This window comes from Trachypithecus francoisi, unplaced genomic scaffold (genome assembly GCF_009764315.1).
Source record: "Trachypithecus francoisi isolate TF-2019V2 unplaced genomic scaffold, Tfra_2.0 Contig01585, whole genome shotgun sequence".
Lineage (NCBI taxonomy): Eukaryota > Metazoa > Chordata > Mammalia > Primates > Cercopithecidae > Trachypithecus > Trachypithecus francoisi.
In genome coordinates, this window is record NW_022681444.1 from 311,848 (window position 1) to 456,026 (window position 144,179).

The window sequence follows — 144,179 nt, forward strand, 5'->3', positions numbered from 1 at the left end:
ATCTCCTGACCTTGTGATCCAGCCGCCTCGGCCTCCCAAAATGCTGGGATTACAGGTGTGAACCACCTTGCCCAGCCTGTTTTTTTCCCTCTTTTCTATCCAAGATAGTACTTCAACGAATGATCGTTCAAGATTGAGTGGGTTGTTGTGAAGGTAGAGTTGGAACTCAGGGTACTTCCTCTACTTATCTCTGCTTGGTGCGATGTCATGTAGCTAAAAGTCCAGCTGGAGGTCATTTTACAGAGAAGTACTTCCTTTTGCTCACCACTGCCACTAACCCCTTAATTTCCTTTTGGAGTTTCCCTACACACTACATCAGAAGAATAGTTCACTGAATTATTCTAATTTGGCTTCTGATTTTCCATACTGTTTCTAGAGAAGAAACTCACGTTTCACAGACCTTTAACCTTACTGAACAGCACAGAGGTTTAAAATATACCAGCTGAATGAATGAATAAAACCACTTGAGGCCCAATAAAAATGGTGTCTAGACCAAGCCATTCTGCTGAGGTCCACAGAACTGTCTTCAAACTTCTATGATACATTGCTTTGTATTAGTTATGTATCTGTCCTGCTTTTCCCACTAGACAGTAAACTCAGTACTACCTGCATCCTCATCTCCCACACAGAAAGTGCTGTGTGTTGAATGAAGTGACTTGATAGAATTAAAGTATATCTCAACCTCCTTGAGTCTATTCATTTCTTTCAAACCCTTCCTTATGATATATAGATGAGGCAGGTAATCATTTAAATCTCAAGGAGTGGCCTAGTAGCTCTGTTAAGCCAAAAACTATGCCAAGAAAATCTAGATAACTAAAATATACCATAAACTTAATATTGACATTAAACAAACAACTTTTAAGGTGGACAAATAGTTTTATTTTGTGCATGCAAATACATGTCAAGTACTGCAAACTTTTTCCATCAATTTTCTCTCAAACACTGAAAATCATGATGCTCTATTTTGTGAACAGCCAAAGCTAATAATCTCTTCACTTCAGTGCTACAGCAAAAACACACAGAATTCACTCCTTGCTATTCACTATCATCACAACCCTCATTGTTCCATCTCTGCCCTCCCCCCATATACAGGCCTTATAAATCCTAGTCTTCCCCCATTTAATCCTATTCCTATAGCACAAAGGGAAACATTACGATTTGGAAATTCAAATTGAAATAAATGGAATAGAATTTATTCCCATATATATTCCCCATTTCATTGTACAGAATTATTTTAAATTATAGTTTTAAATAGAAGCTGAGTATATGCCTTAAAAATGAGCATTAAATCCATCTTAGAGATGGTGCCTGCTTTTTACATGATGGGTGTACACCATCTTTAATTTCATTTACATTTCAATCGAACAATAGATTTGCAAAGAAAATGTCTAATACAGACGTAAAAATATTCACACTAGAGCTTCACAATCGGTTGTACAATTGACAAACAGGCCTCTTTTCCCAAACTTTCCAGCTAAGCAAATTTATAAAATGTAATCAATGCAACAAGAAAAACATTTCTTTTTCACTTCCAGGGAAAAGAATATGCAATAAACAGTATAAATGCAGACAGCAGTTGCTGCAAGCTAACCACGATACTCCCAAGTGGCTGTACAGTGGATATGTGCAGTACAAATAAAAGCCACATGTGTTGTATCACAACTACAGTATAATTGTTTGCCCAGCTAAGAGAATGCATGCACTTCCATGCCTTGGGTTATAAAGTGAGGCCTAATTCTTGACAGGTTGATGGAATATGTGCAAATGACCTTGGCTTTTGGTACTAAGTGCAGCCAGTGTCTATGTTCCACTGGTTTGGGGATATTTTTAAAATTGTATTAAAAAAAAGAAAAAACTGCCAATTTTAGACTCAAGGAGAATAACTGCTCTTGGAGTAAAAATAAGACTCCACTCAAATGTGGGTGTTTTGATCTGTGGCCTTGACGCCTTGTATTCCCTTGCCAGCAAAGGGATACAAGGAAGCCGCAGTATAGAGACGTTACTAGCAAACGTATTCAATTTACCCAGAAAATGGGATAGTCCTTGAGCATGTTCTTTTGTGTTCTGCTTGCAGAAGGGGTCCTTATGTAGAAGGAGTTACAGTAAGTGATCCCATCAAGCCTCTTCATTCATTAAAACAAAAGTTCTTCCAGGAAACCAATGCATAGTTGCAATGCAACTTTTCCCTTTAATGCTTAGTTATCAATACTGGTGACAGTCTGCTCAGAAAATGACTCAAAGAAGATACGGAAGAAATACTCAGATTCAAAGGCGAAATCATATGCTGAATCTGGTTGTTATAAATTCCACCCCTGTTAACAAGACAACACAGGCTTTAATGTTTAAAATCCAAAAGCAAGCTAGATGGTTTTTAAAATAATTTTTCAAATGTTTAAATGATCCCATTTGAAATAACTACAAATTGCTGTGCATCCTGTAATTTTCTCAAGGCAGCGTATAAAATTGGGGTATGCTTTATATACTTAACCTCAACTTGAAATCTGAATCAAAGTGACTAGATCCATACAAATGGAAAATTTCAGTTCTTGCATAGGAAATTTCTTTTATTATCCTCTTACTAGAATAAATAACTATGATGGGAGGGAAAAGTCAGTGCCACTGGCCTAATGAACTCCCTTTTTTTGAAAATTACAATGCACAACTTTCATGTATGACACTGGTTTATCACGTGGCATTGAACATAAGACATGGCAGCAAAGGCAAGGGAATCTGCTTTGTTCAGGTACCAAATAGAAAAAACACATATGTAACTTCCTCTGTATTCATAAAATGAAATGAAACCACAAAAAAACTGATGCTACAACCACAGTAACTGAATGGGGCACATGGACTTCAGAATGGAACTTAGAAATTAAAAAACAAAAACACAAAAAATGAAAGAAAATAACCACCACTTTCCTGCATTCCAGACCTCAGACTAGTTTTTCTGATTAGACAATAGGTAACATATGCAGTTTGGTTACCCCCATTACACATTTCCTCTCTTGTTGCTTTGTATCCTTTGATTCCAAATTTGTACATCACATCTTGTTGGTAAAAAGGCCAAATGACAGGAAATGCCTCAATTTTAAAAAGTCATATTCTAGGTCTGATTTGTAACATTTTCCTCGATGATATCAGTAGGTACCATTCTGAAGAAGGATCAGATGAACTGCCCTTTCTTCAAAAGTGGCAGAGAACCAATGGTTTTACTTCACATTAAACCCACCATGACAGACAGAAGGTGACCACTACACAGAGAATGGATGCAACACAGAATAATCTCAACACAGAAACAATTCCTATGTTGTTAGTGAAAAAGAGAGTAAGTTTTTAAGAACAAGGAGTTATTGTTTTATGGGATCACCTGCTGCAAGACAAGCATTACTTTAATATAAACGTTCTGAGACATACCAATAAGGTTGGCAGGTATATACATATACTGATGCAAATGTAATTTCACTGGACAAGTAGGCAAACATTTAAGCAGTTTATCCCAACCCCCTCCAGCAGAGCACAACCAAGTTTCAAAATTTCAATTTTAAAATTAAAAAGATAAGGTTAAATACACAAGATCAATTTATGTAGTATATATTCACCCTCAGAACGTGCTGAAGATGTTTTGTGTAGTTCTGTTGCACAGAGGGTTCTTTCCCTGAGGGCACATAAGGAGCTCTCAAACTGTTAATAGGTCTCTATTTTGTAACAAAATAGCAATTTTAAAATCTTAAAAAAAAATACATTACCTTCAACATGGAAGATCTCACTATTAAATATCCATGAAATAGACAGACTGGTTTGCATATCCTTTTTGGAATTACAAACAGCAAATAAAGTACATTGGAAGCATTTCAAATGTAAGAAGCACATATTTATAGAAAGGTTCTGATATAAATTATATAACAATCATGTTCCTGTAATATTCTAGGCTAATTTATAATGTCAGAAATAAGTTAATGTAACATGGTTTAAAACCCTTGTTCCTATTCATTTCAGGTTACAGAGTGAAATAAATAAAATGTCTTTATAGGGATGGGGAGCACTGGCCATGGCAAAAAGGTACAGTACTAACCAAAGGAAACTAAGTCAAGGCTACTGTGCTGTTGTTATGCTACAAACAAACATCTTCATACATTTGAGTATTAAATAAATGTGTAAGATCTTCCATACTGATACCAGAATATCAAAACTACCCCTTTGTTTCTCAGGTATATTTACAACTTATCAGTCACCTTATGAGCATGTTCATTAAGACATGTATCAAACACCAGTATTTACTCATTCTAATCAAGAAATTTCAGGGAAATGTCAACCCTCCCGCCCCTGGAAATGTGCACAAAACTTTTTATCAAAATCTTATCTGATACAATGCTGTGGTTTTGTAAAACAACTAAATAGCTCAGACGACCAATAACATGATCCTGTTTAAGCATCTTGCTAGCAGGAAAAGCCCTTACATACAGTACACCTGGTGAAAGATCAGCTTGGCTTAAAATATTCCAGTACAATTTTCAGAGTAAACAACTTCACAGAAGTTAATTAAAAAAATAATAATAAAAGTCAAACTAATCTTAAAGAAACAAAAGAAAAACAGATAAACTATAGGTAAAGATCACCAGGAAGGAATGCCCAGCTTTTCTTTTCAAATGTTGACTGAAATTTAGGTTTCAATACAATACCTCCCACAAATCTGAGGCATGACTGGTTGAACACATTGTATACTTTCAGATGCCAAGTCGAAACCATTTCAGTCACATTTTAGCAAGGCAGAAATTATTCATGTTTCTAAGTATGAATAAATGTTAGCCAATGTTCTACTATTACATGGTTCATAGTCTTATCAACCTAACAGTCAAAAAACAAGAAAAACTAAATCCCAACATGAAGTAACAATAAACAATATTTAACCAAGATAATGCAATGAACATCCAAATTAATTAGTTTAAATTAAAAACCCAGCAATACCATCTTGTTAGTCAGTGCAAACACTACATACAGGGTTTTCTCAAGAAAGCTGAAAGCACCTGATTCTTTTGCCAAGTCATCAGATTCAATAATGTACAGGCTTAAATCTGCATTTTAAAAAACTGCCATTACATTAGTGCATAATTTATCAAAATTGTAAAAACGATTCTGCATAACTTAGGAGAATTTAATATCTAGTACATCAGCTGAAAGACTTAGGCACTTGGTTATATTTTTAATTAATTACTTCAACAAGTAGCCTGTGTATAAATATTAACAAAGCAGAAACTACTCTTGAAAAATGGAAAATTAAAAAAAAATTATATGCTACAGATAAAAGCACTGCACCACACTCCTACATATAATGCAGTAAAGAAAGCTGTATATAACCCTGTAAAATTCTATGGTAAGAACATCTAACTCCACTCTTCAAAATTAAAAAAAGAAAAAGAAATCCATGCAAAGTTCCATGAAAAAGATAAATAAAGCAGCTGGAATGAGATGGAAACTTCTCTCAGTGAAACATAAAATAGAAATAAATAAGTTAACTAAGTCTACTTTCACTAGATGTATCATTGTAGGATCCTGCTAGTTTAATAACTGAGTTGTTAATTTTCTATAGAAGCCATTTAAAATAGGAAATGGCTCAGTTACTGCACCGGATTGCTACAAACTCATAAAAAGCTGCTTGAAGCTTAAGTTAAATGTTGTCCAAATTCCAATCACTTCTGGAAAGTGAACATGTTACCCTAGTAAAGTAAATTTTCTTTTTTTTTTTTTCATAATGCTAATGCAAGAGGGCTTGAAGTATCAAAGAGTCCACAGGAAATGGATGCCCCCAGTAATATCTTTTTTTAAAAAAAATATACATTATATAATATATATTATATATATAAAAAGCTAGTGTAAATGCTTCCATGGTGTGGTCACAAATTTGAAAGATGAACCTCCTTTCAGCTGTTAACCATCTTCCCATTTGCAACAGGTTTTAAAAAGTCGTTTTTATCTTCAGACATAACATGAGTTTTCAGAATGAGGTTGCCAACACTGACAGATGTGGTGATGGGGAGGCAACTTGCATTGCTAATAGACACTGGGAGTGGCTGGCTAAAGCAAGAAGTTACCGGCAGAATTGTTTTTTGTTCCTCCCTGAGAAAAAAGAAATGACATTAAAAACAAGTTAGCTTTAAGTGAAAACTTTTAAGGGTAACTATACATACTTAAGGAAAGCTACATCAAACTTTAGGAATCCCTAGCAAAGAGATGTCGTTATCTCTAGAAGTATCAGAAGTAACTAGAAAAGTCCTATTTTCCTTTTTTGAGAGTCTCCCTCTGTTGCCCAGGCTGGAGTGCAGTGGCATGATCTCGGCTCACTGCAACTTCCACCTCCTGGGTTCAAGCAATTCTCCTGCCTCAGCCTCCCAAGTAGCTGGAATTACAGGCGTGTACCACCACACCCAGCTATTTTGTATTTTTAGTAGAGACGGGGTTTCACCATGTTGGCTGGTCTAGAACTCCTGACCTCAAATGATCCGCCTGCCTTGGCCTCCCAGAGTGCTGGAATTACAGGCGTGAGCCACTACTCCTGGCCTAAAACGTTCTATTTTCCAAAAGTTATGATAAAAATTAAAATACTAGTTAGTTTAAGGCCATACAAACTATTAAGTTGAAGATTTAAGCCCATATTTTGGGCAGTAATTATTCCAAATGGCAGTATTATAGCCAAGAAAATATATATATATTTTATATATAATATATATTTATAATATATTTTATATATATTACTATATAATAAAAATATTTTATATAAATATATTTTTTTCTTGGCTATAATACTGCCATTTGGAATAATTACTGCCCAAAATATGGGCTTAAATCTTCAACTTAATAGTTTGTATGGCCTTAAACTATATATATATATATTTTTTTGGAGATGGAGTCTCAGTCTGTTGCCCAGGCTGGAGTGCAAGGTCACGATCTTGGCTCACTGCAACCTCCACCTCCCGGGTTCAAGCAATTCTCTTGCCTCAGCCTCCCAAGCAGGTGAGACTACAGGTACCTGTCACTATGCCTGGCTTTTTTGTATTTTTGTAGAGACAGGGTTTCACTATGTTGGCCAGGGTGGTCTTGAACTCCTGACCTTGTGATCCACCCGCCTCAGCCTTCCAAAGTGCTGGGATTACAGCCATGAGCCACTGTACCCGGCCTAGCCGAGAAAATCTTAACATGATTTTCAAAAAGAGAAACTATTAATCCAGGTTTTCATTCTCCATTTTGTAGTCTAGAAATTTGGCAACCAGATTAAAGAAGCATAACCTGATGCTGGAACATAGATTAACTTTATTTCAACAAAAAGCAAGTTTCAGGCTACCAAAATGGACTGCTTTGTTAGTTCAATTTTACTTTTCCTCCCCTCAAAATCCAGACTGACGAAATCATTGCCCACAAAAGGTCTTCCCCTTACAGCATCAAGCCAAAAATGAATTTAACAGTGTTTTCTCTTTATTATGTCCTATGCCCACTGTTGATGAATTTTCTGTCTAACACTCACAGAATCACATGGTCTTCACCTAAACTCTGTTTCTTCTGCTTTGGTGGCTCCTTTTGGTGCTGCTGCACTGGATGCCCATTTTCCACTGTCGTTCCATTTAGCAACTGATCATTTTGAGAACTGATACCAAGCTGTATGTCCAGGATCTCCTAAGAAAATAAAATGTGAATCCTTCAGTATCGAAGTATTTTATACTTTTAAAATTTCAATCGAACAAAGCCTCTCAATTATCTAATTGTGGCACTTACTTCAATTGGTTCACTTTGTCCATCAGGTTCATCAGTATCAAGTGCTGAAAGCTCTAACTCGATATCCCTATCAGGTTTAGTATCTGTTGCATCTTCTGTATAATCACTCTGTAGTTAAGAAAAATACTGATTTTATACCTGTGGAACCTGGGGCTTCCCTTTTAAATTAAAATAAAAAATCCCAATAATCAGCCAGATACGGTGGCTCACACCTGTAATCCTAGCACTTTGGGAAGGTGAGGCAAGCAGATCACTTGAGGTCAGGAGTTCAAGACCAGCAACATGGTGAAACCCTGTCTCTACTAAAAATAGAAAAATTAGCTGGGCATGGTGGTGGGTGCCTGTAATCCCAGCTACTCGGGAGGCAGGAGAATCACTTGAACCTGAGAGCCAGAGGCTGCAGTGAACCGAGATTGTGCCACTACACTCCAGGCAATAGTACAAGATTCCATCTCCAAAAAAAAAAAAAATTCCAATGATCTAGTTAAAGAATTATTTAAGAAATCTAGGACTACAATTTTATTTCTATTATGAGTTTTAAAAGCAATCGATCATCCATCAGAAATATAGGCACACCAAAATACACTCAGTAATGGTATAACCAAGATGCAGCAGCAGAAAACAAATACATTAAGCATGAAGCCGAAAGATTCAGTTTCTTTACCTCTCCATTTCTTAGTTCAATTTCCTTGCTTAAAAGGTTTAAGGTAAGGTGACGGCCTTCATCCAGGGAATTCCACTTCTGTTGCATGGCCAAAGCATTGGCCTCTCTCTGAAGAAGTAATGAGTTGCTCTTGGCCTATATGAGGAGGAAAGAAAAGTAAAGTCAGCTTCCAACCATAGCTTTCAACTGGCATTCTATTTTTTAAAAATTCATGGCTAAGTTACAGGGCCTACCTGTTGAAGTTCAAGGCTCAAAAGGTCCCCAGTACTGGAATGCTTTCTATGACCAGATAAATCAGTAACAATGAATCTGTCCCTTTAAAGAGAAATATGTTTACTGTAATAAAAGTTAAGTCAATGAAGCAACAAAAGCAGTAATAACCATATGTTTTATGTGACAGATCAACCCTGAAAACTTCAGTCATTCCAAATTTAAATGCAAATATTTTTCAGAAATTTGTTACATAGCTCAGACAAGCAAAGCACATTTCATGAACTGGGGGTAGGATGTGTACTCTTAAGATACATACAAGTCTGAGAATGGAGAATCCTATAGAATTAAGAAAAACGTTACCTTTCAATATAGTGTGCTGATGATGTGGCCTCGTTGCCATATGAACTCCACCTTGAATCAACAGCATTGACATAAGGGACATAATCTATAGACATGTAGAATGAAACAATGGTCAAAAAAGTGACAAATTAGTGTACTGATATGAATGTATACTTCTCAAAATAGATCTGTACTTTATCCCACTAGCCATATGATGCTGGTTATACCACCTATTTCTGAGTTTCCCATGGTTGTTAAATGGAGGGAAATGTTTTCCATCTCACAAGCTGGGGATTAAAAAGCATAGTGCTTAGGACAGGCACAGTGGCTGACACCTGTAATTTCAGCACTTTGGGAGGCTGAGGCAGATGGATCACATGAGGCCAGGAGTTCCAGACCAGCCTGGCCAACATGGTGAAACTAAAATACAAAATACTCTCTACTAAAAATACAAAAATTAGCCAGGCGTGGTGGTGCACGTCTGTAATCCCAGCTACTTTAGAGTTGAGGCAGGAGAATCACTTAAACCCAGGACACAGGTTGCAGTGAGCCGAGATCGTACCACTGCACTCCAGTCTGGGCAACAGAGTGAGACTCTGTCTCAATTAAAAAAAAAAAAAAAAAAAAAGAAGCATAGTGCTTAGAACATATCAGGCTAGGTATTATCTAAATGGATTACCTGATACACTGATGGGCTTAGTCGCACTTCCTTGGGAAGCAGTGGCCTGGACAGGATCTGTGGTATGGTAACCTGTACGGGAAGATCTGGAAATTGCACCCCATTTTGAGATGATGGGTCCATCACTAAAGGGAATTATTGGATCTTCTTCTTTTGTCCTTCTCTGAGTTTCAAATAAATGTACTCTTCTCTTAACATCGCCACTGTCCAGGTCCTGTGTAAACCAAAGAAAATCAATAAAAGGACTGTTGGGTATTACTTCAGCTAGTAAATATACGCTATCAAAAGACATGTAACTAGGTTTTTTGGTTAATTTAAAACTAGCTCTAGACTCAATGATAATCCAACAAACTACCATTAAACCACCAATGTTCAAATAATCTAAACATTAAATACAATTTATTTCAGACTTACCTAAATATAACCCTGCTGCTACTAATGAGTTATAAGGCAACAATATGAATGAATGAATAGAAAACATTCATTCTACAATGTGAGTGAACATGCATCATCTCTCACCTCCAACCCCTGCAACCCCAGCAAAATCATACCATTAACACAGCATTTGAATTAGCAATTACATCTTTGGGCTCTGAATCAATGGCATTTATACAGGAGCCTATGGTGCCACAAGACCAGGGAGAATAATGGGAAAGATGATCTTCTTCAAATTTTGTACCACTCACACTCTCTGAGAACTGGTTAAAAAAAAATAAATAAATAAAGCCAATTAGTAAGAAGCTTAAATTTACAAGCTTGTAACTAATATAAAGGAACTATTATAGAATTCAGAGAACTTCATAGCAAACAATTACACTCTTTCAATAACTAATATAAAAAACTATCAAGAGCAACAAATGGTATTTTTACAATAGAAAATGGCATGCTTTCCCTTTTCACTTTGTCCTTTAAGTGCTCATATGGAACATTTGACTAATACTATCAAAACCAATTAACAAACATTTATAGTATGCTACTAACATGGTATGGGGTGCTCCAAGAAAAAAAAAAGTAAGAGAAAACAAATACATAGATACACATAGAGGTCACAGTCCATATCCTAAGGAAGTTGATAATTTTCTTTTTTCTTCTGAGACAGGATCTCATTCCTACCGCCCAGGCAAATGTACAGTGGGGTGATCCCAGCTCACTGCAGCCTCGACTTCCCAGGCTCAAGTGATTTTCCCAGCTCAGCTTCCCAAGTAGCTGGGACTACAGGCATGCGCCACTATGCCCAGACAATTTTTTGTATTTTTAATAGAGATGAAGTTTTGCCATATTGCCTAGGCTGGTATCAAACTCCTGGGCTCAAGCAATCCACCCACCTCGATCTTCCAAAGTGCTGGGATTATAGGCATGAGCCACTACACCAAGCTGAGTTTATAATTTTCTTGAGAAAAAGAATGACATGTGCAAATAAGGGAATATAACTGATAAATTATGCAGTATCAAATAACAAAAGGAATTCAGAGAAGGCTCTGGAGCTAAAGGGGAAATGAATAAATTTTAAAGGGACTATGAATAAGGAATACTTATAGGACCAGAATACTAAAGTTATAAGAATCATTAAATCTAGTTTACTAATTATTCAGATAAAAAAACTCAAGGCCAAAAAAGTTAAATAACTTTTCTCAAGTCAAACTTAGCAGATCTGGGTCTCAGGGAAATACTCACTTCCTGAAGCATACATTGTATACCAAAAAAGAAAACAGAAGTGGCATCTAGCAAGCAAGTGGCAGCTCTGTCACTCTGTTGTCAACACATTTACCTGCTTTGAAGAAGTCTAAGTTTGACAAGACCAATTTGGATCTAGTTTAAAATTTCAATGCTTTATTGAAATATTTATGGGTTAAAAAATACAATGCCTAGGATTACCTCAAAAAAATTCGGTGGGAAGAGGGGGTACAAATAAGACAGTACTGACTGAGTTGATAACTATGGAACCTGGGTGTTGGGTACATGGAGTTTATCATATTATTCTCTCTATACTTGTATATGTTTGAAATTTTTTATAATGAAAATATTTAAAAATTTTTAATATCAGAACTTCTAGGGGTGGGGAATAAACCAGAAAAAACTTAAAAAAGAAATTAATGGTTTACTCTAAATATAACAGTACTGAAAACACCAGATTAAATTAAAATCATCCTGGTACAACAACTTATCTTGTAATGCCAAGAACAATAATTAACAGTGATGTAAAGAGCATAAATAATACTGTAGGTATTTCTGCATCTCTTATGAAGTAGTGAAGAAATATCTCAGACAGCACAGGATTCAAAACCCAGCTATTTACAGCTGAAAGATCTTGGGCAAATTACTTCTGTAAGTAAGATTTCTTCCCTGTGAAATATAGAAAATACCTGCCCCCTAAGGTTTTTGTGAGAATTAAATAAAATAGCTTTATGCAAATGCTTAGTAGTGTTGGCATGAGTAGGTGCTCAATAAATGATAGATATAAATCACACTATTAATAAAAAACCATAAAATAATTATACTACTGGAAAGATTTTGAATTCCTGGTAAAGGACTATGCCTTAACAGTCTTCAGAGTCTCATAACACCTAGCCGTCGTGCATATATATTCAGTGTTTATTGAACTAAACTCAACTGCACACCAAACTACTGCAAAATATCCAACATAGCTATTCCTGGCTTGAATGCGTAATTTGAAGTCAGCTGTTTGACCTATCCCTGCAACATTAAGTAATTAAAACCTTTCTTACATCCGCACGGAAGTCTACACTGAATAGAGGAGAAGGTGGTGTTGGTGACTGTGTTGCCACAGGAAGAGTTGAAGAGACAAGAGGTGCTTTCTGAGTGTGGTACTGTGCCCACTGATCTGGCTTTCTTCTTATCTGCTCCTCGCAACTGGTCTTCAAATGACCACAAGGTTCCTAATGGGGGATAAAAGAAACAATCTTAATCATCTAGGGAGTGGTGAATAAGTTTAACTGTGTGAAAATGATGTAAACAGTTTATGATATTGTTGGGATAAAAAAATACAGCAGGGAAAGTCACCCTAGTCTGTTCTCCATACACTTTAAAAAAAAAGGTTAATATTTATTCAACTGATGTTAAAAGCAGAATCTGAGCATTCACTTTTCTTGTTCAGGAAAGTCATTTGTATGCATGTGGTGATACTGAAAAGGCCCTAACCTTGTATTTTTAAGATTTTTCTACTTTCCCAACAATTACCTATCCGAACACAACATTTATTGAGCATTAACATGTATGAGGCCCAGTTCTAAGAGGTTTGATTTTCTGATTTAATTCTCACAACAGCCTTATGAGGTAGGTACTACTATTATTTCCATCAAACGAATGAAAGAACTGAGGCATAGTGAGGTCAAGTAACTTCCTTAAGTCACACAATTATTAAGTGGAGGAGCCAGGATATATACCTGGGTGGTTTGACTCCAGACACTGGGCTCTTAATGACTACATTATGGTACCATCTTCACTTACCCTTGGTAAAGGCACAGTTGTCCTTGGCTCACTTGGTGGCTGACAAGCCACCGAATAATATCCATCTAATGAGTTATATCTTTCCCGCAAAGATGTCTGATAGACAGATGAGTGCATCACATCCATTGGAGGTAAAGAATTGCTTCTAATAATATCATCTCGTTGGTACATAGGTGGGCGCCAGATGCGCCTGCTGTCATACACAGGAGCATACATTCCAGAAGGTACTGGAGGAACTGGTCCATACGGCTGCGGAGGAGGAGGTTGGTAAGGAGAAGAATTCATTCGATCTCGAGGGGAAAATGTACTGTAATGATCGGCATATGGCATGGAAGCAGGTGGGAGGGAGGACTCTGGAACATTACTGGACCTCACAAAGCGAGGAACACAGGGAGCCACACCAGCTGGTACCGTTGGAGGTGGTGGATAGTATCCTTGAAAATTGGAAAGAGGAATATTTAATGTAATCTTAGTACAATCCAACATTTTATAATGGCTTAAATCTAAGGCAGCCCTTAATGCAGGAATATATAATATGCTTTGAACCTTACCTTACCCTGCTTTATAAAGCTTTATACCTGGCTTTTTCTTTTATTTTTTAGTAGAGACAGGGTCTTGCTATGATGCAAGCCCAGGCTGGTCTCAAACTCCTGGGCTCAAGCAATTCTCCTGGGCCTCCCAAAGTGCTGGGATTACAGGTGTGAGCTACCACACCTGACCAGAAGCTACATATTTTCAAGATACCACTATATGAAAATCATTAACGTTCAATACTTTGCTAAAGTGCTCCTTAAAACACATGACAGAACTATTAACAGATGGCTGGTAAATATCCTTCCAGGGCATCTATTGCCACTGGTTTTGGATTAAATAGTTACATCACTGATTTTTATTAACCTTTTTGGGAGCAGACGTTAAAGACCTCTTTCAAAATCTATGTGAGTTGTTCACTCTCTTTCCAAAATTGTACGTAAGCATACATAAATAAAACATTTTTTTACATCATTTCAAGGGACTTACAGAAAATCCCCTAAAGTTCATTCCTGACCCTATATTTGATTTGTAGGAATAACAACCTTAAAGCTGTTAGTATTTAGAAGCACAGATCCTTGGGGAAGGAAAATAACTTATGAGTCATATGGTCAAAAGGATTAATTTTTTAAATGTAGACATTCTAGAACTATTCACTCATTTATCTAAGGGAAACAATGTTTCTTTTTTTCTTAGAATCGTCTAAAATTACTCACCTGTCTGTGGGTACTGTGGGACTTCAAAGGGTATCTGAGTCCTTGGATCTTGAAAATACTGAATGTTTTCAGAATGCGGAGGATATACTGGTACTCTAGTTAGAAATGGGCTGGATTTTTGAGGCACAGAATTCAGCTCTGTTCCAACATTAGAGGGCCCAGCTGAGGTAGCTGCTACATTACTTACAGGAGTCTTGGGTGGAGAACCAATTTTACTGGAGAGAAAATTTAACAAAGGGCAAAGGATAAATCACTGTCTATGACTGTCCTCCTTAGTAGAAATTTTTAATGAAATTATATTCGGAAACCACTAACAGAAAACACTTCAGATATTGCCACATTGACAAATAAGGCAATGAATTTCACTGCCACCTTACACAGCTAATTTACATAATCATGGTAACAGATGTCATATTCCTGTGTAGGCCACAGGGAATAAAAACGATTCCCAGATATTAACGTGACTCATTAGTCACTATTTACCCTTTTTTTTTTTTTGAGACAGGGTGTCACTCTGTCACCCAGGCTGGAGTGCACTGGCACAATCACAATAACAGTTTACTGCAGCCTTGACCTCCTAGGCTTAAGCAATCCTCCCACCTCAGCCTCCCAAGCAGATGGGACTACAAGTACATGCCACCACACTCGGCTAAGTTTTAATTTTTTTGTAGAGATGGGGTCTAGATTTGTTGTTCAGGAGGGTCTCAAACTTCTAGGCTCAGGCAATTCTCCCACCTCGGCCTCACAAAGTGCTGGGATTACAGGCATGAGCCACCGTGCCCGGCCATTACTCATTCTTTAAGCAAACATTTTTCTCTACTGAAGGTTAAAAAAAAGAAAATTCTGTTCAACAAGTTCTCAACCAAAATAATATAGTCCATTAGTAGAACTTTTTGGGACAAAGAAAACAGACATGGTAAGAGAGGGTATTTTCTATGAGGAGTTAAATTAGCTGAACTATAAACTCCTTGAGGAAAGGCCACTTTTGTTTATTTTGATAACTCCTATATCCCCAGCACCTAAAACAGTTCCTGGAACAGAGTAGGCACTTGGTAAATATTTATCAGACAAATAAAACAGTTCCTGGCATGCAGTAGGTACTCAGTAAACACCTGCTGGGTGAATGAAATGGTAACTCATTAAATTGAGACAAAACACACCAACCTTTTATTATTATTAACACAAAAGTATTTTCTTGGTTGAGTCACTAAGTAATCAGCTCGAAAGGATGTTATGGCTTTCTTAACTCCTTTTAAAAAGTCAAATTTTGGACGGGCACGGTGGCTCACGCCTGTAATTCCAGCACTCTGGGAGGCCGAGGCGGGCGGATCAACTGAGGTTGGGAATTCGCGAGCAGCCTGACCAACACGGAGACACGCCGTCTCTAATAAAAACACTAAACTAGCCTGGTGTGGTGGTGCATGCCTGTAATCCCAGCTACTTGGGAGGCGGAGGCAGGAGAATCGCTTGAACCCAGGAGGTGGAGATTGTGGTGAGCCGAGATCGCGCCATTGCATTCCAGCCCAGGCAACAAGAGTGAAACTTCGTCTCAAAAAAAAAAAAGTCAAATTTTGACAGAGCTTTAGATATGTGATGACTGCAGAACACGATCGTGTTAATTATGCAGGAACTCAATACACTGCATCTCAACCAGATTAGAGGGTTTTTTCTCAAACTAGAACAATCATTTTAAAGGTAGGGTACAGGCCGGGCGCGGTGGCTCACGCCTGTAATCCCAGCACTTTGGGAGGCCGAGACAGGCGCATTACGAGGTCAGGAGATGGAGACCATCCTGGCTAACACGGTGAAACCCCGTCTCTACTAAAAATACATAAAAAAAAATTAGCCGGGTGTGGTGGCGGGTGCCTGTAGTCCCAGCTACGTGAGGCTAAGGCAGGAGAATGGTGTGAACCCGGGAAGTGGAGCTTGCAGTGAGTGGAGATCGCGCCACTGCACTCCAGCCTGGGCGACAGAGCAAGACTCCGTCTCAAAAAAAAAAAAAAAAAAAAAAAAAAAAAAGTAGGGTATAAAGAAAAAGGTACATGGGCTGCCTTTAAGTTTATCACAGATTAGTCTAGGAGACGTTTACTTCTATGTGTAACTGTGTATTAAAATGTAAAAAATAACTAAGGAACCGTGGGTAATAATAGTAGGTACAAATGTAAGGGTTTAGAGTATAAAGATATTTTAGGGCTGTGCTTATTCTTTACATAAGTAAAATAGAGACAAGGAAAATGATTAGGATTTCCTTGAAACAATAATAATTAATATTTATCAAGTGATTATTTCAGTCTATTCCAGGCACTATGCTTTACATAGATTATCTGGTCCCTCCATGTCAAAATGTTATATACCTAAAATTTGGATTAGTACTTTGAAATGATAAACTCATAGACTTTTGTTGATAAACAAAAAGGCAACAAGATCCATGATAAGGTCAACATTTATCGCCTCATGAAATCATGCAAGCTATCTCAAAAATTGGAACGTATGGGAAAAGCTAATCTTCAGTTACATCCTAGTGAGAATTAGATCACTACCCTAGATGACTTTCAGGATTCTAGGCTCTCCACCATGGCAGCTTCTCTCATATCTTATTGATTTTGCCTGTGCTGTCTTCTCCATTCACAAGGCCCTTCCTTCCTTGCTATCCATACTTTTGGAAATAGCTCAGGTATCATCACTTCACCTCTAAGAAACTATCCACAATACCTCTCATAGAATTATTATTTTTCCTGTGTTCCAATAACAACTGGAACAATTGTGTTCCAAAAAAAATTTAGATTTATTTTTTGAAAGTCTTTACCAGCTGGGTGCAATGGCTCATGCCTCTAATCCCAGCCTTTTGGGAGGCCAAGGCAGGCGGATTACTTGTGGTCATGAGTTCTAGACCAGTCTGGCCAACATGGCGAAAACCGGTCTCTACTAAAAATACAAAAATTAGCCGGGCATGGTGGCGGGTGCCTGTAATCCCAGCTACTTGGGATGCTGAGGCAGAAGAATCGCTTGAACCTGGCAGGTGGAGGTTGCAGTGAGCCGAGATTGCACCACTGCACTCCACCTGGGTGACAGAGCGAATCCATCTCAAAAAAAAAAAAAAAAGTTTTTACCCTAGTCTATTTTGTTAAAAAACTGAGATATAATTCATTCTTTTAGGATGTTCAATTCAGTAATTTTTAGCATATTCACAAGGTTGTCCAATTATCACCACTATCTAATTCAGGAACATTTTCATCATCCCCAAAAGAAACCTATAAACATTAGCATTCACTCCCCATTCCTGCCCCAGCCTTAAACCCCTAGAAACCATTAATCTATTCCTATCTCTATGAATTTGTCTATTCTGGACATTTAACATAAATGGAGCCATATAAATATGTGATCTTTTGTATCCAGCTTCTTTCATTTAGCACAATGTTTTTTTTTTTTTTTTTTTTTTGAGGCGGAGTCTCGCTCTGTCGCCCGGACTGGAGTGCAGTGGCCAGATCTCAGCTCACTGCAAGCTCCGCCTCCCGGGTTTACGCCATTCTCCTGCCTCAGCCTCCCGAGTAGCTGGGACTACAGGCGCCCGCCACCTCGCCCGGCTAGTTTTTTTTTTGTATTTTTAGTAGAGAAGGGGTTTCTCCATGTTGGTCAGGCTGGTCTTGAACTCCCAACCTCAGGTGATCCGCCCACCAAGGCCTCCCAAAGTGTTGGGATTACAGGCCTGAGCCACCATGCCCAGCCTGTAAAAGTCCCTTAATAAACAATTTCTCCCATCATGTGCTGACTGCAGAAGTAGCAAATGTTACTGCTTATCTATCCATCATTGATTGCTATGTGCCTAGCAAAATGCTTTTTTTCTAGCAGGCATATAACAGATACTGATAGACTATTTATAGGCAACAAAATCTGAACATCAACATAATTGATATTTTACTAAATCTTACTCAAGATTTTGGAGTTGGAAATAACTTTTCAGATCATCTGAAAATTTAAAAACTTTTTTCTAAAGGCACCAAAACCTTTTGACAAATGAAATCTTATGCTGACACTCAGTAACAATTAACAGTGATAATAATAATAAAGCAAATATTTACTGAGCGCTTACTATATGGCAGGGATTGTTCAAGGCATACTGAAGAATTCACTTAATCCTTGCAACCAATATAGGAAGTTGACACCATTATAATTCTAGTTTTATGAATGAGTAAACTAAGGTAGACAATCAGATTAAGTAGCTGGCCTAAGATCAAACAGCTGGGAAACCATGAGCCAGAACTTGAGCCCCGAGAGTGTGGTTCCAAAGAGTCCCCCCCCTTTTTTTTTTGAGATGGAGTCTCACTCTGTCACCCAGGCTGGAGTGCAGAGGTGTGATCTTGGCTCACTGCAAGCTCTGCCTCCCGGGTTCACACCATTCTCCTGCCTCAGCCTCCTGAGTAGCTGGGGCTACAGGTGCCCGCCATCATGTCCGGCCAATTACTTTGTACTTTTAGTAGAGACAGTGTTTCATCGTGTTAGTCAGGATGGTCTCGATCTCCTGACCTCATGATCCACACACCTCAGCCTCCCAAAGTGCTGGGATTACAGGCGTGAGCCACCGCGCCCGGCCAAGAGTCCCCTCTTAAGTGCTACACTTCATTACAGAGTATAAAGTGAAAGTGCTCTGACTGAAACAGAGCTAGAGGCTCAGCATTTTACCTGCTTAGGTTTCTGTTTAGTTCTTTTCTAGCATCTTTATGGAATCAACACTATAGTTCAAGAAAATAAGGTGTGAAAAAAAAAATTCTGGTCCAGTCTCTTTGGGAGAGTTGAGGAAAACAAAACTCAGAGTTAAAGTCACTTTCCAAGTTCACAGGGCTATTCAGTTGCAAAGCCAAAGTAGAACTCAAATTTTTTAGTATTTAGTGTTTCTTCTACATCACGAAATATTCTGCGTAAAAATTCTGATTAACTGGTATTCATCAGGAGAAATGAAAACACTCAGGCATTTCTAAAAAGGAAAAAGAATTTCTAGTAATCATTTTTACCTAATACCTACTTTTCAGTTACAGAATCTGCAGAGGGCCCAGCAGCATTCTGACCATTAGTGCCAACTTTTCCCACTTTCTTCACGGTCTCCAGAGCTCTTAAGGTACTGTCAGTACTACGTGAGATTAGCTGGGAAACACTGTTTTCTGCATTTGAAATTCCGTTTGTACTTGGAACAATTTTCCCTGTTGTTTCAGTACTTCCTATGACAGAAATGACATTTCCGGCTGTGGTTGTGACAGTGTTGTTTACACCAACTTTATTTAGAAGAGGAAACGTTCTTACAGTGGCATTGATCTTTTTGTTCCTTAATCGATACCTGTTTCAAAAACAATCAACAGATTGGTGAATATTTCACTAAATCTTACTCAAGAAAAAAAATGGCAATGGGCAATGGGAAAAGATTGAAAAAGGAGGAAACAGTTTTGACAACAAGTTTCTTCAGCTAAATAATCAAATACAGTCTGTATCAAATTCTACTGCAACGGATGCCACATGAAAATCTATATGCCATTCACATATGTATATAATATACATGTAATTAATATAGCAAGCCGAGTATACATGTAATCTTTTTTCCCCCTCATGCCACTGTGTCCAAGCATGTATTAAAAAGAACTTTTTGAGGGAGTGGAAAGCAATCATTTGAAAATCTTGTATAACTAGAATATAAGGTATGTTATGTAAAAATGACAGAAACTGGCAACGAACTTGGTTGAGAACACAGAGTAAAGAGAAAAGGTATGCAAGAGCTGAAGCCATTCTCTGTTGTTACCAAACTGTAAAAGGATTATATAATTTTAAAAAATAATTTTAAAAACTCATTCTTAAACATTACACAAAAATAGAAATTCTTTATTACATTTTTCAGATTAGTTTATACCTAAAGTTAAAAACATTTCTATTAGAGATTTTTCTGATACTAAGTTTTGAGTTTAAGGTGATCATTGGATATAATACTCTAATACACAAAAGGACTGGCAATTTGATTTTGGATTCCATTTAAGAAAATGTGTTTCCACTTATATACCAAAATTTCATTATAATGTAATCCTTAACAATGCTCCCTAACATATGTGTGTGTGTGTGTGTGTGTGTGTGTATATATATATATTTTTTTTTTTTGAGATGAAGTTCCACTCTTGTCACCCAGGTTAGAGTGCAATGGTGCAATCTCGGCTCACTGCAACCTCCGCCTCCTGGGTTCAAGCGATTCTCCTGTCTCAGCCTCCCAAGTAGCTGGGATTACAGGCGCCTGCCACCATGCCTGGTTAACTTCTGTATTTTTAGTAGAGATGGGATTTTGCCATGTTGGCCAGGCTGGTCTCGAAATCCTGACCTCAGGTGATCTGCCCACTTCCGCCTCCCAAAGTGCTGGGATTACAAGTGTGAGCCACCACGCCTTGCCCCTCCAATATTTTTAAAGTGGTGAAAAATTAAGTTCATGAACAGAAAGAAGGCTATACATATTTGGGGTCATAATTATATATGCCTAATCTGTTATTAATACTATATATAAACATATGGCAATTAAATATAAACAGTGTTAGTAATAAGCAATGCCTTCACAATAGTTTCCCTTTTAGTCCTATACCAAACAGCTTCATTATTCAATCCTTCTCTTCTCCTTCTCTTTAACATGTAAACATTGGCAGAGGAACATGATGCTCAATAAGAGACAAGTGCTCCTAGATTAGACTGGCTAAAAGTGAAGTAACAGAACATAAAAAAAAACAGGGATAGCCAGTTTACACAACCTTTTTTTTTTTGAGACAGAGTTTAGCTCTTGTCACCCAGGCTGGAGTACAATGGCGTGATCTCAGCTCACTGCAACCTCTGCTTCCTGGGTTCAAGCAATTCTCCTGCGTCAGCCTCCAGAGTAGCTGTCATTACGGGCGCGTGTCTACCATCACATCTGGCTAATTTTTGTATTTTTAGTAGAGATGGGGTTTCATCATGTTGGCCAAGCTGTTCTCGAACTCCTGACCTCAAGTGATCTGCCCGCTTTGGCCTCCCAAAGTGCTGGGATTACAGGCATGAGCCACCGTGTCCAGCCAACATCATCTTACAGATAAGAGGAAAAGCAATAATTACTTCTTTCAAGAAGGAAGGGCATGAGCAGACCTATATTTTAGGAAGGCAATCTGGTGGTCTGGAGGGGCCCAAAGATCCCTATGCCTTCCTTCACATGGTCTCTGAAACCTACTCTCATTATTCTTTTCCTCAGAGTTCTTATACAAAATATCGTGTCTCCTTGCTTTCCATCCTCAAAAAACAAAACTTGGCCGGGCATGGTGGCTCACACCTGTAATCCTAGCACTTTGGGAGACTGAGGCGAGTGGATTACCTGAGGTCAGGAGTTCGAGACCAGCCTGGCCAACATGGTGAAGCCCTGTCTCTACTAAAAATACAAAAATTAGCCAGACATGGTGGCACAAGCCTGTAATCCCAGCTACTCGGGAGGCTGAGGCAGAAGAATTGCTTGAGCCTGGGAGACAGAGGTTGCAGTGAGCCAAGATCGTGCCACTGCACTCCAGCCTGGTCAACAGAGCGAGACTCTGTCTCCAACAACAACAACAAAAAAACACAGAGATAATCCACAAGGTTGCTCTAGAAAGCAAAAAATAAAGTTTTGACTATGAACCTCTCAAAAGAGAGTCAGGAGAAATAAAATCTTAACCAAGTGAGTGAGGTAAAGTAAGTGACAAGTAGTGATATACATTGGATTCTTAGTATTAGGGCAGCTAAAGGCTGTCTTTTTAGAGACAGGGTCTCACTATGTTGCCTAGACTGCCTTAAATCCTAAATTCAAGTGATCCTCCCAGCTCTGACTCCAGAGTAGCTGGGACTACAGATGTGCACCACCATGCCTAACTCTCCCTATTCTTTTTAAATCCCTTCTTACCCATCTTAGAATCCACTATCTACCATTAATTCCTCCCTTGTAAATAATTTTTAACTCCCTTGATCCACTCCCTCTGCATAACTCACTTGGTAAAAGCTCAATCCAATTCTTTACTTATTTTGTGCCTGCTCCCAACCAGCTAAATGTTGGAGAAAAATCGTGCAATCATAATCCCTTCAAAATTATAAATAAGCAATTCATTAATACCCTTCTTTACTAAGTTCATTTTCCCATCTCCAACAGCCTTTTCCCCTCCACTTTCAACCACCCCTCCTATAGCTAGATGATACTGTCTCCCACTTAACCATGAAAACAGATGAAAGCAGAGGAGAATTACTTATCTTTCCACTACTAATTTCAGTAACCTTCCTGCACCTGTAGCCACATTCCTCTTAAAGATAAGGGGCAATGAGTTCCTGTTCCTGACTAAAGCCAGTGTCACCACCTGTGGCCTAGGTCTCAAGTCCATCTGCCTCCCTCTAAGACTTCACTTAGGTAATTATCTTTTTTTCTCTTGGACACCTTCTTCGACTATCTGTTCAAATGTTGTATCTTCTAAGAGTCTTTCTTAGACTATCCTATTTAAGAGATCTCCCCTTTCTCAATCATTCTTTTTCTCCTTTGTGTGTTTTTTCATACTGCCTGTCATTACAAGATACGCTATATTTACTTATTTCATGTCTGTCTTCTTACTACAATGTAAGCCCCCGGAGGACAAGAATTTTGCCTTTCTTGCATCTATCTTTAGCACATAATACACTGCCTCATAAAATCCTAAGTGCCCAATTATTATTATTTTAAAGGTAGGGTCTCCATAACCCAGGCAGGAGTGAGTCACCATACCCAGACAATTTTTTTTTTTTTTGGTAGTAGAGACAAGGTCTTGCTATGTTGCCCAGGCTGGTCACAAACTCCTGAGCTCAAGTGATCTTCTTGCCTCAGCCTTTCAAAGTGTTGGAATTACAGGCATGAGCCACCTCACCCGGCCCCCAATTATTATTTGTTGCATGAATACAGAATAAGCTTCAAACTTCATATGGCCAAGAGAACCACTATTTTCTGCCCTGATGCATTTCCCATTTCAGTAAAAAAGACCACTCAGTTATGCAGGTTCCATACCTTGGGGTCATCCTTGATTCCCCTCTTTTCTTTATAGTCCACATTCAATTGGTCCATGTTGTCAGCTCTACTTCCAAAATATATCCTAAGTATGACTACTTTTCATCATTTCCATTGCTATAGTCCTACCCGAGCTACCAAACTACCACCTGTGGACCACTATGGAAGTTTAACTTGTCTCCATCCATGCAGACACCAGAGTGATATGTCTAAGACAAAATAAAAATCTCATTCCATTTAAAAAAAACTCTGAAATGACTTCCTATTGCAACCAGAATAAAATCCAAATTGTTTGCCACGGCCAAAATTGCTTATTTACATGTTTACTATTCCTCTTTTTCCATTAGAAACATCTTTAGTAGTACCTAGTATATAATAATCTTTTATAACTTTTTGTGTTTTTTGAGACAAAGTCTCACTCTGTCATCCAGGTTGGAGTGCAGTGGTGCAACCTTGGCTCACTGCAACCTCTACCTCCCAGGTTCACACGATTCTCGTGCCTCAGCCTTCCCAGTAGCTGGGATTACAGGCGTGCACCACCATGCCTGGCTAATTTTTGTACTTTTAGTAGAGACAGGGTTTCCCCCATGCTGGCCAGGCTGGTCTCAAACTTCTGGCCTCCAGTGATCCACCAGCCTTGGCCTCCCAAAGTGCTGGGATTACAGGCATGAGCCACCACTCCTGGTCACTATTTGTTGAGTTGGTTGATCCCTCGCTTTTGACACTCTTCAGAATGTAGCAATTCTTAGGATCATAACCCCAACATTCTAGTTCTAAAACATATCCACATATTTACATAATATTTATTCTACATATTTTATGTTTACATATAATAAATACATATTCTAAAAAGGGATTATTGGGCATGCACATTTTGTTTCGTTAGAGGGGTGTATAATAGAGAAAGAAAGTATAGATAAAATTAATGTATTAAAGTTGAACAAACATTTGCTGAGTTTCTGGTGTTATGTGAACCAAGACAAATAGCCTATCCTCGAAAAGCTCAGAATGGGGTAGCAAAATGTATTTTTTAAACTGAAAGGACAGTTACATCACCTAATTCTCTAATCCTTTGTATTATCCCTGTTTGTTTAAACAGCAATAGAGTGTGTGAAGCTGGCTGGAAATAAGAACTGTATATTATTTGCTCCTCCACATAAAGATACTAAGTTTATGTATCAGGTATTTTCTAGATGCAGGAAATATAAAGATGAATAACCTTTGCCCAGTGCCATGGCTTATGCCTGTAATCCTAGCACTTTGGGAGGCTGAGGTGGGCAGATTGTTTGAGCTCAGGAGTTCGAGACCAGCCTGGGCAATATGGTGAATTCCCATCTCTACAAAAAATACAAAAAAAATTTAGCCAGACATGGTGTCTGTGGTCCTAGCTACTCGAGAGGTTGAGGTGGGACAATCACCTGAGACCGGGAGGCAGAGGTTGCAGTGAGCCACTGCACTACAGAGTGAGGTCCTGTCTCCAAAAAAAAAAAAAAAAAAAAAGATTAATAACCCATGAGATAAATGAAGTCCAGTGAAAACACACATATAAAAAAACAATTATAAATTTATTTATTTATTTATTTATTTTTTTGAGACAGAATCTTGCTCTGTCGTCCACACCGGAGTGCAATGGCGCAATCTCGGCTCACTGCAACCTCTGCCTCCCAGGTTCAAGCCATTCTCCTGCCTCAGTCTCCTGAGTAGCTGGGATTACAGGTGTGTGCCACCACACCCAGCTAATCATACCATAATTTTTAAACTACTATGTATGTAGTGCTATGGCAGCACGGTGAAGGATGCAATTAATGCTGCCTAGGGAAGTCTGAGGGAAGGTAATATCTGAGTATGATTAGAAATAGCTCTCCAGATAAAAAGAGAGAGAAAATAATACAATGTGGAGTAAACAATGTAGACAAGTGAGAAGAAGAGTAAAAGAAATTTATATAGTAATCAACAGTGATTGATTGAATATACCTTAAAAACCAAGCATACAAACGGCGGAGTAGGGTTAGAGTATAAAATCAGGATGAGATTCTGTGATGTACTGAAGAACTAATTAAGAATTTAAAGAAGACACACATATTTTAAAAAGAAAATAGTGGAAGTGGAAAAGACAGGTTGAGACATAGGAATAGGAAGATACTGGATGAAAAGTCATGGAAGCAGTAAAACAAACTGGATTACCATGTGAAACACTAAAAATGTGACCAATAATTTTGCTATTATTATTATTTTTGAATGAGTGATATTTTATACATTTATTCTCTTATTATTTTTATTTATTTATATTTTTGAGACAGAGTCTTGCTCTGTTGCCTGGGTTGGAATACAGTGGTATAATCTCAATTCATGGCAGTCTTGACCTCCCAGGTTCAAGTGATCCTCCCACCTCAGCCTCCTGAGTAGCTTAAGATGACAGGCACATGCCACTACGCTCAGCCAATTTTGTTTATTTTTTTGTAGAGGCGAGGTCTCACTATGTTGCCCAGGCTGGACTCAAACTCCTCGACTCAAGGTATCCACCTGCCTTTGCCTCCCAAAGTGCTGGGAAAACAGGTGTGAGCCACCACACCCAGCTTGGCTATTATTATTTTTACTACTACTATTATAAGTCTGGCAAAAGATAATAAAGTTCTGAACTAGGTACTGCAGATGAAGAATGTGAAGTCTGTTTGCAGGTATGAGAGAGAAGAAAATGGATTTTCAGCACGGGCACTAATTGAGGGTGGAATGGCAATGAAACCAGTTTTTTCTCTGACTTTTTTAGTCTAACTGCTCCCCAGCAAAGTATTCTCAAAAGCTCCCCCCTTTTAGCTAAAAAGCTCTATTTCAGGTATGGACAAGCTGAACATATTTCCTAGAGTCTCCCAAATTATCTTGATGTGAAATTCTGTATATGGAACTAGTTCGACTGGGTGCAAACAGCAACTTTTTTCCTTAGGACTCCTGTATCCTCTCTCTAGGCCCTTCAAGAGGGGAAAAAAACTGAGAAAAGAAGCATGTTTCTGCTCTTTTCACTGCACACACACTTATCTTCTATCACACTGCTGCTGCTTGTAGAGCTCATTATGTACAGTGCCCATGCTAACCACTGAGGAAAGGAGACAACAATAAAGACATAGACCATGGGGGTTACACCTATGGAAGGTAGATAAACATTTAATAAACAGATCATGGGCCATAGTTTCTGTAAAGTATTTTTATAAATAAAGTTTACAGCCATGCCCAATTTATGCATTGTCTGCGGCTGTTTTTTGCTACAATGGCACTGCTGAATGGTTGTAACAGATTCTGTGGCCCACAAAGCCAAAAATGTTTGCTATCTGGACTTCATAAAGAAGTTTGTCAAGCTCTAAAGCAGGCCATTAATTAATTTTATGTGATAGTGTGAGAAAGAGGAAGCTGGTTACTATGAAGTGTTGGGGCAATTACCCTGAAAAAGTGAAGGATGAGCTGAACAAAGGAAAGGTCTCAAAGGCAAGGCTGGGAGTAACAGCATTATGTAAAAGACCTGAGGTGGGGAAGAGCACAGTGCATACCATGAACTGAGAAAAGGTCAGTGTGGCTTGAGTACAATTAGTGTTGTGTAATGAGATCAGAAAGGCAGGCACAGATTAGATGATGGAGGGTCTTGGAGGCCACAACACCCATTTTATATCTTAATCTACAGGACAATGAGAGCCTATCAAAGGCTTAGGTGAAGAAGGGTGGTTATGAGTAAATCTGTGCTTTTAAAATATTTGTTTTGAGGGAAATAATGGGAGAAGGGGTGGACAGCAAGAGATTTAAGACTAGTTAGAAGGCAACAAGGGATCGAGAAAAGGGGATGACAGCTTGGATCACAAGAAAGGAAGGAAAAAGAAAGAATTGAGAAATATATAGAAAGATGAATTGGCAGAATTTTTTGACTGATTAAGCAGAAAAAGCTGAAGGAAGGACAGCTGACAAAGATGATTATTATAACATAGCATATATAACAGGCTGGATGGCTAAACAGGGTACATGAGGTGAGTACAATGGAAGGCAGGAGGAGGAGATACGGGAGGAGAAAATTAGCTCAGTGTGTTTAAAGTATCCAAAAACAAAATGAATATGTCCACTAAGAGTTGATAAGACAGGGCCAGGCGCGGTGGCTCACGCCTGTAATCCTCGCACTTTGGGAGGCCACGGCACGCAGATCACTTGAGGTCAGGAGTTTGAGACCCACCTGGCCAACATGCTGAAACCCTGTCTCTACTAAAAATACAAAACCTGGCCGGGCGTGGTGGTGGGCGCCTGTGGTTCCAGCTACTCGGGAGGCCGAGGCAGAAGTATCGCTTGAACAGGGGAGGCAGAGGTTGCAATGAGCCAAGATCATGCCACTGCACTCCCCTTGGTGACAGAGCAAGATTCCATCTCAAAAAAAAAAAAAAAAAAAAGTTGATACACTGGCCAGCAGAAGTAGAAAGGCTGGGATGAATTTTTTGGTGAGGTCTCAATAATGAAAGTTTTGGTTAAAAAACAAAACAACAAAAATTGGATAATAGTATTAAACCTTATATACATTAACTTTTATGTCTCGGTTAAATGGACATAGAAAAAGAGGTTACCCACAGGAGAAGAGAAAGAATACACAGGGAAAAAGAATGTTAAAAAGACCAAAAGTCATAAAAAAGATATATATCTGCTTTACCATTATGCCTGAGACTTTGCTGCTAGGTTTAACTGAATCTGAGTAAATAAGACTGAAAGTATTTTCATTCTCCACAGGTGCCCAGTAGAAATATGGATTCCAGCTACAAAATGGTCTCAAAATATGACCATTGAGTGAGGGTCTAAACACACGTATGTTAATCTTGTACCCAGATCTTACATGTTTTGTTTTGTTTTGAGGCGAGTCTTGCTGTGTCCCTCAGGCTGGAGTGCAGTGGTGTGAACACACTTACTGCAGCCTTGACCTCTGGGGTTCAAGCAATTCTTCCACCTCAGCCTTTTGAGCAGCTGGGACCACAACTGTGGGCCACACAGCTAATTTTTAAATTTTTCTGTAGAGACAGGGGTCTCCTTATCTTGCCCAGGCTGGTCTCAAACTCCTGAGCACAAGCAATCCTCCTGCCTCAGCCCCTCAAAGTGCTGGGAATATGAGCTATGGTGCCCAGCCCCCTTAACTTGCATTTTTGAAAGTCATCACAAACTTCAGGACTGTATATAACACTCCCATAAAAATCAAAAATTAAACCCATATAAAAGAGAATTTTCGACACTTACTTTTCAAGCTCTTCCTGAGAATGGGCAAATGTACAATTTGTTCCTCGTGGACAACCCCCTTGCTGTCGCAGATCTCGGCACATGCTAGTCTTGTATTTGCTGTTTGGCTGAGGCTACAAAAATGGAACACATTCAATGAGTGGCAAAGTGAAGATTCTATTTGTAATTCACTCTAGGAAGTTCAGAACTTTATAATTACACCTTTAATTCTTTTTCACATTAGGTAAGTAATTCTTGTGCTGAAACAACTAATATTCCATTGTTTCCTGTTGTGAGTTATGTGACATAACCCTGAGTTGGCACTTTACATATTCCTTCTGAAGATTATTCGAAACTGGCTCAAATGTTATTATGTCCATTTATTCATTAGTTAACAGAAAGCCCAGAAAAAGAAAGTATTTTTTCATCAATTTATTGCTGTCTTAAAATTCTGCTACCAAAATCAAACAATTTTAAAAAGCATTTTAAAAAGCCGAAAGCTTTATCTACTTAAACTTTCTCAGAAAAGGTAGAATACAATTCCCCCAGAAGTGAAAAATTACCAATTCACTTGTCAACTTGAGGGTACAACTCTCAGGCTTAAACCATTTGAGTTCACACAATGCGGCAGAATATTAAAATTTCACTATGACTTCTACAATTTGCATCAAAATCTAAGATATTCTTATTCTTATGAGCCTAAGATGAAAACATTTGCTTTTCAGTCAACATTTTAAGTTATAATGTCTCCTAAGAATGAGGAAAGAAGAGTACAAAGTGTGGGTTTGAGCCCAGCTCTAACTGACAGCACAATCTTTTTTATTTTTTATTTTTATTTTTGAGACGGAGTCTTGCTCTGCTGCCCAGGCTTGAGTGCAGTGGCGCCATCTCGGCTCACTACAAGCTCCACTTCCCAGGTTCACGCCATTCTCCTTGCCTCAGCCCCCAAGGAGCTGGGACTACAGGTGCCTGCCACCACGCCTGGCTAATTTTTTGTATTTGTAGTAGAGATGGGGTTTCACTGTGTTAGCCAGGATGGTCTTGATCTCCTGACTTCATGATCTGCCCGCCTTGGCCTCTCAAAGTGCTGGGATTATAGGCATGAGACACTGCACCCACCCCCTGACAGCACAATCTTATATTATTTAACCTCTTTGGGTTTCAGCTTGGACATAGCAACTACATTGCAGGTGACTATCAGGATAAGAAATAATAGATGTAAAACACTGAATGTAGTGAATGGCTCATAATAACTTAATAAACAGAAGTTATTAGTATAAAGGATTATATCTTAACTTTTTATTTTATTTTATATTTTTGGAGACAAGAGTCACTCTATCGCCCAGGCTGGAGTGCAGTGGTGCTATCTCGGCTCACTGTAGCCTCCATCTTCCAGGTTCAAGCGATTCTCCTGACTCAGCCTTCTGAGTAGCTGTGATTACAGGTGTCCACCACCATGCCTGGCTGATTTTTATATTTTTTTTTTTTTTTTTTTAGTAGAGACGGGGTTTCACCATGTTGACCAGGCTGGTCTCGAACTTCTGGCCTCAAGTGATCTGCTCACCTCGACCTCCCAAAGTGCTGGGATTACAGGCATGAGTCACTGTGTCTGGCCAGGATTATATCTCAATTTCTAAAGTACATTGAAAATTCAAATTTCAGCTGGGCACGGTGGCTCACACCTGTAATCCCAGCACTTTGGGAGGCCGAGGTGGGCAGATCACCTGAGGTCAGGAGCTTGAGACCAGCCTGGCCAATATGGTAAAACCCTATCTCTACAAAAAATACAAAAATTAGCAGGGCATGGTGGTGCTTGCCTGTAATCCCAGCTACTTGGGAGGCTGAGGCAGGAGAATTACTTGAACTCAGGAGGCAGAGGTTGCAGTGAGCTGAGATAGCATCACTGCACTCCAGCCTGGGCAACAGAGTGAGGCTTTGTCTCAAAAAAAAAAAAAGAAAAGAAAAAAGAAAATTCAAATTCCATAAATTTACACATATAGAAATTCAATAGAGAAAAAAAGTGACAATTTCCCACAGTAGAAAAGAATTAGACAAAAAGTTTGGAATCAATTGTCTACATTTGGTCAAAAAAATTCTGTAAGGAAGTATACTCACACCTAAGATACCCTCTAAACTCTTGCTGTGCTATAAAATGTTACCAAGTACACTAAAAACTGGGTTTCTCCCAAAAGAACAGAGATGATAAAAACTTGAGTCACATACTGAGTCCAATTAACAAAACAGCTTGTTAAGATGTTCAGGATGAAACTGAGTTAGAGATAATAGCAGTCAGAAATGTACTAAATATACTTACCTGAGGGGTCTCATGGCCTTTTCTACTATAATTTTGTATGAAGTCCACAAGGCCATGAACTACTGTTTTAACAGCTACCATTGCATTTTCTAGCTGCTCCCAAGTTGGTGAAACAGCATCTAAAATAAGCCACCAAGGGCATGGGGGTTGGGGGGAGAAGAATGTTAGCAGTAATTCTCTTGTATTATTCACCTCGAAAGTAGAAAAACATATAAGCAACTGAGCATGTTCCCACATACCTGGATTAGGGTCTATGTTTGCAAGAAGCTCTAAATGAGGTCTCAGTCTATTTAAGTTAGCTGGGTCACCTGTTCGTTGCAAAACAATTGTCAATTCCTGGACACTCTTTGCAAATGACTCTGGAGACTGTAGCTAACAAACAGAAACGAAAATGCTTTTTACTTTGGTTCTTATGACACATTTATATTCAAATACTTTCAATTTTCAACACATTTAATAGGTTTTCAAGTGTCTTCAGATTCCACAGTAGGACTATCAGTGATGAATTAAATTTTCACCTCAGAATCTGCCCTATGAAATTCATCATTAGACACTTAGAAAACTTATAAGCTGTATTAACTCTTCTGAGGTCAGAATATAGATAAGCTCGAAACTTTGTAAGCCTCACTGCTTTTACGCTAGTATCATGTATTTGTTTCCCTGTTGCATCCCTTTATTTTGCAAGTAAAAAAATAAAAAGAAAATAAGGATAATTTATAAGAGACTAACATTTAAAAACACAGGAATCTCCAACTGTTTGTGTACAGACTCTTTAGAATATCCTATTACTCTTCAACATAACAGCAATGGTAGAACATCAGCATCTCTAATTTCACAAACCTTATCAATGATAGACTGCATGTGTGATTTATGAGCCAAATCACCATACAAAAGAGAGGACCACTGTTCAGGTGAAATACGGAGTCCTGCTTCCATAGCAATATGAACAATTTGGGCATCATGTTCCCTGCGTAACGCTTCATAACTCCGAAATTCTTCCTTCAGTTGCATTAAGGAAGAGTCTTCGTCTCTTTTGGTAACCTAAGAAATAGAAAAGAGAAAAAGAAACTCATCAGAATTGGTCTGTGCTTTCTCCCTTCAACTGATTCGTTTATTTTTTTTTTCACGGAGGCTGGGGGATACTTACACATCAGACACAACACAAATAAAGTACAAAGATAAGATAATGTCCTGACCACAAATTCTTTCTGGAACAAAATAGAACTTACGTAACTAAATACATAATCCCTGCCTTCAATGATTTCAGCCACTGGTAAGAAAGAGAAACTTATAAGTGGAAAATTACAGTAAAAGTGCTATTATAAGGCTTGATGGCAACAAAGAGGAAAAGGAATTAAATTAGCGAGAAGAAAGGGATTTCAGAAAAGGCTTCTCCCAGCTGAAAGCTACATGAATTGATTTGTGCACAATAAATATGAGTTTCCTGAGCAAAGAAAGGTGAGGAGGCCGGGGGTGGTGGCTCATGCCTGTAATCCCAGCACTTTGAGATGCCGAGGTGGCCGGATCACTTGAAGTCAGGAGTTTGAGACTAGCCTGGCGAACGTGATGAAACCCCATCTCAAATAAAAATACAAAAATTAGTCGGGCGTGGTGGTGGCAGGCACCTGTAATCCCACCTACTCAGGAGGCAGAGGTTGGAGTGAGCTAAGATAGCACCATAGCCCTCTAGCCTGAGGGACAGAGTGAGACTCTGTCTCAAAAAAGAAAAAAAAAAAGAAAAAAAAGAAGGGGGAGAAATAGAATTTTTAAAAGAGCACCAAGTGGTGAAATAGAAACATGAAAAAGCAGAGCACATAGGGTTAAGGTATGATACAGGCTAGAGAAGAATAATAGAGGGCATTATATACTACGGTAGGAAATTTGGATATTATCATGAAGGGAATGTGAACCCACTGACTTTTTTTGCAGGGGTGGGGATGGGGAGGACAGGGGATGGGGAGGATAGGGTCTCACTTTGTCACCCAGGTTGGAGTGCAGTGGCATGATCTAGGCTCGCTGTAGCCTTGACTTTCTGGGCTCAAGCAATCTTCTCGCTTTGGCCTCCCAAAGTGCTGGGATTACAGGTATAAACCACTGTATAGGGCTGATTTAGGATTTTTAAGCAGAGAAGTGACATGATTCGATTTATGTTTTAAAAAACATCACTTTGGTAACAGGAGAGGATAAAGATAGACAAGCAAGGAATCCAGCTAATAGGTACGCATATATTAGCACTACCACATGATAATTAAGAAATTTTCTTGGGAGGCTGAGGCAGGAGGATGGCCTGCGCCCAGGAGTTCAAGGCTGCAGTGAATTATGATGGCGCCACTGCACTCCAGCCTAAGCAACAGAGCGAAAGTCTGTCACTTAAAAGAAGAAATTTTCTGCTACCCCAGAAATTATCATCAGGGTATATAGCTTTAATCTCTACTTAAGTAATAAAAACTATATATCAAAAAGTTACAGAGTTTTACAGGGCCTAGTGAAGTTGTGTGTGGAATCAGAGATTTATTTAAATAGTTGTCCTAAGAGCATGAAACTAAACACTATGACTATGAGGCAGATAGTGTCCAAGTCTCATTAGTGGAGTTAAATGAATTAATTCCAACACATTTCTATTACCAATTACCTGTTATCTCAAACTAAGGGGTCTGCCAAGAAAACAGTTTTCTGTCTGTACTATTTTCACTCTTGGGAGCTATAAAACCAACAAAATAACCTAAATAAGCTTTGGTTTCAAATTTAAATGTTTTACTTTCATAGAAGCCAATAGGCCTTTCTACTTCCAAGTACATGAGACATTCTCAAGACCCAGGCAGCAACCTACATTCTTGGATCACAAAAACACTTTAAGGATTCAGCTTGCTTTCAGTATCTGTTACTACCTGCTAGCCTATTAGACAATGAAACTACATTTTAAAATATATTGGGGTTCTTCCCTACCCTTTCCACTAAACAAAAAACAACATCTAAAAGCAGAGTGGACCAATCTCCTCAACCTTCCATTTCCTTGTTGTATCTGAGATAACATGTAGGCCATTTTCAGATTAAAGGTATTAATCTAATCACTACAGATAATGAGATAACAAAAATAATAATGGGTTACAAAGTTTATATACTCCTTATGAAGTTTTCAATATAGTTCCTGATTTCCTTTTAAGACACTAAATGTAAAGAAATTAGGCTTCTGCAGTCCACTTTTACTTGATAAGAGTCAAGTTTACCAAATGATTTCCTTATGTTCTTTCTGTTACTGACATCTTCACATATATACTCTTATTTTGCCAACAGATAGTAACAGGTACTACCAAAAGGTGGTACCGCAGATGCATTCAATGCAGAAGGAGTTTCCTCTCAACTCTTGTAAGCATTCTGCATTGCTAGGGCCCCTAGACTGGGTAACACGAATTTCAGGAAGTATCTGTCTCACAAATAGGCACGTCTTTACATAGATACTTAGTGCTTACCTTAAAACAAGAAGCTCGATACAGTAGTTGCACAACATGACCAATACTTGTTTTTGATGCCTGAGGAAATCTTGGTTCTAGTCTCTGCACAACAAAAAGTACCAGAACTTTCCTTGAGAGGGCAGAACCATCTTCCAATGCCAGTAATACTAGCTTCAAGGCCTCTTCTTGCATAGCTAAAAATATTAAAGGAACATGAGTTCATGACAAATGAGGAACCCAGCAGACCATGTGTGTCACAGACATCTTTGGGTATTAGAGTTTATAGTGGCCCATTACCCATAATCTATATTTAATCAGCACAAAGAGGACATCACACATACATAGTTTATTTAAAAGGTAATCAAGCAAAATAAAACATACTTTCCAAAAATAAAACATTCTTCCACTAAATACCAATCAGAACACAAGTTAACAGAACTTAAAGTATCTTCTGTATTTAACAGTCAATTAGATGATGATAAGTTTAAGGTAAAAAAAAGTCATTTATAAAACACATAGCTAGCTGGGTGTGGTGGTTCACGCCTATAAATCCCACCACTTTGAGAGGCCAAGGCAGGAAGACTGTTTGAGCCCAGGAGTTTGAGACCAGCTTGTTAAGTATTTAAAAAATTAGCCAGGCAGGCCGGGCGCGGTGGCTCAAGCCTGTAATCCCAGCACTTTGGGAGGCCGAGACGGGCGGATCACGAGGTCAGGAGATCGAGACCATCCTGGCTAATACGGTGAAACCCTGTCTCTACTTTAAAAAATACAAAAAAAAAACTAGCCGGGCGACGAGGCGGGCGCCTGTAGTCCCAGCTACTCGGGAGGCTGAGGCAGGAGAATGGCGTAAACCCGGGAGGCGGAGCTTGCAGTGAGCTGAGATCCGGCCACTGCACTCCAGTCTGGGTGGCAGAGCAAGACTCCGTCTCAAAAAAAAAAAAAAAAAATTAGCCAGGCATGGTGGCATGCGCCTGTGGTTCCAGCTCTTGAGAGGCGAAGTGGAGGATCACTTGAGCCCGGGAGGTTAAAGCTGTAGTGAGCTGTGATCACGTCACTGCACTCCAGCCTGGGTAACAGAGACGGACCCCATCTCAAATAAATATATAAAAATTAAATACACAGTACTACTCTGACAATGATATGCAAAGGACCCACAGCAGGCTTATAATAAATGGTATTGTTTTCATGCATGAGACTGTCACTTTGCCTGTTAGAACTATTTTACATATAATTTAAAAAATATTAGCCTCTGAATGCAAAACCCAAAGAAGGTATTAATTTCATTTATGTTGCTTTATAGCTAGGAATATATAGTATAATCTGAAGTTAATCATTAGAGAAAGTCAGATTTCTAAATTAAGAAATATTCTGAGGCTGGGCACGCTGGCTCATGCTTGTAATCCCAGGACTTTGGGAGGCCGAGGCGGGCAGATCACCTGAGGTCAGGAGTTCGAGACCATCCTGGCCAACATAATGAAACCCTATCTCTACTAAAAATACAAAAATTAGCTGGGCATGGTAGTGTGCATCTGTACTCCCAGCTACTCAGGAGGCTGAGGCAGGAGAATCCCTTGAACCCGGGAGGCGGAGGTTGCAGTGAGCCAAGATTGCACCACTGCACTACAGCCTGGGGACATAGCGAAAGTCCATCTCAAAAAAAAAAAAAAAAAAAAAAAATTCTGTAAAATAAATAGCCTGTATTCTTCAAGAATATGTGTCATGAAAGTTCCAGAATAAAGACGACAAAAAGGCCGGGCGCGGTGGCTCAAGCCTGTAATCCCAGCACTTTGGGAGGCCGAGACGGGCGGATCACGAGGTCAGGAGATCGAGACCATCCTGGCTAATACGGTGAAACCCCGTCTCTACTAAAAATACAAAAAACTAGCCAGGCGAGGTGGCGGGCGCCTGTAGTCCCAGCTACTCCGGAGGCTGAGGCAGGAGAATGGCATAAACCCGGGAGGCGGAGCTTGCAGTGAGCTGAGATCCGGCCACTGCACTCCAGCCCGGGCGACAGAGCAAGACTCCGTCTCAAAAAAAAAAAAAAAGACGACAAAAAAGAGACATGACTAGAACATACAGAAAGTGATCTTGAACTGGATCTTACACTTGAAGGAAATAAATACTATAAAAAATATTTTTGGAATAGTTGACAAAACTGGAATATGAACTACAAATGGTATATAGTACTGTATTGTATCATTCATTTTTAAAAATTTAATGAATGTAATAGTTACATAAGAGAGTATCCTTGTTTTCAGGAAACACACTGAAGTATTAAAGGAAAGGAGCATAAAATAAGCAACCTACTCTCAAATGGTTCAGAAGAGAGGGAAAAAATAACAAATATGGCAAAATATTAGAAACTGCTGAATGTTGGTAAAGAATATAAAAAAAATTCTCTGCATTATTCTTACAACTTTTCCACAAATACGAAGTTATTTCAAAACTACAAATTACAAATACATGGTTATCAATCAAAACAATACAGCTTAAGAGCTGAAAGATTATCTGGATTCAAAATACAAACCCTTTTTCTAAGTGAGGCTACTGAGGTCCAGAGAAGTTAAGTGTTTAAGCCAAGGTAACATATCTAGTTACCAACAAAATTGGAACTATAATGGCAAAAACCACAATTACTTTTGCACCAATCTAAAGGAACCAAGGACTTTAAAAAATTTTTTAATTTTGTCTTTTTTTTTTCTTTCTTTTTTTCACCTCCCAGGGTTTCTCTGCTAGCAAGGACTTCTTTTAAAAACTGAGATAAAATTAACCATTTTAACTGCACAATTCAGTGGTATCTACTATCTTCACAATGTTGTACAACCATCAACTCTGTCTAAGACATTTTCATCACCCCAAAGGAAACTCATTGCCATTAAGCAGTCACTGATCATACGCTCTATACACAGCCCTGGCAACAGTAGGCTGTCTGGTTTCTTTCATTTAATGTGGTTTTTTTTTTCTTTTTTTTTTTTTTTTTGAGACAAAGTCTCGCTCTGTCACCTAGGCTGGAGTGCAGTGGTACAATCTTGGCTCACTGCAACCTCCGCCTCCTGGGTTCAAATGATTCTTATGCCTCAGCCTCCCGAATAGCTGGGATGACAGATGTGCACCACCATGCCCAGCTAATTTTTTTGTACTTTTAGTAGAGACAGAGTTTTGCCATGTTGGCCAGGCTGGTCTCAAACTCCTGACCTCAACTTATCCACCTGCCTCAGCCTCCCAAAGTGCTGGGATTACAGGTGTGAGCCACCGCGCCCGACCTAATGTAGTATTTTTGAAGCTCATCCACATGCAGCATATATATGCATTTATTCCTTTTATGGCTGAGGAATAGCCTATTTATGGACATAATACATTTTGTTAATCCATTTATCACTTGATGGACATTTGGATTGTTTCCACCTTTTGACTATTGTGAATAATGCTGCAATAAACACATGTATACAAGTATTAGTTTGAATATCTGTTTTCTATTCTTTTGGGTATACATCTAGGAATAAAACTGCTGGGTCATATGGTAATTGTTTAACTTTTTAAGGAACTGACAAATTATTTTCCAAAGCAGCACACCATTTTACATGCCCACATTCTCCACATTCTCATCAACATTTGTTATGTTCCATTTTTAAAAATTATGGCTACTCCCAGCATTTTGGGAGGCCGAGATGGGAGGATCACTTGAGGCCAGGAGTTCTGAAGTTACAGTGGGCTAAAACCGTGCCACTGCACTCCAACCTGAGCAATGGTGCAAGACCCTGTCTCTAAAAAAATGAAATAAAATAATGGCCAAGTGGGTATAAACAAGTATGTCACTGTGATTTTGATTTGCATCTCCCTAATAACTAAATACACTCAGGATTTTTTCATGTGCTTGTTAGCCATCGTGTCTCTTCTTTGGAGAAATGTCTATTCAAGTTATTTACCCACTTTTAAATTAGGCTGTCTTTTTGTTTCTCAGCTGTAGAAAAAAGAGATTTGACACCTAGTCTAGTGCTTCTTTAAAAGTAAGCATCAGAAACATCTAAAGGTAACATTCTTTAATTCTGTATAAAAGTAGATTTTTGAAGTATTTTAAAAATTTGTATAACGGAAAATTTTAAACATACATAAAAGCAGAGATAACATGCACCCATAACACGGCTTTTGCCAGTCAGGTTTCATCTACTTCTTGCTCATTTTTGTAGTTTACTTTGGCTGGAGTATCTAAAAGTCCCAGACAATATATTACTTCATCCTTAAGTACTTCAGTATGTAATTCTAACAGATAAGACTTAAAAAATTGTTTTAATATAACACCACTATCACACCTAACAAAAGTAATATATTTTCTTTCTTTTTTGAGACAGGGTCTTGTTCTGTCATCCAGGTTGGAATGCAGTGGCATAATTGCACTCACTGCAACTTCCACCTCCTGAGCTCAAATGATCCTCCCGACCACAGGCATGTGCCACCACACCCGACTCATTTTTGTAGAGATGGAGTTTCGCCATATTGCCCGGACTGGTCTCCAACTCCAGGACTCAAGCAATGCGGCGCCTAGGCCTCCCAAAGTGCTGGGATTACAGGCATGAGTCATCCCACCCAGCCACATTATTTTCTTAATGTGATCTAATATTCAGTCTGTTCTATTTTCTCCCATTGTCTCAAAAATGTCTTCTCAAAGTATCCAAAGTTCACATATTGCTTTTGATTGATGTATCTATAGGCTTTAGAAAAAAATCTGTATCAATTCTCCACCATCCTCTAACCCTCTCATTTAAAAGAAAATCCATTTGTTAAAGAAAAATTTTTCTGAAAAGTTTCCCACGTTATAGATCTGATAATTTTGCACTGACAATATTTTTAATTTTTTATATATTATTATTTTTTGAGACAAGGTGTTGCTTTGTCACTCAGGCTGGAGCACAGTGGCATCATCACGGCTCACTGTGGTCTCAACTTCACGAGCCTCTGATCTTAGCCTCCTGAGAAGCTAGGACCACAGGTGCATGCCACCATGCCCGGCTAATTTTTGTATTTTTGGTAGAGATGGGGTTTCACCATGTTTCCCAGGCTGGTTTCAAACTCCTGGGCTCAAGTGATCTGCCCGACTTGGCCTCCCAAAACTCTGGGATTATAGGCATGAGCCACTGTGCCCAGCCTATAATATTTTTAAGTGTGGTCCTCTAGCCTTCTTAATTCATGTAAAGTTTGTTTGCCGCCAAGGGCACCTCTTATTCCATGCATCCATGCATCATGTCAAGATATACACAGTACAGGCCTATTTTTTTCACTTTTAGTAATGCTAAGATTTATCAGTGGGTTCAGACTTTATCCATTTATTATAAGTTTCCCCAGTTACCTCTCATCTAATGGGTTTAACAGTCATAAATAATTCTTGCTGAAGCCCATTAATACATATGGGGATGCAAAATTGTGATTTTTCTAATTGTATCATTTTCTAAATGTATTATTAATTTGAATTCAGCTAAAAGAGGAAACTTTCCTCAATATGTCAGAATCGTACCTGAAATTGTTTGTACATATTGTGTTTCAATGCATTAGAGTCATTCATTATGATGTTTAAATTGCCCCACTTAAATCTAGTAGGAGCTCCTTCATGTTCAATTCTTTGTCCTCTCAACAAAATTGTCTCTCCCTTATCTCTTTCTCTGGGGGTCAACTGATCCTCCCACCTAAGCCTCCCAAAGTACTGGGATTATAAGCTTTTTTGCTTCCCCTCTCCCCACCCAGCACATGACTTCCTATCCCAGGACTGGAATAAGGCATTTACCCAAAGAGCCCTGCCTCTATTTAGTGGGAAATGGTATATATGAAAGCCCACAATCTGGGTGTTACGGTTATTCATCACTTCTAAGCATTTTCAGTGGACAGACCATGGACATTGGCATTTTTTAGAAAGAGAAAAACAAATGAGTCTGTATTAAAATTGCCAATTCAAATTTAAGGCTGCAGGAGTTTTACTTAAATCTTTGATTTTATACTTGTATCTTTCTTTCTTTTTTTTTTTGAGATGGAGTTTTGCTCTTTCACCCAAGCTAGAGTGAAGTGGCATGATCTTGGCTCACTCAACCTCTGCCCCCAGGTTAGAGCGGTTCTCATGCCTCAGCCTCCCGACTAGCTGAAATTACAAACACCTGTCACCATGTCTGGCTAATTTTTGTATTTTTAGTAGAGATGGGTTTTTGCCATGTTGGCCAGGCTAGTCTTGAACTCCTGACCTCAGGTGGTCCACCCGCCTTGGCCTCCCAAAGTGCTGGGATTACAGGTGTGAGCCATGTGCCCGGCCTTGTATCTTTTTTTTAAAGGCTGAAAGTCTTGATTCTGGTGGCATTAACATAATTATTTGCTTACCTGTTTTATGCTACTGTGTGTCTGTTTAAGTTTCTAAATAACAATACCAGTACAATTCTGAACAATATGACAAATGAATATAATTCAGGATTTATTGTATATTCCACTAGGGATATAAAAGTCAAAACACTGTGTTCTAAAGTAACCTGAAATAATTCATTCTCGAATGGATATGCTACCAACTTGTTTTAGCTTTATTTTTAGGTATTATTTTAATCATTTTAAAATAAATTTAAAAAATATTTAAAGTTGTTTTATAATTACATAAAACATTTATGTGGTTCCAAAATACAAAACAAGATAGAGTTGACAAGGTATAGTTTCTGTCCCTGTCTGCTTTCCCTTGATTCCTTGTTCTTCTACATACTGGTATTAGTCTTTTTTTTTTTTTTTAACCATTGTTTCTTTTGGAAAATTTAAACGAATAAGTTGGATTTTCTCCCTCCTTCTCTTACTTAGAAAGTACTATACTGAGCACATCATTCTGGACCTTGCTTTTATTTTTAACTTACCAACATATCTGGAGGTCACACCCTAGCAGAATATATACTTCTTCCTCATTTCTTTCGACAGCTGCATAGTACTACACTGGAAGGATATACCACAGTTTATTATACTAGTACCTTATTACGCATAGGCATTCAGGTTGTTTCCAGATGTTTGCTATTACAAATAGTGCTTTTATAACTTTATGCATTCTATACCTTCTGTTGTCTCTTTGGGATAGATTCCTAGAAGTGGGATTGCTAGACCACAGGGTAAACACAGAGGTAATATTTTGAGATGTTGCCAAATTCCTCTCTTGCACCACTTTGCATGCCCATGACTACTGGATGAGAGTACCTCACACCCTTGCCAACAGAATATATTTTCAGACTTTAAGATTCTGCCAATCTGATAGGTGAGAAATGGTATTTCTTGCATCTTTTGTCAATCTTTCAATTGGTTGTTGGTCTTTTTCTTCTGAATTTTTAGACATACCGTATATATTAGTTATATTAGCCCTCTGTGTACATTTGTTACATAATTTATATTTTCCCCAGTTGGTCTTGTTTTTCCTTTGGTTATAATTTTTTTGTGATGTAAATTAAACATAAAAATTATACAGTCAAATATCAATTTCTCCCCTTATTGTTTCTAGATTTTGAGTTAAAGTTAGAAAAATGTTCCCTACTCACAGGTTATACAGAAATATATTCTTTTATTGGTTTTTATTACCTATATAATTTATTTTTATTTTTAATAAGGATTTCTGACGTTTGTAATTTATATAGTTTATAGAGAATAAGAAATGCATCTAAGTTTGTCTTTTTCCACATTTTGATCTAGTTGTCCCAATATCATTTATTAAAGTTTCCTTTCCAAAAATAAATTCTACCCGAACTGTAGTTCTAAATCACAAATTTCAAACAATAAACCTTCTAGAAGAAAACACAGCAGGGTATTTCATAACCTTGGTATAGGTGAAGATTTTTTAAGACAGAACATAGATAACACTAATCATAAATAATTATCCCCTAAAAACGATTAAGAGTTTAAACACTTTTTTTCAGACGAAAAAACAGCTTACCTTTCTTTGGTTTATTACGTGTTCAATCTTAGGCCTCTAACTTGGTTTTCTAATTTGTAAAACTGTAGCTATATTGCCTATCTTGACGGCAATTGAAGCTTAAATGAGAAATTTGTTTTAAAACACAAAAACACTGTCTATCATATAAATTAAGATTAGGCCGGGCGTGGTGGCTTAAGCCTGTAATCCCAGCACTTTGGGAGGCTGAGACAGGCAGATCACGAGGTCAGGAGATCAAGACCATCCTGGCTAACACGGTGAAACCCTGTCTCTACTAAAAAAATACAAAAAACTAGCCGGGCGAGGTGGCGGGCGCCTATAGTCCCAGCTACTCTGGAGGCTGAGGCAGGAGAATGGTGTGAACCCGGGAGGTGGAGCTTGCAGTGAGCTGAGATCCGGCCACTGCACTCCAGCCTGGGAGACAGAGCGAGACTCCGTCTCAAAAAATAAATAAATAAATAAATAAATTAAGATTAATAAAAACGGATTTATCTTGGCTGGGTGCAGTGGCTATAATCCTAGAATTTTGGGAGGCCGGACGGGTGGATCACCTGAGGTCAGGAGTTCCAGACCAGCCTGGCCAACATGGTGAAACCCTGTCTGTACAAACAATAGAAAAATTAGCCGGGTGTGATAGTGTGTGCCTATAGTTCCAGCTACTTAAGGGGCTAAGTCAGGAGAATTGCTTGAACCTGGATGTCGAGGCTGCAGTGAGCCAAGACTGTGCCACTGCACTCCAGCCTGGGTAACAGAGTGAGACACTGTCTCAAACAAAACAAAACAAAACAGCAATAACAACAACAAAAACAAATTTATCTTTAATTATATCAATATTTGTACATATAAAGACAGGTTGAGTCTCAGGATTCACCGAGCTCCAGAAATTGGCATCCTCAAGCCCCTTACTAATAAAAAAGGTAAGATAGTAACCTATCTTACCTGGCCCTAAAAACTGGCATCCTCGAGCCCTGACAGCGGCCCATAGATTGGCAGACAACTGCTGAGGGTTCTGGTGCTGTAATATCAGTTCTGTTACAGTTCTTTCTCCAAGGGAACGAGCTGCTCGCATGGCTCTTACACGACCTTCTTCCTCCACCAGTTGACAGTTTACAAGTGTCACCAGTTTCCTTTGCATTGGACGGCTCAGTGCACTCTGGTTCAAACTAGCTACACCTTTAGGAAAAGGGAAACAAAGGGAGCTAAAGTTTTTCCAATTAAAAATAAAAGTCAATTTTCATTATCTGTATTTAACGATTAAGCCATAATTCCTAATGAGTCCCTTGTAATGTGCTTTCATTTTTCTAACAGTATTGTTATTACATTAATATTATATTAATAAAAGCACTATTAAACAATGAATTCAAATACTGTACAAATTTCAAGATGCAGTGACTCTGGTAATTTTTTTTTTTTTTTTTTAGACAAGGTCTTACTCCCATTGCCCAGGTTGAGTGCAGTGGCACGATCACAGCTCACTGCAGCCTCAACTTCCTGGGCTCATGTGATTCTCCTACACCGGCCTCCTCAGTAGCTGGGACTACAGGCATGTGCCACCAAGCCTAGCTAATTTTTTGTATTTTTAGTAGAGATGGGCTTGGTCTCAAACTCCTGGGGTCAAGAAATCCACCCACCTCAGCCTCATAAAGTGCTCAAATTACAGGCATGAAGCCACCACGCCCAGCTTTAATTTTTTTTTTTTTTTTTGAGACGGAGTCTCGCTCTGTCGCCCAGGCTGGAGTGCACTGGTGCCATCTTGGCTCACTGCAAGCTCCACCTCCCGGGTTCACGCCATTCTCCTGCCTCAGCCTCCCGAGTAGCTGGGACTACAGGCGCCCTCCACCATGCCTGGCTAATTTTTTGGATTTTTAGTAGAGACGGGGTTTCACCATGTTAGCCAGGATGGTCTCTATCTCCTGACCTTGTGATCCGCCCACCTAAGCCTCCCAAAGTGCTGGGATTACAGGCATGAGCCACCATACCCGGCCCCAGCTTGAATTCTTAATGACAATATTGGTTATTTTCAGAAAATGGGACAAGGTAATTTTCTCAATCTATACATTTTTCAAGGCATTTCTCAAGCAAACTCCTTTTCCACAATTTAATAGCGTATCCACATCAAGTCATTCAAGGTAAATGTACCACCAAGCCCTACTTATCAGTAAAAATGCATTTTATGAACTTACCTTTACCTCCACTTAGTGGTTTTAAGTAGAGTGCCAAATCCTCAACGCATTTCTTTGCAACCTCATAGTGTTTATTCTCACCTAGATTACTTAACTTAATTGACTGATGATCTGGTACCTTAAAAAAAAAAAAAAAAAAAAAGAAGTGTTGCAGAAATACATTCATTCATGCAACTATTATTTATGTACCTGGTAATAATCTTGGTGAGTATAAAATTATAATGCATAGATAATACATGAAAGCCATTTAAGTAAAATTAAAGTCAAACACCTAGCCAAACTGCTTTCTACAAACCAAAAATAAGGCCAGTCATGATGGCTCAGGCCTGTAATCTCAGCGCTTTGGGAGGCCAAGGAGGCAGACAGATTAACTGAAGTCAGGAGTTTGAGACCAGCCTGGCCAACATGGTGAAATCCTATCTCTACTAAAAACTACAAAAATTAGACAGGTGTGGGGGTGGACGCCTGTAATCCTAGCTACTCAGGAGGCTGAGGGAGGAGAATCTCTTGAACCCAGGAGGCTGAGGTTGGAGTGAGCTCAGATTGCACCGTGCACTCCAATCTGGGTGACAGAGCGAGACTCCATCTCAAAATAACAACAGCAGCAGCAACAACAAAAAATAACATACTTAATAGCAGGAGTTGTGTGGATTAATGAAGAAAGAAAAGAAGCAGAAAGTTAACAGTATTATATCAATGCTAATTTCTTGGTGTTGGATGTTAACACTAGGTTAAGTTGCGGAAAGTTATACAAGTTCTCTGAATAGTATTTCTTGCAACTTTTTTGTGGGTCTGAAAGAATTTCAAAATTAAAGAGTGGAGAAAAAAGGCAGAGTTGTTTTTTCTTTTCCCCCCATAGCACTTATCACCTTTTCACTATATTATTTACTTAAGATAAGCATTATAAGATACAGTGTTTTCATTCAAAGATCAAAACTTGGGTAAAAATTGCAGCTCTGCTACTTCTATGAATGACCTCGAGTAAATTACTTAATTGCTCCAAGTCATAATTTCCGTATCTGCAAAATGAAGATGAAAATCTGTATTTTGTAGTGTCACTACAAACGTGCAATATAATTCAACAAATATTTATATTTATGGAGAGCTTACCATGCACTGGGCACAGTTATAGGTACCAGGGATATATCAATGAGCAAAACAGACAAAATGTTTTGCCCTTGTGGAGCTCACATTCTAGTGGAGAGTAGAAGAGGCAGCCAATCAATAAATTAAAAACATAATAAATAAATACGTAGTGTTTCAAGAGGTGAAATTATAAAGATAAGGGGGACTGGAAATACTAGCGAGGGGTTACAATTTTAATTAGGGTGGTCAGGACTGGCTCCTTGAAAACTGTGAGATGCGAATAAAGAATGTGAAGAGAGAGGCTAGGCACGGTTGCTCATGCCAATAATCCCAGCATTTTGGGAGGCCAAGGTGGGCAGATCACTTGAGGTCAGGAGTTCGAGACCAGCCTGGCCAACATGGTGAGACCCCATCTCTACCAAAAATACAAAAGTTAGCCGGGCATGGTGGCGCGCACCTGTAATCCCAGCTACTCGGGAGGCTGAAGCAGGAGAATCACTTGAACCTGGGAGGTGGAGGATGCAATGAGCCGAGATTGTGCCACTGCACTCCAACCTGGATGACAGTGAGAGAGTCCATCTCAAAAAAAAAAAAGAAAGAAAATGGAGACAGACTGAACATTCTAGGCAAAGGTAACAGTCACTATAAAAGCCATCAGGTGGCAATATACTTGGTATATCTGAGAACTGGCTAAGAAGCCAGTGTAGCTTAAGCAGAATAAGAACAGTAGCAGAAGAGGTAACAGAAGTCACATTGTAAAGACCTGTAGGCAATTTAAGGATCAGCTGAGATAACATTTACAAATGATATTAACACAGTACCCACTGACCTAGAGCAAATGCTAAATAAATGGTAGCTAGTTTTTTTTGCTTTTTTTTTGAGATAGGGTCTCACTCCCATCACCCAGGCAGAAGTGCAGTGGCATAATCTTGGCTCTCTGCAGCCTTAACCTCCTGGGCTCAAATGAACCTCCCATCTTACCATCTCAGCCTCCCAAGTAGCTGGGACTACAGTCACACACCACCATGCCTGACTAATTTTTGTATTTTTTGTAGAGATGGGGTTTCACCATCTTGCCCAGGCTAGTCTCGAACTCCTGGCCTCAAGCGGCCTGCCCACCTCAGCCTCCCAAAGTGCTGAGATTACAGGCGTAAGCCACTGGGTCTGGTGGTTAGCTAGTACTCTGACAAAAAGTTTATATTTTATCAAATCTAAAATGTTACTGTTTGCAAGAGACAACATTATTTTATACTCCATTAACAAAAATATATTGCCAATTAAATTAAGATACACTATCGATTGTAGATGCACCTTGATTTCATGGTGTGTAACTTGATTATAAACACTGAAAAGAGATTTTGTGCTTTACAAGGAGGACTTCAAATTCAAGATACTAAGGGAATGAATGAAGTATTTTGGTTTATTGGATTTTCTATCAAATCAGAAAAATAATTCCTTTTTGGCTTTAATATGCAGTACATGATGTATAGAATTTCATCTTCTTCGTAACCTGTAAAATGGGGATAATAACCACCTGAAAAGCTATGGTAAGAATTAGTAATAATAAATGCTGAATACTTACTGTCAAACCTAATGTAAAGTTGACCCTCATTAAATAGAAGTTATTTCAAATCTAGAGTCTTGCTTTGATTCAATAAAATAATTACAAACACGAATTCTATAGCACATGTTCTTTTTTTTTTCCCCTAATGTTCAACTCAAGCATCACATAGCTCAGAGGTGTCTTTTGGCTTCTGTGAGCCACACTGGAAGAACTGTCTTGGGCCACACATAAGATACACTAACACTAACAATAGCTGATGAGCTTAAAAAAAAGAAAGTTTACGAATTTGTGTTCGGCTGCACTCAAAGCTGTCCTGGGCTGCATGCAGCCTGAAAGTCAGATAAGCTTGATATAGCACATGGTCATAAGAAATCATGCAGAATTTATTACTGACACATTGGTTTTTGGTTTTCCATATAAACATCCCTACACAGACCTTATTTTTTCATTTGCACTATTATACAAAAAGTTAAGTAAGGTAAAAAAGAGTAACAACGACAACAGAAAAACCTGTTTCTGGTCAAAGCTTTGATTACATTTCTTTTCATATCACCTAGTGAACAAACATGTATGCTTATATAAAAACGTTTCTTATCCACCAAAATCACTTACATACATAAATTTTAGCTACAGAATTAAAGAAATATGTAACTATAATATAATCTATGGTTTGTATAAGGATATGACATTATCTAAAGAAAATATTTTGCAGAATACAATCATGAAAATCAGGTACACTGAGATTTATTTTTTACACCTTAATGATCACTAAACATACTTTATACCTATTACTGAACAAAGTTCAATAACTATTTCATGTAACAAATTATTAGGTTGCTGCAAAAGTAATTGCAGTTTTTGCCATTAAAGCCACGTAAGATGGCTGGGTGCAGTGGCTCATGCCTGTAATCCTAGCACACTGGGAGGCCGAGGTGGGCGGATCACCTAAGGTCAGGAGTTCCAGACCAGCCTGGCCAATATAGTGAAACCCTGTCTCCATTAAAAATACAAAAAAAATTAGCCGGGTATGGTGGTGCGTGCCTGTAGTCCCAGCTACTTGGGAGGCTGAAGCAGGAGAATCACTTGAACCCGGGAGGTAGGAATTGCAGTGAGCCCAGATTACACCACTGCACTCCAGGCTGGGAGACAGAGAGAGACTCTGTCTCAAAAAAAAAGGCCACATAAGATACACTAACACTAACGATAGCTGATGAGCTAAAAAAAAAAAACTAAATAAATAAATCACAAAAAAAACTCACAATGTTTTAAAAGTTTATGAATTTGTGTTGGGCTGCATTCAAAGATGTCCTGGGCCACAAGTGGCCTGAAGGCTGGACAAGCCGTTAAAATAATGGCAAAAACAGCGATTACTTTTGCACCAACCTATAGTAAAATCTTGAACACTTACCTGGGCTCCAACTAACTGGAGAAGTGCAAAGTTGACAGGAAGTACATCAATATCTGTGTTGATGGCAGTCTGGTCAAAAGGACAAGCTTTTCGATGAAGTTTATTCAAGCAGGTCTTGCAAACAGTGTGTGAACAACCTAAACTGATGGGTTTGTGCACATTCTCATCAAATTCATTATAGCAGATTGGACAGGACAGAAATTCTGTCCATTGAGCTGCCTGCACAGGCATTGTGGAAGCTGGACGCTCGGGTTAGCAGTCTAGCAGATCATTATTTTGCTGTGTAGTGTTTTTTAAGCTAGAAATGGACAAAAGTATGAATTAACCACATATTCATCATTCATCTTTCAAGAGTTAATTGCTTAAATCAACCAATGGCTTCAGACCTAAAATACTTCTGAATAATTTCATAACATTTGGATGTATTTTTTTAAAAATCTATTTACTGAATTAATTACATTTCTGAAATTCTGCACGGAAACAATACCTTAATAGTGTTCCTTTCAACTAAACTGTATTTATATTGGTTGCTCACATAATAATCATCAAAGCTTTTATGTTTTTTTCTCAATGACCACATCAAACAAGCAAATTAACTTTCCATATTCCATTTTTAGGAACACAAATTACTTTGGACTGCTGGGGTGTTTGTTTTGTTGTTTTGTTTTTTAAGTGTTTCCCTTGGATAACCAGTACCCCAAAACATAACAGCCAGGAGTTAGTGAACTTTGAAAACTACTCATCCAAATACTATTGTAGAGACTCAAGTGTGAAGAAAACAGCCTTGCCACCTGAAAGAAGAAATCTCTGACAAGACTTGGCTAGGAAGCAAAATGAGGTACTGAAAATCAACATATAAGAGAAGACTGTGATGAGTGAAAGATGATTAAGAGAATTGTTTGTTCATAAATGAAAGAATAATGCTGACCACAACCTACAGTGCCAAAGTAAAACCAACAAAAATTGTCTTAAAAATCGTGTATTGTTCATTACAATACTTCTGATAAAACTATATTATTTAGTGATTGATATACATAACCAAAACTGTAAAGTCCAATGAGGAAGACGTAGAAGAAAAAACATTATTCTAAAAAGTTATACAGGCATGATTAAAAACTGAAAAGGCATATATAAAAAAAAAAACAGTGAGAGAATTTTTCTTGTTTCTAAGATCAAAATATTCCTGCCTGGCATGGTGGCTCACACCTATAATTGCAGCACTTTGGGAGGCCAAGGCGGGAGGATCACCTGAGGTCAGGAGCTCGAGATCAGACTGACTAACATGAATAAACTCCATCTCTACTAAAAATACAAAATTAGCCACACGTGGTGGCACATGCCTGTAACCCCAGCTACTAAGGAGGCTGAGGGAGGAGAATTACTTGAATCTGGAAGGCGGAGGTTGCAGTGAGCCGAGATCACGCCATTGCACTCCAGTCTGGGTGACAGAGCAAGACTGTCTCAAAAAAAAAAAAAAAAAAGAAACACAATAAAGGCTAATAGAATTTTTTTGTTTGTTGGCATAATGGAGAATACTTTCAGTTATGTATTTTTTCTCTCCTGAATGTGACTACATTTTTAAACATCTAATTTCTGTGGAACTAATATATTTGGGTTGGTAAACATTCCTGTGAAATAAAGTATTGGTTGTTTAATTGCCCTAAATACCTAGATTTCTTGTTCACCAGAGAGCTTTTGTCAGACTTATATAAGTCTTGAATTGGAAGATAAAGAAAATCTGGGAAGTTTAGTGTGTTCAAATTAGTGTTGTTTTGCTACTAAATCTGTGGATTTTTTTTTTTTTTTGGAGACAAAGTTTCGCTCTTGGTATTAATCCCAAAGTGCTGGGATTGCAGGCATGAGCCACCGTACCTGGACCTGTGCTTTTATATTCACAAAAACCAAGATTTAAAAAAAAAAAGCTTGGTGAAAATGAATTACAGGGCTTGCTATGTAAAAAGCACCCACATATAAACTTTCTCAAACAGCTCTAACGCAAATTATCTAAAATCTTATCTTTAAAGTAACCAAATCTTCCAAGTTATAATTTATTTTACAACTTTCATCCTCAAACTACCACATCTATTAATGCCATCAATCTAAAAACCAATTAGTTTCCTTCCAACTTTAGAGATGAGCACTAAGCAGGTGAATATATCACTCCCTAAAACTACTGAACATTTTTAACATTCAGTTTTCTGGTTTGCAGAATTATACAATAAGAGGCCTTTGAGGAAGAATGAATTTCATCTTAAATCTACTGAAAGCCCTAATTTAGTTAATAACTTGAACTGATTAAATATTTATGAAAACAGGACACTGCATGTAGTTTTTCATAATGACCACCTGTTTGGAAATGTTAATTCTGTGGTTTAGGGTATCACAGGCCACCTGGTAGTACAAAGTAAGAGCAAATATCTTTTCCTTAGTTTTCCAAGGCCTTTCTCAAATGCTTGATATTAAAGCACATAAGTAGGGGGTTGGGGGGGAGTTTCAACTAAACAGAAAAATGCTATCTTTCATATTGTTACCTACTACATAGTTTTAAACAGTTTTAAACTACATGCTTCACACTATACCAAAGCACACTTAATAGTTTTATATTACAATAGTCCCTAGTGTATTTAGGCATAGAAACATCAGAGGTTTTAACATAATTAATGCTGAGAAGTTTAATTTCTACCACAAATTGAATTAATACCTTTAAGATATAAAGAAAAAACACTGCCAAAATTTTGGCAATAACTCTACCAAATTTTCTTCTCTGTGTCAGAGTCTAACTTTCTGATAGTAAATTATGAACTAAACTTCCCTTACACGATCAGATGTAAGAAATGCTTTTTCTAAAAATGTTTTTCTTCAGTGATATTATCAGTAAATCCTAGATTCCTTAATTAAGATAAATACAATATAAAATTTTATCTGAAACACAGAAGAAACTTCATTCCTTCAAAACAGGCACTTTGCAAATGTTTACCTAGAAAGTATTTTTGTAACTACCAAAAATGGTAAATATTCTATGGTCTTTATAATTGAAAAAGCATATACATGAACCATGGAGCACAAAGACTATATATTAATTTGCAAAACTTCTAGACCTATACTAATACATTTTGAGCAACTCATTTGAGTCTATGTAAGTCTAAATTGCTATGAATATTTATAGTTACTACTGAAGTATTCTTCCCAAATAATCAAAACATTTCAAACTGAGATAAAATGCATTAAAAGGCCTACAACTCAAGATACCTAAAGTGATTCCTTAAGAAAAACATTCTAATTATTTGTATAAACTAATTTTAGTTACCAGTTACAAAAATTGAAGAAAGATAATAAGATAAAGCATAGGAGTGAGAAATGCTAAATTAACGGTGGGACCATAAACAGTTTTTCCCTCAAATAATTTTCCAGACTGCAAGTTCCTTGCTATAAGTGCTGACACACAAAACAGGAAGCATAATAGGCACCTCTTATATGATTCAAATTACAAACTGCTTTAATAAGAGCCAGCTAAATACTTTCATTTTCTCTTATTAGTCTACCATATTATGCAGCCAGTTAGGTCTACAGCATCTGATTTTAAAATGCGAGAATAAAGTTTATGCTTCTTTAACTGTCATATATGTATATAGCATTTTACAATTCTCTTAATAAAAACGTAAACATTAGGGCTTAGTTCTTCTAATTAAAACAATCATTGTTTTCATTCTAGTTAACCCATGTGAGGAATATAAGCTACTGAAATGGACTGTCACGGTACTTCCCAGTTTAGAAAACTTAAAAATAATTAGTTTTGTTCTTAAAAAAAATGATATTTAAAGCATAAGTACAATTTGGATCTCAAGCTAAAAGACAAGTAAAAACCAAAACACCAATGGAAACAACTTGTAAGCTAGAAACTGCATTGGAGAAAAAGGAATTGAATTGCAATTTAAAAGACGGCTATAATATGTGAATTTGCTGTTAACGTGTGAAGTATATACGACTCAAATTTTACTTCTTAAATACACTATGGGGTTGAACTCAGTTTTAAAATAACTATTAGATATAACTTCCAATGCATTCTTTTTTTTTTTTTTCATTCTGTTGCCCAGGCTAGAGGGCAGTGGTGCGATCTTGGCTCACCGCAACCTCCGCCTCCCGGTTTCCTGTGATTCTCCTGCCTCAGTCTCCTGAGTAACTGGGATTACAGGTGCACACCACCATGCCTGGCTAATTTTTGTATTTTTAGTAGAGAGGGGGTTTCACCTGTTGGTCAGGCTGGTCTCAAAGTCCTGACCTGGTGATCTACCCACCTTGTCCTCCCAAAGTCCTGGGACTACAGGCGTGAGCCACTGCGCCTGGCCTCAATGCATTCTAATAGGGCAGTAATGAGATAACTTCTTTTTTATTTATTTATTTTTTGAGACGGAGTTTCACTCTTGTTGCCTAGGCTGGAGTGCAATGGCGGGATCTCGGCTCACTGCAACGTCCGCCTCCTGGGTTCAAGTGATTCTCCTGCCTCAGGCTCCCGAGTAGCTGGGATAACAGGCATGCGCCACCAAGCCTGGCTAATTTTTTGTAATTTTAGTAGAGATGGGGTTTATCCATGTTGGTCAGGCTGGTCTTGAACTCCCGACCTCAGATGATTCACCCACCTCTGCCTTCCAAAGTGGTGGGATTACAGGCACGAGCCATCTTTCTATTTTAACAAATATAACTAATATTAGTGATGACTAGAAAAATACTTTTTTTTGAGATAGAACTTACTTCTGCCTATCAAATAACAGCCAATGGATAACTTCAGCCTTCATATTACCAAAGTCCTTAGCTCTTTAATTATTCTGATTGTAACAGGATAATCTATCTGGAAGTTTTGGATTTTTATACATCTACTTTTATTCCAACATATTTCTTGGAAGAGTAATGCTGATCTACAACAGTAATGTCCAACAGAAATAAGTGAGCCATTATAATCCAAGTAATTTTTAATTTTCTGGTAGTCACATTAAAAAAGGTTAAAAGAGGCCAGGTACGGTGGCTCACACCTGTGATCACAGCACTTTGGGAGGCCAAGGTGGGAGGTGGGTGGATCACTTGATGTCAGGAGTTCTAGGCCCGCTTGGCCAACATAGCAAAACCCCATCCCTATTAAAAATACAGAAACTAGCCTGGCATAGTGGTGCCTTCCTGTAATCTCACCTACTCAGGAGGCTGAGGCACAAGAATTGCTTGAGCCTGCAAGTGGAGGTTGCAGTGAACCCAGATGGTGCCACTGCACTCCAGCCTGGGTGACAGACTGTGTCTCAAAAAAAAAAAAAAAAAGTTAAAAGAAAATAGGTAAAATTATTTTTAGTAATACATTTTATTTATCCCAATTTATCCAAAATATCATTTCAACATGTTGTCAATATTAAAATTATTGAGATATTTAAAAAATTTTAGTACTGTCATTGAAATACGGTTTTTTACACCTACAGGACATCTCAATTCACACTAGCCACATTTCAAATCCTTAACTGTCACATGTGGCCACTGGCTAGTACTGGACAGTGCAACTCTAGAATATTTAAGATTACAAAGTAATACTCAAAACTAACTTTTATCAAGAAATTGAGGTTAAACTCACACACTTAAAGCTTTAGTAAAATTAGAAAACGCTGATCATAACATTCATGAGACTGGATGCAAAACACGAACTTATTTTTAATTTTCAACTAGCTTTATTTTATCCATGCTTCCTTTTCCCATCACTAAAAAGTGAAACTCCCAACACAGTCCAAATTAAACAATAAGTACTTACTACAACCTTGTTATAAAGTTTTTTTTTTTTTAGCGTTCTTAGTTATTGCAAACAATGTAGAAGTTCAATTTTTGAATATAAAATCCTGAGTGTAAAGAAGAATGCTGTGCCAAAATGGAATTTTTTGGTTTTTTCAAAGTGGAAGACAGCAAATTACAAAAGCAGAGTATGATTTAACAAAAATATATGAACAAAGGACATAAGTCTTCTTACATGTCAGGTTGCCACAACAGAAATAACAGATCAGGGGTAACTCAAAGGATCCACTAATGAACACGAGTGTAATTAAATCCTCACAGAACAAGTGCCTGTTTGAATTATAACATCTGCTTTTTCTAAACGTAACTAGAATATGTTTTACATTCTATCCTCTAGCAATTTTCCAAACTCTAAAATTTTGAAAACATGAATCTCCAAATCAATGAAAATGCCAATACTGGAAAACAATATTTACATTGTTTTTCCTTTAACAGGATGTAGTGACCTCTACTTCTTCAAAAATTGAACGTGGAAGTAAACAACGTAAGAAAGGCTTGTGAAGCTAGAACAGTGGTATAGCTTTTTAGACAGACAAAAGGTGTTTTAAAAAGAAGAATCTATTAATATTCTTAATATTGTAAAAAGTTTTTAACTAAGTTTGTATGTTTAACCATTAAAAGGCTGCACCGGCTAACATTTGTTTCTTTGCTTTTGAGTGACATTTTACCCCTGTGGTGTAGCAACGTTAGCTTTCTCAGGGTAACCAAAAGTTCCTATTGGAACTTAAAGTTTGGCCAATACAAAATTGGAAAAAAGATTACTTAAAGCACTTTATTTGGGATACAAAGTCACCCACCCACAATGGGTAGGGGGAGAGTAGAAATGAAAAAAAGAAAGGCCCTGGGTAAGGGGAGAGGACGAATTAAAAAGGGAACCCAAGGGTTATGAAAATATAAATAAATCACTGGATTAGATTCACTTTATGCCAGTGATTACTTGAGTCAATTTTGGTGTGAAGGATGTATCAGCCGGTATCTTAAACTGTTGCCTTGTTATTTGAAGGATGGAAATGACAGCTACCCTTATCTTCTCCCATCCTGAAAGCTAAGGATAGAAAAAAGTACAGCTGCTTCTCTGAGAAACAAAGATGCTTTCTACCATTCTTCTAAGATGGTGGAAGAGTCTCCTCAAGAGGCTACACCAAGAAGGAAAAATCAGAGAGGGAAAGAAGAAAGCCATAGCAGAATTCCCTGGCTGTGTTTCATGCCATTGCTCCTAGCCACAACCCCTGTGCTACCACTCAGGTCCGGCCATCCCCATCGAGGGAGGTTAAGCCCTCCCAAGGCATTGTTTGGCCGGGGTTCCTATTTACCACTCAGATCGCCTCCACCATCCCCTATGCTAGGGTCTCGGGAAGCCCCAGGGTAGAAAGCTAAAAAGCTAGGAGGGGACTTGCTTTCGAGGACCTCTTCTAAACCCCCTTACTAACTGGTGTAGGAAAGGGAGAGTGGAGCCGAGCCTCTGCTTGGGTGGGTTTCTTAGGGGTCAGAGGCGTCCGCTCAGCCAGTGTCGAAGGAAGGTGGCCATTTGAGCCGGTCGCTCCGCATCGAAAAAGCCCTACCAGAGAGAGGGGCCTCCGCAGGGCCCGGGTTCCGTCCGAGTGTCAGATGCGGCCCTCAGTTCCCAACCCTCGAGGCACCAGGGGCGACAGCTCACAGGCCTCAGGGCTGAGAGTGGTCTCCCGCCCGACCGCCGGGGACCAGGCACCCGGGCTGGGGCCCGAGCCGCATCGTGCCCGCCCCCGCCCTACCTGAGGGGGCCCGGGTGGGGTCGCTAAGGGCCGCTCCCGGGAGCCCCGCGACGGCGCGGCTCGGCGACGGAGGCGCCTCGTCTCGCCGGGGCAGAGCTCGGCGGAGGTTTCACGACCTCAAACTCCATCGGGAGCTACAGGGACAGCCCCGTTGGCGGCGGCGAAGGCCGCGACGGGGCCTCCTCCTCCTCCCTCTCCCTCCACCTCCGCCTCCTCCTCCTCCTCCTCACCACGGAGGCGGACCTGGAGGGATCCCGACCTAGCTCTCGCGAGAAGTTACTCCCAACTTAACGCGAGATTACGCCAGCCCGGGAGTCGGGAGTTGGAAGGAAAGCGTAGTAGCCCCAGCCACCAAAACTGCGTATCAACTTCCCTCTGCCTCAGCGGATCCACCCCGATCACGTGACAAGGGAGCCCCGGAGCACTGTGGGAGGTACTATGAGAAGGACTAGGCAAGCCGAAGGGATTGATGGGAAACTCCTTGCACATTCATCTGCGCCTTGAGCCGGCTTCCTAGACGCTGGTTTGAGCCAGTGAAAAGCATGGAATCCATTGAGCAGAATCTGATACATCTGTGTTACATTCTACTTCACGTTTCTGTAATGACAAGCTGACAGGATCCCTCAATCCCTCCACAATGTCGAGTAATCTCCCAATTACAAAAACAAAAAAGAAAACATGTATTTGGCAGGCACTTCCACGTCTCCCTTCTTTATTAAAGAGAGAACTCTGTTCCTAGACAAAGAGTCCAAAGGAAAAAAAAAAAAAAGCTCTGAGCGCCTCAAAAGCTGGCAAAGATAAAAATTTAAGCACAAATTCTGGCATCATATCTCAAATATTTGTTGAAGCTTTTTCCACAGCGAATTCAGGTAAGAATGATTCTTACTGTTTATGATTTATAGATGAAACAGACTTGGAATAGGGATAAGAGAATTAACATTTATAAACTACTTAGTATGTGTAAGGTCCTGTGTTAGGTGATATTTAATTGTAAATGTTTTAGTTTTATTTACATTTCATTTAATTAGCAAGGTGATCCTAGAAGGCAGATACAATGTACCTCTTGTTACTGATGAGAAACTAAAGAATGTAGGCTAGAAAATGACCATGACGCCTGGTGCGGTGGCTCACACCTGTAATACCAGCACTTTGGGAGGCCGAGGCGGGTGGATCACGAGGTCAGAAGTTAGAGACCAGTCTGGCCAACATAGTGAAACCCCGTCTCTACTAAAAATACAAAAATTAGTCGGGTGTGGTGGCGGGCACCTGTAATCCCAGCTACTCCGTGGACTGAGGCAGGAGAATCGCGTGAACCCGGGAGGCGGAGGTTGCCATGAGCGGAGACCACCATTGTGCTACAGCCGGGGGGGTGGGGGGGTTGTGTGGGCAGTGCCAGACTCCGTCTCAAAAAAAAAAAAAAGAAAGAAAAAGAAAAAAAAGGACCATGACTTGTAATTAAACTCAAGGCACTTTCCAATGTGAAATCAGATGTCCAACAACAAAAATATGCAAGTAAACTTACGATGAATTAGAATATGGAAAGTTTGCTTTTACAGTTTCAACAAAATATATGGTTATTACCTATTATATTTGTCTGAATGACAGGCAAAGATCAATGTTTTTGAAAAAAGATTCACTGGCCACATCAAAGACGTTTCTTCCACACATTATCTTTTTCGTTCTCTTCTCTTTATGATACATATGCCAAGCCTAGAGAACTGTTAACAACCAATACTTGTTTCAGTAATTTCAACTGGACAGTTATAGGTGATTTTACATGTACATACTTGTTTTCCACACTATTGTGTGTATACACACACACACTATACATATATAAATATATACACATATATACATACATATATACATATATGTACACATACATATTTTTGAGATGGAGTCTCGCTGTGTCTCAGAGGCTGGAGTGCAATAGCGCAGTCTCGGCTCACTGCAACCTCCGCCTCCCGGGTTTAAAGGATTCTCCTGCCTTAGCCTCCCCAGTAGCTGGGATTACAGGCACCCGCCATCATGCCTGGCTAATTTTTTTTTTTTTTTTGTATTTTTGTAGACAGGGTTTCACCATGTTGGCCAGGCTGGTCTTGAACTCCTGACCTCAGAAGATCCACCCGCCTCGGCCTCCAAAGTGTTGGGATTACAGGCGTGAGCCACCGTGCCAGGCCATATTTTTCTATTCTACTGGATATATTTACATTTCACTAGACAGGAGGATGTTTATTTCTGATAATCTGAGATTTCTCAAAGGTGTCCTGACCACCATATTTATTTTTATTTTATTTTTGAGACGGGGTCTGGCTCCCTCACCCAGGCTGAACTGCAGCGGTGCGATCTCGGCTTATTGCAACCTCCACCTCCCAGTTTCAAGGGATTCTCCTGCCTCAGACCCTGGAGTAGCTGGAATTACAGGCGAGCGCCACCATGCCCAGCTAATTTTTGTATATTTAGTGAAGGGTTTTCATCAGGTTGGCCAGGCTTGCCTCGAACTCCTGACGTCAAGTGATCTGGCCTCCCAAAGTGCTCCCAAAGTGTTGGGCTTACAGGCGTGAGCCTTGGCGCCCGGCCATGACCACCATATTTAAAATTACAATCCCATCCCCCTTCTCTGATACTCCCTATTCCCGATTTTTCTCCAAATTCCTTCTCAAACTTTGACAGACATAGATTTTACTTACTTGTTTACTATTCGTCTCCCTTCACTACAATGTTTCACAAGAGCAGGAATTTTTGTCTGTATACCTAACTTATACTGCATTGTAAGGACTCAGGAAGTATTTGCTAGATGAATGATTAATGAATAGCCAGGAGAAACTGTATCCTTTAAATTGTATCTTTTAAAATTCGAAGATGAAGACAAAACACATAGTTCTCCATTCCCACCTCCAGTTTATTATTTCTTATGTAAACATGTAAGATAGTTACATCCCAGGGAAAAGGGCAAGTGTTTTCTGTTACAACAAAGTAACGACTACCTTTTCAAGATCTTTTATACGTAAATGGAGTAAATGAAGAGGTTGAACTCAAACACTTTGCATTTTTCTGTCATATCAGAAACACAAACTGTGAATATGTTAAATGAATAAATTCTATACTTTGTCATACCTTCACTTTAAAAAAAGATTCCGTTTTCCTGAAAAGTTTTAGACATATCATGCAAACAGACACTCCTAGGAATGTTTGGAGATCATTCTGTGCTACTGAACAGGAATAAATAATATAAATAATAACCATCACTTTCACAAAACACCCCCGGCCAGCAAAAATCTCAAAGTGCTCACAGAAAATTTTACAACAATCTACAAGGCACACATAAAACTTAAAACATAGTTTCAACCAATTTTTTGTTTTCAAATATCCAAGATAGTAGATACTAATTCCTAAAAAATCAGATTACTATTCTTTTACCCTCTCCTCCCATCTCCATCCTTCCCCCTTCCCCCCATGCCATTTTATCATAGGAAGCAAAAATAAGAAAAGTATTTCAATCACTAGTAAACTATTTCTGAAAAGAAAATATTTTCACACCAACAAATGGCCAGTGTTAGGTCAAATGGAAGCAATGAGCTATGAATGAAAAGTAAGCAATGAGCCATCATCCTTTCCAGTGGAAAAAGATCCACTATTTAGAAAAATTATGTCTCCAATGGAGTACTTAAGTAACAAAGTTCATAAAGACACAAAACCATCCTCTCTTGCTTTCCCCTCTTCTGTTCTGAGGGAGAATTAAATATAAAATCATGGAATTTTAGACCTGGAAATGATCTTTCAAATGACCAAGATCAAAGTAATTTTACATATATAGTTAAAAAGTTCAAGGAGAAGTTCAGCACAATGTCACTAACTAGTAACGTTGGTTTATGAAGTCGGTTTTCTCGTCAAATGAGACCTGCATCCTTAAAAGTCTCTAGGAAAGTTAAAATTCAGTGGAGAATGTCTTTCCCACAAAAGTATCAAAAGAAGGTTAACACTTACAACAACGAACACGTGATTCATCACACAATTTTTATAAATGGTACAAAGTATATTACATTTTAAAATATAGAAGGGCTTCAATAGAAATTAAATACAGTAGAAATTCTACATAAAGCTAAGTTAACTAGAGGAGGACTAGAACAGCTTGAAAGTAAGATGCATCTAGTCAGGCTTCTTTACCAAAAGCAGTTCTTGTGTTTTAAAGAGTATTATTTGCCCTGCAGTATATTTTAATCTTTGTTAAAATAATTTTTTAAAGTTTTGTATGATATGTAGATGGGGATATTAGAGAACTATGGCTTGGAACACCATCTCAAATATGACTGTCACTAAAATAATCATACAGTCATGGTTTTCCTTTTGACGTATTTTTGGAAATATAAAACTCTAGGGATGGTTAAGATTCTTATCCACCCATAATGAATGGAAATTCCATTAATGTAAATGAAAAAATACAACACTAAAGCTACCCCTTTTTAAATTGCTCATCTAGTAACAGCTAGAATATTTATTGCCAATTCAAAATTTAACATGATATGGATGAACCTCAAAGTCATTATGCTGGGTGAAAAAGCATGTCAAGAAGGAACATACCATAAGAATCTGTTTATATGACAGTCCAGAAAAGGCAAAATAATAGTGATGGAGAACTGTTGCCAGGATTAGAGCTAGAAGGAGCTGACTACAAAGGGACGGCATGAGAGAGCTGTTGAGTGAAGAAACTGTTCTGTACCGATTGCTGTAGTGGTGCACAAATCTTTTTGTGTTAAAATTCACAGAACTATAAACCAGGAAGAAATTTCAATTTTACTTCATGTTAAATAAAAAATAAAATAGAGAAGTTTTAAAACAGTAGAACAGATATCTTTGGTAAAGGTAGAATTTCTCATTTTTCACAGCTTCATGCCAATGGTATAATTTTACTGGCCACAAAATTATTAATCCAATTGTATTAAATAAAATCAAGAAACTTGGGCCCAATTAACCATTTCTTAAATATGTATACTAATAAGGCCTGGAAATAAAAGTATTTTAAGGAATATTAACCCTTTATAAAAAAAAATCTGCTATTCCCAAGTGAATCTGAATTGTTACTTTATACATTTTAAAATGAAAAGTATCTTGGTGTTTAGTTTGGAATCCAAGAAAAGTTAAAAAAAAATTTTTCTTAGTGCCATCTGTTCTAAAGTGACTAGAAACACATAATAGTGTTTTTACCTTTATTTTCTCTTCTTGTTATCCTAATTCATTAGTTTTTATATGATTGGATTTTATACTTAAATCAGTTACCTAGAGACTCCAAATCAGAATCTGCAAATACTGCTGGATCCTTTGTCACTAGAATCAAGAATGTGTAAGAAAGCAACTCTATTTCTCTAGGGATACTACTGAGACTTATATATAATGTATGAGATGAGACAGAATCCCATCAGCTTTACTGTGCCTCCCATAACTTTGGAACTGTTAGAAGTTCAGAAAGAATGATTATGTGTAAGCCAACCAAATATAAGAAACAAAGATTGGGGGGATGAAATATTACAAATGCTGCATCTCTATAGAAAGACTTGCCTAATAGAATAATACAAACTTTATATAACAAGTCTGTGATTATAATTATAGTAGACTTTGCCTTTTGAGATCAGGCCTAGATAGTTTTTCACCACTGCTTCTGCCATGGACAGAGGTTAAGTGCTTTTTGAGAGCAGACTTGTGCTTGAAATCCATATCACAACAGTGGCATTTGTATGGCCGATCCCCACTGTGTATGTTCAAGTGGTCCTGAAGTGTGCTTTTAGCAGTGAACGTCTTCAAGCACACAGAACACTGAAAGGGCCGTATGCCCATGTGTCCTCGAATGTGTCGGTTGAGATTTTTCTTCTGTGTAAATGTTTTCCCGCACTGTAAGCATAAGAATAGTTTATGCATTTTAAGGTGGCGTAGATAGTTTTCAACATGAAGAAAGCCTCGAGGACACCTGGGGCACTGGTGCCTCAGTGAATAACCTTCCTCCAGATTCTGAATCTCACTCACTGTACCATAACTTCCTTCAGTATTCTCACAAAATAAGCCCTGACCTTGATTCCCAGGAACTTCAGCCACTCTGCTCTCAACTGTAGAATTGATCAATGAATGCTGTGTTTCAGAGAAATACATGCTTGCTTTTGAAGAGGTACAAGGCTGTGAAAACTGCCCATTTTCGACACCAGCTGTACTGATGGATTCTACGTGAAGGATACAAATTTCATTATCTTTAAAACCTATGTCTACCGCAGACAGCTCTGGTGACTTCATTTCCTTTCTCTCTGATGTCAGACTCTCTACTGTAGACTGCAAAGCATTGCTTTCCTCTTCTTTAACATGGAAATCTATGTTTACAGGACTATCTTCTGAAATTTCAATTATCTCACAGTCTTTATCAGAATTTTCATCTTCATTCTTAACATCAGGATCAGAAGACTGACACAGGTCAGTGTGTTGGTTGTTGTTTTTCATAGAAAGATCAATTTCCAGATACTTTGACAAAGCTTCTGTGCACTTTTCCACAATGTGAACCATTTGAAGGTAACTGGCAGCAGTCAAGTATTTCAAAAGCTCTTTCCTTTTAACTTCAAGTGCTCCAGTATAGCAAGACAGTAACAATTTTCTGCCAACTTCTGCACTCTGCAAGATGGTGATTCTGACATGTTTTGACTGTGTGAGTAAAAACTGATCTCTCATAAAAGTGGAGCAAGCAGCCAAAATCACTTTGTGCCCCTGGAACTCAGTGTCATTAATGTAAATTGATACATCACAAAATAAATTCTGCTGTCTCAAAAGATTCATTTTCTGCAAGACCACATCTCCTTGCTGTTCAAACTGGAAATGCAGAACATCAGACTCAGCAGCCATGATCACAATCTAAGCAAAATAAAATACAAACATTGATGTAATAAGGATAGGGAATGCTTTCTCATGCTGTAATAATGAAAACAAACAAAAAACCCCAAACCTGAATTAGGGAAAGGAGGTTCAAAGTCTAATTTAGGTGCTATGAACCCTTATGCCACCATCTCAAAACTGAGAACTTTATAATGCACTTCTCTATGATCTCATAGCACATTTTTCCTAACTTTGTTACAACGTTTATTACACTGAATTGTAGTGAACAGTTTCTAGTTTGTTTCTTTTGCTAAATGTTGTTTGCGTTGTGGTCAAGAACAATCTGTCAATTTTGAGTATCCAGTAATGAGCATAACCACCACAAAGTTGATTTAACATAATATCCCCAATTACAAACCTTAACATAATCTCCAAACTTCCTACTGCCCACCACTACAACAGGTCCCCTTTCCGGTTTACCTGGACAACTGCAATATCTTCCAACAGGTCTCCTTTATACCACACTCTTCTATATGCCAGATTACCCTCCTGAGTGCCACCAGGATTAACATCCCTTAGGGTTTTTGTTTGTTTGTTTTTTAATTTCCCTTTTAAATCTTCCATCGCTCTCCTCTACCTCCGGGACAGACCAAATTTCTTAGGGAAGAATACGAGACCCATCACGATTTGGCCATAACCCATCTTTATGGCTTTATCATCTTCCATTCTCTTTTTCATACTCGAACCTCGTTCATACTAAATTTTTCATCATTGCCCAAACAAAAAGACAGGAATACACATTTTTACATTCGCGTTTCCAGTTCCTTTTTCCAGCTAGTGATTAGGCTCCTTTAAGCCCAATCAAGTAAAACTAATGACTCCACCTCCCGTTTCCACCAGAGTGTCAGTTGCTCTCTGAGCACCGCGAAATGGTGCCTGATTCATCTGTGTTCCTGCACCGAGCACAGGGGCCCAGACAGAGCAGGAGGAGCTCAGGGAACATCTGCTGAACTGAAACCGGATCCCAGGTTCAGCACACAGGTATTCTTGAGGCAACCCTGCGAAGGGCCAAGGCCCTGTCGGCCAACTGGTTGCAGCACCAGATTAGCCACTCTGGGGCCGAGCCCAGCTCTCCTCCTCCTCCTCCTCCTCTTCCTCAGGCACCCCCCACCTGAGGAAACTCCCTTGCACTCACTCACCGACTCAAAAAACTATAGAGCCGAGGATTCCGCGGCAGCGTCTGCCCAGGCCGGAAGATGGACTTAGCCAGGAAGAAAACACATCCGGTGCCAACCAGCTTTATTCTTCACTGGGGCCCTCTGGGCGCCCCGGAAGGACATTCTGAGACGGTCTCCCTTCCTCACTTCCCCCCTCGTGGAATGACAGAAAGGCACCTGAATGCCGGCAAGCCCCATCTCTCATGTCCCAGTTTCGGCACTGGAGCCGTTCCACCCCCCCCACCCCCTTTTTTTTTTAAGACAGTGTTTCGCTCTTGTTGCCCAGGATGGAGTGCAATGGCGCGATTTCGGCTCACTGCAATCTTCGCCTCCCGGGTTCAAGCGACTTTCGCGCCGCAGCCTCTCAAGTAGCTGGTATTAGGCGCCCGCCACCACGCCCGGCTCATTTTTGTATTTTTAGTAGAGACGCGGTTTCACCATGTTGGCCAGGCTGGTCTGGAACTCCTGACCTCAGGTGATCCGCCCCCCTCGACCTCCATAAGTGCTGTGATTACAGGCTTCAGCCACCGCGCCCAGCCCGAGCCGTTTCCTTTTGTGAGTCCTCCTGAACATCGGAATTGGAGACGGGGTTTGAGTTACGGCAGGTCTGTCAGAGTAACCAGACCTCTTATGAATTATTCTGGGACGATTTCTCTCCTTATCGGGGCCACCTACAACTTGAAAGGTGGCAGAGCAGAAACTATCGTTAAGGGTCTGTATTCAAGATTGCCTAGGTAATGCCCCATCAGGAGCTGGCCCCAACTTCTGGATCTAGCTTCACACTTAAATCCGTTCCTCCCTCCCAGAACTTTTGGCCCAGCTGTTTCCTCTGACGTGCCCTAGCCTTTTCCCCACGTATCTTTTTTTTTTTTTTTGAGAGGGAGTCTCGCTCTGTCGCCCAGGCTGGAGTGCAGTGACATGATCTCGGCTCACTGCAAGCTCTGCCTCTCGGGTTCACGCCATTCTCCTGCCTCAGCCTCCCGAGTAGCTGAAACTACAGGCACCAGCCGCCACGCCTGGCTAATTTTTTGTACTTTTAGTAGAGACAGAGTTTCACCGTGTTAGCCAGGATGGGCTGGATCTCCTGACCTCATGATCCACCCGTCTCAGCCTCCCAAAGTGCTGGGGTTATAGGCATGAGCCACCGCGCCCGGGCGCCTCTGAACCAATTCAGAAAGGCAGTTGCTTTGCTCCTCCAGCAACAGATTCTCGTGGAAGTAACTGAATCCAGTAACAACTTTCTGATTAATTCCTATTTTCTTCTGAAGGCAATCTCAGCATACTTAATATGTATTTTTAAGACTATACATAAAGAAGACATTCCTATATTCAAAGTAAAGCAATAAAAAAAGAATAGAACGAGGGGAGAGTGAGAAAATAAACCACTGACACCAGAGCTTTAATCATCACATTTTTATTAAGGAAACTTCCCCATAATAAGTGAAGAGGTAGTTCATAGTATGTCTAACATACAACAGATTTAGAACAGCTATTCATGAGCTGAAATAAAATCTTCTGGGTTGTTTAGGACAGTATTTTAGAAGCAGTGACGATGGTCACCTTCCATTTATAGATCTGCTAATAAAGAAACTTAAACAAATTAAAACCATATCTGATTTACCTCAGAGCCACTTCAGTTTGGAGTTTATCTTTAGTATTAAATAATAAATAAATAACTGACAGTAATTTTTTTTAAAACCAAACTATGGTAGAGAGTCATCTCCTTTTTAGTTCTCCTGGGGATCCATAAAATACAAATGCTGAATGATAAAGGTTTTAAAAATCTTCCTCCTCTACAGAAGTATGACTAGTTTTGAAAGTCATCTTCCTCTATAAAATGTACTGGATATCAGTAACTTGACTTCTTTGCAATATAATCTAACAAACATGTATAAGCAAAGAAGGAGGAAAGTCAAGTTCCACAAAAATTAGAAAAATGTCTCACAGAAACAGAACACCTCTCCAGCCAAAAATGGAGGAGACTGTAAATCACTTCAGTGGTTTGCATTTTCAAAAGGTGAGAACTAAATGTTTTACTGATACAAAAGCACAAAGTTGCTGATTTTAACTGATGGAATACAGCAAGGCAGCTTTCTTTATTATTTCTAGTATAAAAGCAAATTGAGACTTTGTTTCACTAAGACCACATGAGACTATAAGCTCCATGAGGGCAGGGACTATATCAATCTTACCTTCATTATCCTCAGTATCTAGCATAGTGTCTGGCAACAGTAGGTGCTTAACTAATGTTTCTTGAACAACTGAATGAACCCAGAAATAGTCTCCAACCAAAGAGACCAATCTTATTTGAACACGTGCCTTTTAGTCTTCAAACCAGTAACAAAAACAAGACATGAATGTGAGCAAAGGAAGCACTCCAACTTGAAATTTCCCTGTGAAGAAATGATGTTGACAGAAAATACCAAAAAATGCTGTTTGGTTGACAGGGTAGAGTCGCACTATTGCATAGAATTGGTACTCTTTGGCTGGATTATGTAAAAATCACAATGCTAGGAAGCATCATTAGACCATATAATGAGTGATGTTAGGCATAAGATGCCTATTAGCTTTATCACTCAACTGTATTATTTTAAATATCTGAACAAAAGACAAAAATCATACTTCACATCTGACACACATGATGATAATTTACATGTGATAACAATGATACATGTAAACGTATCAAATATAACAGTTTAAGATCCCCTCTGACTATACAAGCCTAATTTTTCAAATCTGCATGCACTCTCATAGCTCAAAAACAAAAACAGAAAATCCTGATGGAAACTAATAAACAGTTTTCCACACAAAATCAATTTTGCATTTAGATTCTTCTCACATTATTCTTGCTTTTTCCCTCCCTAAACAACACTTAGCAAATCACTCACTTGGATGGGAAGAATATAATACTCATCTAACTAAAAAATAATTAATATAAATCCCTCTGTGATATTTTGTTGGCAAAATTCAGGTTGTCTCAGCCAACAAGGAGACACAAAGGGGAAACACAAACTAGGAGCTTTTTGCTAATGCATTATTCTTCATGTACTAAATCTTTTAAAGCCAAGGAATAGTGAGAAGAAGAAAGAAGATGCTAGCTCATATTTAGTTATACCTTGGCCAATATTGGCCAGGCCACCTCTTCAGGCTTTGGATACCCCAACTTAAAATGAAAGAGGTGGAGTAAATGACTTCTTAAGATTCTCTAAGGACTCTACTAACACTATTACCTAAATCTAACTCATGGGTGAGAAACAAATAAGACTCAAAATTTTAGGTCTGAAGTACAACATGTGTTTTAGGAAAAAGAGTTGTTTTGTTTTTCCTTTTTGAAAATTAACTTTGTGGCCGGGCGCGGTGGCTCAAGCCTGTAATCCCAGCACTTTGGGAGGCCGAGACGGGCGGATCACGAGGTCAGGAGCTCGAGACCATCCTGGCTAACACGGTGAAACCCCGTCTCTACTAAAAATACAAAAAACTAGCCGGGCGAGGTGGCGGGCGCCTGTAGTCCCAGCTACTCCGGAGGCTGAGACAGGAGAATGGCGTAAACCCGGGAGGCGGAGCTTGCAGTGAGCTGAGATCCAGCCACTGCACTCCAGCCTGAGTGGCAGAGCAAGACTCCGTCTCAAAAAAAAAAAAAAAAAGAAAATTAACTTTGTATTCGCAATCAATCAAAGGCAGCAAGGTGGGACAGTGTAACTTTAAGAGGAATATCTGTATACAGAAATTTGATTGCCCTTCTGTGTCCAACCTAACTTTTATCATCCATTTTAGAAATTAAGGTACACGAGGAAATGAAAATTCAGAGACTTTTATGGTGCACAGGACAAAACTCTGATGGCCAAATTCACCTTTCTGATGGTTAAACTCTGAAACAAAATTCAGAGACTCCCAAATAGACTCTTTTTGGAGAGCCCATTATACTTTAGCACATTTTTAGTGTGCCTGGAGCAGTCCTGATCTCCAAGCATCAACAAATTACACATTAATTATAAGCAGATGGGCCGGGCGCAGAGGCTTACGCCTGTAATCCCAGCACTTTGGGAGGCTCAGGTGGGCATATCACGAGGTCAGGAGATCGAGACCATCCTGGCTAACATGGTGAAACCCCGTCTCTACTAAAAATACAAAAAATTAGCCAGGTGTGGCAGCGTGTACCTGTAGTCCTAGCTACTCAGGAGACCGAGGCAGGAGAATGGCATGAACCCAGGAGGCGGAGCTTGCAGTGAGCTGAGATCGCACCACTGCATTCCAGCCTGGGCGACAGAGCGAGACTCTGTTTCAAAAAAAAAAAAAAATATATATATATATATATATATATAAAAGCATATGGCCTCTTATGGGACATACTACCAGAGAGAAACCTCTCATGTAAGTGCTGTTGTATAAGTGTACTTCTATCCCTGTTGATTATGCTCCTCATGGTCATCCCTAACTATCTGCCTGCAGGTGTTCCTCAAGAGAGGGTACTCTAGTGTATTTGAACAATTCAATGAGATGAAATTGGGCTATGATACTGTTAAAAAAAGTATATAACAAACCAGCATACTTCTTTATAGCCAGCTCCAAGACAAGTACAAATGGTAGGAAGCAGATTCATTTATCAGACATGGAGGAATAATCAATAGGCAACTAGAAGTTCTACCACATTTTCAGGTCATAGCAATGTTGCCTTATATCTCAGCCTATTTTCTACCAAAGAAAGATTATTCACTTCTCTTAGCATAGCATCTATTAGTGGAGAGTAGGTGATGTTATTAACTTGTTGGTACCTTCGGAATGTGCCTAGTGAAAAGCCTAAAACAGTGTCAGTCTAAGACATAAGTCAATGTTAGGCAGACAAAAGGAATTATTCCTTGGGAAAGGAAAACAGACTTTACAAGATAAATAACTCAAAACAGAAAATGGGAGAGGGCAAAAGTAAGGCAAATCCACTCCAAGTGGTAAGTTGCCTGGTCTATTAGTGCTTTGACTCACTCCCTGCCACCTACACAGAGGCTTTGGAGAAGTCAGACTAGCAAAATCACTCCTAAAAAGACCGAGACTATTGCCACATTCTCAGTCAGTTCGAGTTGTGAGCATGAAGCCCCTACTCAATTCACACAAGTACTATCATTTCTTAAGTTCAGGACAGCTTGGGCCAGTTTACCTGCATCCAGGACCTGTGTTGCATCGGGTTGTGGCTGACACCCTTTAGAGTCTGTGACTGTTGTACATGCAAAAGAATCAAAATCCACTGTGAGGTCTTGTACATTTCTCTCATTGGCATTATCAAAGCTGTTTTTGCCATGCAGCTGTTTAAGGTGTTTCCTCAAAACTGGTTTATGTGCAAAAACCATATCACAATAGTTACACTTATGGGGCTTATCTCCACTGTGAAGGTTAAGATGATCCTGTAAGGAACACTTCTGAGAAAAGGTTTTCCCACAGATTTTACACTGGAAAGGTTTAATTCCGGCATGCACACGCATGTGTCGATGAAGGTTGCCTTTCTGAGTAAAAGTCTTGCCGCAGAGTAGACACATAAAGAGTTTGTGCATTTTTAAATGGTTGGCGTAGTTCTCCAGGTGACGAAACACCCTGGTACACTTTGGGCATTGGTGATGCCACTGTAGGCCTTTGTCTACACCTCGAATATTAGGGCCAAAGACATCTTTTGAGGCCATGATGATGTTATCACTGCCTGTATAAGAAAGGGCATAATTGTGGAGATGGTTTTGTTCTATTTCACTTACTCTGTTTTCCACAGTTGAATTTATCAGGGAGTGCTGGGGCTCTGATGAATGTAAAGCAGTGGGTTCAGAAGAAATAAACTGGTTCTGATCTTTTTTACTTCTAACCTCTGATACATCCCCAATAGATTCTACCTTAACAATCTGAATATCACTGTCCTCCATATCCATACTGTCTTCAGATGGATGAATACAAGGTGAGTCCTGTTTTGGGGAGCCTCTGGCATCTCCCTGCTGTTCTTTTGACTGGGGAGAAGCACTCTGTGGTTCACATCCCTCTTTACTATCCATTGGTTGTTTTGGCTTTATAAACTTCCACAGGGCCTGTGTGCACCGTTCTACAATGTGGCTCATCTGGAGAAAACTTGCAGCAGTCAAGTAATTTACCAGTTCCATCTCAGGGAATTCCAGCACACCACTATAACAGGATAAGAGCAATTGTCTCCCCACTTCGGAACTCTGTAATATGGAGATTTTCACCTCTCTGGAATCATTCAGTAAAAATTGGTCTCTTAAGAAGGGGGAACCTGCAGCAAACACAATTTTATGTCCCTGTACCTCAATATCATCTATGAGAACTGTAACATCACAAAATTTATTCTCTTCTCTTAATTTGTTCATTTTTTGTAACATTGAATCTCCATAATTTTCAAACTTGAAGTGAAGGAGATCTGATCTTTCAGACATTTTGGCAGACCTAAAGAACAGAAATGTAAAAAGGTTGAATTTAAGAAAATTCAAACAATTAAGAAAGCTGGATCTACCTTCCAAAAACAAATCTGTGTTGTCATATCTGTTTTGTATGTATCCAAATGAAATCTTCCTTGAAAAGAGAAGACACTATAACAGGTTTCAAAGGCTGCTAAAAATTACTCCTTACCAACATCAAGTGCCAATTGCACCTAAAGAGTGGACTTGTATTTGTGTAAATAGCTTGGCATTCATTCAACTTTTAAAGATACTTAATACAAGAATAGTGCTTGGGCTAGTCCAAGAGTATCTTTTAACTTCTCAAATGAGAATTCTATCAGGTTTCTAAAGTAAACTAAAACATAACCCACACAAGTAAAGATGAAATAATTATCTTATTTTGTATAAAACTGTGAACCTGCTTCTTCTAAGACAAGATAAATTGCCTTCTCACTTCAGAACTCTAATATGGAGATTTTCTCCTCTCTAGAATCATTCAGTAAAATCTGGTCTCTGAAGAAGAGGGAACCTACAGCAAACACGGGTTCCTTTGCTCTTTTTCTTTGCTCTGTATTTTAAACAACTGCACTGACACTGCTTGCCCAATTCCTGGTCAAACCTTTTTCTGTTTAAATTGATAGGAACTTACTCATACAAGTGTTTCTGCAATAAAATAAAAGTCACAGACCTAATGGGACAATGTTTAGGCAAAGACAAAGTTCTTTGTCCTGTCCATTCTGGAAAAATCTAAACTCTTTTTTTTTTTTTTTTTTTTTTTTGGAGACGGAGTCTGGCTCTGTCGCCCAGGCTGGAGTGCAGTGGCGCGATCTCTGCTCACTGCAAGCTCCGCTGCCTCTCAGGTTAATGCCATTCACCTGCCTCAGCCTCCCTAGAAGCTGGGACTACAGGCGCCCGCCACCACGCCAGGCTAATTTTTTTTGTATTTTCAGTAGAGACAGGGTTTCACCGTGTTTGCCAGGATGGACTCCATCTCCTGACCTCGTGATCCGCCCGCCTCGGCCTCCCAAAGTGCTGGGATTACAGGCGTGAGCCACCGCGCCCGGCCAAACTGTTTTAAGGAACATTTCTTGATATAGAAAATAAAATACTTGATGCAGAAAAACCAGATGAGCTATAAGGTGGGAATCTGAGTAGCAGTAACATAAATCAAATCAATCCCTATTAGATTCTGTTCTTTAAACTTTATCCCTATTTATCAATCATTACTCATTATGTGGACTACTAGAACTGATTTATAAATGTTGCCTTGGCTTCCTTCTTATGTCCCCTCTAATACAGTTTTCACACCACCACATCTTTCAAAAACAGAGATCTGATTATACCCCACCCCTGCCTAAACTCCTTCAGTGACTTCCCATTGTCTCCTGGATGAAGACTAACCTCTTGAATACAAACTGATTAACCAAACCCAATCATAATTAAGGTAAACACTGGAAAAACCCATTCAACAATGGAGAAGGTATCTTTCCCCAAACTGTCCGCATACTGATTCCTTTATATAGCAATTCCTTTGGAGAAAGTCTCCATATTCTGATTCCATACTCTCATAAATGATTTTCTCATAACCTGGCTTCCCATTTGTCTCTCTCAAGGGAAAAGATAAATTTGCCATGCCAACACGATAATTCCAGTACACCAGTCACTGTAAACCAATGACATAATGAAGTGACATTCTCTTTATATATATATAGATACACACACACACACACACACACACACATATATATACACCAGTTTTTTATGAGATTGGTAGATATGTTAGGTCTGTCTTTGAGATATAGCTCTATCATCTCAGTGCATCAAGAAATTCACTGAATTTTATGTATTAATCAACCCCCTTAGTTCAGAGTCAGATGAGACAACCAGCTTCTCCTGGCCACATCTGGACCCCAAAGTTCAATCTTTATAATCTTAACTTCTGTAACAATGAATATCAGCTCCTGATGGCAGAGTCTAGGTTTTATTCTTATTCCTTGGTGCCTGAACTTCGGTAACAATGAATATCAGCTCCTGATGGCAGAGTCTAGGTTTTATTCTTATTCCTTAAAGCCTGATACATAACGGCACTCTCTTGGCTCCAGACCTAATGATACTTGTTTCCTTAGTTTAAAACACTACTTTCTAGGCCAGGCATGGTGGCTCACGCCTGTAATCCCAGCACTTCTGGAGGCCAAGGCAGGTGGATCACCTGAGGTCGGGAGTTCGAGACCAGCCTGACCAACTTGGAGAAACCCCGTCTCTACTAAAAATACAAAATTAGCTGGGCGTAGTGGCACGTGCCTGTAATCCCAGCTATTCGGGAAGTTGAGGCAGGAGAATCACTTGAACCTGGGAGGCAGAGGTTGCAGTGACCCAAATTGCACCACTGCACTCCAGTCTGGGCAACAAGAGCAAAACTACATTTAAAAACAAAACAAAAAAAACAGGCTGGGCTTGGTGGCTCATGCCTGTTATCCCAGCACTTTGGGAGGCTGAGATGGGTGGATCACGAGGCCAGGAGTTCGAGACTAGCCTGGCCAACACACTGAAACCCTGTCTCTATGAAAAATACAAAAATTACCCAGGTGTGGTGGCACGTGCCTGTAGTCCCAGCTTCTCAGGAAGCTAAGGCTGGAGAATCACTTGAACCTGGGAGGTAGAGGTTGCAGTGAGCCGAGATTGTGCCATTGCACTCCAGCCTGGGAGACAGAGTGAGGCTCTGTCTAAACAAAACAAAACAAAACAAACAAACAAAAACACCACTTTCTAAACAATTCTGACTCCCTTATTTTCTCTGAGAGGCCCTTCCCTGACCGTTTAATACAGTAGAATTGTCTCTGCTGGGCCCACTGCATACTTCTATTGTAACATCAACACACTTTATCAAATACTTATTCCTTCCCATCCAAACTCCAAGTTTCATGGTATTAGGGGAAAGCATCTCCATCTAATGCTGGGAACTTGCATCTTCTAAGACAAAATATTCTTTCCTTTTGCTTTGAATTAGAATATACTTATTGCAGCTACATTGCTTGTCCCATTACTGGCCAAACCCTCTTCTGTTCAAATCAGTGTCTATTCCTATCACCTAATATTGCACTAAACACACAGCAAGTGCTCAGTTTACATTAGTTGAATCTATCAGATTAGTTTGACAATGGTAAGGAAGAACTGTTGTTAGGAAAACCAGCTTAGTGTCTGCAGAAGCATTACAGGTCTGAGGCCATGATGGCCTAGAAAGAAATAAAAATGGGAAGAAGAAGAAAGGAAAAATAACAAAAGATATTTCAAAGCACTTGGTAAATGACCGGATATAGAGAATGAATAAAAGGAATGTGTAAAGATTCTAAATTTAGGAGTTCATTTGAATGAGAATGGCATTGAAAGTGAGGTGACCGGCAGGGCACAGTGACTCACACCTGTAATCCCAGCACTTTGGGAGGCCAAGGCAGGCAGATCACGACGTCAGGAGATCGAGACCATCCTGGCTAACACGGTGAAACCCCGTCTCTATTAAAAATACAAAAAATACCCGGGCATGGTGGCAGGCGCCTGTAGTTTCAGCTACTCGGGAGGCTGAGGCAGGATAATTGTTTGAACCTGGGAGGTGGTGGTTGCAGTGAGCCAAGATTGTGCCACTGCACTCCAGCCTAGGTGACAGAGCAAGACTCCGTCTCAAAAAAAAAGAAAAAAAAAAAAGAGAGAGATGAAATTTAGGAGGGGAGCTGGTGTGGCACTAGTATAATAATAAGTATACTAATAAAAATATAAACAAAGCATAAGCTTTCCCCTTGTATGACATTTTGAATGTACCAATAATAATCACAATAAATACAAAAACTGCATTGAGAGAGGAGCGATGTAGACAAGCAAATGAAACATCAGAGAAAAGAAACTGAGTATTAACTATGAAGGGAAAAATCTAGAAGATATACAGGGAAAATGTCAGTAACTTAAAGCAGCAAAAGTATTATCATTGGTCCCTTTTAGCAACTGCAGTAGCTTAAAATATTCATTTTGGATTTGGAGTGGTGAATGTTCCAATTTGTAACCAGAGTTGTAAAAATGACTGTTTCAAGCGGCCAAACAAAAGTGGCATTCTTTTTTAGCATTTAGCTGGTTTTGAAGGTGCCTATGAAACCCTCAGATCAGTATTTTCCTCCTCACACCCCAAAATAAGCATTCATTGCTTCTACCTATATTATGACAGTACTCACAATGCTTTAGACAGGTATCCTCAGAGACAATTGTTCCTTGCTCTAAAGATGAGCAGCTGTCATGTGTCATATGACAGTGTTTTGTTCAACAATGAACTGCATATACAATGATGGTCCCATAGACTATAATACCATATTTTTACTGTACCTTTTCTACATTTAGATACACAAACACTTACCATTGTGTTACAGTTGCCTACAGTATTCAGTATAGTAACATGTGGTACAGGTTTATAACCAAGGGGCAACAGACTGTATCATACAACCTAGGTGTGTAGTAGGCTATACCATCCGGGTTTGCATTAAGTATACTCCATCATGTTCACAAAATGATGAAATCACCTAACGATGAATTTCTCAAAACACATCACAGTTATTAAGTGATGCATGACTATGCTTACTATCCATCAGTACTCAAGAAAATTATCAACAAGAGCAGCCAACTGGATAGTTAAGGGAAGTGTTTACTTTGATCTGTCTGCTGTAGTCTAAGAATGTGAACAAAATTTATTGTTTTTTTTTTTTTTTTTTTTTTGAGGCGGAGTCTCGCTCTGTCGCCCAGACTGGAGTGCAGTGGCCGGATCTCAGCTCACTGCAAGCTCCGCCTCCTGGGTTTACGCCATTCTTCTGCCTCAGCCTCCCTAGTAGCTGGGACTACAGGCGCCCGCCACCTCGCCCGGCTAGTTTTTGTATTTTTAGTAGAGACGGGGTTTCACCGTGTTAGCCAGGATGGTCTCGATCTCCTGACCTCGTGATCCACCCGTCTCGGCCTCCCAAAGTGCTGGGATTACAGGCTTGAGCCACCGCGCCCGGCCAATTTATTGTTTTTTTTAAAGGATATTTTCCCTAGGATGTGTCAGCCCACTCTATTGTCTCCCTTTGATAAATTATTTCCAGGCCTCACATCTTATCCCTTAATTGTTTCCTTTCACTACTTTCTCTTTCCAATAGACTGTTAGTTATTTGCGGGTAAGGACCAATGGTTTGTTATACTTTATACAGCTCATTTAACAAAAAACAGAATAATAATGAGTTCTTAATGTTCCCCCATGAAATTATTACTAGTCTATGATACAGATGCTCTTCATTATCATGATATCTTCTTTTCAGTGCCTAGGGAGAGCTTTCTTTCTAGGGTTTGTTTCCAAAATAGTTTTGGCAATATAAAACCAAATTTTATCTTTTTTTTTTTTGAGACAAGGTCTCACTCTGTCATCTGTCACCTAGGCTAGAGTGCAGTGGCATAATCATAGCTCACTGCTGTCTTGGCACCAAGGCTCAAACAATCATCCTGCCTCAGCCTCCTGAGTAGCCAGGACTACAGGTGCACACCACCACACCTGGCTAATGTTTTTATTTTTTGTAGAGACAGGGTCTCGCTGTGTTGCCTAGGCTGGAGTGTAGTGGCATAATCAAATCTCACTGTAACCTAAAACTCCTGGGTTCAAGCAGTCTTCCCACAAGGCCTCCCAAAGTGCCAGGATTACAGGTATGAGCCTGTTTTAAATACTTAAAATTTTTTTTAATAGTTAAAAAAAATTTCTTATGAACTGTCTTAATTTTATTTAAAAATAAGAGAAATGATACCTAATCTTCCTTGCTACATTTCAGGTATAGATGTTATACCTAAATTGACCCATTTAGGCTGAGCACAGTGGCTCATGCCTGTATTCCAGCATTTTAGGAGGCTGAAGTGGGCATACTGCTTGAGCTCAGGAGTTCGAGAACAGCCTGGCCAACATGGTGAAATCCCATCTCTACAAAAATTACAAAAATTAGCTGGGCGTGGTGGCGTGTGCCTGTAGTCCCAGTTTCTTGGGAGGCTGAAGTGGGAGGATGGCTTGAGCCCAGGAGGCAGAGGTTGCAGTGAGCCATGATCATGCCACTGCACTCCAGTGTGGGTGACAGAGCCAGATCCTATCTCAATAAATAAATAAATAAATAAATAAATAAATAAATAGACCCATTTAATCGTGACAATTTCTACAGGTAGGTATTACCATTATCCCAGATTTTGTATATGAGGAAACTAAGTTTAGAAAACATAAATAATTTGTAAACCCTAACAGAGGTTGAAAGTGTTAAGTGTTAGATCTGGTACTTGTGTATACACTGCATGATGCCAAAATCCAGGTATGAAACTACTAACCTAGGTACAGTTTTTTTTTCTTTTTTTGAGATGGAGTTTCGCTCTTGTTGCCCAGGCTGGAGTGCAATGGCATGATCTTGGCTTGCTGCAACCTCTGCCTCCTGGGTTCGAGCGATTCTCCTGCTTCAGCTTCCTGAGTAGCCGGGATTACAGGTGCCTGCCACCGTGCCCAGCTAATTTTTTTTTTTTTTGAGACAGAGTTTCGCTCTTGTCACCCAGGCCAAAGCGCAATGGGCTTGCCGCAACCTCCGCCTCCCAGATTCAAGCGATTCTCCTACCTCAGCCTCCCCAGTAGCTGCGATTACAGGCATGTGCCACCACGCCCAGCTAATTTTGTATTTTTAGTAGAGATGGGGTTTCTTCATGTTGGTCAAGCTGGTCTCGAACTCCCGACCCGGGTAATCTGCTCGCTTCAGCTTCCCAAAGTGGTGGAATTACAGGCATGAGCCACTGCGCCAGGCCTAATTTTTGTATTTTTAGTAGAGACAGAGTTTCACCATGTTGGCCAGGCTGGTCTTCAACTCCTGACCTCAGGTAGTCTATCTGTCTGCCTCGGCTTCCTAAAGTGCTGGGATTACAGGCGTGAGCCACCCTGCCTGGCTGGTATGGTTTTATCTCAAGGATAATATTAATTGTGTAACTCTCAGATTTCCTTCCTTATATTCAGTATCATAAACACAGGCCAAGAAAATTCATTGAGCTGCACACTTATGACTTGTATATTTTTGTTTTTGTTATGCTTCAAAAAAAGGTTTATGTTTAAAAACAAAAGTTGTAACTTCAAGCCAAATTTGCATGAAATTAGAAGACTTAAATGGCAGGCATATATGTATTAGTCATATTCTTGATTGCGTGTTATGTCCTTATCCTTATTATACCTTTCTCATCTATTTTACTTTATATTATTTTCCATCTTTTGTGTATTTATCTTTGTGGACTGAAACTTAATGCCATTTGCAAATAAAGCAGAAAATAAATATTATGAATATATTTGATTTCACAATCCCCAACTGTAGGTAACATCTAAGTATAGCAGTAATTACTCAAAATAGTAATAAAAATCACTCACATAATTCTAGATTATAGTCAAGCTTCTTGTAACTGAAGGAAAGTAAAGAACTGATCAGGTAGATTAGAGACACAGTCATCATATTTTGTTGATTCTTTCCTCAGACTGATTACTAACTCCTCACTCCTCCATTCTTACATCACTGCCATAGTTCAGGTCTTTATTATCTATTGCCTCGGTTACTGAGATTAAATCTGAATACTGTTGAGTTTCTATTAGCAAGTTTTGAATGATATTTCTCAAACATCAATGTAATGGGAATATTCTCACTTCCTCTTCACTTATATTTATACAATCCTTCCACAATTATAACTAATTTGAAATTTTCCCTTTGTTCAAATGGGTATAGTAAAAAAGGACTATTTACTGAATATTCCAGGTAGGACAATGTTCATTGCTATACTATAGGCAGTGAGAAAATAGTTTCTTTTCTCAAATGCTTCTAATGACTACCAGCAAGTAAAATTTTTTCTATCTGTACAATTAATTCCTAAGCTATGTATCAGTTTGCTTCCTCACCTGTCTCATAAAAGTGCCCTTATCTTTCAACTTACCACTCATAACTACTTGGAAATCTTTGTCCCTCATTGACATATGTTCTTTTTCTAAAGAGGCTTTATTATACTACAGCCTTTCTCTCTATAAACTTTAATCTTGTTCTTCTTTTAGGTAACTTTCATGACACAATACTCTCCAAGTTCTCAAGCTTTTGTTTCAACTTTTAAGTAATATATACAGAATATATTCTTCTTGAAAAATTTTTGAAGATTTTAGATGTAATTCCTTCTCAACTGCCTACCACTCAGTATTCAGTTTAAGTTTGATCCTTCCTGACTCTCCCTCCCTGTATTTTGTTTATTTATTTATATATTTATTTATTATTTTTTGAAACGGAGTCTTGCTCTGTTGCCCAGGCTGGAGTGCAGTGGTGCAATCTTGGCTCACTGCAACCTCCACCTCCCGAGTTCAAGCAATTCTCCTGCCTCAGCCTCCTGAGTAGCTGGGATTACAGGCACGCACCACCAAGCCCGGCTAATTTTTGCATTTTTAGTAGAGACGGGGTTTCCCCATGTTAGCCAGCCTGGTCTTGAACTCCTGACCTCAAGTGATCCACCCGCCTTGGCCTCCCAATGTGCCGAGATTATAGGCATGAGCCACTGTGCCCGGCTCCTCCTGGCATTTTAAAAACAATACTTTTCTATATGTCTAGCCACAGAAAGTATAACGTAATTAAGTTTCTTATACATAAACTAAACATATTGTTTTGCAACTTACTTCTTTCACTCATTGTTTTTGAGAGCAATTTATGTTGATGAATACAGATTTAATTCTTCGATTTCTTTTTTTTTAATTTTTTGAGACCAAGTCTCGTTCTGTTGCCCAGGCTGGAGTGCAGTGGTGTGATCTCGGCTCACCGCAACTTTGGCCTCCCAGCTTCAAGCGATTCTCATGCCTCAGCCTCCCACCTCCCAAAGTGTTGGGATTACAGGCGTGAGACATGGCACCCGGACTAGTTCTTCTTTTAAAACTGTTACGTGGAAGTGGGCAAATTACTTAACTATTGATCTGTTTTCCACCATTGTTTTGCTGGTCTGTTCTTTGAGGCTTCACTAAATTGTATAAGGATAAGAATCTCTGTCAAAGCTAAGTCTCCAATTTTTTGCTGTTTTTTCAAAAAGCCTGTCTTCTGTTTCTCAATGTTTTATTACCTCTCTATGTTAACAATCCCTAAATCCCAATCCCCATGGCCAAACTTAACCAAACTAAATCTCAATTCAAGGTACTCAAAAATACCTGTTCTGGGCTTCTTCCCTATCACTTGAAATGCATGAAGCCTACACTCGTGCACTGTCTAAACTTCAATAAGCCAAAAAATTTTTTATGGAGAATGGCTTGAAGAACAGTAAACATAGAGACAAGGAAGCATTTTAGTATGTGATTACTCTAACAGATCAAGACAGAATGACATGGGCCTGAAGAGAGACAACAATAATATGGATGGAGAGGGGAAACAGATTTGAGAGACTTTTCAAACAAAGAACTGATGGGCTTGGTGACCAATGTGGAGAAATGGTCAAGATGACTCCAAGATATTTGGTTTGAGTAACTGGATATCTCTGACTGAGTGTCATTCAGTAAAGCAGGGAATATGGGAGGGCATGATCATGAGTCTGGTCTTGAGCCAGAGGAGCCTGCATGACATTAAGGTGAGGATCCATGGGCTGGCTGAATATGAAGAAAAGATCTGATTACAGATGGTAAGTGATAAATGAAAGCATGAGAGTGGAAGAAATTAACCTAAATTGGCAGAGAGTAGAAACAGACTTAGGAAGAAAGAAATAAAAAACGTATCAAACATAAATCCTTTACTTACCTTCTTCTCAACCTGGGTCTCCTTCCAAGCCTCTCCATTCTTATCAATGAGCCTCTCTTTGCTTAAATTTTTCCCACTCCTTTGGCTCCTATATTCAGTCACTGCATAGAGCAGTGGGTAAAACCATGGACTCTGGAGCCCTATTTCCTAGGATCAAAACCCTGCTCAACTACTTTCTGTGTAACCTCGAACCACTCTGCTTCAATGTTCCCACCTATCAACAGGAACTTATTTCATAGGGTTGTTATGGAAAATAAATGATTTAATTTTTAAAGAGCTTAGAACAGTGTCTATGTACCCTATAAGCATGTGTTAGATATACAAATAAAGCCTGTCAATTTTCTTTGTGAAATCCTTTATAGATGTCCTATTTTTATTCCCATTTAACACCAAACCAACTGAGCTGCCTAATATTTCATAGAGTATCACCTCATCACTGCACTAAATTGCTTTTTAAAAGGTCACTAATGACCCCTTAATAAAGAAATGAAATACTCTTCTCTCCCCCAAGTCTCCAGATGCTCTGCAGGAATTGATCCAGTGGTCTCTCCTCGAAATTCCCTTCTCTTGATTTCTGGGCCTTCTTGCTTGCTGTAAGCCCGCACTTTATTGCCTACCTCTGTTTCTGCTACTCCGCTTACTACTACTAGCTCCAATTCCTCTTTCTGCTTCAAAAATGTAAGCATTACCCCCCCCACAATTTCCTTCTTTTACAAAATTCTCTTCCTGATGCCAGCTATTCCCATGGCTTCCACTTCTATGCTAACTCAAACTTTTACCTCTAGCTACAATGTTTAGGCTGAGCTAAAGATTTGCATTTGCAACTCTTTGCTGGACAGCTCTATGTGTCTATCGCATTAGACCTTTAATTCAACATGTCCAAAAAATGAATTCATAATCTACACTAAGCTCATGGCTTTATTTCTGATAATGGCATCACCATCCTTCAACTCAGAGGTCTAAAACCTAAGAATTAGATTTGGTCCCTCTCGCTTCTTCAGCATTCAGTTAATTACGGAGTCTTGACATAATCATCTCCAGTATACTTGTCTTCTTACCAATGACACCATTTTAACTGTATTTCAGGAATTCTTTGCCTCTCACTAGGCTGATCCCATTACCCCTTCAAAAGAATCTCCGATAAGAGTTCCTAGGTTTTAGCTAAAGAGTCTAAATGCAGTTAATAGAAAGTCCCTTCTCTATGGGCTTTCTACAGAACAAAATGATTTCCTGCAGTGCAAATCTGACCATATCAATCTTCTGTTCAGAACTCTTCAAAAAACTACCCCTCTCCTTTAGGATTACACCATTCACCATCTGGACCTCAGTCGACTTTCCCAGTCTCATATCCATTCTGTGCATAGGAATCCCCCCATTTCCTCCTCTTCCCACACAAGTTATGCTCATTTCTCCACAGTATTGCAGTTGTTTTCCCTGAAAAACTCTTCAGCACTTTACTCTCTCCAAGTACAATTCAGACATCGCTTTCTTTCTAAAGCCTTCTCAGCAACTGTCCCTTGAGCAATTAACACATATGTGTTATACACACACAGGAGTACTTATTTATTCAGATCTGGCTCCCAAACTTAATCCTGAAAACTGGAACAATATCTTGCGAATCTCCAGTGTCTGGCATAGCGCCAGTAATATAAAAGGTGCTGCGGCCAGTGGCCAAATAGGGGAAAACCCCAGCAAAAGGGTAACTAGCACTCATAGTGATTCTCAAGTACTGGCACCGAATGCCTGGGCTTGAGATGGCTCCCGAGGCTCGTTTTATTAGGGCCTCACACCTCTGGTACTTCTTATAACATGCCAGAGTCAGGCCCCCAAGCCAACTGCTGGGCCCTCAGCTGGGGTCCTAGGAGGCGGTCCCAGGGGCATCCTCAGGCTCCCCACTCCAGTCACAGGAAAAGGAAAGGGGCGGGGCGCAGCGTGGGCCGGGCCAAGGGCTTCTCAAGTCCCCAGGGGCCTAGGCCAGCCTCTCGGCTCCCATCCCAGTGCAGGTCCCAGCTGATCCAGGGCCCCAGGGGGGTTCCATTTTGAGAGACCCCGCACCCCAGCCCGGCGCTCCGGCCGTCTCCGCACTTACAGACCCGGGGGAAGGCCGCCGTCAGGATCCGGCACCGCCAGGAGCTCCGGCCCCTCGGGGCTCCGGGAAGGGGGAGGGGCAGGGAACCCGAGCCAAAGGGGGACCCAACGGAACCGGAAGGGCAGCCCTGGCCGGACAAAGACAACTTCCAGGTCCCATGGTCCTCTCCGCCAATCGGAAGGCTAGGAGGACAACGGGGCCCCGAGAGGGAATTTCTGCGTTGTGGGCGGGGCGCAGACGGAGGGCGCCGTACTGTCGGCGCTAGCTTCACTGCCTACTACCTCGAGGTGCGGTAGCTAGTTAGCGTCTGCGGCTCAGGCCCTGTGCTCCTCGCAGAGACCTGCTGCCCGGGACCCCCGTCTCAGCGGCTCTTCTGCAGCTGGGCCTAGACGCTTCGCTGCCTCCTTGGGCCTGAGGGGCTCCTCTGCACTTAAACTTTGGTAAGTCCTCGCCTAGGGGTGTAGACTCGTCGCTCCGGAGCCCAAGGAGCAGAACGCTCGCCCCTCACTTTTGGATGTTTTTCAGGGATCTTGCCTTGGAGTTCTTCCTAGGGCAATGTCTTGCATTCCCATGGCTTCCGTTACCTACTTCATGCTGACCATTCACAACCCAGCCAGCTACATGGACGAGATCTCCAATTGATTGTTCTGATGTTAATGTACCTTTTAATTATCTCCAGTTCATCTCATCTCCTATCCAGACAGGAAAACTTGAGGATCCTTCTAGAGTTCTTTTCCTTGCTAATCCAGTTTACTGGTTTCTGCCCATTCTTTTCGTTTTTGGTGGTGGTGAGGGGCTTTTTATTGTGGTAAAAGATGCGTAATGTTTATTGCTTCAGTCATTTATAAAGTGTATAAAGCTCGATGGTCTTGAACTCTGGAGTTCAAGTGATCCGCCCTCCTCAAAAGTGCTGAGATTACATGTGTGAGCCACTGCTCCCAGCCTTTCCCTCTTTGTAATGTAGTTATTTACAACTATAAATTTCCCTTTGATCACTGCTTTCACTACAGCTCATAAGTTTTGTATGTTGTGTTATTTTCATTCACTTCTATGTATTTTCTAATGTCCCTTTTGATTTCTTTTTTTTTTTTTTTTTTTTTTGAGATGGAGTTTTGCTCTTGTTGCCCAGGCTGGAGTGCAATGGTGTGATCTCGGCTCACCGCAACCTCCGCCTCCTGGGTTCAAGCGATTCTCCTGCTTTCGCCTCCCAAGTAGCTGGGATTACAGGCATGCGCCACCACGCCGGGCTAATTTTATATTTAAAGACATGGAGACGGGGTTTCTCCATGTTGTTCAGGCTGGTCTCCAACTCCCGACCTCAGGTGATCCACCCGCTTTGGCCTCCCAAAGTGGTGGTATTACAGGTGTGAGCCACCGTGCCCGACCTTGATTTCTTCTTTGACCCAGTGGTTAAGAGTGTTGTTATTTTCAGATATTTGTGACTTTTCGAGTTATCCTTCTGTTATTAATTTCTAACTTAATCTGTGTGGTCCGAGAAGATACTTTGTATGATAGCTATCTTGTAAAATATTATGAAACTTGAATTGTGGCAGTCTGGTGAATTCCTCATGTACTTTAGAGAAGAATGTGTATTCTGCTCTTGCTGGGTGGATTGTTCTGTATATGTCTTTTAAGTATAGCTGGTTTATTATGATATTTAGTTCTCTATTTCCTCACTTATCTTCTATCTGATTCTTCTCCCCATTATTGAAAATGGGGTATTGTAGTCTCCCACTATTATTGTAGAGCTGTTTATTCTTTTAATTCTGTCCATTTTTGCTTCATGTATTTTGAGAGTCTGTTCCTAGCTAGGTAAATGCCTACAATTTTCATATAATCTTGTTGTAATGAGCCTTTTATTAATATATGATGTCTTGGCCGGGCGCGGTGGCTCAAGCCTGTAATCCCAGCACTTTGGGAGGCCGAGACGGGCGGATCACGAGGTCAGGAGATCGAGACCATCCTGGCTAACACGGTGAAACCCCGTCTCTACTAAAAATACAAAAACTAGCCGGGCGAGGTGGCGGGCGCCTGTAGTCCCGGCTACTCGGGAGGCTGAGGCAGGAGAATGGCGTAAACCCGGGAGGCGGAGCTTGCAGTGAGCTGAGATCTGGCCACTGCACTCCAGCCCCGGCGACAGAGCGAGACTCCGCCTCAAAAAAAAAAAAAAAAAAAATATGATGTCTTTATCTCTCATAACATTTTTAAATTTTAAAATCTATTTTGTCTAATCGTAGTATAACTATATCAGTTCTTTTTCAGTAACTATTTGCATGTTCTTTTTTTTTTTTTTTTTTTTGGGATGGAGTCTGGCTCTGTCGCCCGGGCTGGAGTGCAGTGGCCAGATCTCAGCTCACTGCAAGCTCCGCCTCCCGGGTTCATGCCATTCTCCTGCCTCAGCCTCCGGAGTAGCTGGGACTACAGGCGCCCGCCATCTCGCCCGGCTAGTTTTTTGTATGTTTAGTAGAGATGGGGTTTCACCGGGTTAGCCAGGATGGTCTCGATCTCCTGACCTCGTGATCCGCCGTCTCGGCCTCCCAAAGTGCTGGGATTACAGGCTCGAGCCACCGCGCCCGGCTATCTTTTTTCATTAAGTTATTATTATTATTATTATTTGAGAGGAAGTCTCACTGTGTCACCCAGGCTGGAGTGCAGTGGTGTCATTTCAGCTCACTGCCACCTTCGCCTCCCGGGTTCAAGTGATTCTCCTGCCTCAGCTCCGGAATAGCTGGGATTACAGGCGCCTGCCACCACGCCCAGCTACTTTTTGTAAATTATTATTATTTTCTGAGACAGAGTCTTCCTCTGTCGCCCAGGCTGAAGTGCAGTGGTGCAGTCTCGGCTCACTGCAACGTCCACCTCCTGGGTTCAAGCGATTCTCCTGCCTCAGCCTCCCGAGTAGCTGGGATTACAGGTGCACGCCACCATGCCCAGTTAATTTTTGTGGTTTTAGTAGAGATGGGGTTTCACCATATTGGCCAGGCTGGTCTCAAACTCCTGACCTCGTGATCTGCCCACCTCGGCCTCCCAAAGTGCTGGGATTACAGGCGTGAGCCACCGCGCCCGGCTATCTTTTTTCATTAAATTATTATTATTATTATTATTATTATTTGAGAGGGAGTCTCACTGTGTCACCCAGGCTGGAGTGCAGTGGTGTCATTTCAGCTCACTGCCACCTTCACCTCCCGGGTTCAAGTGATTCTCCTGCCTCAGCTCCGGAGTAGCTGGGATTACAGGCGCCTGCCACCACGCCCGGCTACTTTTTGTAAATTATTATTATTTTCTGAGACAGAGTCTTCCTCTGTCGCCCAGGCTGAAGTGCAGTGGTGCAGTCTCGGCTCACTGCAAAGTCTACCTCCTGGGTTCAAGCGATTCTCCTGCCTCAGCCTCCCGAGTAGCTGGGATTACAGGTGCACGCCACCATGCCCAGTTAATTTTTGTGGTTTTAGTAGAGATGGGGTTTCACCATATTGGCCAGGCTGGTCTCAAACTCCTGACCTCGTGATCTGTCCACCTCGGCCTCCCAAAGTGCTGGGATTACAGGCGTGAGCCACTGCGTCCAGCCCTTTTTCCTTAAATTATTGAAAAAAAATTTTTTTTGTAGACACCAGGCCTTGCTATGTTCCTTAGGCTGGTCTTGAACTCCTGGCCTCAAGTTATCTTTGTTCTCCCTAAGTACTGGGACTGCAGGTGTGAGCCACTGTACCTGGCTCTTTTTCTAACCTTTTATTTTCAAGCTATTTGTGTCTTTGGATGTCAAGTGATTCTCTTGTAGATAGTATTTAGTTGGATCATGTGGACTCTGTGTGTATTTTTAAAATTAATTTGCCCTTTCTTTTTAAAAAATAAATATAATTTTAGAGACAGGGTCTCACTCTGTCACCCAGGCTGGATTGTAGTGGCACAATCATAGCTCACTGAAGCCTTGAACTCCTGAGCTCAAGTGGTCCTCTCACCTCAGCCTCCCAAAGTAGCTGGGACTACAGGTGTGCAACACCACACTTGACCCTCCTCTCCCCTCCCCTCCCCTCCCCTCCCCGAGTCTCACTCTGTTGCCCAGGCTGGAGTGCAGTGGCATGCGGTCCCATCAAGCGATCCGCCTGTGCTGGCCTCCCACAGTGCTGGGATTATAGGCATGAGCCACTGTGCCCAGCCTTGACTCCTACTATCTTTAGATTGGAGAGTTTAAACCATTTAGATTTAAAGTAATTATTGATAAGGTGGGATTTATATCTGTCACTTCTCTATTTGGGTTGTATATGTTTTTTTAAATTCTCATTTCCTCCATTACTGCTTTTTTCTCTTAGTGTTTAGTTGATTTTTTTTATCATGAAACTTTTGATTCCCCTCTCATTTCCTTTTGTGTATATTCTATAGATATTTTATTAGTGGTTACCATAGGTATTACACTCAACATCCAAAAGTTATAACAATATAATTTGAATTGATACCAAGTAACTTCAACAGCATACAAAAACTCTGCTCATGTAAAGCTCTGCACTTTCCTTTCTGTTACTGATGTCACAGATAACATTTTATACATTGTATATCCAATAACATAATTTTTTTTTTTTTGAGACAGAGTCTCACTCTGTCACCCAGGCTGGAATGCAATGGCACAGTCTCAGCTGACTGAACCTCCACCTCCCGGGTTCAAGTGATTCTCCTGCCTCAGCCTCCTGAGTAGCTGGGATTACAGGCACCCACCACCACGCCCAGCTAATTTTTTTGTATTCTTAGTAGAGATGGGGTTTCACCAATATTGGTCAGGCTGGTCTCGAACTCCTGACCTTAGGTGATCCACCCACCTTGGCCTCCCAAAGTGCTGGGATTACAGACATGAGCCACTGCACCGAGCCCACATAAATATTTTTTATGCATTTGACTTTTAAATCAGAGAAAATAAAAAGTGGAGTTACAAATCATAATTATAATACTTGCTTTTATAGTTGCCAGTGTATTTGACTTACTAGGAATCTGTTTCTCTGTATGGCTTTGAGTTACTATTGAGTGTACTTGCATTTCAACCTGTCGGTTTCTCTTTAGCATTTCTTTTTTTTTTTTTTTTTTTTTTTTTTGAGACGGAGTCTTGCTCTGTCACCCAGGCTGGAGTGCAGTGGCCGGATCTTAGCTCACTGCAAGCTCCGCTTCCTGGGTTTAGGCCATTCTCCTGCCTCAGCCTCCTGAGTAGCTGGGACTACAGGCGCCCGCCACCTCGCCCGGCTAGTTTTTTGTATTTTTTAGTAGAGACGGGGTTTCACCGTGTTAGCCAGGATGGTCTCGATCTCCTGACCTCGTGATCCGCCCGTCTCGGCCTCCCAAAGTGCTGGGATTACAGGCTTGAGCCACCGCGCCCGGCAACTCTTTAGCATTTCTTGAGGGGCAGGAATGCTGGTGATAACAAACTCCCTTGGCTTGTCTTTGTCAGGAAATGTCTTAACTTCACCCTCATTTTTGAAGAACAATTTTGTCAGATATAGATTTTTCCATGACAGTTTTTTTTTTCTTTCGAGCCTCTGAGGATTCTTTATTGGCTGATAATCTTATTGCAATCCTTTGTATGGGACAAGTTGCTCATCTCTGGCTGCTTTCAGGATTCTTTTTTTTTTGGTTTTTGACAGGTTAATTATAATATATTTGGTGGTTTCTTAGTATTTCCTATCAGGAGTCTGATAAACTTCTTGGATTTGTACACCATTGTTGTTCATAAAGTTTGGAGAGTTTTGACCATGATTTCTTGCAATATATTCTGCCCTCTCTTCTCCTTTGAAACTCCCACAATTCATTATGTTTGTCCTCCTGATGGTATCTCACAGGGTCCCTTAGGTTTTATTTACTGTTCACTTTTCTTCATTCTTTTTTCTATTTTTCAGATGGAGTAGGAGTCACAAGGAATCCACCTCTCCACCTAGACAACAGTTGTACCAGCAGCAACTCTCTGAAGTAACTATGTTGGAACTCTGGAGTGTATTCGAATGCTGTTACACCTTCCAAGGGAGAGCTGGGCTGATAAATAGAGGTTAATTTCAGTCTGTGTCAGCTTTTAATGTGATAGCAGCTACTCATTCAGTGTTACTTAAAACTGTAGCACGCAGCTGTATCCACATTCCTGGTGCGGCTTGCTGGAGGCTGGGTGGGCAGTAAGAACTTTGTCCTCCAAATACTGGCTGTCGATACTCTGGTTGCTGATGACTGAGCTGCAGGTGCAGAGGCAAGTTGCCACTGTTTTGACCCCTCACCAGCTGAACCTCTTTCCAAGGGTTTTAAAGGAATAGCACCTGTTTTGTTTGTTTGCTTTCCCTTTTACCCCATTTATGAGTCAGATATTGAAGGATTAGGATATTCAAAAGCAATCACTTAGGCAGAGGAAAGTAGAAAGCTACTGCATATAGCCAGGGAAAGACACAGCTAAGAAAAGACCTAAGAAAACCTTAAGCTTTCACCCGAGGCTGATCCTGATCCCTAGCACAGAGACAATTACAAAAGCCCAGCAAACATGGGGGCAGAAGGAGAATCTTATTTTCAGATTCACCACATTATAAGATTCAAATGTTCAATTTTCAACAACAACAAATGATAAGGATTTAAAATTTAATTTTTTTTTAAGTGCCATAATTAAAAAGTCAAGGGATGTAACCAGATGGAATTTATTGTTCTGAATTGGATACTGATTTGGGAATACTGGTTGTAGAAAAATTTAAAGGCGTGTGGTTGTAGTCTCACTTAATTGGTTGTTACCGGGCAATATAGACCCCATCTCCAGTTGAAAAATAAAATTAAAAAAATAAAATCACAGCCGGATGCAGTGGCTCACGCCTGGAATCCCAGCACTTTAGGAGGCCGAGGCAGGTGGATCACAAGGTCAGGAGATCGAGACCATCCTGGCTAACACGGTGAAACCCCGTCTCTACTAAAAATTACAAAAAATTAGCCGGGCGTGGTGGTGGGTGCCTGTAGTCCCAGCTACTCGGGAGGTTGAGGCAGGAGAATGGCGTGAACCCAGGAGGCAGAGCGTGCAGTGAGCCAAGATCGCACCACTGCACTCCAGCCTGGGTGACAGCAAGACTCCATCTCAAAAATAGAAAAAAAATCACAGGACATAGAAAGAAACAGGAAAGTATGGTCTATTCAGAAGAACAAAATAAATCAACTGCAACTATTTCCACAGAAGCCAAGATAGATATCTGACTTAATAGACAAAGGCTTTAAAACTATTTTGAAGTAGTTCAAAGAACTAACAGGGCTGGGCGCGGTGGCTCATGCCTGTAATCCCAACACTTTGGGAGGCCAAGGCAGGCGGATCACCTGAGGTCAGGAGTTCGAGACCAGCCTGGCCAACATGGTGAAACCCTGTCTCTACTAAAATACAAAAATTAGCCAGGCTTGGTGGCGTACCCCTGTAATCTCAGCTTCTCGGGAGGCTGAGACAGGAGAATCGCTTGAACCTGGGAGGCGGAAGTTGCAGTGAGCCAAGTTCCTGCCACTGCACTCCAGCCTAGGTGACAGAGACTCTGTCTCCAAAAAAACAAACAAACAAAAAGGACTAAAGGAAGACCTGAATGAAGTCAGAAGAACAATGTATGAATAAAATTAGACTATCATTAAAGAGAAATAAAAGGGAGCTGAGGTCAGGCACGATGGCTCATGCCTGTAATCCCAGCACTTTGGGAGGCAAAGGCAGGCGGATCATGAGGTCAGGAGTTCGAGACCAGCCTGGCCTCCATGGTGAAACCCCATCTCTACTAAAAATACAAGAATTAGCCGGGCATGGTGGCGTGCCTGTGATTCCAGCTACTAGGGAGGCTGAGGCAGGAGAATCACTTGAACCCGGAAGTTGGAGGTTGCAGTTTGTCGAGATTGTGCCACTGCACTCCAGCCTGGGTAACAGAGTGAGACTCTATCAAAAAAAAAAAAAAAAAGCTGAAATGAAATTCTGGACCTGAAAGATACAGTAACTAAAATGAAAAATTTACATAGAAGGGTTCAAAAACAGATTTGAATGAGCCGAAGAAGGAACCAGCAAATTTGAATATATTTCTTTGTAAAATACCCATGGAACCCTGTTCCTTCTTCTTTTCCCTTGCTTCCTTAGCTCATGCCTTCTTCATCTTAGGCAGCTTCCAAACTATTCTATCAACCTCCTCTTTTCCCTGCTCTAGTTTTACTAGAGTGATCTTTATAAAAAAAACCCAAATCTAATATTGTCACTGTCCTTTAAAATATCCAAGGGCACCCGTGTGTCTATAGAGTGAACTTCAGTTTCCTTATTTTAGCATTCAAGGACCTTCCTATTTTGGCTCTAGCCTACTACGTTGCTTTATTTCACACCAGCCCCACATTCCATTCATATACTGTAACCACATTTTCTTGGGTACAAAGTCACTTACTGAAAAAAAGTTGAGCATATTTGGAAACCAAAATTCATTTTCTGTGAATGGGATATCAACATATAGAATTGGTAGGCATTGAAACAGACTATAGTCTATTTTTAAAATGAATTAGATGATAAAAACAACATGTATATCATCACTAATCCAGTGGTCAATATTAGCATAATTCTGTAAGATACCGTAAATGTTGCATCTATTATAGATACAATATTATGTATCTAACATAACATCTAATAGGTTAGATTCATAACATTGTATGTAATATAATGAAACATAAAGTATAGCCTGTCACTTGTGAGGTGTACTAGTCTGATATGTTTGACTTGAATCCACTGAGTCTTCAAATATAACTTTCTTGTTCAAGAAATACAAGGCTTGTAGGAACAAGCTCAATGACTTCATGAGGAAGCAACCACTCAGATAAAAACATTTTGCACTTCAAGTGGCCTGATTTCTACAGTGAACAAGAATCTTTTAATTTTTTTTTAAGTGCCATAGTTAAAAAATCAAGGGATGTAACCAGATGGAATTTATGGTACTGAATTGGATACTGATTTGGGAATACTGGAAAAATATAATTTTTGGTCAACAGAATATTTGATTGTAGTTAGGTATTATATGAGAGGAAATTTTCCTGTAATATTACTCATTTAAGAAAGCCAACTGTAAAAATAACTTTAGGTTGACAGAAAATGTGAATGTGATCTAGGAATTAGGTGACAAGAAAATGTACTGAAATAAGGTAGATATTTTTAATTGAAAAAGGAGATGACTAAAGTGATCTCATTTTGAAAAAAAAAAATACACACAGAAGGATATACTGTAAAGTATTAACATTGACGCTGAGAATGCCATGTTTTTTGTTTTTCATTAAAACATAGAGACAGGGTCTCACTATGTTGCCCAGGCTGGTCTCGAACTCCTAGGCGCAAGCCACCCTCCCACCTCAGCCTTGGAAAGTGTTAAAATTACAGGCATGAGCCACCACACCCGGCCTTTTTTATTAAAAAAAATTTTTTTTTAATGCAATGCTTTTTAAAAAAATTTTATTTTAGCTTGTCTGTATTCTCCAAGGCATGTTGTACTGATTGTGTAGTACAATTTTATTTTAAAATGTATGTTAAGATTTACATAAATATTTGGGGTGTACATGAATCAAGAAATACATGAAAGGGCACCAAAACGTTAAAAGTGGTTTTGTTGGGAGTTCAGGGGATTTTACTTTCTCCCTAATACTTTATTCTTTGAATATCTTGAAATGGATATTTTGTAACTGTATAAGGAGAAAGGAAGCGAAACTCTTTTTCTGCAGGGGTACAGCCACTTCTGTTGTATTAGACAAATCACAGAGGGATTGCAACAGAACACAGCTTTTTCTTACTGTTTTTTCTCTGGTTGATCGGGATGCATTATCCACCAGAAAACACTGTAGATGACTCATTCACCAGGAAAAGAGCATATGCCAGTTGGAATCAAGAAAGGGGAAGAGAAAAGAAGAGGCTGTAGAATTATTTCATAAATTATCACGTCTTAAGAGCCAGGTGCGGTGGTGCGTGGCTACATACAGTCCCAGCTACTCAGGAAGCTGAGGTGGTAGGAGAGCTTGCACCCAGGAGTTCGAGGCCCAGGATACGATCGTCTGTGAATAGCACTGCACTGCAGCCTGGACAAGATAGGGTCTCTTTAAAAATAAGACTTAACTAGCACTTTAATAATCATTGGTTTTGTTCCCCACTACATTGTACATTCATTGAGGACAGGGACTTTAAACTTCATTATATTGCTGTTGCTGTGTTTCACCTTTGAATGATATTAAAATAAAAATCTCATCTTTGAGTCACAATCTGATATAACCTTGTGCATTTCTGTCCTCTTGTGTGCCTTAAATGCCTTTAGGCAGCTATGTTTTACCAGTGGTTTTAGCACTTGGTAGTCGGAAGTTTTGACTTCTAGACTGGATTCTGGTCTAGAATTCTGGTCTAGACTCATTTTATAAAGCTAAATTACTTTATAAAATGAGAAAAATCGTACCATTCTCACAGGTTTGTGGTAAAGCTGAAATGAGACAGCCACATAAAGACCCATCACAATCCCTGACACACCGTGCGCCCTCAATAAATGCCAAGTGAATTTTATTACGCTGTGAAGTACTGACTTTCAAACAGGACTTGCACATGAAAGATAAGCAGGGAGATTCCTTGCTCAAGCACCAGTACTCTGGGGTTGTACCCTTTGTTAGGCTCAACAGGTACTACCCAGTCCGCTTCCACAGTCCCCAGTCCCGGCCGCCTGTCCAACTCCAGATACAGAGCGCAGCCAAGGTCCAGCTCACGGCCTGTGCACTTCGCGCAGGCGCACAGTCCTGAGGCGCGCTGAAAACCCAAGTGGGGCTCGGAAAGAGGAAGCTCCGCCTCGCTTCCCGGTATTGGGCCAATAGGGTCGCTCGTCGTGGTCGCGGACCTATGAGACGGGGCAGGGGGCGGGGCGGAGGGCGGAAGAAGTCGCGCTCACGTGAGTAAGGGGCTGGGGGGGCGGGGAAAGGGCGGCTTGGGAGGCCCAGGCGGTGGAGCCTCCGGGACGGCGAGCGGCGGGCGGCGGAGGAGGAGACGGCGGGTCGGGTAGGGCCGCGTTTCCCCTCCTCCTCCTCCCACTCTCCTACCTACCAACCCCAGGGGTATTTTCCGACGGTCCCTGCGGAGAGCCAAACCGTCTTCTCATCCCGCGGGGTCGGGCCAGTAGAGCTCCGCTCAGCTCCCTCGACGGGCCGAGTTCTGAGGGGAGCCGTGATTGGGGGGAGGGGGAGCTGCGACGGAGGGGAGAGGGCGCATGCGCAGGCTGGGCCGCTCTTGGGAGCCCCTGCCCAAACCGGTTCCCCCTGTCTGGGTGGGTGCCGGTCTTCTGAGTCTTGCGTATTTGGCCCTCCCTCTGGTCCCTCTGCAAAGCTGGTTTGTGTCTTTAATGTTTTAGGCTTGGTCCTACTTGGGAATCCAGCCGCTCCCCCCCGCCTCAGTTTCTCCCCATTGCCCACTAGGCCCGTATCTGTGTCTTAAGCTACCTTGGGCCTCAGGCTGTCCTGGGCTGCGCCTAAATTTCAAGGATTTGCAGGTTTTCACTGTCACTTTGCCATCTCAGGTTGGTCTTTCTGTCTCATTTCCCCGTCTGCAATTAAAGTGTCCTTGGCATCCCAGTCTTCTCATCTTGAAGCAGCTGCCCCAGTACCTCATCGCTGTGTCCTTTGATTATCCACACTCTTAACGGTTTTACGTGTTGAACCAAAGAATAACCTCAAGACTTCAGGAGTTCGCTGTCCGTTGCCTGGTAGTACTTTGGTCTCTACTCTTCTACATCCAGACTGTTTATCATCTGCTCCTGCGTTTCACGCATCTGTATATCTTTGGTTACTCGAGAATTCTTTTTTGGAAACAAATGCCCTAGGAGATCGTGTTGAGTGATCATACTACTAGTGTTCCCGGTACTGGTGCTCCGTTAGTTTTAAATCATGTTGCAACTTGAATTTGAGGCCTTTTGATTTTCTTTGGCTTTTTATCAGGGGAAAAAAACCTGCTAGGGACAGGGTTTCACAATTCCTTTTATATTTCTGTTCACATGAATTTACAAACATGTGCCTGGAGTAGTAAGTACACAGTGAGTGAGTTTCCAGCTGTTTTTGTTTGGAAGAAAAAAAAAAAAAAACAATGGAAGGTGAATGGAATTGTGTTTGTAACATTAAACTGATGTTTGAAAGGTAGTTGGGAAAAAAAGCTTAGGTACCAAGGATGGCTCATCCAACTTTTTTTTTTAAACGAAGGACCTGTTGCCTTAGTTCAAGTTTGTATAAGGTGCTATTTAATATGTGTTGAAGACTTAACTAGAGCTTACTTATAAAAACTGAAAATAGGGGCCGGGTGCGGTGGCTCACGCCTGTAATCCAGCATTTTGGGAGGCTGAGGCGGGCGGATCAGCAGGTCAAGAGTTCGAGACCAACCTGTCCAATATAGTGAAACCCCATCTCTACTAAAAATACAAAAATTAGACGGGCGTGGTGACAGGCGCCTGTAGTCCCAGCTAATCGGAAAGCTGAGGCAGGAGAATCGCTTGAACCCGGGAGGCAGAGGTTGCAATGGGCGGAGATTGGCCACTGCACTCCAGCCTGGGCAACAGAGTGAGACTCGTCTCAAAAAAAAAAAAAACAAAAACAAAAACAAAAAACCAAAATAGGGAAGAGAAGTCTTTTTAAATCTTCCTTTGTAGACTTCACTTTGTATAAATAAAATTTCAATCCATGATTGATTTGTATGTATTGGTAACATTTAAAATTCACATGTAACTTGAATTCAAGATAACTCGGATTCATAAAGTTGAAATATTAGTGGCATACAGTGATTCATGCTTGTAATCCCAGCACTTTGGGAGTCTGAGGTGGGAGGACCACTTGAGAAGTTCCAGACTGCAGTAAGCTATGATGGGTGTCACCTGGGTGACACAGCCAGTTCCCATTAAAAAAAAAAAACAAAAAACTGAGTTATAGTCATGTTGTGGTGCCCTTCCTTCCTTCCTTCCTTCCTTCCTTCCTTCCTTCCTTCCTTTTTCTTTCTTTCTTTCTTTCTTTCTTTTCTTTCTTTCTTCTTCTTTCTTTTCTTCCCTTTCTTTCCTTTCTTTTCTTTCTTTTTTTGAGACAGAGTTTTGCTCTTGTTTCCCAGGCTGGAGCAATCTTGGCTCATTGCAGCCTCCGCCTCCCGGGTTCAAGCAATTCTCCTGACTCAGCCTGGGATTACAGGCTCCCGCCACCACGCCCAGCTAATTTTTTGTATTTTTAGTAGAGATGGGGTTTCATCATGTTGGCCAGACTGGTCTTGAACTCCCGACCTCAGGTGATTCACCTGCCTCAGCCTTCCAAAGTGCAGGGATTACAGGCATGAGCCACCGCACCCGGCCACTCTTTCTTTTAATTGTTTCAGTGTTATAATTCAGTTTACAGTTAACACATTGACATTAATAGGTATATATTTGTTTGGAAAGTTAACCTGTCAGCTGTGTGCATTTTGGTATTTTTGGCATAGTATTTTTTTTGCAGTTTACAAGTGTTGTAGTAATGTAGTGGGAATAGAGACACCTGTTTCCTACCTTTTCTGCTGCATATTGAGAGAATTGTGTTATGCACTTTATCTACATGAGGGGACATGGTTTTCCACACAATATATTAACTGAACTTTGTAGCCCAGCTTCTTTTAAATAAGTCTGTTTTTTATTCAGTATATTTCCAGCTAAAAGAAAGCCTCCTTTGGAGGTCTATTTCCCACTAGTTTTAACAAGGAGCCTTTGAATACAGGTTTCAGAAAATAGTTTAAATTGGTGCTACAGTTGAGTATCCTTGTAAAAACACTGGTTTGCTAAGGTTCTGACATAGGCTGCCCATAATGTTATCTTTGTAATTTCAGTATAATCAGATATCATTAGACTTCTCAGGCATGTAGAATAAATGAATACAACACACTTTTTTTTTTTTTTTTTAATAGAGATAGGGTCTTGTTCTCTTTCCCAGACTGGAGCACAGTAATGCTGTCATAGCTCACCTCAACCTTGAACTTCTGGGCACCAGTGATCCTCCTGCTTCAGCCTCCCAAAGAGCTAGGACTGCAGGCACCTGCCACCATACCCAGTTAATTTTGCTATTGTTTGTAGAGACTGGGTTTTACTATGTGGCCCAGGCTGTTATCAAACACCTGGCCTCAAGCAGTCCTTCCACCCTAGCCTCCCAAAGTGACAGCGTGACAACACTCTTAAGTAATCTTTTCTTTTCTTTTCTTTTTTAAATGGAGTCTCACTCTGTCACCCAGGCTGGAGTGCGGTGGCGCGATCTCAGCTCACTGCAATCTCCCCGGCTAGAGTGCAGTGGTGCGATCTCAGCTCACTGCAACCTCCGCCTCCCAGATTCAAGAGATTCTCGTGCCTCAGCTTCCCGAGTAGCTGGGACTATAGGTGCGTGCCACCACACCCAGATAATTTTGTTTTTATTTTTAGTAGAGATGGGGTTTCACTATGTTGGCCAGGCTGGTCTTGAACTCCTGACCTCAGGTAATCCACCTGCCTCGGCCTCCCAAAGTGCTGGGATTACAGGAGTGAGCCACTACGCCTGGCCTAAATAATCTTTCTTAGCGAGACTGTACTTCAGGGATCGTTCCTATAGTTTGTTAAATAATGTTTCTTGGAGATAGAACTCAAATATTTAAGAAGTGAATTTAATGTACATAAAGCAGAGTTTAGCATGACATTTTGATGCTTTGTATGTAGTTGCCTTGTTTTACTGAGTTTCCATAGTTAGATCCCAGCAAAAAAAAAAAATTCAAGGCTCAGGACTTGATGCCCTTGGGTATACCTGAGAAAACACCATATAAACATCACAGCTGTTGCTTTTTTTTTTTTTTTAAGCATAAACCGGTTATCTAGTCATCCCTACCACCCTAACCCCTCTCAGTTTTGTGTTGATCCTGAGATCATTATTGTTTAGAAACCTTGTAAATCAGAACAATATTGGATAGACATTTAAGCTTACGTTGTAACCATTCACGTTGACCCTAATAGCCTTGTTTCTCTTCATGTGCCAAGACCAAATATGGAAGTGTGCAAGTGTTGAACACATTAGTTTATAGAATTTGGCCTGGAAGTTTCCCTCCTCTTTCCAAATCAACCATAATGTTCTGAGGTACTCAGTGAGAATTTTTTGAAGATTGTTTTCCATCAGACTTTTCCACCTAAATCCCTTTTCTGATCACTCTACAGTAAAATAAAGCCCTAATCCTACTTTTAAGCTCCTGTCCGACATTAAATAGTATGTATTTGTAAAGTATGAGAAATATATCTTCTTAATTGTATACCTCTCCAAGAATTAATGCATAGTTGTTATGTATTTCCTGTTAAGGTTGTATGAGCATTTGTGTTATAAACTACTACTCCTTGGGTTCTGTAAGTCTTTGTGGAAATAAATTTTTCTCTGTACCTAAATCTGGCATTTCTGAAGGTACATTGACAAATGAGTTTCTGTGGTAACTTTAACATAATGTTACTAAGTCAAACCTTAACAACAATTTGACTGTTTTAAAACTTTCTTCCGTTTTCCCTTATTTATACATTTTGGTAACTGTAACCAACAACCTATGGTTTATAATTTTGTTTTCCATTTTCTGAGGATGATCTTATATCAGTTAAGGAAATGATATGCAGAATCCTTCTTTGGGAATATATTTTATTTTTTAAGACTAGTAGTGAGTAGTGAGAAGTGAGAAAAGAGTAGAACAATGAGTTTGTTCTGTAACTGACTGAACAATCGAGATAACTCACTACCTTTGGACCAGCTTTGGGAATATATTTTAACTATCATCAAGGATAATAAGAGCATACTGGAAGGCACAGAAAACATGTGTCTTCTGCCAAACATTTATGGTTGCCTACATGTATTACCCTGAAAATCAAACAGGTCATAGAAAACACAAATTATATTACTGCATTTATCTTAGACTTTGATCATCTATTGAATGATTTGCTTGCTTAGGGTTAAAATCATGTAGATTAAAGAGAAGTGAATAATACATTTTAGATCTGAATGTAAACAGATGCATATTCTAACTGGAATAGATTTTTTCTTTTTTTTTTTTTTAAACAGCTTACTTAAATAGCTTTTCTTAATTGTAGATGAGAAAGAACTATATTGACTAATTTCCTAAAAAGAGGAAAAGTCTTTGGCTAACCCTGCATTGCTTAAAAATACTCATATTTTTACATTTATTAAATATTAATATAAATTATACTTTGAAATCTGTTCAGAAAAAGTAAAGAATGATTTTTAAAATCCATACTAGCAAGGTCGGGAATATAATCTGACCTTGTGAAGGAGTCGTACATTAACATTAAGCTAACTTTCCCTGTGTTCCCAGGGAATCCAAATAACAATTTAAATATTTAGTTTCACAGATATTGTGTTGAAATGGCGTTAAGCCAGCATGTGTAGAGTTCTGGAAAAAATTAAACTGTGTTTCCTGATACATCCACAGGAACATGAGAAAACCATTGGCAAGATTTTATTTTTTCAAGTGTCAGCATTATCGCACTCATAATTAACAGAGTTAAATGAATTGTTTTACGCACATTTCATCCCCACTTCTTACCTCTTGTACCTTTCATTAGAAGTATGAAGTATCAAGATAAAGTGGGGAAAGTATGAATTTTGGGGTGAGAAAGGCATGGATATCCCAAGTCTCTGAGAAAGAGAGATTAAGTAGCTTACCCTCAGAAACTCCATTTTTAAATATGGAGCTACTTATGTCTACCTCATGGAACTGTAATGGAAAACACCTGATACTCACCCCTTTAAAGATCCTATAAAGTTATAATTATTTTGAAACTTTTGCTTTTATTGAAGGGTAAATGTGGTATACATACAATGAAATATTCAGCCTTGAGGGAAATTCTGACACATGCTACAATATTAGTAAACCTTGAAGACATTGTACTAAATGAAATAAACCAGTTACAAAATGATAAATATTATGTAATTCCACTGCTTATATGATGCACCTAGGGCAGTCAATTTCTTAGAGACAGAAAGTAGAATAGTGGTTTTTGGAGGAGGAGGAGAATAGGGAGTTAGTGTTAATGGGCACAGAGTTTCAGTTGGGGAGAAAAGGAAATATTCTAAGGATAGATGATGGTGATGGTTGCATGACAATGTAAATGTATTTATTGACACAGAATTGTACACTTCCGTAGCTAAGATGGTAATGTTTGTGTTACTACTTAAACACAATGCAAAAAGATTACAACTTATAAAAAGTATTTTTAGAGTCTTATTTTATAATTTCCTGTATTTGTTTAATTCATATATCTTTTTTAGTTAATCTAGAACCAAAAGTGATTTAATAGTTTAAAGAAGTAAATTGTCACAGTTATGGTAGGCTCATATTTGCCTAAAAGTGAGTTTTAGATAAGCTCGTTTTTCTTGCCTTTAAGTGCAAGTAGGGGCCCAAGATGATTGTTTTGATTCTTTTGGTTTTGGTTTTGGTTTTTTAATCTAACCTGAAATTAATCAGAAAGCTTAAATTATTACGATTGTCTTAGCTCACTAAAATAATTCAAAGAAATAACCCTAAAATTCAGAGTCAGAATGAAAACAAAGACATCTGTTGTCTGGCAGTTAGTAGTGGTGGAAAGGAATTTATTTTTATAAAGAAGGGATGGTGTTCCATTGAGTTTTGTTAGATTTGTTCCACCCTTTCCAGAGATAGGCTGTGCGAAATTCATGTGAAAACCAGTGCAGCGAAACAAAGTTCAGAGCCAGGAAAACACACACACACACACACACACACACACACAAAAGCTGAGACTAACGCAATGTGATTTTTATAGCTTCTTTGTATCCTGCTTGTTTAATTTTAAAGAGCTACAAACCCACAGGAATTGTCCTGCTACAGCATCTTTCAGACTTGATTCTTTTGCTACATCCTATCTTTTTCTAAACAGAGAGTAAACTTATCAGATTTGTGTTTTAGAAGGGTACAACTGGGAACAGCATAGAGGATGGATTGGAATGGGGAGAGGATGGAGATAGCGACATCAGGAAGGAGAGAGATGCAATCCAGAAAAGGATAGAGACACCTAGATACCTGGGTTTGGATCAAGTTCCACAATTTTCTCTGTGGACTTAAGTGAGTTACTCAGCCTGCCCAAACCTCAGTTTGTCTGTCATATGAAGTTAATACCCATCTGGCAAGGTTAGTGTGAAGATTAGTAATAATGCATGTAAAACTTGTTTGTACCATGTTGGGCATATAATTGACACTCAAGAAGTAATAAGTATTTTTTTGTCTTTAGATATAGCAAGATGATTTAGTCATCTTGCTTAAGATTCCCTATAGCTGTACCCATTTCTTCACTGGTTGAGCAAAAAAAATGATGGGGATTGGGAGGGAAGTGGTTAGTGTTTGGTCCAAAGGGAATCCAAGGTATATTTTTTGTGACTGAGTTGTTAGTTGTTTTTTGGTCATGACAGTTGGGGATTTGATGAAGAGTCAGGTACACTCAAGGGTAGCTTTTTTTTTAAGCCTGTTCATTTTAGTCTTAATGTCCACATCCCTAATACATGCATGTAGAGTAGCATATTAGTTTCTTTTCCTCATATTATTTAGACCCTACTAGTTAAACAGCGATGAAGTATATTCAACCAAATTTATTGAACACTGCCCGTAAGTAAGGATATGAAATTAATATGAGTAAAACATAAGACCCCCGTCCACAAGTAGTTCAGGGGGACTATTTGTGCCCATGATACTCCCAGCATTTGACATGGTGGTTTATACTCAGTAATTTCTTCTGGAATGAATGGATTGATCAATATCGTGGAGTGGAAAGCAAGTGTTGGGCCGGGCGCAGTGGCTCATGCCTGTAATCCAGCACTTTGGGAGGACGAGGCAGGTAGATCATTTGAGATCAGGAGTTCGAGACCAGCTTGGTCAACATGGTGAAACCTCGTCTACTAAAAATACGAAAATGACAGCCAGCTGCGGTGGCTCATGCCTGTAATCCCAGCACTTTGGGAGACCGAGGCGGGTGGATCCCCTGAAGTTAGGAGTTCGAGACCAGCCTGGCCCTACATGGTGAAACCCCATCTGTGCGAAAAATATAAAAATTAGCCAGGCGTGGTGATGGGCGCCTGTAGTCCCAGCTACTTGGGAGCCTAGGCAGGAGAATCGCTTGAGCCCAGGAGGTGGAGGTTACAGCGAGCTGAGATCACACCATTGCACTCCAGCCTGGGCAACAAGAGCAAAACTCCATCTCAAAAACAACAACAACAAAACAAAAGCAAAAATTAGCTGGGCGTGGTGGTGCGTGCCTGTAATCCCAGCTATTCAGGAGGCTGAGGCAGGAGTATTGCTTGAACCCTGGAGGCAGAGGTTACAGTGAGCCAAGATCATACCACTGCATCCAGCCTGGGTGACAAGGCAAGACTCTGTCTCAAAAAAAAGAAAGAAAGAAAGTGTTGATGTTACTTTACTGTGTGGTAAATGCTGTAATTCTGTGATAGAACTAAAAAACAAAAAGCCTGAGGAGCCCTAGAAGAAAATAATGAGCATTGCAGAAGGGAAAGGGGGAGGTTGAATACTTGATTGTATTATTAGGTTGCTGTTGGTGGAGAACGGCTGATTGGGGAAACAAAAACACATTCCCAGCTGAGCAAGCAGCATAGGAAAAGGCGTGAGAGCATTAAAATGCATGACATATTTGTGTATATAGTATGGTGTGACAGAAGAAGATAAGACTAGAATGGAAATTGGCTCCAGATTTTGAAGAACTAAATAATATAAGGATTTAGGATTTTATTGTATTTTTAGTCAGAAGCAATAAATAGATTTGAGGAAGGGAGAGGGATGGGATATATGATCAGATCTAAGTTTTAGAAATTAACTTTGGGGGCTAAATAATCAATGACTAGAGAGAGTCTAGAATGAAAGATGTTTGTTATAGTGAGGTTGAAAGAGAATAAAATACAAGTCAATGACATGAGGGATGGTGAAGAAGGAATAGATTTGGGATGTTTTAGAACTAAAATCCATTATTCCAAGGGAGGGTAAGAAAAGGAGGACTCAAGATTTGTTTTGGTTTGGTTTCTTGTGCCTTTTTTTCCTTTCTTTTTTCTTTCTTTGATGTTATTTTCAATCTGTGGCTGTTAACCAGGAGAACCCAGGATAGAGAATCTAGGAAGAAGGATCTGCTGACACCTGGGGGTTAAATGGTTTAGTTTTGGATGCAAGGAATTGGTTTTGAGATGACCATAGGACACATATAGTAGAGCCCTGCTGTGTATTCTTATAACACCCTTTACACACCTCTGTTATAACAAGCCCTATACTTATCTGTTTACTAGTCTGTTTTCCTTAGCACCGTAGGCCTGTCAAAGGTAAGGAGTATCTTTTATTCCTCACCATAACACTATACCTGGTGTCTGGCACATATCACATTCTTTGATACTGAATAGAAGAAAAAGAAAATATAACACAAATACCCATGTGAAATTCAAGAGAAAAGATAGTGCTAGAGTATTATCAACATACAATAGAAAGCTGTACCCATGTTAGCTAATGAGATAGCCAGGGAAAAGAGGGATGATGATGTAATTTTAAAAACAGAAGAAAAGGAACCTAAATGAGAACTAAGAAAAGATAGAGGTAGGAAATGGATGCAAAAGGATAAGAGTTTCAGAATAAGAAAATGGCCAGCATTTTCATTTACTTCAGAAGGTGGAAGTAAGATAAGAACTGAAATAGTTATTTGGGTTGTGAAATTTTGTAGTGTTGATGGTTTTTAAGAGGTTCAGTGAAAGTGAGAAGTAAAGGGGTAGTATTTTTGAGAGGGGCTCAATGGAACAGTGGGGAGTTCCATTGAAGTGGTAGAAGTGGAGGCATTAATACTACTATTTCAAGAAGAAAATCTCAAGAAAACCAAAGAAATAAAAGTTAACCAAGCTTTGGACGAGGCACTAGCACATTTTGTCTCAAGTGTGTCAGGTTCAATTATTAGTACCACCCATACCTCTTACTAAGCTAGGTAGGTCACTTACTGGGAGGTGGTTTTGCCTCTGCTAATTGCACATTAGCAAATCCATGCCACTGCATGTCACTGTTTGTTACTTCTCAGATGTTAGCTAGACACAATATAAATATCTGATAGTACTCTGTCTCAAAAGAAAAAGTTCAAGTTTTTAAAAAAGTAAACACTGATTATTGAAGAACTGACTGCCTTTGAAGGACTCTTAAAAGAGGTTTTATCATGGCCAGTTCTTTCCATTTCACTCCATTAACCACAGTACTTAAGAGGAGATTGAGAATGAATGTGAATTTTTTTTTTTTTTTTGAGACGGGGTCTCACTCAGTCACTTAGGCTGGAGTGCAGTGGCTCCATCATAGTTCACTGCAGCCTAGAACTCCTGGACTCAAGCAGTCCTCTGGCTCAGCCTCCCAAGTAGCTGGCACTACAGGCACACACCACCACACTTGACTAATTTTTAAATATCTTATTTTAGAGATGGGATCTAACTATATTGCCCAGGCTGGTCTTGATACCCTGGTCTCAAGCGACCCTCCCACCTCAGCCTCCCAAGTTGTTGGGATAACAGACATGAGCCACTGCTCCTGGCTAAATGTGAACCTTTATTTAGCAGTATTGAGATGCATTTTATACTGGGGTACATAATTGAGCATAAAATTGGCACTTACGGCACAGAGCAGGCAAAAAGTTCATAGAGTTTTGGTATATGATACTAATTTACAATAAAAATCTCTAGTGATCTTTAATGTCTCTGTAAGAATAAAAGTGAGAGTAGATATAATGAAAATAAAGCATAATTGAACTTTTAGGTGTGATGGAGGCAGCTGTGTAAGTGAACATAATTGTCTATCACCTTAAGTGACTTGACTTTTTTGAAAGAGAGGTAAGTCTGGGTACAGTGGCTTATGCCTGTGATCCCAGCACTTTGGATGGCTGAGAATTTTTTTTTTTTTTTTGAGACGGAGTCTTGCTCTGTCGCCCAGGCTGGAGTGCAGTGACCGGATCTCAGCTCACTGCAAGCTCCGCCTCCCGGGTTCACGCCATTCTCCTGCCTCCTCCTCCTGAGTTGCTGGGACTACAGGCGCCCGCCACCACGCCCGGCTAGTTTTTTGTGTTTTTTAGTAGAGACGGGGTTTCACCGTGTTAGCCAGGATGGTCTCGATCTCCTGACCTCATGATCCGCCCGTCTCGGCCTCCCAAAGTGCTGGGATTACAGGCTTGAGCCACCGCGCCCGGCCGAGAATTTTTTTAAAAATTTTATTATTATTATTATTATTTTGAGACGGAGTCTTGCTCTGTTGCCCAGGCTGGAGTGCAGTGGTATGATGTCGGCTCACTGCAACCTCCGCCTCCTGGGTTCATGCAGTTCTCCTGCCTCAGCCTCCCAAGTAGCTGGGACTACAGGCGCCCACCACCATACTTGCCTAATTTTTTTTTTTTTTTTTGTATTTTTAGTAGAGACAGGGTTTCACCATGTTAGCCAGGATGGTCTCCATCTCCTGACCTCGTGATCTGCCCGCCTCAGCCTTCCACAGTGCTGGGATTACAGGTGTGAGCCACTGCGCCCAGCTGAGAAATTTTTTAAAAAGATTAGCTAGGTGTGGTGGCACACACTTGTGGTCCTAGCTACTCAGGAGGCGGAGATAGGAGGATCACCTGAGCCCGGGAGTTCGAGGCTGCAGTGAGCTATGATCACACTACCACATTCCAGCCTGGGCGACACAGCAAGAACCTGTCTCAAAAATACGAGCATCCTTGAACTTGCATCCACCAACCTGGGCTGTTGGTAATTGGACAAGGATCTGGGCTCGTCACTTCTATAAAAGAAGGAGACAAACTGAATGCCTACATACCAAATACCAGGCAATATGTATCTTATTTCAAATGGGATAATAATCCTTATTCTATCTATCTTATAGAATTGTTAGGATGATAAAATGAGATAAAAATGTGTACATTTTATTCCTTTTTGTGATATATAAAGGATTTTTATTCAAAGTGCTATTTTGCTTTTATTTAGATATTAACAACTTAGAATGTGAAATTAGGAAATTAATTTATTTTTTCCTCAGTAAAGTGTTTCCCAACTAACAACCAAATTAATTCATACAGGCACTATAGACATAAGCCAAGAAGTAGAGATAGTATGAAGTATTTTAATTTGGATTACTTAAATCAGTTAATAACTTAAATTTTTTTGAATTTGAAGTTAGTTTTTGAAAAGCTATAACTATTGGGTGCTTATAATGTTTTTTGTGTATTGTTAAATGTTTTATATATAGTCCTCAGTAGTTTGTACACTAGCTCTATGAGATCGATAGTATAACCACCTCTATGGAAACTGAGGCTCGGTGTGACAGGCTCATACTATCAGTAGTAGAACCAGTATTTTTTTTTTTTTTTTTTTTTGAGACGGAGTCTTGCTCTGTTGCCAGGCTGGAGTGCAGTGGCACGATCTCGGCTCACTGCAAGCTCCGCCTCTCGAGTTCAGGCAATTCTCCTTACTCAGCCTCCTGAGTAGCTGGGACTACAGGCGTGTGCCACCATGCCCAGCTAAGTTTTATATTTTTAGGACAGACGGGGTTTCACTATGTTGGCCAGAATGGTCTCAATCTCTTGACCTCGTGATCCACCTGTCTCGGCCTCCCAAAGTGCTGGGGTTACAGGCAGGAGCCACTGTGCCCGCCCAGAACCAATATTTTAACTTAGGTTTTTCTTAACTCATAATTGTGTGCTTCAGCATCACAAATATGACCTCTGTTCTTTTTGTCAATTTATAAAAGGTGGCCTTACTTTCTCCTTGGGTGGCTCTTGCTCTTTTCCATCTTTATTTGCTATTTATCCTACTTCTTTAACAAATAGTTGAGCACCTGCTATGTGCCAGGCATTATTACAGGTGCCAGGGATCCAACACTTAATCAGACACAAAAATCCCTGCCCTCATGAACCTTAGGTTCTAGTTTACATTATACTTAAATTACTAAAATACATGTCAAGCGGTTATAGGTGCTGTGGAGAAGCGAAGTGGCAGTGCAGGGTGTTGGAGGGAGGAATTTTGATACTTTATTGTCAATGGGAATTAGAATTAAAGTCTGAAGGATGAAGAATTAGAGTAGGGGACTTCTTACGGTCACTGGTGTGAGTAGGGATTAAAAAGAAATCCCTTACGGTCTTGAGACAGAGGTTGTGAATCTCTAGAATTTGCCAGAAGTGCAGCAAGTTCTGGGGTACCTCTTCATTGTGGAGGCCAGGGAATGGGTGGTTTTATCTATGTTTGTGGAGCTGATGGGCTGCTCCCTCTTCACTTCCGTCCATGGAGGCCAGAGAAAAGGAATCTTACTGTATAATTTTTCCTGTACTACTTAGTGTTTTGATAAACCTCATTCCTGCTGAGTGATTCAGTCACTTTCAGTTGCCAAAACAAATAATAAAGTATTTTATAAGGTGTATTTTCCTATCACCTTCTCAAAGAAAGTAGGTGGAACTTTGAGCTTGCCGAATCTCAGTTCCTTAGTGTAGTTACCAAAGTACATTGCTTTTGAGTCCAGAGTAGTGGTATACAAAGTTGTTAGTGTCTCTGAGACCAGAGCTTTAGACCACTTTCCCAGGCCCTCTGCCATCCAACTGTTAATCACATTATAAAAGATGGATTTTTTATAATCCATCTTAATTATAAAACTTATAAGTTTTTTAAACAAAATTATAAAAAGACTTAATTGAGCATGAAAACTTAAAAGTACAAATTTTGAAAAAAAGATAAAGACTCCTTTACCCAGTACTGAGTGTTTTGGGACAAGACCCAAATTTGTGGCATTAGAAAGGCTTCATAATCTAATGGAAAGAGTATAGCCTTTGGAGTCAGATAACTGGGTTTAATTTTTGACTTTGACTCTAATCACATTACATTGAATAAGTTACACCATCTCTCTAAGACTTAATTTCCGCATTTGTAAAATAGAGATGTGACAATTAAATTAAAAGGCACCATTAAATTATGAAACAACATAATAGATACTGTAGAAAAATCAAATGTAAAATGCTGTAGGAACAGATATAAGGGAAACAGTTCATTTGCTTCTGGGGTGGGAATGGGCAAGTGGACTGAGAAGACTACTAAGAGAGGGAGATTTTACATCATGAGTGATGAGTTGGAGTTGATTAAGTACAGAAGTGAGGAAACCACTTCAGGAAGAGAATCCTGGAAGGGCAAATATCTAAAGGAATAAAGTATATATCCTTAGCTAAGGTCTAAGTTAGTCCCTCTCCCAACATGTTCCCATAATTTTCTTTACCCTAAATCGGTACTTATTAGGTACGATTTGCCTCTGTTCTCTGCTAAAGTATAAACTTTGGGGCAAGGATCTATTTTCTTTTGTTTACCGTAGCTTGCTCTTTATACATTAACCACTCAATAAGTATTCATTGAATGAATTAAGTAAAACATTTTTCTTTGAATTTTTCAAAAGTACAATTTGAAATGTTTTTGAATGCCATGCTATGTATTTGATTTGGTCTTATGAAATGCAGATGTGTAATAGCTATTAAACAGGGGAATTAGTTTAAATAAAAGGCAGCAGAGAGTCCAGGGTTCTAGCCTTAGCTGTGCCATTAACTGGTTAAATGACCTTTTCTCGGGGTTGCCATTTCTTTATCTAACAGTATTGATTTGTAAGTTTTTTTTTTTCCTTCTTTTTACCTTGCCATCAACTTGATTTTAGATTTCTAAGTTTTCTTCCAACTATCGTACTCAGGGATTGTTTAGTTTCTCCTGCCAGGTGTTTATATGTGGGCCTTTTAGGGGAAAATTGTGTTTGACACATGGTGTATGCTCCATAAATATATAATCAATGATCAAAAATCCAAAGCATAAATAAGGACTTCCCAGTCAGAAAATTAAACATATTTTTAGAACCTTACATCTCTGGGGTACTAGATGAACATGGAGCCATAGCTACTTTTGTTAGTTAAATCTCTGAGTGTAACATTATATTGTTTTGTTGATGTTTTCACAACCAAGTGAAACATTGCCACAAAGTTTGCAGAACTAGGTTTTAAAATGATGATGAGTTTAAGTTTTATTCCAAGAGTCAATAAATAATTGAATGAATTTTCTTAAGCGACACTGCTTTATACTTTTTGCTAGGAATTTTTGGTATAAAACTCTTATTTGGGTAATGTTCATATTGAGCTGAGTTCTAAGAAACTGGTGTGGGAAGATGCAGTTTTTAATGAACTTCTCATTTCTTGCTTTGTAAGGTATTTCCCAGCTCTAGAATTTATGCTAAAATTTAACTGCCTTGAATTTTTTTCTGTTGGGTGTAAATGTGAAATTTGGCCCTTTAAAACCATGTTAGTATTTTAAACTTAAGTATCAATAATCTTAGGAAAACCTTATTGTACCCTCACAATAACTAAGTGCTTTCCTTTTCATTTACATTTTACAACTTTAAAAATTAGAGGGTAGGAAACAGAAGGTTAGACTGGGCGCCGTGGCTCATGCCTGTAATCCCAGCTTTTTGGGAGGCCGAGGCGGGCGGATCATGAGGTCAGGAGATTGAGACCATCCTGGCTAACACGTTCAAACCCCGTCTCTACTAAAAATACAAAAAAAATTAGCTGGGCATGGTGGCGGCTGCCTGTAGTCCTAGCTACTCAGGAGGCTGAGGCAGGAGAATGGCATGAACCTGGGAGGCGGAGCTTGCAATGAGTTGAGATCCCACCACTGCATTCCAGCCTGGGTGACAAAGCAAGACTCCGCCTCAAAAAAAAAAAAAAAAAGAAAAGAAAACAGAAGGCTAATACTTATATCTTTTTGTAGGCTAAGACTTGAATTGCAACTTAGCCCAAAGAAATCACTGTAAGTAGTTAGGGTTATCCTGAAGGGAACATGTTTTATTTATTTTTTTGAAGTCGGAAGTATCTTTGCCTTGAATAGCATGAAATTCCCTTTTTATCTGGAATAAAAACAAAAACAAAAACAAAAAAACCGTAAGCTGTAAGTAGTGAAAGTCTTAGAAAAATATTTTTGAAGCATTTAAAAAGAATGCAATATATGTTGTATAAGAAGTAGAGTGTAATTGAATATCTGGCAGACATTCTATCTAAGTATCTTTATGGTTTTTGTTTTCCAGGCTTTAAAATATATTTAATCATTCATGTGTTGAGACTCATTCTTGAGTTATGGATGACAAGGCTTCTGTTGGAAAAATCAGTGTCTCTTCAGACTCAGTATCTACTCTTAATAGTGAAGATTTTGTCTTGGTTTCCAGGCAAGGAGATGAGACACCATCTACAAATAATGGAAGTGATGATGAGAAAACAGGACTCAAGGTAAAACTTCGTAACCTAAGTTTGTTTTGGTTAGCATTTCTAAGCCCATTGCAAAACTTGGCCTTAACAGAAAATGGATATGGGAGGAAAGTGAGAACATGGAAGTAATATACTTCTTTTTCTTTAATGTCAAAGAATTTTATTTAAACTTAGTGAGAAGTTTATATTTGATTAAAGATTTTCACTCTGATTAGCCTTTCCTAAATTTTTCAGTACCCCTAAGTGTCAAAACTAGTGGTTATAGTATAAATATTTGTCATTTTAGTATTGTTTTCACTTTTCCATTGAACTACAAGTATTTGTTTTGTTTGGTCCTGGTTTACATAATGTAAGAGCTCTGGCAGGTCAAAGATGCTATTTATGAAAATCCATTTTAGGATTATTGAAACAACTTTAAATACCTGGCCATTTTTGTTTATAATTTCTCAGCCACTATTACTTCTTCTCCAATGCCCTATTATTGTTCTACTCTTTATTGATATAAATAAAAACAGATTATCTGTTAAAGTTGTCATTTACACTATAAGTAGCTTTAAAAATATATTAACTCCTATTAACATCTTTTCATGCAACAGATGTTGACTAAGTGGTGGCTTATGTGCCAATTATTGTTCTAAATACTGGAGGTATAGTGGTGAACAACATAGGCAAAGCTCCCTGCCTTTCTAGAGCTTTAATTCTAATGGGGGAAATAGACTGTAAGCGAATAAGAAAATAAATATATCAAGTAAATTTAGGTGCTGTGAAGAATAACAAAACAGGATATGTGGATAAAGAGTGAACAACATTATGATTGTTCCTTGACTTTTAAAAATTTTTGTCAAAATGAGAACACTTGGACACAGGGTGGGGAACATCACACACCTGGGCCTGTCATGGGCTGGAGGGAAGGGGGAGGGATAGCATTAGGAGAAATACCTAATGTAAATGACGAGTTAATGGGCGCAGCACACCAACATGGCACATGTATACATATGTAACAAACCTGCACGTCATGAACATGTACCCTAGAACCTAAGGTATAAAAAAAAAAATTTTGTCAAAATTTTGAAAACTTACCAGGTGTTGTGGCTCACACCTATAATTTGGGAGGCCTTGGCAAGTGGATCACTTGAGCCCAGGAGTTGGAGACCAGTCTGGGGAACATGGCAAAACCCCATTTCTATAAAAGTTTAAAAAATTAACCAGGTGTAGTGGCACACACCTTTGGTCCCCACTACTCAGGAGGCTTAAGTGGGAGGATCAATTGAGGCCAGGAAGTGGAGGCTGCAGTGAACCATGATCACACCACTGTGCTTCAGCCTGGATGACAGAGTGAGATCCTGTCTCAAAAAAGAAAACAACCCTTACTCTTACTCAAATGTATAGAGGAATAAATAAAATACAGTAAAACTTAAAAAAATTAATAAGAGTGAATGACAGGTGCTGTTTTAGAGAAGGTCTTGAGATGACATTTGAGGTGAGGCCCAAATGAAGTGAGGAAGAAGGCCATGGAAAAATCTGGGAAAAGAGCTTTCCAGTGGGAGCAGCAAATAGACCATGAGGAGAACCACCCTTGCTAGGACAGGGGTTAGAGCAGAGTGAACAAAGTAAAAAGCAGTAAAGGATGAGATCCATTAGTGGGCATGGGCTGGATTGTGTAGAACCCTGTGGAGCTTAGTAGGAAGTGTGGGGCTTTGTAAAAAAAAAAAAAAAAAAAAAAAATGAGTGGAAATGTTGGAGAGTTTTGAATGGAATCATGATCTAATTTATATTTTTAAAAGCTCACTGGTTAAGAGGGACTTGTAGGATGACAGCATGTTCTTTCTACTCCCCAGCAGAACTGGTGACAATTACGAAAATAAAACATTTAAGGTCTCTGAAAGTATTTTAAAGGAAATACAGCAAATGAAAAAATATTTATTCAAGAAAATTTACTAAAATTTGGTCAGAGCGGCAAGAACCTGTTATTGGTAACAAGACCTGCCCTTTCCTTACCGTATCCCAGCTGAGACAGTTGGTAACTCCTCTCCATATTGGTGTAGTGAAGAAGACAAGAATCCCTGTCTCCCCACCGACTCCCATTCTGGGCTATCTTCCAGAGCAGGAGCAAGATATCAGTATTTCTCATCCTGCTTCCCCATGCCTATTTCTGGCCAAGTGTGACTTAGAGTTGGGGGCCTCGTTTTTCCCCCCAGCCCCTTGCTCCCGGGACGGAAGCTTTACTTTGGGCAGAGCAACTAACCCTGGGGTGTCAGTGAGACACAGTGTGTTATTGTCTCTACTTCCAGCTCCAAAGCCATGTCTCAGAGATTTTACCTGCAGGGAAAAGTTGGCCTTGAAGCAGCCTTCTTAAAGGAATGGGCTTCATTCATGACAGAGTGTAGAAAAGTTTAAGCCTAAGGTTACTCTAAAAAAAACAGTGGAAGTTGTGGTGAAAGGTAATTGGGGAAGATTGGTAGATTGATTGGACATTTAGACTTGACTATAGACATCCTAGTTTGCCTGAGGAAACTAGGGAAAAACACAGCTGGGAGGAGATCACCAAGGAACTTTCACTTGACCTCTGGAATTTTTACTTCAAAGTTACCCAAGTTTGATTGACTTAGCCTATGGAGCAGTTTATACTGTAGTGCATTGTTGAAGTCATTACAGCAGTCAGACAGCAATTAGTGTAATTTAACAAGCTAGATGTGGTCAGAGAAGCCAAGAGTCAGCGAGAGCCCTGCCCAAACCACTCTCATCCCAAAGTTACAGTGAGCAATCTCAAGTCTGAGCTCCCTGAGGAGCAACACCAGAGGCTTAACACTGGGAGTAGGACAATGGAATCTACAAAAATCAACTAGCCAGTCACCCAATAAAGAAGCATTAAACAAATAACAAATCTTGCAGTGGGGAGGCCAGTACTCAGCATTGGTACTGTATATTATCTGAAGTATCTAGTTTCTATCCCAAAATTATAAGACATTCAGAGAAACAAGAAAATGTGACCCAGACATCCCGTTAAAAAAGCAAGCAACAGATACTACCTGTGAGTGAGTGGTTTGATTTAGCACAGAGCTTTCAAGGTAGCCATTATTAATATATTCAACAAACTAAAGGAAATCATGGTTAAAGAAATTAAGGCGTGATGATAGTTTCACATGAAATAGAGAATATTAATAATGAGATAGAAATCATTTTAAAAAGAACCAAATGGGAATTCTGGAAAGGAAAATCACAGTAACTGAAATGAAAAACTCACTTGTGGGGCACAACAGTACATTTCAACTGGCAAAAGAAAGAGTTAATGAACTTGATCAGTAGAAATTACTCAAAGAACATGAAGAAAAACAATGTAGAAAAAAACAGGCTCAGAAAAATATGGGAAGCTATTAAGTGCACCAACATGCTTGTAATAGGAGTATCAAAAGGAGAGGAGAAAGAGAAATGACTAGAAAAAAAATGTTAAGTAATATCCAGAAATATCCCAAATTTATTTAAAAACAATGTATACAAAATACAAAAAATAATTATAATATATAATATATGTGAAGTTCAGTGAACTCCACATGGAATAAATGCAAAGAGATTCACAAAAAGGGGCCGGGCGCGGTGGCTCAAGCCTGTAATCCCAGCACTTTGGGAGGCCGAGACGGGCGGATCACGAGGTCAGGAGATCGAGACCATCCTGGCTAATACGGCGAAACCCCGTCTCTACTAAAAAATACAAAAAACTAGCCGGGCGACGAGGCGGGCGCCTGTAGTCCCAGCTACTCGGGAGGCTGAGACAGGAGAATGGCGTGAACCCGGGAGGCGGAGCTTGCAGTGAGCTGAGAGCCGGCCACTGCACTCCAGCCTGGGCGGCAGAGCAAGACTCCGTCTCAAACAAAAAAAAAAAAAAAAAAAAAAAAAAAAGATTCACAAAAAGGAATATCTTGGTAAAAATGCTAAAAACCCAAGACAAGGAAAAAATCTTGAGAGCAGTAAGAGATAAGTGACTCATCAACTTACAAGGGAACTTTCCCATAAGATTTGTAGCTAACTTCTCAGCAAAAAAATGGAGGCAAGAAGCCAGTGGGACAACATATTCAAAGCACTTAAACAAAAAAACTGTTAATTAACGATTCTATGTCCAGCCAAGCTATTATTCAAAACTGAAGGTTCTTTGAAGTAAAGTGTTCCGAGGTAAAAACTCAGAGAATTTGCTGCTGGCAGACCCACCTTTATAAGAAACACTAAAGGAAGTTCTTCAGGCTGAAAGCAAGTTACTCCAAATGATGATTTTAATCCACATGAAAAATCAAAGAGCACCAGTAAAAATAATTATGTAGTAATGACACTATAAATGCGTATTTTCTCCTTCTCTTTTGTGTTGTGTATATATCATGCATATCTATATAGGCACTTAACAGCTATAAATTTCCCTAAGAACTGTTGAAGCTGTATCCCATAAATCTTAGTATATAGTACTCCATTTTACTGCAGTACTATATACTATGTATATAATATATTATTGGGCCTATGAGATGTGGAAATGTAATATAGTTGCCAATAATAGGAAAAAGGAGATAAGACAGGGACAGATCTGTGTTTCGGCTAGGAAATAACTCCATATAGTAACTCAGATTCATAAGAATAAATGAAGAAAACCAAAAATAATAAACAAGAAGGTTAATATAAGAAAAACTGTAAATATACATTGGTTCTTTTCTCAACTTCTTTTAAGGTATATATAAAATTATATAAAGTAATAATTGTGATAGATTATTGTTGGACCTCTAACATTTATAGATATAGTGAGTATAGCAATACCACAAAAGGCAGGGGGAAGGGATTAGAGCTATGTGTGAATAATGTTTCTATTTCCCAGTGGAATTGAGTGAGTATAAATCAGATGCTCATTCTGATAAGATGTACATTATTTCAAGTCCAACAGAGCTTAAAGATTTAAAAAAAAAAAAAGTGGGGGGTAGTCCCAGCACTTTGGGAGAGTGAGATGGGTGGATTGCTTAAGCCCAGGAGTTTAAGACCAACCTGGGCCACATGGTGAAACCCCATCTCTACAAAAACAAACAAACAAGCAAACAAAAAACCCCCATAAATTAGCCAGGCATTGTGGTGTGTGCCTGTAGTCAGAAGGGGATTTGGGAGGCTGAGGTGGGAGAATTGCCTGAGCCCAGGAGGTTGAGGCTCTGGTGAGCCATGATCATACCACTGCATTCTAGCCCAAGTGACAGAGTGAGACCCTCTCTAGAAAAAATAATAGTAAATAAAAATAGTACATTGTAAGTTCCTAGAGGAACTACCAAGGATACAAGTGAAAACATACATGGAAAAAAATCATTAAAGAAATGTAAATGCTACATTAGAAAACATTTACTAAGTCCAAGAGAAAGCAATAATAGAGGCACAAAAAAGACAATACACACTAAAAAGTTATGAAGTTGGCAGTCCTGAATCCAGCTGTATCAATAATAAATTAAATAAATTAATCAGTGTAATCAAAAAGGCAGATACTGTTAGATTGGATAAAAATATATGATCCAACTGTATGCTGTCTACAAGATATACTTTAGGTTTAGAGATACAAATATATTTAAAAGGATGGAAAAATATAATGCAAACAACAATTGTAAGAAAGCTGGATTGGTTGTTCTGATTTTAGACAAAACAGACTTTAAAACAAAAAACTTTACTAGAGATAATATATGAGTAATGACATTTTGTAATGAGAAGGATCAGTTCATCACAAACATCTAACAATTACATATCTAATAACCAAGCGCCAAAATGCATGAAGCAAAAACTGACAGAAATGAAGAGAAAATGGACAATTCAAGAATAATTGTTAGGCAGGTGTGGTGGCTCATGCCTATGATCCCAGCAATTCAAGAGGCTGAGGTGGGTGGACACTTGAGCTCAGGAGTTCGAGACCAGCCCGGGCAACATAGCAAGACCCCGTCTCATTTAAAAAAAAAAATTGCTGAAGTTTATAATACACTGCTTTCAATACTGAAGGGGACAACTAGGCCGACCAATAAGGCCTTGTTGACACTTGTTGACATCCATGAAGCCTTGGATGACACTGTTGACCAACTAGAGTTAACAGATCGCTGTAGAACACTCACCCCAACAATAGCAGAACATTCATTCCATTCTTTTCAAGTGTACCCAAAGTATTAATCCAACCATAAGGGCCGGAGACTATACATCAATAACAGAAGTAAAACCGAAAATTCACTAATTTGGGGAAATTAAACAACATACTTCTAAATAAGTCAAAGAAAAAAATCAAAAAGGAAATTAGAAAATACTGAGATGAATGAAAATGCAGAAACAATATACTAAGACTTACGGGATAAGCTTAAACAGTTCTTAGGGAAATTTATAGCTGTTAAGTGCCTATATTAAGAAAGAAGAAAGACCTAAACTTAATATTCTAACCTTCCACCTTAAGACCCTGGTAGAAAGGTACACTAAACCTAAAACAATCAGAAGGAAGGAAAATAAAAGAACAGAAATTAATTAAACAGAATAGAAAAGCAATAGAGAAAAATCAGTGGAACTAGAAATTTATTCTTTGAAAATACCAACAAAATTGACAAAGCTTTAATTAGATTAACCACACAAAAAAGGACAATTTACTGGAATCATAAATGAAAGGGGATAGTACTGCTGATAATACATAGAATTATGAAGGAATACTAGAGTTGTGTGCCCATAAATAAGATAATTTAGATGAAATGTACAAATTTCTAGAGTGACACTAACAAAACTGATAAAATAGTCTGAACAGATCTATAACAAAGAGATTGAATTGGTAATCAAAAAAGTACCCCAAAGAAAACCCTAGACTCAGGTGTCTATACTGTTGAATTCTACCAGATACTTAAATAAGAATTAATATCTATTCTGCACAAACTCTTCTCTGCAATAGAAAAGTAGGGAATACTTCCCAACTTACTGTATGAGAACACCATTAGCCTGATACCAAAATCAGACAAAGACATCAAAGGGAAACTGCACACCAATGTCTTTAATGCATATGGGCACAAAAATCCTTGAAATACTAGCAAAGTGAATTTAGCTGGTATATAAATATAAAAAGGATGACATACCATGATCAAGTGGGAGTTATTCCAGGCATGTAAGGTTAGTTTAACATCTGAAAATTATTAATGTAATATACTGTATCTATAGAATAAAAAGCAAAACCCACATGATCATCTCATTAGATGCAGAAAAAGCATTTGCCAAAAACCTAACACCTTTTCATGAAAAAAAGAAATGAGAAAACTTAAACTAGAAATACAATGGAACATTTCAACCTGATAAAGGACATTTACAAAAAGCTCACAGGTAAAATCATACTTGATGGTGAAAGAGTGATTCTTTCCCCCCTAAGTTTGAGAATAAGGCAAGGAGGTCTGCACTCACCACCAATCTTCAGCATTGTGCTAGGGCCAGGTGCAGTGGCTCATGCCTGTAATCCCAGCACTTTGAGAGGCTGAGATAGGAGGATCACTTGAGCCCACAAGTTTGAGAACAGCCTGGGCAACATACAGAGACTCCATCTCTACAAGAAAAAAAATTTTTTTAATTAGCTGAATGTGGTGGCATGCTCTTGTAGTCCCAGTTATTTGGGGGCTGAGGTGGGAGGATCGCTTGAGCCAGAGAGATCAAGGCTGCAGTGCGTTGTGATCATACCCACTGCACTCCTACTTGAGCAACAGAGGGAGACCCTGTCTCTACTTAGAAAAAAAGATATTATCAAGAAAAGTGAAAAACAACAACAACAACAAAAATGCAGTGAAAGAATTTGTAAATGATAGTTCTAGGAAGTATAAAGAGCTAAACCGTCAATTGCTGAATGGGTAAACAAAATGTGGTATACAATCAAATATTATTAAGCCATAAAATACTGATAGATGCTACAACGTAGATGAACCTTAAGAACATTATGCTGAGTGACATGTCAGTCACAAAAGACTACAAATTACATAATTTCATTAATAGGAAATATTCAGAATAGGCAAGTCTTTAGAGACAGAAAATTAGTGGTTGCTTAGGGCTGGTTGCGCGAGTCTGGGGGGAATAGAAAGGTGATAAGTTAAGGGTATATTGTGCTGCTTTTTACAATTTTTTTATTAAAATTTTTTTTTTTTCTGAGACGGAGTCTCGCTCTGTCGCCCAGGCTGGAGTGCAGTGGCCAGATCTCAGCTCACTGCAAGCTCCGCCTCCCGGGTTTACGCCATTCTCCTGCCTCAGCCTCCTGAGTAGCTGGGACTACAGACGCCCGGCACCTCGCCCGGCTAATTTTTTTTTTTGGATTTTTTAGTAGAGACGGGGTTTCACCGTGTTAGCCAGGATGGTCTCGATCTCCTGACCTTGTGATCCGCCCGTCTCGGCCTCCCAAAGTGCTGGGATTACAGGCTTGAGCCACTGCGCCTGGCCTAAAAAAAATTTTTTTTGAGACAGAGTCTCTGTTGCGCAGGCTGGAGTGCAGTGGTGTGATCTCAACTTACTTCAACCTCCACCTCCTGGGTTCAAGTGATTCTCTTGCCTCAGCCCCCTGAGTAACTGGGATTACAGGCATACACCATCATGCCTGGCTACTTTTTGTATTTTTAGTAAAGATGGGGTTTTACCATGTTGGCCATGCTAGTCTCGAACTCCTGACCTCTGGTGATCCGCCTGCCTTGGCTTCCCAAAGTGCTGGGATTACAGGCATGAGCCACCGCACCTGGCCTGTGCCACTTTTTTGAGGTAATGAAAATGTTTTTAAATTGACTTTGGTAGTTGCATATATCTGTGAATATACTTAAACCATTGAACATACTTTTTAAAAAATGAATGAATTGTATGGTTTATGAATTATATCTCTAAATCTTTTCTAAAAAAGCTTCCTGGACAATTAGCAGGAAAGGGGCAAGAGTGGTAGCAAGGAGAGCAGAGGTAAATGTGCTCTGATTCAGAAAATGTTTTGGTATTAATGTGGGTAAATTAGATGTAGGGTATGAGGTAAAGAGTAGATGATTCCTAGATTTTGGCCTGGGCTGTTTAGTCTAATCCTGAGCTAAACAGTAATGGCATTACCTTAGTAATGGCATTATGGTTGGGTGCAGTGGCTCACGCCTATAATCCCAGCACTATGGGAGGCTGAGACAGGCAGATCACTTGAGTTCAGGAGTTTGTGACAAGCCTGGCCAACATGGTGAAACCCTATTTCTACTAAAAATACAAAATTAGCCAGGCATGGTGGTGCAACTTGTAATCCTAGCTACTTGGGAGGCTGAGGCAGGAGAATTGCTTGAACCCGGGAGGCAGAGGTTGCAGTGAGCCTAGATTGTGCCATTGCCCTCCAGCCCGGGTTACAAGAGTGAAACTTCGTCTCGAAAAAATAAAAAAATAAAGTTACAGAATTAGATAAGACCACTCACAATGTGAGTGTAGATATTGAAGAGACAAGTGATAACAGTTGGTTCTTGGGATATTCCAATACTCAGAGATTGAGATGAATCTCTGAATTCATCACCACTGCACCCAACCATAATTTCATAGCTTTAAATAGCAAGTAAGTACTATTGATGGCAGCTACAACCAACCTCTCCTTAGTATTAGTCTTATACATCCAACTATCAAACAAACCAGCTATCAAACTGACATCTCCAAAGAGACAGCTAAAAGTCAACTCAAATGTAATATATTCTCCTGACCCAATTCTTGACTTACCTTTCTCTTTCCCATCTCAGTAAATGGCATTACTAAGGTAATGCCATTACTGTTTAGCTCAGGATTAGACTAAACAACCCAGGCCAAAATCTAGGAATCATCTGCTTCTCTTTACCTCATACCCTACATGAACAGTTGATTCTTGGGGTGCTCCAATATTCAGAGATTGAGATGAAGAGAAATCAGCAGAAACAACTGAGAAGAAATAACTCATAAGATATAAGAAAACGCAGGTATATTACTTCGTTTTCACACTGCTGATAAAGACATACCTGAGACTGTGAAGAAAAAGAGCTTTAATGAACTTAGTTCCACACGTCTGAGGAGGCCTCACAATCATGGCAGAAGGCAAGGAGGAACCAGTCATGTCTTACCTGGATGGCAGCAGGCAAGAGAAGAGAGAGCTTGTGCAGGAAAACTCCCGTTTTAAAAACCATCAGATCTCGTGAGACTCACTATCATGAGAACACGAAAGACCTGCCTTCATGATTCAGTTACCTCCCTCCAGGTTCCTCCCACAATACGTGGGAATTGGGGGAGTTACAATTCAAAATGAGATTTGGGTGGGGGTCACAGCCAAACTGTATCACTGTGAGAGCAGAATTCCTTGAAAGACAAGTGGCAAAGGTGTTTCAAGAAAGCAGTAGTGATCAGGTATGTCTGATTTGGCTAAAAGATTGATTTAGATAATAAGTGAAAAATAACAAGATGCAGGCCTTGGGAGCCCTCAAGAATAATGAGTTTTTTGGAGAGAGTAGACTGTAGTAAGGTTAGTGTGGGTTCATTAGTAAATAGGAGATGAGAAAGAAGGGGAAATAAAGATAGACAACTTTTTCAAGGACTTTTGCTATAAAATGAGGGCAGAAAAATTGAGTGGTAGCTGCAGGCGTTATGGATTTTATTGAATGATTGTAGGATATTTATATATTGTTAAGAATTATTTAGTAAAAATGGTATGTTACTAGTATGGAGGAGAGCAGAATCTTTGATTGGGAAAAAGAGTTTCTTGTGTGTAAGTAGAATAGTTAGCCTAGGAACAGTTTCTAGAAATTAAGACAGCAGTAAATATGCAAGTAAATCCAACTTGTCTCCTTTTGGATTTCCTCCATTTGAAAATTTTCTTGTAAGTTTTCAAAGCAGTTTGACTTACTCTTCCTGTTTCTACTTTGATTGATCATTTATGTTACATGGGGGGGAACCCTCAGGTATCTTCCAGATAACTTCTTTTTTGGCTCTCTCTTATGTCTTTTTTTTTCCTTAAAAAAAGCTTTTTTTGGGGGGGGGGGGATAGAGTTTCCCTCTTGTTGCCCAGGCTGGAGTGCAGTGGCATGATCTCCGCCTCCCAGGTTCAAGTGATTCTCCTACGTCACCCTCCTGAATAGCTGGGATTACAAGTGCACACCAGCACGCTTGGCTAATTTTTTGTATTTTTAGAGAGACGGGGTTTTACCATGTTGGCTAGGCTGATCTTGAACTCCTGACCTCAGGTGATCTACCCGCCTTGGCCTCCCAAAGTGCTGAGATTACAGGTGGGAGCCACCATGCCTTGCCGTTTTTCTTAATTTTTAATTTTTGTGGGTATATAGTAAGTGTATTAATTATGCATTAATGTGTGTATATGCATTACATGAGACATTTTCATACAGATGTGCAATGAGTAATAATTACATCAGGGTAAATGGAGTATCCATCACGTTAAGCATTTATTCTTTGTGTTACAAACAATTCAATTCTACCTTTTTTTTTTTTTTGAGGTGGACTCACTGTGTTGCCCAGGCTGCAGTGCAGTGGTGCGATCTCCGCTCACTAAAACGTCCACTTACTGGTTTCAAACGATTCTCATACCTCAGCCTCCTGAGTAGCTGGTACTGTAGGTGTGCACCACTATGCCTGGCTAATTCTCACAATTGTAGTAGACGTGGGGTTTTGCCATGTTGGTCAGGCTGGTACTGAATTACTGGCCTCAGGTGATCTGCCTGCCTTGGCCTCTCAAAGCACTAGGATTACAGGCATGAGAAACTGTATGCAGCACAATTATACTCTTTTAGTTATTTTTAAATGTACAATTAAATCATTTTTTACCAGCACTGTTATACTCTTTTATTTTTTATTTTATTTTATTATCATTATTATTTTTGAGGCAGAGTCTTGCTCTGTCACCCAGGCTGGAGTAAAGTGGCAGGATCTTGGCTTACCACAATCTCCGCCTCCCAGGTTCAAGCGATTCTCCTGTCTCAGCCTCCTGAATAGCTGGGATTACAGGTGCGTGCCACCACTTCTGGCCAATGTTTGTATTTTTAGTAGAGATGGGGTTTTGCCATGTTGGCCAGGCTGGTCTTGAACTCCTGACCTCAGATAATCTGCCTGCGTTGGCCTCCCAAAGTGCTAGGATTACAGGTGTGAGCCACCGCCCCCGGCTAGTTATTTTTAAATGTACAGTTAAACCATTTTTACTGTAGTCACCCTATTGTGCTGGCAAATACTAGGTCATATTTATTCTTTCTAACTATCATTTGTCTTGTTTACCAGAAAGAAATACCTGTATAGTCATGTACTGCATGACAACATTTCGGTCAACAACCAACTACATGTATGAAGGTGGTCCCAAAAGATTATGATACCATATTTTTATTGTACCTTTTCTGTGTTTAGATATGTTTAATACATGCATACTTACCATTGTGTTATAATTGCCTACAGTATTCAGTAGAGTAACATGCTACACAGGTTTGTAGCCTAGGAGTAACAGGCTCTACCATACAGCCTAGGTTTATAGTCGGCTATGCTTCCTAGGTTTATGTAAGTACACTCTGTGATGTTCATACAACAGAACTGCGCAACAGTGCATTTCTCAGAATGTATCCCTATTGTTAAGCAATGCATGATTGTGTTTTGTAGATGAGGAAATTGAGGAACATGTTCTCCAAATTTAAAATATTTCCTTTGTGTGTTTTAATTTCATTACATCTGTATGTTATGTAGGGTTATTATATATAGAACTGGAATTGAGGAATAATTAAAATTGTCAAATCTATAAGGTCTGTCATCCGAGGAAGGTATAATAGTGTTACTGGAGATACCTTGTGCAGTAGTACCCTCCTTTTTGAAACCTTGTATCGTTTGTCGGCCTCCAGTAGAATGACTAACAAAATGACTTAAAAAAAAAAAAAGATTTATAGAGCATCTTATCTACCTTCCTAACAATTTTTTTTTTTTGCCATTTCAATGTGGTATAATATGGAATTTAAAACATTTTATTTTGTTTTATTTTGTAGAGGCAAGGTCTTCATATGTTGCCCAGACTCATCTCAAACTCCTGGCCTCAAGTGATCCTTCCACCTTGGCCTCCTAAAGTGTTGGGATTATTGTTGTGAGCCACCACGCCTGGCCAACATGACATTTAATAAATTCCAAGGCTCTCGAGTTTTGTTTGTTTGTTGAGACAGGAGTTTTGCTCTGTTGCCCAGGCTGGAGTGGAAGTGGCACAATCTCTGTTCACTACAACCTGCGCCTCCTGGGTTCAGATGACTTGTGCCTTGGTCTCCTGAGTAGCTGGGGTTACAGTCGTGCCAGTGTGCCACCATGCCCGGCTAATTTTTTTTTTTTTTTTCTTATTAGAGAGGGGGTTTCGCCATGTTGGCCAGGCTGGTCTTGAATTCCTGGCCTCAAGTGGTCCTCCTGCCTCAGCCTCCCATTGTGCTAGGATTACAGGTGTGAGCCATTGTGCCAGGCCCTGGAATTTTTCTTTTGTTTCTGTTTTAGTGCTAACATTTATCCTTGGGACATAAACTTCAAAGTGGAACCATGAGCTGGGTGTGATTGTGTGTACCTGTAGTCCCAGCTACTTAGGAGGCTAATGTAGGAGGATTGCTCAAAGCTAGAGGAGTTCAAGGCTGCAGTGCTCTAAAAGCATGCCTGTGAATAGCCACTGCAGTTCAGCCTGGGCAACATAGTGATACCCTGTCTCAAAAAAGAAATTTTTGTTTTAAGCTTTTAGATTCAGGGGGTACATGTACAGGTTTGTTACAAATGTATATTACATGATTCTGAGGTTTGGGGTACAATTAAACCCAGGTAGTAAGCATAGTACGCAATAGATAGTTTTTTCAACCCTTGTCCTCCTGTCTCCTTCCCTTCCTACCCTTTGTTGCAGTTCTCAGTGTTCATTGTTCCCATCTTTATGTCCATGTGTACCCACTGGAAAACACATTTTACAAGTCTGTCACTATTCCACCCCAAAACTCCAAAAGTCCCAATTGAGTGTCTTGTTGAAAGGTCATTTGACAGCTGGTAATCTACCACAGGATAAGAATTCCCATTTTTGAAAATATGATAACCTACACAGCCTACGAAGTTTCCAATATAAAATAATTAGGAAAGCTGGCTGAAATGTAACACCTTTTTAATTGCCTAGCTGTATTTACAAGAAAGTAATGACAGTCTTCAAGGAACAAAAACAAAGAGGGAACTGCAAGCTTTAACTATACATATGGGCTAACATTTGGTCTGCACTGAGGAATTTGCTATTCTTTATAACCAAAGTGCTTGGATTTTGATAACTACGTTGGGCAAGAGGTAAGGCCTTGGGTTTAGAGAGAGAGGTGTTGGAACTGAGATCTCCTCATAAGGTGTACTCGGGCTACATCCTAACTTGAAAGGATAAGGGTAGAAATTCTACTTGTAGTCACAGGAAGAACATAAGGAAACTTACGTTTCTTAGCTTGGACATTAATTTGGAGGAGGGTCTTGCTGGAAATTTGTTCCCACAGGCTTGCCTTCATGTATGTTTAGAGTTTGAATTTACACTACTTTATGTTCCTTGATTGGTAATACTCTAGGCACCTTACAGAAGCAATTGCAGAACTACTCTGGAAGAACATGCTTGCCACTCAGGCTATGTGGTATTCCCCCAGATAACCCTCTTAAAGCAGAGCACACAATCCAGAATTTACAAATATATATAAAGAATAACTTATTATGAGCAAGTTAGCAAACCCCAGCAAAATTGAATTCCACTAGAACTTGGGCATTCGAATTATTAGGTATAACCTTAAGGGAAATTTGATTAAAATAATTAAAGACTTAAAATTAGAAAACATTTAAAAAGAACAAAATATCAAAGAAATTTAAAAATTAAGCCAACTGAAACTAGAATTCTACAATTAAATTTAGAGCCAGTGAAATTAAAAGTGCTGCAGATGTGTTAAACAGCAAACTACACATGGCTGAAGAGAGAATCAAATACCTGGAAAATGGATCTGAAGAAATTATCCAGAAGATAGCATTGAAAGATAAGATATGAAAGACCACTTAAGAGACGTGAATATTAAGATGAGAAGGACCAACCATCTTAAGTGTTCTATAACAAGAGAATGGGGAAGATGAAAGAAAATACTTGAAGAGATAATAGTTGAATATTTTCCAGAAGTGATAAAAAATATAAATCACTGGCATCAAAGAACACAGTAAGTCCCAAGAGGAATGATAGTGGAACTGGAAAACATCATAGCCAGAGAGAAAATAATAAAAGGCTAAATGAGAATAGAGATGAACTGGATTTGGTGCCTGTATTTAAGTTGCTTATAGCTTGGGGTAGATGACAATTATTAAACACCTTGTTACGTTTGTTTCTATTAGTCTTTCCTTTGTAACAAATTACCTCTGCCCTGTTGTAGTGGCACATGTCTGTAATCCCAGCACTTTGGGAGGCTGAGGCCAGAGGATCACTGGAGCCTAGCAGTTCAAGACCAGCCTGGGCAATAACAGTGAGACCTTGACTCTTTTTTTAAAAAAAATAAAAATAGTAAGAAGAACCCCCAAATTGCCTCAATACTCAGTGGATTAAAACAGTTGATTTCTCTTGATTTTGTGATTGACTGGTTAGTTTTTGCTGATCTTGCACTCATACAACTTCATTCATCTGGTGGGTCGGGTGGGGACAGGGCTTAAGTAGGATGGCTGGGTCTTCCTCCATGTAGTCTCTCATGTTAGGCTTCTTCACAGCATGGTAGTCTCAGGACAAGAGTAGCAGCTGTAAGGCCCTTAGGGCTGAGGCTTAGAAATTATACCACATGGATTCTGTTGTTCAAAGCAAGTCACAAGTCCAGTTCTTATTCAAGGTTTTTGGTAAATAGGCTATATCTCTTGATTGGAGGTGCTGTAGAGATTCTCTGGCCATATTTAATTTTCAACATCAGTATAGTTAGATGAATGCTGTGGTATAGACAAGCAAAGGGTGATACAGAACAGAGGATGGAAACCTAACTCAGCTTGAGGGAAGGGTCAAGGAAGGCTTCTTGGAGTTGGTAATGCTTTAGGTAAGCCTTTTAAAGAAAAGTGTTACGTGATGGTGTGGTTATAGAAAACATAGAGGTGTGGCCGGGCATGATGGCTCACACCTGTAATCCCAGCACTTGGGAGGCCGAAGTGGGAGGATAGCTTGAGCTCAGGAGTTGGAGACCAGCCTAAGCAATATAGTGAGACCCCATCTGTTAAATACATAGAGATATATTTCTTTTTTTTTAACCTAGTCATCCATAAGCAGGTATTTTTCTTAATAAAATGTTTTGACAGCTCATATCAAAATGTGAGAACTCTCCATAAAAGCAAAACATGTATTTTCTCCATCTGCCTGACGATATGTTCCTCTCAGTTGAGAATCTTAGCTCTTACCCAGACATACTCTATAAATACTGGTTGGGGATGCTTTGATGAACTAGTGTTTCTTACGCAGAAAGATCTGTTAATTTTTTAAACTCTTTAATCCTCATAGAGCTTTCTTCTTGAAAAATATAATTGATATTATTTAGATGGAAGAAAATTGCCAAACCTTATTAGGATAGCAGATAACAAAAGTTACTCTATCTCAGTAATGCCAAAACTGATCTTCTGATTTGGCTTCTGATAACTGCTTTTTTAGAACCTGATAATCTGCTGGGCGTGGTGGTTCATGCCTGTAATTCCAGCACTTTGGGAGGCCGAGGTGGGCAGATCACCTGAGATCAGGAGTTTCAGACAAGCCTGGCCAACATGGCAAAACCCCATTTCTACTAAAAATACAAAAATTAGCTGGGCATGGTGGCGCGTACCTGTAATCCCAGCTACTTGGGAGGCTGAGGCAGGAGAATTGCTTGAATCTGGGAGGCAGAGGTTGCGGTGAGCTGAGATCACGCCACTGCACTCCAGTCTGGGCAACAAGAGTGAAACTTCGTCTCAAAAAAAAAAAAAAAGAAAAGAAAAAGAACCTGCTAATCTTGTCTTCTGTAATGCTTGATCTTTTATTCAGCAAAGTTACTGAACATGAACTCAGTATAATTAAGAGGGTTAGAGTGGTGGTGGTTGTGGAGACACATCAGTAAATGTGTCGTCATGATACAATTCATCATGTACTAGAATCTAGGTATGAGCGAACTGTGTGAGAACGTAATTGTTGCCTAAAGAAGAAAAAGGTTATGTATAGTAGGTGATAGTTGAGAAAATATTAAGAATGTCCTGTACAAAGAAGTGAGTCTGTAATGTGGTAACATGCAGAAGCTTGAGAAAACATGGAGTCAAGACTACTGTATGTAGTAGAATTGATTGTATTTGCTTTTCTTTTCCTCCCAAGATATAAATGGCCTTGTCTTTTTTTTTTTTTTTTAGTTATAATAATATAACTGCTTGATATAGAAAACCAGACAGTAAGAGAAGTAACTAAAACCCAGCCATGGCCAGATGCCATGCCTGTAATCCCAGCACACTTTGGGAGGTGGAGGCAGGAGGATTGCCTGAGCCCAGGAGTTCTAGACAAGCCTAGGTAATATGATGGAACCCTGTCTCTATTTTAAAAATAAAAAGTTAAAATAAATAGAAATAAATAAAACCCATCCATAATCCCACTACTTAGTGAAACAGTCGTAAATATTTTGGGCCTGTCTTCAGTTGACTTTTCAGGATAAATTCACAAGCTGCTGTTCTTTCCCTTCCTCTTTTTCAAAGTATTACTAGAAATTCCTAATGGTAACTTTATGTTGTTTGGTTCTTTCTTCATACAGTAAGATAAAGAGACTGATAATCAGAACAGCCATGGTTTGTAAAGTAAATCATAAATTTACTGATTTAACAAGGATCACAGAATGAGTGTGTGAACAGGTTTGAGATTAGTAACTAAATCTTCAAATATCCAAATTGGGCTTTTGGTTATTTTGTGTCATGTATTCTGACACAGCTAAGGTTATTTAGTGTTATAAGTAACATACGTACTTCTTAATTGCTCAACTTTTACACTGAAGCTCAGCAGTATTACTCAGTTTGAACCATTTTCATTTGTGTTTTTGCTGCAGTAGGATTAAAATAATGGAAACTGTAGATCATCAGGAATTTGTCTTTAATTTTCTGATCATCTAGGGACTTCTCAAGCACAAACTGTCCTTTCCTAAGCATGTTTTCTTGAGGGCCTAAATATCCCTCAGAAAAGGATCCCAAACTGCCTGAAGTAGCTATGTGTAACTGGCAAATCAAGTGGGGGCCAAGTTGGTATTGTTGCAGTGAAAGGAAACAAGGACTATAAAATTAGAAGTAGAAAATTGAAACCAGGAAATGACTCTGGATTTTGCCTTTGGAATATTTTGTCCTTTGGTTTCATAAATGCAGTTTTGCGCTCAAGGAAACAGACTTGTAGCCAATTCTACCTACCATATAAGTTATTGCCCTTATTTGATATATTTAGAAAGGACAAATGTTATTCCAATATGCTGCTTTTGTACATGAATAGTAGATGTGTTCTTAGAGTTCTTTGGGTCAGGAAAAGTAGAACTACTTGCTTTCTAAGTTTATTGTTTGTTTTCAAACCTCAACTCTAATAGGGGGATCAGAGTTTCTTTAGAAAGAGCTGAGCGTGGATACCAACACTTATTGGATGGTAACTATTTGGCAGGTACTGTGGTGTGAGAGTTAAATGAGATAGTTCTGTAAAAACCACTCGATACAGTGCCTGAAATATACGTAAGTGCCCAATAATGTTATCAAACCCTAATAACAGTCTGGTGAGATAGATATTAACATGTTCATTTTAGAGATGAGACAGTTGGGGCTCCCAGACATTAATTTGCCCTCAGTTACAGAGTTAATGTCAAAGCAATGTCCCAAAGCCAGATCTTTCTTACTTGGGAGCCCAAGTATGGCTCCTAAGTTCAGTTGCATAGGCTTTGCACAGTACATTTCTCATGAGAGCCATTCACATGATTCATGCTGTGAATGGGGGGCCTCTTGGAGTTGTGCCACAAAACAACTCTGAGCCCAGTTTCTTTTTTTAGTACCACCTTGCTATGTAAGCAGAATTATGAAGAAACGATTCATCATGCAGTCTTCATCCCTGCACACGTTTATGTATTATGTTTATAGTAGTTGCTAAATGCTCAATTGGCCTCTTTATGTTTATTGTTTTCCTTCACAATTCAGGACTTTCCTAAAGAACTGTTCCTTCCTTTTAATGTAGAGTACATGGAAATAAACACAAATAAACACAAATCTAAATGTAATTCTTAGTTGTACTATTCCTAAATATTTGTTTTGCTTTTTTTGTCTTCATATTTGTGCTAAATTACATTAGAAGTCTTTGTTGGACTTCAAAATATATTGTTTGTGTTTTGCACTGGGCTCTTTGGTCTTGCCCGGTATTCTTATTGCAAATGTTAGACCTTAATGATACTTGCTCAGAATAATGAAAAAAGATGGTATTTGTTTTTGTTTTTGTATTTTAGTAGATAAAGCTAAAGTCATTCAAATTTCCTTTCGATAATTAAACCAAAATTTGTAGAATATTCAGTATTCAAGTAGGATAAAATCATACTGCTTTGGCTTCCAGTCTTTGCATTTCTAACATTCAGTTCAGTAAATGTGTATTTCAGGTGTATTCTGTCCCAGTCATTATCTGAAGCTTTGGGGATATAAACATAATTTAACAAACAGTCTCTGCCCAGTATGGTTCAAGGGACTCTCTAAACAAATATTTTCTAGAACAAGTAGCAATGCTAGAATAAACATGTATGCTAATATTATGGTAACCCTGAGAAGAGAGTGATTAAATCCTGTCTGGAAGGGTTAAGATCTCCCAGAGGAGGTAACTGAATTTAAGGTTGGTCTTAAAGAATACAAAGGAGGAGAGGATGGCTTTCCAGGAAAGGAAACACTCTATGCAAAGTGTGGGTGCTTGAAAGTTTATGATGTGTCCTGAGAAAGTTGAGTAGTTTGCTGTGACTAAGTGACTGGAAAGGTAGATTGAGCAGAGTTGTGAAAAGACTCATAGGATATACTTACGAATTTGGCTTTATCTTGTGGGCATTGAGGAACCATGGAAGGATTTAAAAACAAGGCAGTGCTTGATCACAACTAAGATTGGCAATTATAAGTTGAATGGTGGCCATATATGAAAGAGGAGAGAGAGAAGGAAGGCAGGCAAACTACTAACTTTGTGGTAGGCTTATGTAAAATGAAAGAGGTTGTACTAAGGTATTAGCTATGCAGAGAAGATAGAAGAAGGGAAAAATGGACAGACAAGGGTCAGTAGGATTTGTGAGTTACATGGGAATGAGAGAAATCAAGGATGATTGTAATTCTTAATTTGGCCATGGAGTGAATGGTAATGCAACTCATTGATTAAAAAAGGATGCAGGAGGGCTGGGTGTGGTGGCTCATGCTTGTAATCCCAACAGGGAGGCCAAGGCGGGCAGATACTTGAGGCCAGGAGTTTGAGACCAGCCTGGCCAACATGGTGAAGCCCCATCTCTACCAAAAATACAAAAATTGGCTGGGTGACATGCGTGTAATCTCAGCTACTTGGGAGGCTGAGACATGAGAATTGCTTGAACCCGGGAGGCAGAGGTTGCAGTGAGCAGAGTTTGCACCACTGCACTCCAACCTGGGCTACAGAACGAGATTCTGTCCCCTCCCCCCGCCAAAAAAAAAGATGCAGGAAGAGGATCAGTGGCTTAAGTTTTGGACAGAATAAGTTTGATATATCCGACTGAAGGTATCTATCCAGTAGACAGTTGAGGAAGAGATTGTAGATATAGATTTGGGATTGTTGGTATGGTGTTGGGAGTAGATACCGTACAGTGGCACAGAAGAGTCTAATAACGTGAAGTTAATGCCCAAGACAGAATCCTGGATGAGCACCTTTAAGAGGATAGATAGAAAAAAGGAACAGTTGTCTTCTCAAATTGCATCTTTTGTGGAAATCATACTTTTTCTGTTTTATTTTAGGTCAGATTTTTTTAGATAAAATTTACACCAGTAAAATGCAACCCTCTTAATTGTACAGTCCTGAGTTTTAACAAATGTAAAGTCTCATGTAACGACCAGCACAGTCAAGATGGAGAATACTTTTATTACTCCCAAAAGTCCCCCTGTGCTTCTATATAGTCATACCTTTATTCCCCTTCCCTGGTAACCAGTGATCTGATTTCTGTCCCTATAGTTTTGCCTTTTCCAGAATGCCAGGTAAGTGGAGTCATACAGTATGTAGTCCTTTTGTGTCTGGCTTCTTTTACATAGAAAAATGCTTTTGAGATTTGTCCATGTTACTGTGTGTATTCATAGTTTATTCCTTTTTATTGCTTAGTAGTATTCCATTTTATAGATCTATAAGAATCTTTTTTATTAATCCACTCACCAGTGAATAAACATTTGGGTTGTATTCAGTTTTTGGCTTTATGAATAATGCATTAACATTTGCAGCCAGGCATTGGTGGTGTGTTCCTGTAATCTCAGCAACTTGGGAGGCTGAGATGGGAAGATAGCTTGAGCCCAGAAGTTTGAGGCTGCAGTGAACTATGGTTGTGCCAGTCTCCTGCAGCTTGGTCAGTAGAGAAAAACCCTGTCTCTCAAAAAATAATTTGCAAACATTTTTGTGTAGACATATGTTTTTATTTTTCTTGAGTAAATAATACCTAAGAGTGAGTCATATGGTAAGTGTAATGTTTAACCTTATAAAACTTTATAAAAAATGGATAATGTGACTAGACCATTTTGCATTCCCAACAGCAGTGTACGAGAGTTTCTAGTTGCTCCTTGTTCTTGCCAGCCCTTCCTGTTAACAGAATTGTTTTAAATTTTAGTCATTCATTTTATTTTATGTTATTTTATTTTATGTTATATTATTTTATTTTAAACAGGGTCTCACTGTGTTGCCCAGGCTAGGTATCAGTGGCGTAGTCTCACTGCAGCCTCAACCTCCTGCGTTCAAGTGATCCTCCCACCTCAGCCTCCTGAGTAGCTGGGACCAACGTGTGTGCCAATGCCTCTGGCTAATTTTTAAAATTTTTGTAGAGTCGGGGTCTCACCATGTTGCCCAGGCTAGTTTCAAACTCCTAGAGACAGACAATCCACCTGCCTCAGCCTCCTAAAGTGCTGGGATCATAGGCATGAACCACCGCGCCCAGACTATAGTCATTCTTTTAGGGGTTTAGAGGCATCCTATTATAATTTTTGTTTCCCCGATGGCTAGTGATGTTGAGTTTCTTTTTATGTGCTAATTTGCCATCTGTGTATCTTTAGTGAAATGCGCTTTTTTTTTTTTTTTGAGACGGAGTCTCGCTCTGTTGCCCAGGCTGGAGTGCAGTGGCCGGATCTCAGCTCACTGCAAGCTCCGCCTCCCGGGTTTACACAATATTCTCCTGCCTCCCGAGTAGCTGGGACTACAGGCGCCCGCCACCTCACCCGGCTAGTTTTTTGTGTTTTTTAGTAGAGACGGGGTTTCACCATGTTAGCCAGGATGGTCTCGATCTCCTGACCTCATGATCCGCCTGTCTCGGCCTCCCAAAGTGCTGGAATTACAATGCACTTTTTAATTGGGTAGTTTGTTTTCTTCTTAAGAGTTCTCTATGTATTCTAGATAGAAGTCCTTCATCAGATATATGACTTGAAAATATTTTCTCCAGGTCTGGCTTATCTTTTCATTCTCTTAAGAGTTTCTTTTGAGCAGAACTTTTTAATTGTAATGAAGTTCATGTTCTCAAGTTTTTCTTTTATGATTCATACTTTTTGTGTCCTAAGAAATCTCTATGTCACAAAGATTTCTCCTGTGTTTTATTCTGTGTGCTTTATAGTTTTAGGGCACACTTAGGTTTGTAATCCTTTTTGAGTTAATTTTTTGTATATGATGTGAACTCTTGAGATTCATTTACTTGCATATAGATATCAGATTAATTCCAGCTTCATTTGTTTTGTCACTTTCTCCATTTAATAACCTTGACAATTTTGTTGAAAATCAGTTGGCCATATATGCGCATCTATTTCTGGACTCTGTTCTGTGCCATTGATCTATATATTTGCCTTTTCACTAATACCACAGTGTCTTCATTACTTTACCTGAAACTACATTTATTTTAGAGATGATTGTGGTATCTGTTAGGAATGCTATTGGCAGCAAGAAAGAGAGCCCTACTAAGAGTGGGTTTATTTTTCTGCTATAAGAAGTCTGGACATAAGCTTCTTCATCCATACCAGGGTTCAACAGACTATAGCCTGCTGGCCCAATCTGGCCTGCCACCTGTTTTTGTAAATAAAGTGTAATTGGAACATAGCCACCTTAGTTTGTTTACACATTGTTTATGGCTGCTTTCATGCTACAAAGTCAGAGTTGAGTAGCTGCAAGAGAAACTACATATAAAGCCTGCAAAGCCTAAGATATTTATTATCTGGCCCTTTACAGAAAATGTTTCTTAACTTCTGATCTATACCATTAAGGATCCAATTTATTTTATCCACTCATTGATTTTTGGCTCACTGACTCTTTTTTAAGATAGGGGGTCTCCTTATGTTGCCCAGACTGGCCTCAAGTGATCCTTCCCCACAGCCTCCTGAGTAGCTGGGACTGCAGGCACAGGCCACTGTGCTTGACTTGGTTTACTGACATTTTGTTCTGTGTCACCTCATTCATAGTACATCCCCCATGGTTCTATATGCATGTTCCAAGGCAAGAAGAAGAGAGAAAGGGGGTAACACCAGTCATGCTCATTTATTTTATTGGGAAAATCAACAGTCTTCCAGAAGCTTCCCAGCCAATTTCTGTTTACATCTGAAAGGCTAAAATTGTGTTATATGGTAAGCCATAGCCGTAAGGGAGGCTGGAAACTAAATAGGCAACTTTTCTAGCCTCTCTAGTGGAGATGGGCATGTGCCAAAAGTAACAGTCATTTGCAGTTAGTCCTTTTATCGTAATGAACCATTCATATTAGAAAATAAATGTAGCCGTAAGGGAGGCTGGAAACTAAATAGGCAACTTTCCTAGCCTCTCTAGTGGAGATAAGTATGTGCCAAAAGTAACAGTCATTCACAGTTAGTCCTTTTATCATAATGAATCATTCATATTAGAAAATAAATGAACTGTGTAAGTTCCTAGCCCAGTGATTCTCAAACTTTGTTACATGTGAACGTCTCATAAGGTGCAGAATATAGATTCTTGGGGCCCATGCACAGAGGTTTTTCTTGGATGGAGTCAAGGGATTTGCATTTTCAAAAAGTACCATATGCATTCTGATGCATATGTGGACCCTCTGGCAAATACTATGCTGGCATCGTACTTTGGGATTTTGATTTGAGGCAGTGTTTCTCAGTGATTCTGTGTATCAGAATCATCTGTGGAGGTTTTTTGTTTGTTTGTTTGTTTGTTTGAGATAGAGTCTCACTCTGTCGCCCAGACTGGAGTGCAGTGGTGCGATCTTGGCTCACTGCAACCTCTGCTCCCCCAGGTTCAACGATTCTCCTCTTTAAGTCTTTAAGCCTCCGAGTGGTTGGTACTACAGGTGCATGCCACAATGCCTGGCTGACTTTTGTATTTTTTAGTAGAGACAGGGTTGTGCCATGTTGGCCAGACTGGTCTTAAACTCCTGGCCTCAAGTAATCTGCCTGCCTCGGCCTCTCCAAGTGCTGGAGTTATAGGTTTGAGCCACTGCACCCAGCAAAAAACCAACTTTTTAAAGCAGAACTTCTGAAAAAAGATTAATATGTATTAATGTTGACTGTGTGACAGATGCCATACTATATATTACATACTTTTGTTCATTTCATATTCCCTAGTAATACTGATAATTTTTTTGTATAGTGATAGTCAAAAATCATTAATCTAAGATTGTTTCTCACAGTGCGGTTCCCAAACTAGCAGCATCACAGTGATCTGGAAATTTTTTAGAAATTCAAATTATTGAGTACCACCCCAGACTTACTTATTTGGAAACTCAGGTAGGGCCCAACAGTCTGTTTCAGCAAGCTCTCCTGGTAATTCTGATGCATGTCAAAGTTTCAGAACCTTGAAAGGCACTGCTGAATGTTTCCCAGCTTGGTTTAGACAAAATTAGTTGGCTGTCTTAAAAATAAAAAAGAACTTAATTGATTAAAGTATATTGGCCGGGCATAGTGGCTCACGACTGTAATCCCAGCACTTTGGGAGGCCAAGGCGGGTGGATCACTTGAGGTCAGGAGTTCAAGACCAGTCTGGCCAACATGACGAAACCCCGTCTCTACTAAAAATACAAAAACTAGCTGGGTGTGTTGGCACGCGCCTGTAATCCCAGCTACTTGGGATGTTGAGGCAGAAGAATCGGCTGAACCTGGGAGGCAGAGGTTGCACTAAGCCAAGATTGTGTCACTGCACTCCAGCCTGGGCAACAGACAGAGCGAGACTCTGCCTCAAAAAAAAAAAAAAAAAAAAAAAAGTATGTGTACTATACTGTCACAGGTAGTAATTTGGAATTGCATTGAAGATTCGCAAATGATCTAACATGATAATTGTTGAGTATTGTATTTGATAAGATTATTCAAGGCATTTGTTAGGTTACTATCTTTAAACCACTCTTAAAACTATTTTGTGTGTGTACATTACTTTTTCCTAGTTTTTAAGGAAGAGTTAAGGACATTGAAGATAGTTCTTACGTTTATAAAATTTATAAAGTAGGGAAGAATGCAAGATAAACATGTATAAACACAAGGCAAATATATAAACATGTTTTATTTTAGGGTTAGCTACATTTCTGTGATTGGTAAATATGTTACAACATAGGCAGCCTATCCCAACAGAAAACTTGGGTTTACTCATATGCCAGAGAGCAAAACAGTACTTCATAGCATGTAGTATGTCTTTCTTCAATTCCAGTTGCATTCCCAATTGTAGTTACTAATTGCTTCAACAGGGAATCTAATATCTTCTCTCATCTGCTTTTGGGAAGCTATATAATTCTACTCCTATATGTTATTTCTCCCTACCCTTAGAAAAGTTAGTTTAGGTTCACTTGGGCTGTCTTTTGCTTACTGCAGGTGATGCAGTATTTCTTCTCCAGTTTTGAAAAGAGGCTAATTGGATCTAAGCTTTAGTTTGATTTTTAGGTGCTTTAAGAACTTTTTAAGCTGGTCATGGTGGCACTGCCTGTAGTCACAGTTACTTGTGAGGCTGATGAGGGAGGATCACTTGAGCCCAGGAGTTCAAGTCCACCCTGGGTAACATAGTGATACAGTGTCTCTTTTTAAAAAAAGTTTTTGCGACAGGGTTTTGCTTTGTCGCCCAGGCTGGAGTGCAGTGGTGTGATCTCAGGTTACTGCAGCCTCAACTCCATGAGCTCCAGCGATCCTCCCACCTCAGCCTCCCAGTAGCTGGGACCACAGGCACATGCTACCACGCATGGCTAATTTTTGTATTTTTGGTAGAGACGGGGTTTCACCATGTTGCCCAGGCTGGTCTCGAACTCCTGAGGTCAAGCAGTCTGCCCACCTCAGCCTCTCAAAGTGCTGGGATTATAGGCGTGAGCCACTGTGCCCATCAAAAAAAAAAAAAAAAAAAAAACCCAACTTTTTTAAGCAGAACTTCTGAAAAAAGAAATTCAGTTGCACTTGTATATGTGTAGAATCTGATTTAACAAAGGGTTAAAATTACTCAGCCCACTTGTACTTCCATTAGCAATAACTCCAAACATGAAATGAAATTCACAGAAACAGAAATTGTCATTGAAGCCAAGAAAGAGGTCTTTATTTCTAAGGCAAAAGTACTTGAAGTGTTGGAATTTCCTTGGGAAAATGTCAGCAAAAAAGACTTGTCTTTTTCTCAATTATAATTTGCAGCAAAAGAGACGAAGTTTATGGAATTACAAAAGCCCGAATCAATAAAAATACTTGAATTGGATTTCTTGATAGCCCAGAGATACCTACCTCTGTTATTGGAATTTTGCTTCCTAGCCTCTGTGTTAATTTTGCTAGGGTAGGCCTCATTCTCTTAGCCTTGACGAATTTAACTTTTTGTTAGGTTTTAGTCTTCAGAAAGCCTCCTAAATCAGGGCTCCCTCTGTTTTCCCGTGATTTCATTTTTCAAACTCAATTTTTTTTGGTTAATTTTTTTAGTATTTCTTAAGCGTTTAGTGACAACACTGTGTTGTGTCACTTGTGGTTTTCCTTGGCATTGACCAGTCTCCACTTGATTTTGCACTTACTTGCTTCCTTGTTGAGGAGCTAGTAATAACCCATCATGACTCCATAAAATTACTTGATATTGAAATAGAGTGCTTTTATTTCTCAGGACTATTTTGTATGTTCATGTCAGCTTTACTCAAGTGTTTCAGAACTTTCAGAACTTGTTCATATCATGTAAGTCTTCCTCAGAAATACAAGAGACTTGCGTATGACAGAAGTGGTAAAATACCTGTGAAAATGTATTGCCTAATATGTATGTTTCTGTTGATATCTTTTGGAAGCAAGCACATTTTCCCTTTTTTCTTAAGGGCTAGAGGAGACACTAAGATATTCTTCTTAAAAGCATTATTTCTTATCAGACAAAATTACAAGTCTTTTTAATTATTGTTAGTTTAGGACACAGTAAAATACTTTAATAACATTGGCAGGCTATCGCATATATTTCTGGGTATTAGTCTCAAGTTCACTATGTACTTTTTCATGAAAAACTATATAAATTGAGAGAGCAGCTGCGCCCTTGTTTGTTGCAGATCTTGATTTATTCTATTTTTAAAAAAAAATTCAGAAGATATCTGTATCAAAAGAAATGCTAATGATTTTCTTTGGAATGTGGACCCATTTTAATCAGTACTGGCCAGTCTTTCTCACTTTGCTGATTGCATGTATTTGTGACCCTTAGATTGTAGGGAATGGAAGTGAACAGCAGCTGCAAAAAGAGCTAGCAGATGTACTGATGGATCCTCCAATGGACGACCAGCCAGGGGAAAAGGAGCCTGTGAAAAGGTCACAACTGGATGGTGAAGGAGATGGGCCTCTTTCTAATCAGCTCTCCGCTTCATCCACCATTAACCCTGTGCCATTAGTAGGGCTCCAAAAACCAGAGATGAGCCTGCCAGTGAAACCTGGACAAGGAGGTTAGGATTGCTGCATTGCTTGCGTAACTGAAGGTTATTGTTTTTAATATGTGAGTGTCCACCCTGTACTAGGTTTTATTTAGAACAGGCAAAAACCATTGTCTACATTCTCTAGAATCTCTAAATTCTAAATCTAAGGGGATGTGAGAGGAGTAAAAATATGTATACCATTCTGATTTCCTTTTAAGTGTATTTCAGTTGTACCAAGGAAAGAGAAAATACAACTAAAGGAAACAGAGGGAGTCTTTTTTTTTTTTTTCCCCAGAATGCTTAAAGATTTTTCAAAGAAGGAAGGAATATGAGTTCAGTATTTGAGAAATGGAGGGATAATTCTGGGTAAACAGATGTTTGCTCCGGACCTGTATAGCTCTATAGGAGCAGTTGCCAAGTTGAAAAAGGAAGACTAGAACATGGGACAGAAAGACATAGTATGGGAGGAGAAGGACAACTTAAAGGCTCATTTGGAAAAGCAGGTGTTAAAACTATAGATGTTATTGGGAAAGGAAAGCCAAAGGGATTGAGAGAACATAATGAAGTGGCTAAGATGATGAATAAGAGAAATAACTGTAACAGTGCAGGTCAGAAAGATGACAATTAGGCCAGGCGTGGTGGCTCACGCCTGTAATCCCAGCATGTTGGGAGGCCGAGGCAGGCGGATCACAAGGTCAGGAGATCAGGACCATCCTGGCCAACATGGTGAAACCCTGTCTCTATTAAAATACAAAAAATTAGCCAGGTGTGGTGGTGCACACCTGGAGTCACAGCTACTTGGGAGGCTGAGGCAGGGGCATTGTTTGAAACCAGGAGGCAGAGGTTGCAATGAGCCGAGATTGTCCCACTGCAGTTCAGCCTGGCGGCAGAGCGAGACTCTGTCTCAAAAAAAAAAAAAAAAAAAAAGACAATCAGAGATAGTTTTCAGAGTGAAAAAATACTAAATGTATATTTGACCTAAATGTAAATTACAAAGTCAAAACAAATTAGAAGAGGCAGAAAAGTGAATCAAATCTGAATCTGATTGAGACTGACTCTAATAGCACCATATTTTGAGTATCCTTTGTCTGAAATGCTTGGGACCGGAAGTGTTTCAGATTTCAGATGTTTTTGGATTTTGAAATATGCATATAATTACCTGCTGAGCACCCCAAATCCAATAATTCGAAATCTGAAGTTCCCCAAATAGTGTTTAAGTGTCATGTAGGTGCTCAAAAGGTTTTGAAATTTGAAGCATTTCATATTTCAGAGTTTTGAATTTAGGATACTCAACCTGTACGTAAAAATCTTGGTGTTTCTGACAGAGTTCTAGTGTGAGATTTCTGGCTTTCATGGGCATTTCTTTTAGGGTATGGCATGTTATCTCATTAATACTTAATTTTAGACCCTAAATGTTACTTGCAGATTTTTACTTGCTAATCATATCAACAAAATATCAAAGTGAAAATAATCACTTTCTTATTCTTTGTTTCTTTCAGATTCTGAAGCTTCAAGTCCTTTCACACCAGTGGCCGATGAGGACAGCGTAGTTTTCAGTAAACTGACTTACTTAGGCTGTGCCTCGGTAAATGCTCCCAGGAGTGAAGTGGAAGCCTTAAGGATGATGTCCATCTTAAGAAGCCAGTGTCAGATTTCACTAAATGTTACCCTTTCAGTGCCAAATGTATCTGAAGGAATTGTGAGGTGAGACTGGTTTATTGAAATATTTTAGTATTTACATCAGATCTCTGACCTGTTGCTTTAGAAAGAAGCAATAGTGAATAAAATACATATTAATACTTACTTTACTTGTGTAATGTTTCATTTACCTGACACTCATGTCTTCCAAGGACTGTAACCTTTGTGAAAAATGGTCACTTATTTGTAATAGTTTTTCATACTCTTCCTAGTCATGTATAGTACATTAGACTTTCAATGTTTTGGGGATAAATGAACTACATTGACATGAGTCAGCCTAAAAGATTATATTTTCCATATTCCTTTGATGAAAATACAAGCTTAACACATTAGTTCAAAATGGAGTTTCGTGCTGTGTTTGAAAGTTACAAAAATGTATTATTAAATATTAACTATACTAGTACACCCCTTAATTTTTATGATGAGAAAACTGGCCAGGTACAGTGGTTCATGCCTGTAATCCCAGCACTTTGAGAGGCTGAGACGGGTTGATCACTTAAGTTCAGGGGTTCAAGACCAGCCTGGACAACATGGTGAAACCCTGTGTCTACAAAACATAAAAAAATTAGCCAGGCATGGTCGCACGCACCTGTAGTTCCAGCTACTCAGGAGCCTGAAATGGGAGGATCACCTGAGGCTAGGAGTTGAAGGCTGCAGTGAGCTGTGATCATGCCACTTCACTCCAGACTGAGTGACAAAGTGAGACCCTGTCTCAACAAAACAAAATGAAAAAAAGATGAAAAAACTGAGGCACAAAGAAGCCTCTAGAAATGGCTGTTTATACTGATAGAACAAATAACAATTGCAGATAGCTAACCAGATGTCTGTATCAACCAGCTAAATATACAGTTGCTCAATAACTCAGATGAGTGCAGCTAAAATACATTTTTTTTCCCCTGTTACCAAAGATACATGCTTATTTAAAAAAATTACCACATCAAATAGCCTTAGTTCTACTCTACCACTAATAAATACAGTTAACATCTTGGCTTATTAAGATCTTTGCATATTGGTATGTGTGTATGTCTATGTATGTGTGAATATACCTGCATATATATACGTACATAATTATACAACTGTTAGAATCAACTTTTTTTTTAACAACAATGGAACTGTCCATACCATCTTGTACTTAGTTTTATATCATAAACGTCTTTTCATGCCAGTAAATATGATTAAAAATTTTAATTTATGATGGCACATTAATGGATTATACATAAATAACCCATCTCTTATATTAGACATCTTAAGGTTTTTATCTTTCAGAGAAAAAAGCATGACTAATGATAGCTAATTTTAATTATACGGGAATATAAGAGTTTTAGAAATAGGTATCTTTGAGCTCAATCTTTTTAGACTTCTATTGATTTCCTTAGGATAAATTCCTAGAAGTAAACTTAATGAGTTTGTCTATTTTTATTGCTTCTGATAACATTGCCAACTAGCCATCTAGAAATACTGATCCAGTTTATACTTTTATCAGCAGTATATAGAGTGTCCATTTCTCAGTATCCTCAGAAGTATTTTGGACTTTCATGGTGACAGAGTAATAGCTGTCTGTTGATCATAGTAAAATAATCTGTATATGTAATTTTTCCCCTGAAGTATTTAAAGAACTATTTCACAAAGACTCACAAATTATATTTATTAATGATAAACTATTAATAAAATTTGTTTAGCATTCATTTATAAGTGTTTCTTAGTCAATACTCATTCCTCTAACTGAAGTTATACTTTAATATATTTTTAATTTTATAAAAGAAGTTAGAAAGCTAGTTGGTCTTACCCCACATTTTCAGAGTTTTCATGAAAGTGCTTTCAAACTTGCATTAGATCTTCTTCCTAGGTATTTCCGTGATGAGCAAGGCCTTCTAGGCTTTCCGCATTAATGGCTCTACCCACATAGTGTTGAAATTGCGTAGTTTCTTTTTAGACCTTTCATAGTTGTGCCTTAGTGCCCTGAATAGAGTCTGGAATGTTTTAGGTATCACATAAATATTCGTTGAATAAGTAGATTTTTGAATGAATGCTATCCCTTTGATTTTTTACTGAATGACATCCTTTTGCTTTTATTCATGATTTTTTTTTGAGTTAGCATTTTGTATAATCGCTCTTTATTTTCCATGAATGAAAAAAAAACGTTTCAGTCTGAGAAAAAGCATCAGTTTTTAGTTTTTTTATTTTTTCGTAGCAGATTAGGTCATTTTTTAAAGGAGATAAGTAGAAACTCAGCTTCGCCAGGTGCGGTGGCCCACACCTGTATTCCCAGCACTTTGGGAGGCCTAGGTGGGCAGATCACCTGAGGTCAGAAGATTGAGACCATCTGGCTAACATGCCCTGTCTCTACTAAAAATACAAAAAATAGCCAGGCATCGTGGCACATCCCTGTAATCCGAGCTACTTGGGAGGCTGAGGCAGGAGAATCCCTTGAACCCAGGAGGTGGAGGTTGCGGTGAGCCAAGATCGCGCCATTGCACTCCAGCCTGGCCAACAAGAGTGAAACTGCGTCTCAAAAAAAAAAAAGAGGCGCAACTTCAGTGTATTTTGGTAGGCTAATTTACGTGTTCATCTTGTCTTTAGTTTGTTGCAAACTATATAAGAAATGTGCTAATTCATATTTTTTGTATCTTTCTGTTTGCCTCCCTAAAACATACCATATGGTTTTTAGTACTATGGAATTATGTAATCAGTAGCTTCCGGAATTCACATATGACTTATTAAAATTTAAGGTTAATATTAGCATACCAAATATATGATCTTCTTACTAGAAAGAATGAGTCTTGATATAAACATAGTGCAGATTGTTCATAATTCCTCTAATATCTCTATGTCTTTTTCTCTGAACAGACTCTTAGATCCCCAGACAAACACTGAAATAGCAAACTACCCTATCTACAAAATCCTCTTCTGTGTCAGAGGGCATGATGGAACTCCTGAGAGTGACTGTTTTGCTTTCACTGAAAGTCATTACAATGCAGAGCTCTTCAGAATACACGTCTTCCGGTGTGAAATACAAGAAGCTGTAAGTCCTCAAGAGAAAACTCTCTTCAAATGAAACTTCACCAGTGCTCTCACTAGGTTGAAATGATTATGGTATTTATTATGGTCACTTATGAGCCAGATGAAATTCTCTGCTAGTGTTTTAGTGATTCTAGCCTGATGGGCCGACGTATAAATTAACTAAAAATTTGATTAACCAGAACTTTGTTGTTACTACTAAGAATGTCAGAGGAGACCTGTTGGCTACTTTTGATTGGGTTAAGTAGGCATTCTGGTTGTAACGTTGACAGGTTTGCAAACCATTTTTTTGAATCAAAACTTGTTAGGACTGTTTTCATTGTAATATCTTCAGATAGTTTCTAACAATTTAGGAAATGATTTTTAATTGGATTTATAGTGCTTACAGCCATTTCTTTTTTAAAACCCCTTGTCTGACCACTTTCAGTGTTGCTTGCTTTATAGGCCTAACAAATTAGGTAATTTACCAAAAGAAATAAGTGGGATAAAGATAACTATTGCCCTCCAAAGTAGGTACCTTCCATCCTTAATAAAAGTATTTTATATCTCTTGATAACAGCCCATTTCCTAACATGTCTGGTTGTAGGTAAGCCGGATACTTTACAGTTTTGCCACTGCCTTCCGCCGTTCTGCCAAGCAGACCCCACTTTCAGCCACTGCTGCACCCCAGACTCCTGACAGTGACATCTTTACCTTCTCTGTGTCTTTAGAAATAAAAGAAGATGATGGTAAAGGTTATTTTAGGTAGGGAATCTTATTTTATTCATGTATTAACATGCTGTGGTTCAGGGGAAATTCTAGGTCAGATTATAACTTTCATACCATAAGATGATTGCTTTTAAAGGGAGGGCTTTTAAAAAAATGTGGGTGATAAAGGAAAATAAATATATAAATTTAACAGAGGCAAAGTTTGAAGAATTTTAAAGCAATTTTAAAAAATTGTCATATGGGGAACATGTTACTACCTTCTTTTAGTCAGATACCAAGTGGCTAACTGCTCATAAAATATGGCCAAAGCGCTGGGCGCTGCGGCTCACTCCTGTAATCCCAGCACTTTGGGTGGCTAAAGTGGGCAGATCACCTGAGGTCGGGAGTTTGAGACCAGCCTGACCAACATGGAGAAACCTTGTCTCTACTGAAAATACAAAATTAGCCGGGTGTGGTGACAGGTGCCTGTAATCTCAGCTACTCAGGAGGCTGAGGCAGGAGAATCGCTTGAACCCGGGAGGCGGAGGTGGTTGTAGTGAGCAGAGATCCTGCCATTGCACTCCAGCCTGGGCAACAAGAACGAAACTCCGTCTAAAAAAATAATAATAATAAATTATATATATATATGTATATGTGTATATATAAATACACACACGTATATATACACATATGTGTATATGCACATATATACATACACGTGTGTATATGTGTGTGTATGTATGTATATACGTGTGTGTATATATGTATGTATATGGCCAAAGCTTAGTCAGCTGGATTTGTAGCTATATTTGTTTTGCTGATTGTATTTGCTTGTTTTAGTTGGTTGATTTACTTGTATTAGTAATCGAAAAATCTTAAGCATTTTCAAGTCAGGTTTTCCCAGTAAAGTTATCTGCATACATTGGAAGG

The 144,179-nt window shown here is 39.4% G+C and overlaps 5 protein-coding genes, 1 long non-coding RNA gene and 1 other non-coding gene across 16 annotated transcripts in view; 2 read left to right on the forward strand and 5 right to left on the reverse strand.

Moving 5' to 3' along the window:
* Positions 1 to 856: 856 nt before the first annotated feature.
* RC3H2 (ring finger and CCCH-type domains 2) lies at positions 857 to 56,419 on the reverse strand. 4 transcript variants are annotated; one of them, XR_004432055.1, is made up of 21 exons: positions 56,140 to 56,419; positions 48,569 to 48,866; positions 44,511 to 44,628; positions 43,267 to 43,500; positions 34,419 to 34,594; positions 31,789 to 31,989; positions 31,188 to 31,320; positions 30,949 to 31,067; positions 28,656 to 28,768; positions 19,395 to 19,703; positions 14,375 to 14,589; positions 13,128 to 13,561; positions 12,386 to 12,556; positions 10,211 to 10,357; positions 9,660 to 9,873; positions 9,002 to 9,086; positions 8,662 to 8,743; positions 8,429 to 8,563; positions 7,765 to 7,890; positions 7,536 to 7,665; positions 857 to 6,114 (listed from the first exon to the last, which is right to left on the reverse strand). XR_004432055.1 is itself a non-coding variant. In XM_033190371.1 (21 exons), the coding sequence occupies exons 2-21, from the start codon at positions 48,797 to 48,799 to the stop codon at positions 5,919 to 5,921; spliced, it is 3,570 nt and encodes a 1,189-aa protein (XP_033046262.1). In that variant the 5' UTR covers positions 48,800 to 48,866; positions 56,140 to 56,419; the 3' UTR covers positions 857 to 5,918. The 4 variants fall into 4 exon arrangements, 1 of the variants encoding a protein (XP_033046262.1); XR_004432054.1 differs by having other exon boundaries at positions 7,517 to 7,665; XM_033190371.1 differs by having other exon boundaries at positions 7,517 to 7,665; positions 7,765 to 7,872.
* Positions 31,407 to 31,517, reverse strand: LOC117074022. The gene has a single exon (XR_004433496.1). It is a non-coding gene; the product is annotated as a small nucleolar RNA SNORD90 (small nucleolar RNA).
* A 2,604-nt stretch (positions 56,420 to 59,023) lies between the features above and the next one.
* ZBTB6 (zinc finger and BTB domain containing 6) lies at positions 59,024 to 82,621 on the reverse strand. 2 transcript variants are annotated; one of them, XM_033190477.1, is made up of 2 exons: positions 82,523 to 82,621; positions 59,024 to 63,024 (listed from the first exon to the last, which is right to left on the reverse strand). In XM_033190477.1, the coding sequence occupies exon 2, from the start codon at positions 63,013 to 63,015 to the stop codon at positions 61,741 to 61,743; it is 1,275 nt and encodes a 424-aa protein (XP_033046368.1). In that variant the 5' UTR covers positions 63,016 to 63,024; positions 82,523 to 82,621; the 3' UTR covers positions 59,024 to 61,740. The 2 variants fall into 2 exon arrangements, with proteins under 2 accessions (XP_033046368.1, XP_033046358.1); XM_033190467.1 differs by lacking the exon at positions 82,523 to 82,621 and adding an exon at positions 64,185 to 64,302.
* On the reverse strand, positions 68,435 to 82,676 carry ZBTB26 (zinc finger and BTB domain containing 26). 3 transcript variants are annotated; one of them, XM_033190456.1, is made up of 2 exons: positions 73,206 to 74,102; positions 68,435 to 70,631 (listed from the first exon to the last, which is right to left on the reverse strand). In XM_033190456.1, exon 2 carries the CDS (start codon positions 70,619 to 70,621, stop codon positions 69,296 to 69,298), a length of 1,326 nt encoding a protein of 441 aa, XP_033046347.1. In that variant the 5' UTR covers positions 70,622 to 70,631; positions 73,206 to 74,102; the 3' UTR covers positions 68,435 to 69,295. The 3 variants fall into 3 exon arrangements, with proteins under 3 accessions (XP_033046347.1, XP_033046341.1, XP_033046334.1); XM_033190450.1 differs by lacking the exon at positions 73,206 to 74,102 and adding an exon at positions 82,527 to 82,636 and having other exon boundaries at positions 68,436 to 70,631; XM_033190443.1 differs by lacking the exon at positions 73,206 to 74,102 and adding an exon at positions 82,523 to 82,676 and having other exon boundaries at positions 68,787 to 70,631.
* A 44-nt stretch (positions 82,677 to 82,720) lies between these two features.
* LOC117070839 lies at positions 82,721 to 88,616 on the forward strand. The gene is made up of 2 exons (XR_004432069.1): positions 82,721 to 82,962; positions 88,396 to 88,616. It is a non-coding gene; the product is annotated as an uncharacterized LOC117070839 (long non-coding RNA).
* A 4,410-nt stretch (positions 88,617 to 93,026) lies between these two features.
* LOC117070616 lies at positions 93,027 to 96,094 on the reverse strand. The gene is made up of 3 exons (XM_033190050.1): positions 96,037 to 96,094; positions 93,576 to 93,939; positions 93,027 to 93,372 (listed from the first exon to the last, which is right to left on the reverse strand). Exons 1-3 carry the CDS (start codon positions 96,092 to 96,094, stop codon positions 93,048 to 93,050), a joined length of 747 nt encoding a protein of 248 aa, XP_033045941.1. The 3' UTR covers positions 93,027 to 93,047.
* RABGAP1 (RAB GTPase activating protein 1) overlaps positions 93,425 to 144,179 on the forward strand; it is a 166,622-nt gene continuing 115,867 nt past the window's right edge. Inside the window, exons 1-6 of one of the 4 annotated variants that reach the window (XM_033190393.1) lie at positions 93,425 to 93,530; positions 109,638 to 109,836; positions 137,642 to 137,876; positions 139,346 to 139,550; positions 142,392 to 142,566; positions 143,149 to 143,306. In XM_033190393.1, coding sequence (XP_033046284.1) covers positions 109,687 to 109,836; positions 137,642 to 137,876; positions 139,346 to 139,550; positions 142,392 to 142,566; positions 143,149 to 143,306 — 923 coding nt within the window. In that variant the 5' untranslated portion in view covers positions 93,425 to 93,530; positions 109,638 to 109,686. Of the gene's footprint in view, positions 93,531 to 109,345; positions 109,364 to 109,636; positions 109,837 to 137,641; positions 137,927 to 139,345; positions 139,551 to 142,391; positions 142,567 to 143,148; positions 143,307 to 144,179 lie in introns of those variants that run through there. The other 3 variants (XM_033190403.1, XM_033190419.1, XM_033190410.1) reach the window with 3 other exon arrangements.

Bases quoted from the DNA above. Each gene is read 5' to 3' on its own strand.
- ZBTB26 (XM_033190456.1), bottom strand. From the start codon at position 70,621: ATGTCTGAAAGATCAGATCTCCTTCACTTCAAGTTTGAAAATTATGGA.
- ZBTB6 (XM_033190477.1), bottom strand. From the start codon at position 63,015: ATGGCTGCTGAGTCTGATGTTCTGCATTTCCAGTTTGAACAGCAAGGA.
- LOC117070616 (XM_033190050.1), bottom strand. From the start codon at position 96,094: ATGTCCCCTCATGTAGATAAAGTGCATAACACAATTCTCTCAATATGC. The intron at 93,940-96,036 runs GTAGGAAACAGG...ATACGGGCCTAG, and splicing joins CTCAATATGCAGCAGAAAAG to TGGGCAATGGGGAGAAACTG. The intron at 93,373-93,575 runs GTAGGTAGGAGA...CCCGTCTCATAG, and splicing joins GGAAAATACCCCTGGGGTTG to GTCCGCGACCACGACGAGCG.
- RC3H2 (XM_033190371.1), bottom strand. From the start codon at position 48,799: ATGCCTGTGCAGGCAGCTCAATGGACAGAATTTCTGTCCTGTCCAATC. The intron at 19,704-28,655 runs GTAAGTGTCGAA...TTTTTGAAACAG, and splicing joins TCTCAGGAAGAGCTTGAAAA to GTATCGATTAAGGAACAAAA. The intron at 9,087-9,659 runs GTAATCCATTTA...ACATGTCTATAG, and splicing joins TAAGCCCATCAGTGTATCAG to ATTATGTCCCTTATGTCAAT.